Source organism: Salvelinus alpinus, chromosome 25 (genome assembly GCF_045679555.1).
Source record: "Salvelinus alpinus chromosome 25, SLU_Salpinus.1, whole genome shotgun sequence".
Lineage (NCBI taxonomy): Eukaryota > Metazoa > Chordata > Actinopteri > Salmoniformes > Salmonidae > Salvelinus > Salvelinus alpinus.
In genome coordinates, this window is record NC_092110.1 from 32,043,294 (window position 1) to 32,163,610 (window position 120,317).

Genomic DNA, 120,317 nt, shown 5'->3' on the forward strand with positions numbered 1-120,317 from the left:
TTCTCTGTTTGAATGGCATTTACCAATGGTAATGTGACATCCACTGGATTTAAAGCGCTGATGATAAGTCAACAGGGGTGTGTAGTACACAAACCTCAGGCTGAGTTTGTAAGGAAATGGTTCCACTGTTGAAACAGAACATTCATTGGATAGTGCCTGTCTGGACCTCTCAGTATAGGGTTAAGGTCTTTGTGGCCTCCATCTTGTGATTAAATCACAATCTTTGTCTAGAGACAGATAACTCACATAGCAGGAGAAACCTGCTGCATGAAATGTTTTGTATTGATACTAGGTTTGGGAAATTCAAATGGTTCTGTCTAGAGTTTCAATAGAGCGGAGAGGGAGGGAGGAGGGAAGAAGCAAGAGAGCGGGAGGGATGGAGACAGAGAGAGCAGTGGCGCAGTAGTCTATCTGTAAGCCAGATAATTCATTGCATTTGGCTATATGTTCCTTGACTTCTGTGATATGAAACACATTTACACTCTATTCAATCCGCATCGTGAAAGTTCAGCTTTACAGCGTGATTGAAATTTAAAGGCAATGTTCCTGCTTTAGCGGAGACTGCAGTAAACGCTTCATATGTCGGCTCAATCTGAAATAACGTTAACATTTCTATTGCGGAATCTGTAATGCTCAGAGCCATTAGACATTTAGAGAATGAGTGAAAGAATATGTGAGTTGTCTAGACTGTAGCTCATGAGAAATGACCTTTGTCTTGTGTCAACATTGCTATTGATTTATAAAAGTATTGATTTGATGAAATCCTATTTCGACCATGCCCCCTGACATTGGTAATGTCATCACAGCGAGTGTGCCACTTCACCTCAGTCCTCTCAGACATTTACACCAAATGCAAGTTGACGTCTACAGACCAAGTCATGTGACCTCTGTAGACACTCTGGGGGAAGGACGTTACCATTCCCAATTATACGAAGTGGCCATAAATGGGATTTTAATGCATATTGGTCTTAAATATGTATTTCATAGGCCTAAAATTGAACATAATATTTCAACATCTGTTGATATTAATCATATATTTGGAGATACTAGGACTATTTATATTCTTTAAGATCTAAGACAATAGTCTCTGGTTTAATCAGCAGATTTACAGCTACATTAGGAGGCTGTCTGCAGCACCTTGATCCTCCCAAGAGGCCCAGTTGCTCCTCCCAAGAGGCCCAGTTGCTCCTCCCAAGAGGCCCAGTTGCTCCTCCCAAGAGGCCCAGTTGCTCCTCCCAAGAGGCCCAGTTGCTCCTCCCAAGAGACCCAGTTGCTCCTCCCAAGAGACCCAGTTGATCCTCCCAAGAGGCCCAGTTGCTCCTCCCAAGAGGCCCAGTTGCTCCTCCCAAGAGGCCCAGTTGCTCCTCCCAAGAGGCCCAGTTGCTCCTCCCAAGAGGCCCAGTTGCTCCTCCCAAGAGGCCCAGTTGCTCCTCCCAAGAGACCCAGTTGCTCCTCCCAAGAGACCCAGTTGCTCCTCCCAAGAGGCCCAGTTGCTCCTCCCAAGAGGCCCAGTTGCTCCTCCCAAGAGGCCCAGTTGCTCTTCCCAAGAGACCCAGTTGCTCCTCCCAAGAGGCCCAGTTGCTCCTCCCAAGAGGCGCAGTTGCTCCTCCCAAGAGGCCCAGTTGCTCCTCCCAAGAGACCCAGTTGCTCCTCCCAAGAGACCCAGTTGCTCCTCCCAAAAGACCCAGTTGCTCCTCCCAAGAGGCCCAGTTGCTCCTCCCAAGAGACCCAGTTGCTCCTCCCAAGAGGCCCAGTTGCTCCTCCCAAGAGGCCCAGTTGCTCCTCCCAAGAGGCCCAGTTGCTCCTCCCAAGAGACCCAGTTGCTCCTCCCAAGAGGCCCAGTTGCTCCTCCCAAGAGGCCCAGTTGCTCCTCCCAAGAGACCCAGTTGCTCCTCCCAAGAGTCCCAGTTGCTCCTCCCAAGAGGCCCAGTTGCTCCTCCCAAGAGACCCAGTTGCTCCTCCCAAGAGGCCCAGTTGCTCCTCCCAAGAGACCGAGTTGCTCCTCCCAAGAGGCCCAGTTGCTCCTCCCAAGAGACCGAGTTGCTCCTCCCAAGAGACCCAGTTGCTCCTCCCAAGAGACCGAGTTGCTCCTCCCAAGAGGCCCAGTTGCTCCTCCCAAGAGGCCCAGCACTCAATGACCAACAAAGCAAGACCCTGCTTACTGTAGCTGTACTGTACAGCAACATACTTAGAAGCCTATTGCAAATTGCTATCTGAGCATCTAACCGATCGCTGCAGCTGTACATAGTCCATCTGTAAATAACCCACCCTATCTACCTACCTCATTCCCATATTGTTTTTATTTACCTTTCTATTCTTTTGCACACCAGTATCTCTACTTGCACATCATCATCTGCTCATTTATCACTCCAGTGTTAATCTGCTAAATTGTAATTACTTCGCTACTATGACCCAGTTGATCCTCCCAAGAGGCCCAGTTGCTCCTCCCAAGAGGCCCAGTTGCTCCTCCCAAGAGGCCCAGTTGCTCCTCCCAAGAGGCCCAGTTGCTCCTCCCAAGAGACCCAGTTGCTCCTCCCAAGAGACCCAGTTGATCCTCCCAAGAGGCCCAGTTGATCCTCCCAAGAGGCCCAGTTGCTCCTCCCAAGAGGCCCAGTTGCTCCTCCCAAGAGGCCCAGTTGCTCCTCCCAAGAGGCCCAGTTGCTCCTCCCAAGAGACCGAGTTGCTCCTCCCAAGAGGCCCAGTTGCTCCTCCCAAGAGGCCCAGCACTCAATGACCAACAAAGCAAGACCCTGCTTACTGTAGCTGTACTGTACAGCAACATACTTAGGAGCCTATTGCAAATTGCTATCTGAGCATCTAACCGATCGCTGCAGCTGTACATAGTCCATCTGTAAATAACCCACCCTATCTACCTACCTCATCCCCTTATTGTTTTTATTTACCTTTCTGCTCTTTTGCACACCAGTATCTCTACCTGCACATCATCATCTGCTCATTTATCACTCCAGTGTTAATCTGCTAAATTGTAATTACTTCGCTACTATGGCCTATTTATTGCCTACCTCCTCATGCCATTTGCACACACTGTATATAGACTTTCTTTTTTTCTATTGTGTTATTGACTGTACGCTTGTTTATTCCATGTGTAACTGTGTGTTGTTGTTTGTGTCGCACTGCTTTGCTTTATCTTGGCCAGGTCACAGTTGTAAATGAGAACTTGTTCTCAACTAGCTTACCTGGTTAAATAAAGGTGAAATAAAAAAAATAAAAAAAAATAGAATTCAGCACCTTTATGAGACTTTGGTATGATATACAGTACAGTAGTATAGTACATGTCATGGTGTCAGGGATTAACTGACACCATGACCTGGCACTGAAAGTTTATTTACAAAAATAAAAATACTTAACCTTTATTTAACCAGGTAGGCTAGTTGAGAACAAGTTCTCATTTGCAACTGCGACCTGGCCAAGATAAAGCAAAGCAGTTCGACACATACAACAACACAGAGTTACACATGGAGTAAAACAAACATACAGTCAATAATACAGTAGAAAAAAAGAAAACAAAAAGTATATATACAGTGAGTGCAAATGAGGTAAGATAAGGGAGTTAAGGCAATAAATAGGCCACGGTGGCGAAGTAATTACAATATAGCAATTAAACACTGGAATGGTAGATGTGCAGAAGATGAATGTGCAAGTAGAGATACTGGGGTGCAAAGGAGCAAGATAAATCAATAAATACAGTATGGGGTTAAGATAGATAGATGGGCTGTTTACAGATGGGCTATGTACAGGTGCAGCGATCTGTGAGGTGATCTGACAGCTGGTGCTTAAAGCTAGTGAGGGAGATATGAGTCTTCAGCTTCAGTGACTTTTTCAGTGACGTTCCAGTCATTGGCAGCAGAGAACTGGAAGGAAAGGCGACCAAAGGAGGAATTGGCTTTGGGGGTGACCTGCTATGGTGACCAGTGAGCTGAGATAAGGCGGGGCTTTACCTAGCAGAGACTTGTAGATAACCTGTAGCCAGTGGGTTTGGCGACGAGTATGAAGCAAGGGACAACCAACGAGAGCGTACACGTCACAGTGGTGGGTAGTGTATGGGGCTTTGGTGACAAAACGGATGGCACTGTGATAGACTGCATCCAATTTGTTGAGTAGAGTGTTGGAGGCTATTTTAAAGATAACATCGCCGAAGTCGAGGATCGGTAGGATGGTCAGTTTTACAAGGGTATGTTTGGAAGCATGAGTGAAGGATGCTTTGTTGCGATATAGGAAGCCGATTCTAAATTTAATTTTGGATTGGAGATGCTTAATGCGAGTCTGGAAGGAGAGTTTACAGTCTAACAAGACACCTGGGTATTTGTAGTTGTCCACGTATTCTAAGTCAGAGCCGTCCAGAGTAGTGATGCTGGACGGGCGGCAGGTGCGGGCAGTGATCGATTGAAAAGCATGCATTTAGTTTTACTTGCATTTAAGAGCAGTTGGAGGCCACGGAAGGAGAGTTGTATGGCATTGAAGCTCGTCTGGAGGTTAGTTAACACAGTGTTCCAAGAGGGGCCAGAAGAGTACAGAATGGTGTCGTCTGCGTAGAGGTGGATCAGAGAATCACCAGCAGCAAGAGCGTCATCATTGATGTATACAGAGAAGAGAGTCGGCCCGAGAATTGAACCCTGTGGCACCCCCATAGAAACTGCCAGAGGTCCGGACAACAGGCCCTCCGATTTGACACACTGGAATCTATCAGAGAAGTAGTTGGTGAACCAGGCGAGGCAATCATTTGAGAAACCAAGGCTGAAAGAATGTGGTCTCTTATCGATGGCGGTTATGATATTGTTTAGAACCTTGAGCGTGGCTGAGGTGCACCCATGACCAGCTCTGAAACTAGATTGCATAGCGGAGAAGGTACGGTGGGATTCTAAATGGTCGGTAATCTGTTTGTTAACTTGGCTTTCGAAGACCTTAGAGAGACAGGGTAGGATATATATAGGTCTGTAGCAGTTTGGGTCTAGAGTGTCACCCCCTTTGAGGAGGGGGATGAGCGCGGCAGCTTTCCAAACTTTGGGAATCTCAGACGATATGAAAGAGAGGTTGAACAGACTGGTAATAGGGGTTGCAACAATTTCGACAGATAATTTTATAGAGGGTCCAGATTGTCTAGCCCAGCTGATTTGTACGGGTCCAGATTTTGCAGCTCTTTCAGAACATCAGCTATCTGGATTTGGGTGAAGGAGAAATGGTGGGGGCTTGGGCGGGTTGCAGTGGAGGGTTTCCCGGACAGTAGCCCGGGGTAGGGGTAGCCAGGTGGAAAGCATGGCCAGCCGTAGAGAAATGTTTATTGAAATTCTCAATTATAGTGGATTTATCGGTGGTAACAGTGTTTCCTAGCCTCAGAGCAGTGGGCAGCTGGGAAGAGGTGCTCATATTCTCCATGGACTTTACAGTGTCCCAGAACTTTTTTGAGTTTGTACTACAGGATGCTAATTTCTACTTGAAAAAGCTAGCCTTAGCATTCCTAACTGCCTGTATATTTGTTCCTAACTTCCCTGAAAAATTGCATATCACGGAGGCTATGCGATGCTAATGCAGAACGCCACAGGATGTTTTTGTGCTGGTCAAGGGCAGACAGGTCTGGAGTGAACCAAGGACTATATCTATTCCTGGTTCAATTTTTTTTGAATGGAGCGTGCTTGTTTAAGATGGTAAGGAAGGCACTTTTAAAGAATAACCAGGCATCCTCTACTGACGGGATGAGGTCAATGTCATTCCAGGATACCTAGGCCAGGTCGATTAGAAAGGCCTGCTCGCAGAAGTGTTTTAGGGAGCTTTTGACAGTGATGAGGGGTGGTGGTTTGATCGCAGACCCATTACGGATGCAGGCAATGAGGCAGTGATCGCTGAGATCTTGATTGAAAACAGCAGAGGTGTTTTTGGAGGGAGCGTTAGTTAGGATGATATCTATGTGGGTGCCCGTGTTTACGGATTTGGGGTTGTACCTGGTAGGTTCATTGATCATTTGTGTGAGATTGAGGGCATCAAGCTTAGATTGTAGGATGGCCGGGGTGTTAAGCATGTCCCAGTTTAGGTCACCTAGTAGCACGAGCTCAGAAGATAGATGGGAGGCAATCAATTCACATATAGTGTCGAGGGCACAGCTGGGGGCAGAGGGTGGTCTATAGCAAGCGGCAACGGTGAGAGACTTGTTTCTGGAAAGATGCATTTTTTTAAGTAGGAGCTCGAATTGTTTGGGTACAGACCTGGATAGTAAGACAGAACTGCAGGCTATCTTTGCAGTAGATTGCAACACCGCCCCCTTTGGCAGTTCTATCTTGGCGGAAAATGTTATAGTTAGGGATGGAGATTTTAGGGTGTTTGGTGGTTTTCCTAAGCCAGGATTCAGACACGGCTAAGACATCCGGGTTGGCAGAGTGCTAAAGCAGTGAGTTAAACAAACTTAGGGAGTAGGCTTCTAATGTTAACATGCATGAAACCAAGGCTTTTACGGTTACAGAAGTCAACAAATGAGAGCACCTGGTGCGTGGGAGAGGAGCTAGGCACTGCAGGACCTGGATTAACCTCTACATCACCAGAGGAACAGAGGAGAAGTAGGATAAGGGTACGGCTAAAGGCTATACGAACTGGCCGTCTAGCACGTTCGGAACAGAGAGCAAAAGGAGCAGGTTTCTGGGCACGTCTCCTACCAAAGTCCTCTACCTACCAACCCTTAACAGAGAAAAAGAGTTCCCACTTTACCACCTAAAATAATTAAGCCATCAGAAAAGAGCAGGCGTGATGATAACCTCTGCAGTATTGCTGATGTGTGTATCTCTGTGGAGTTCTTATGACACCACGTTTAGCTACCACATATCTGTTTATCATCCTCAGCCTGAGCTGGTGTTTGACGTGAGAACACCGCACCTGCAAATGAGCCCTGTGACAGCTGTGTACGGTGGTGGCTCTGCAGTGTGGAGTGTGTTGCTACACCCGCACGCACGCACGCACGCACGCACGCACGCACGCACGCACGCACGCACGCACGCACGCACGCACGCACACACACACACACACACACACACACACACACACACACACACACACACACACACACACACACACACACACACACACACACACACACACACACACACACACACACACACACACACACACACACACACACACACACACACAGGAAGGTTGGAATGCTTTTCTAAACTGCACAATGCCTCCGTACTGCAGCTCTGCAGCCCAACATCTCATCCACTCAGACGGGAAGAGAGAGTTCAAGTTCAGGCTGTGTTCAGGCCTTGCCCTGAAGACTTCACACACATCACTATGATCAGGTCTCTAAATCAAACCTATGGCCACCACCCAAACCTCTTCAAACCTTCATATCATCAACATCATCGTTATCATCGTTGTCATCATCAATGTCGTGTTCATCATCAATGTCATCATCGTCATCATCATCATCATCATCACCAAGTGATGTGAAATAAACTACCTGTAAACTACATGTAACTGCCAAAATAAAGAAAACACTTGACTAATGAGGGATACAAAGTATATATCGAAAGCAAGTGCTTACACAGAGGTGTGGTTCTTGAGTTAATTAAGCCATGAACATCCCATTATGCTTAGGGTCATGTATAAAATGTCGTTGCCCATTGTTTTGGCTACCATGGCTAGAAGAAGAGATCTCAGAGACTTTGAAAGAGGGGTCTTAAAGGAGCATAGGTTGTGTGTGTGTGTGTGTGTGTGTGTGTGTCAGTCACCAGATTTCAACACAATTGAACACTTATGGGAGATTCTGGAGCGTTGTCTGACAACGTTTTCCACCACTATCAACAAAACACCAAATAATGGAATTTCTTGTGGAAGAATTGAATTGAATCGCATTGAAGCTGTTCTGGCAGCTCGTGGTGGCCCAACGCCCTATTAAGACACTTTCTGTTGGTGTTTCCTTTATATTGGCAGTTATCTGTACCTTCCTCTCTGATTGCAGATGGGACAGACTAGGAACAATTGTTCTTGTATTAACCCCACAGTCAACCTCGATCTGAAATGGCCTCTGCTTCCCACTCTGAAATAGATGGAGTGTTATAGAGATGTGTCAAGTCAAATGTCACCAATCAGATGACTTGCATTCCATGACCATAATTGACCCTGTTGAAGGCTGCTGTGTTGTACCATGGCCATGTTTGCCAAAGCTATTCTGTGAAACCTAAAGTACTAAAGACTTCCTCAACAATCCCCTCTGTACCCCTCTCCTCTCTACCCTGCCTTTCATAAGCATCGCTAATTATTTACTGGACAAATGCGCATAAATACAAAAACACACAAACAAAATTTGTGACTAAACGTAACAAAAATAAGAAATTATATTACCAAACCAAGATAAATGACATAAAGAACTATGGAAAAATAATTGAGTACTTTCAATTATATTATGGGCAGAAAACTCAATTCATCATCTCCATCGTTCATTGAAGTTGATAGGTCATTTATAACAAAAAAAAACAGCCTGAAGGAGTGTGTGTGTACACAGGCGTGGAAGGAAACTGAATTAATTCCACTGCCTAAAAATAGTAAAGCACCTTTTCTCTAAGAGCTTTCCACACATGGATTGTGCAGGATTTGCCAATTATTATTTTCTAAATTCTCCAAGCTCTATCAAATTGGTTGTTGATCATTGCTAGATGATCATGTTCAGGCTTTTCCATAGAACTATACTGAGCAAATATATAAATGCAACATGTAAAGTGTTGGTCCCATGTTTCATGAGCTTAAGTAAAAGATCTCAGAAATGTTCCATACGCACAAAAATATTATTTCTCTCAAATTTTGTGCACAAATGTGTTTACTTACCTGTTACTGAGCCTTTCTACTTTGTCGAAATAATCCATTCACCTGACAGGTGTGGCATATCAAGAAGCTGATTAAACAGCAAGATCATTACACAGGTTCCCCTTGGGCTGGGGACAACAACAGGACACTCTAAAATGTGCAGTTTTGTCACACAACCCAATGCCACAAATGTTTCAAGGTTTGAGGGAGCGTGCAATTGGCATGCTGACTGCAAGAATGTCCACCAGAGTTGTTGCCAAAGAATTTTATGTAATTTCTCTACCATAAGTCGCCTCCAATGTAATTTTAGAAAATTTGGCAGTACGTCCAACTAGCCTCACAACCTCAGACCACATGTATGGGGTCATGTGGGCATGCAGTTTGCTGATGTCAACGTTGTGTGCCCCATGGTGGCGGTGGGTTTATGGTGTGGGCAGGCATAAGTTACGGACAATGAACACAATTGAATTTTAGCGATTGCAATTTTAATGCACAGAGATACCGTGACGAGATCCCATTGTCGTGCCATTCATCCGCCGCCATCACCTCAAGTTTCAGCATGATAATGCACGGTCCCATGTTGCAAGGATCTGTACACAATTTGTGGAAGCTGAAAATGTCCCAGATCTTCCATGGCCTGCAAACTCACCAGACATTTTCTGGATTGGGATGCTCTGGATTGACGTGAACAACAGCGTGTTCCAGTTCCCGCCAATATCCAGCAACTTCACACAGCCATTTTTTTTTTTTTTTTTTTTTTTTTCACCTTTATTTAACCAGGTAGGCTAGTTGAGAACAAGTTCTCATTTGCAACTGCGACCTGGCCAAGATAAAGCATAGCAGTGTGAACAGACAACAACACAGAGTTACACATGGAGTAAACAATAAACAAGTCAATAACATGGTAGGAAAAAAAAGAGAATCTATATACAATGTGTGCAAAAGGCATGAGGTAGGCAATAAATCGAGTAATTACAATTTAGCAGATTAACACTGGAGTGATAAATCATCAGATGATCATGTGCAAGAAGAGATACTGGTGTGCAAAAGAGCAGAAAAGTAAATAAATAAAAGCAGTATGGGGGGTGAGGTAGGTAAATTGGGTGGGTATTTTACAGATGGACTATGTACAGCTGCAGCGATCGGTTAGCTGCTCGGATAGCAGATTTTTAAAGTTGTTGAGGGAGATAAAAGTCTCCAACTTCAGAGATTTTTGCAATTCGTTCCAGTCGCAGGCAGCAGAGAACTGGAAGGAAAGGCGTCCAAATGAGGTTTTGGCTTTAGGGATGATCAGTGAGATACACCTGCTGGAGCGCGTGCTACGGGTGGGTGTAGCCATCGTGACCAGTGAACTGAGATAAGGCGGCACTTTACCTAGCATAGCCTTGTAGATGACCTGGAGCCAGTGGGTCTGACGACGAACATGTAGCGAGGGCCAGCCGACTAGGGCATACAGGTCGCAGTGGTGGGTCGTATAAGGTGCTTTAGTAACAAAACGGATGGCACTGTGATAAACTGCATCCAGTTTGCTGAGTAGAGTATTGGAAGCTATTTTGTAGATGACATCGCCGAAGTCGAGGATCGGTAGGATAGTCAGTTTTACTAGGGTAAGTTTGGCGGCGTGAGTGAAGGAGGCTTTGTTGCGGAATAGAAAGCCGACTCTAGATTTGATTTTGGATTGGAGATGTTTGATATGAGTCTGGAAGGAGAGTTTGCAGTCTAGCCAGACACCTAGGTACTTATAGATGTCCACATATTCTAGGTCGGAACCGTCCAGGGTGGTGATGCTAGTCGGGCGTGCGGGTGCAGGCAGCGAACGGTTGAAAAGCATGCATTTGGTTTTACTAGCGTTTAAGAGCAGTTGGAGGCCACGGAAGGAGTGTTGTATGGCATTGAAGCTCGTTTGGAGGTTAGATAGCACAGTGTCCAAGGAAGGGCCGGAAGTATACAGAATGGTGTCGTCTGCATAGAGGTGGATCAGGGAATCGCCCGCAGCAAGAGCAACATCATTGATGTATACAGAGAAAAGAGTCGGCCCGAGAATTGAACCCTGTGGTACCCCCATAGAGACTGCCAGAGGACCGGACAACATGCCCTCCGATTTGACACACTGAACTCTGTCTGCAAAGTAGTTGGTGAACCAGGCAAGGCAGTCATTAGAAAAACCGAGGCTACTGAGTCTGCCGATAAGAATATGGTGATTGACAGAGTCGAAAGCCTTGGCCAGGTCGATGAAGACGGCTGCACAGTAATGTCTTTTATCGATGGCGGTTATGACATCGTTTAGTACCTTGAGCGTGGCTGAGGTGCACCCGTGACCGGCTCGGAAACCGGATTGCACAGCGGAGAAGGTACGGTGGGATTCGAGATGGTCAGTGATCTGTTTGTTGACTTGGCTTTCGAAGACCTTAGATAGGCAGGGCAGGATGGATATAGGTCTGTAACAGTTTGGGTCCAGGGTGTCTCCCCTTTTGAAGAGGGGGATGACCGCGGCAGCTTTCCAATCCTTGGGGATCTCAGATGATACGAAGGAGAGGTTGAACAGGCTGGTAATAGGGGGTGCGACAATGGCGGCGGACAGTTTCAGAAATAGGGGGTCCAGATTGTCAAGCCCAGCTGATTTGTATGGGTCCAGGTTTTCCAGCTCTTTCAGAACATCTGCTATCTGGATATGGGTAAAGGAGAAGCTGGGGAGGCTTGGGCGAGTAGCAGCGGGGGGGGGGCGGGGCTGTTGGCCAAGGTTGGAGTCGCCAGGAGGAAGGCATGGCCAGCCATTGAGAAATGTTTGTTGAAGTTTTCGATTATCATGGACTTATCAGTGGTGACCGTGTTACCTAGCCTCAGTGAAGTGGGCAGCTGGGAGGAGGTGCTCTTGTTTTCCATGGACTTTACAGTATCCCAGAACTTTTTGGAGTTAGAGCTACAGGATGCAAATTTCTGCTTGAAAAAGCTGGCCTTTGCTTTCCTGACTGACTGCGTGTATTGGTTCCTGACTTCCCTGAACAGTTGCATATCGCGGAGGCTCTTCGATGCTATTGCAGTTCGCCACAGGATGTTTTTGTGCTGGTCGAGGGCAGTCAGGTCTGGAGTGAACCAAGGGCTATATCTGTTCTTGGTTCTGCATTTTTTGAACGGAGCATGCTTGTCTAATATGGTGAGGAAGTAACTTTTAAAGAATGGCCAGGCATCCTCAACTGACGGGATGAGGTCAATATCCTTCCAGGGTACCCGGGCCAGGTCGATTAGAAAGGCCTGCTCGCAGAAGTGTTTTAGGGAGCGTTTGACAGTGATGAGGGGTGGTCGTTTGGCCGCGGACCCGTGGCGGATACAGGCAATGAGGCAGTGATCGCTGAGATCTTGATTGAAGACAGCAGAGGTGTATTTGGAGGGCAAGTTGGTCAGGATAATGTCTATTAGGGTGCCCATGTTTACGGATTTAGGGTTGTACCTGGTGGGTTCCTTGATGATTTGTGTGAGATTGAGGGCATCAAGCTTAGATTGTAGGACTGCCGGGGTGTTAAGCATATCCCAGTTTAGGTCACCTAACAGAACAAACTCTGAAGCTAGATGAAGCTAGATTCCTCTTCATTGAAGAGGAACGGGACAACATTCCACAGGCCACAATCAATAGCCTGATCAACTCTATGCAAAAGAGATGTTCGCTCTGCATGAAGCAAATGGTGGTCACACCAGATATTGACTGTTTTTTGATCCACCCCCCTACCTATTTTTAAGGTATCTGTGACCAACAGATGCATATCTGTATTCCCAGTCATGTGAAATCCATAGATTTGTGCATACTTAATTTATTTCAATTGACTGATTTCCTTATATGAAGTGCAACTTGGTCAAATCTTTCAAATTGTTGCATCTATATTTTTGTTCAGTCAAAACTAACTCGGCCACTCAGAAACATTCAGTGTCTTCTTGGTAAGCAACTTCAGTGTAGATTTGGCCTTGTGTTTTAGGTTATTGTCCTGCTGAAAGGTGAATTCATATCCCAGTGTCTGGTGGAAAGCAGACTGAACCAGGTTCAGGATTTTGCCTGTGCTTAGCTCCATTCTGTTAATTTTTTTATCCTGAAAGACTCGTCAGTCCATAATGATTACCAGCACACCCCTAACATGATGCAGCCACCACTATGCTTGAAAATATGGAGAGTGGTACTCAGTAATGTGTTGTATTGGATTTGCCCCAAACATAACACTTTGTATTCAGGACTGAAAGTGAATTGCTTTGCCACATTTTTTGCAGAATTACTTTAGTTTGTATTCTCTACATGCTTCCTTCCTTTGTAAATTAGGTTAGTATTGTGGAGTAACTACAATTTTATTGATCCATCCTCAGTTTTCTACTATCACAGCTATTAAACTCTGTAACTGATTTAAAGTCACCATTGGCCTCATGGTGAAATCCCTGAGTGGTTTCCTTACTCTCCGGCAACTGAGTTAGGAAGGACGCCTGTATCTTTGTAGTGACTGAGTGTAATTAGTAATTTGACCATGCTCAAAGTGATATTCAATGTCTTTTTTTAAATGTTTACCAATCTACCAATAGTTGCCCTTCTTTGCGATGCATTGGAAAACCTCCCTGGTCTTTGTTGTTGAATCTGTGTTTGAAATTCACTGCTCGACTGAGGGACCTTACAGATAATTGTATGTGTGGGGTGCAGACATGACGTAGTTATAAAACATATATGTTTAGCACTGTTATTGCACACAGAGTCCATGGAACTTATGTTACTTGTTAAGCAAATTTTTTCTCCTGAACTCATGTAGGCTTGCCAAAAACAAATGTGTTAAATACTTATGGACTCAAGACATTTCACCTTTTCATTTCAATATAATTCCACTTTGACATTATGGGGTAGTGTGTAGGCCAGTGATATATATTTTTTAATTGAATCCATTTTAAATTCAGTCTGTAACAACAAAATGTGGTAAAAGTCAAGGCGTGTGAATACTTTCTGAAAGCACTTTATGATCCCTTATTGATGTTACTTCAATCAGTTTAGACGAAGTGTAGGAGACAGGTTAAAGAAGGATTTTTAAGCCTTGAGACAACTTAGTCATGTATTGTGTATGTTTGCCATCCAGAGGGTGAATGGGTAAGGCAAAATACATAAGCGCCAGGGGCTCCCGTTTGTGTCAAGACCTGTAACGCTACTGGGCTTCACACGTTCAACAGTTTCCCATGTGTATCAAGAATGGACAACCACCCAGAGGACACTCAGCCAACTGTGGGAAGCATTGGAGTCAACATAGGCCAGTATCCCTGTGGAACGTTTTTGGCACCTTGTAGAGTCCATGTGCTGACAAATTGAGGCTGTTCTGAGGGGATAAAGCGGGGTGGGAGGATGCAACTCAATATTAGGAAGGAGTTCTTAATGTTTTGTACAGTACACTCAGTGTAGAGAAGGGAACTCAACTTGTACTGCACTGACTCAGATGACAGATGATTGGTTAAAATGAATGGATAATAAGATCACAGCTGGAGCTGTATTGTTAATCGGCATACGGTCCCCAGTTATTGGCCACCTTACTATTTAGTTAAATTACAAGATACGTCCGTTTAATTTTGTTTAAAAAAATAGACACCAACCTCATATCCGAATGTTTACTAGATAGTTGACTAGTTGGCTAGGCTTCCAGTAAAAAAAAAATACTTTCCTGTCAACTTTTCATTGCGTAGCCCGGTGCGCCCTCCTGTAGACTGTTAAAAATGTTTCTTCACCAACATCTTCTTCAGTGTTGTAAACTAATAATGTCTCACTATTTGTTTTACAGATTCATCATATGTTTTGAGAAAGTAGATAACAGTTTAATACTAACATGAGTATGAATAATTTAGGTAAAAAGTTGGATATTAAATGATGTGTGGTCTGTCGCGCAGTCGAATTTTATTTTACAATATACAGCGTGTCCCACAAAATGTGAATATATATTACTTTTATGAAAACTCTCAAAATCTAACTTAACTTATTTAAACTGCAATGAAAATTTGTGGTCAGCTAGCTAGAGGGTGTCTTTAGTCGCAAAACATACCTTTATTTTCCAGTCCATTTAAATGTTGAGCTGGAGGTGATTTAATCCGAAGTTAGGGGGTGTCCGATGTTGGGGGAAAATGAGCTACTTGCATATGTTGTATGATATTGTGCTATCACCATTAGAGCAACAAGATCTGTAAATAAATGTACACTCTGATCATGCCAACCTGCCTTGCCTTCTGCTGATGTCATGCCGTTACGACTGATACAAGGTCCCTATTTTACAATTAGCCTACACAGGCTAATCCAAATGTATGTGTTGTAGACAAAATTATAAAAAGGATTGTCTGGTAGCTTCAATGAATAGACAAAGATTTGAAGATTTGAACAAGTCATTGCATGTATATATATTTTTTTTACTTGACTTGAGACTTAACTTGAAAAAAAGGTATGACTCGATTTGCTCTTAGAATGCAGGACTTGGACTTGACTTGAGTCTTGACACATTCTACTTGTGACTCGACTTGAGACTTGGACCTTGTGACTTGACACTTGCTTGTGACTCGAATAATAGTGACTTGGTCCCACCTCTGACTGTCTGTCACCTTGATTACTCAAAATTCTCGACCTCCGCACCTACGTTGTAAACTTTCATTCATAGGCTAGGTTGCAGCAGCCTTATGATGGGTACAGGAGAAAAAATCATGTAGTAAGCTAAACATATCAATATTACATTGAGCTGGGTGAATGGTATATGAATGACAGTCATCCAATAAGCTGTAATAGAAATAAGGCCATGCTCATAAACAAAATGATCATCCTCCCTCATCTTAAACGGCACTGACCACCACTGATTTAGGTTGGGGGAAAGTCAATACAAAACATTGGAAGAATAGCTGCTGATTCTGCAATAGCTAATGGGGATTCAAATAAAGAAATACACACACACAAATAGCCTCCTGTCTGGCAAAAGTCAACACTTATAGAGAGTGAGGGGAGGGACAGTTGGGATTTTCACATGTCATGGAGATAGAACTACAAGTCCCAGCAGACTTGGCGGTGGAAATTAACCAGCTGTCCATGGTTTGTAGATCAGATCCCATCCCCTTGGTTACCAAATCACAAAATAATGAGGACCAAAGTGGTAGGCATGCCGTGTCTCTCCTTTGTTGTTTCCCTGCGACATAAGTTATTTTTCTTCCATTGCCTCCGAGCTGGGTTTGGTTTGTGCCAATGTTTGGTGTGCTGTGCTACATTTGTTCTCTCTCACACACGCTCAGAAAAGTAGAAGACTTGTGCCCTGCCCCTCTAAAGCTGTCATCCAACTCCCGCCTTTTGTTTCATTTACACTTGAGCGTGGTCCATAAATTCTACTCACCAACTGGCTTTATCAAACATGCAGAGATCAGACACATTTTAGGGGTTGAGGAACTTTTTTTACAAACAAATCTTGGTTGCGCCAACATCTCACATGTAAGGCACATGCTATGGACTAGTTCATAGGATTTCTTGATTTACTTTGCAGTGTAGGAAATAGTGTAACTTGAATTATGTTCCACTCATGTTACCCACACACCAACACAATAACACGTATGAAATGAAGCACAGAATGTAAATAAAACACTCCTCTTTTTAAACACATTCTACAGAAACAAAGTGGGTAGCAACACATACCTGCTGCGTACCTTTCAGTGGGTTGAAACTAGAGGACTGCCTGCCTACCTTTCAGTGGGTTGAAACTAGAGGACTGCCTGCCTACCTTTCAGTGGGTTGGAACTAGAGGACTGCCTGCCTACCTTTCATTGGGTTGAAACTAGAGGACTGCCTGCCTACCTTTCAGTGGGTTGAAACTAGAGGACTGCCTGCCTACCTTTCAGTGGGTTGAAACTAGAGGACTGCCTGCCTACCTTTCAGTGGGTTGAAACTAGAGGACTGCCTGCCTACCTTTCAGTGGGTTGAAACTAGAGGACTGCCTGCCTACCTTTCAGTGGGTTGAAACTAGAGGACTGCCTGCCTACCTTTCAGTGGGTTGAAACTAGAGGACTGCCTGCCTACCTTTCAGTGGGTTGAAACTAGAGGACTGCATGCCTACCTTTCAGTGGGTTGAAACTAGAGGACTGCCTGCCTACCTTTCAGTGGGTTGAAACTAGAGGACTGCCTGCCTACCTTTCAGTGGGTTGAAACTAGAGGACTGCCTGCCTACCTTTCAGTGGGTTGAAACTAGAGGACTGCCTGCCTACCTTTCAGTGGGTTGAAACTAGAGGACTGCCTGCCTACCTTTCAGTGGGTTGAAACTAGAGGACTGCCTGCCTACCTTTCAGTGGGTTGAAACTAGAGGACTGCCTGCCTACCTTTCAGTGGGTTGAAATTATAGGCCTGTTTGCTTTGTGTGTTTTTGTGAGAGGCATTGGTCTCTGTGATTAAGAATAGCTCTTCTTGCCAAGCCAAACATGTCAGGACTAAAATAAATCAACACAAACCATGACATAAGTGTAGGAGTGTAGTGGCAGGCACTACTGTATAATAACAATATAGTGTGTGGGTTTATGTATGATGTTGTATTCAAAATGTTCTATAGGCCCATTGTGAGGTGACTGTATAAGTCTGTATACATCAAACCAAACTTTATTTGTCACATGCGCCGAATACAAAAAGTGTAGACCTTACCCTGAAATGCTTACTTACAAGCCCTTAACCAACAGTGCAGTTCATCCAGCTGGATGGTCTTGTGTAAGGAAGCATTTAGTAAAAAAAATGTGTAGTCATTTAGCAGACGCTAAAGCAACTTACAGTAGTGAGTGCATACATTGTTGTACTTCTACACACTAGTCCCCCGTTGGAATCAAACCCACAACCCTGGCATTGCAAGCCCCATGCTCTACCAACTGAGCCGGTGCTGTAGGCTAAAGACGAATGTCTTCCAAGGCCTCCTTCTCATATTACTGTTGGCTGGGAAACAATGATTTCTGCACCAGTGATGTTGTCAGTAGACTATAGGCCAGTTTCACAGACAAAGCATATTCCTGGTTTAAAGAAAACCTCTGAAGAATGTTGACATACAAACAAGTCATTAGAACAGGTTAGAATGTCTCAGACTGTTACTGTACTTAACTTTGAGCAAGTGATGCACTTTTGGCAAGTCTCAGGTTGTGATATTCTCAGATTATACTTTTATTTCACAACATTCCATTTCACACATCCTACTTTCATAGAACTGAGATACAGTGTATGATTATCAACTAACTTTTCACACCTTGCCATGTTATGGGGAACACAAAATGAGCAAACAGCAGACTGTGGTTTGAATGTACTGCAGGTGAATGAAAAAAAGATGTAAAAAGCTGACAAAGTTAATAGGAGAACCAAAAGGAGAGTGCAACCTGGCAGTCACTCAAGTCCTGCACCTGCACCTTTCCCTAACAAGCTCTCCTGTGATTTTCTGGCTCCGACTTCCTCTGCCATTTCCATTCTCCTCCGTGTGCTGTGGCTCGGGACGTTGTCATTGTTTTTGTCATCGTTATGGTGACCTCCGTGTGTGTTCATTGTGTGCATGGGGGGGGGGGGGGGGGGGGGTGACAATGAGGACCTGCTTGAGAGCAGTCATGCCAGGTTCTACCGATGACACGGTGTGGAGCTACAGCCACCTGGTCTGCCTAAAGGGCAAATGGAAGACCTCCCTCTCCATCTCTCTCACTCTTTTCGCTAGGAGAAACCAGCTGCTGTTCAGCCGCTCACACAGCTATCCCTCCATACCATCCTAACATATCCCATCAACCCCTCTGCTGTGGATAGTGGCAGATAGACCAGCGGTTAGGCGTGTTGGGCCAGTAACTGAAAGGTCACTGGTTCAAATCGCTGAGCCAGCAAGGTGGAAAAATCTCCCATTCTGCCCTTGAGCAAGGCAGTTAATCAATGTCCACGGCCCAGTTGTTTAAGGCAGCACCCTGCACCTCTGATTCAGAGGGGTTATGTTACATGAGACACATTTCGGTTGAACACGTTCAGTTGTGCAACTGATTAGGCATCCACTTCTCTTAAAGTAATAATTTTTTGTTGTGAAAAGTCATTGCATTAACTAATATATGGAGGACTATTCCGCTACATTGAATTATTTTTGTGATTGAAGTTGAAAAGCCGTGAGCTAGTGACTGGATGGTAGTCATAACTGAGGCAGGTGTGGTTTGGCTGTATCTGTATCATCATCCACATCATCAAATACTCTGGTCATTCAACCAGCTGCGCTTAGGGACAAAACTAAGATCAGCCTACCTTCCTCATAACCCAACCGTTTGGGGAAAATACACTAAAACTGACCCGGCAGAGCTGGGCAACATTTTTGGGCTATATCGAGGTTTCAAAATTCAACGGAGAACAGATCATTTTTCACTGATTTGTTTGTCAGAATCTATTTCCGGACCAGAAAAGGGGCAGTTATTTGAAAATATAAATATATCTGTCCTTTAAAATGACTACATCATTTCTATCTTTTTTACACATAATGATCATGCCCAATCAATTGCCATTGATTAAATGCAATCGTGTTCATTGTCCGTAGCTTATGCCTGCCTATACCATAACCCAACTGCCACCATGGGGCAATCTGTTCACAACGTTGACATTAGCAAACCGTGCCAGTGGCCATCAAAGATGAGCATTCGCCTACTGAAGTGGGTTACGACGCTGCACTGCAGTCAGGTCAACACCCTGGTGAGAACGACAAGCACACATATCAGCTTCTCTGAGATGGTTTCTAACAGTTTGTGCAGAAATTCTTTGTGTAAACCCACAGTTTTATCAGCTGTCCAGGTGGCTGGTCTCAGACAATCCTGCATGTGAGAAGCCAGACGTGGGGGGTCCTGGGCTGGCATGGATACACGTGGTCTGCGGTTATGAGGCCGGTTGGACATACTGCCAAATTCTTTAAAACGACGTTAGAGGAGGTTTATGGAAGAGAAATAATCATAAAATTATCTGGCAACAGTTCTGGTGGACATTCCTGCAGTTAGCATGCCAATTTCATGCTCCCTCAAAACTTGAGATATCTATAGCATTGTATTGTGTGACAAAACTGCACATTTTAGAGTGTCCATTTATTGTCTCCAGCACAAGGTGCACCTGTGTAATGATCATGCTGTTAAATCAGCTTCTTGATATGCCACACCTGTCAGGTGGATGGATTATGTTGGCAAATGAGAAATACTTACTAACAGGAATGTAAACACATTTGTGAACATTTGAGAGAATTAAGCTTTTTGTGTGAATGGAACATATTCCAGCTCATGAAGTTTATATTTTTGTTCAGTATATATATGGATTACACACACACACACACACACACACACACACACACACACACACACACACACACACACACACACACACACACACACACACACACACACACACACACACACACACACACACACACACACACACACACACACACACACACACACACACACACACACACACACACACACACACAAAGGTTTGGGGTCACTTAGAAATGTCCTTGTTTTCCATGAAAACATACATTAAATGAGTTGCAAAATAAATAGGAAATATAGTCAAGACGTTGACAAGGTTATAAATAATGATTTTTAATTGAAATAATAATTTTGTCCTTCAAACTTTGCTTTCATCAAAGAATCCTCCAATTGCAGCAATTACAGCCTTGCAGACCTTTGGCATTTTAGTTGTCAATTTGTTGAGGTAATCTGAAGAGATTTCACCCCATGCTTCCTGAAGCACCTCCCACAAATTGGATTGGCTTGATGGCCACTTCTTATGTACCATACGGTCAAGCTGATCCCACAACAGCTCAATGGGGTTGAGATCCGGCGACTGTGCTGGCCACTCCATTATAGACAGAATACCAGCTGACTGCTTCTTCCCTAAATAGTTATTGCATAGTTTGGAGCTGTGCTTTGGGTCATTGTCCTGTTGTAGGAGGAAATTGGCTCCAATTAAGCACCGTCCACAGGGTATGGCATGGCGTTGCAAAATGGAGTGACAGCCTTCCTTCTTCAAGAACCCTTTCACCTCGTAGAAATCTCCCACTTTACCACCACAAAAGCACCCTCAGACCATCACATTGCCTCCACCATGCTTGACCGATGGTTTCAAGCACTCCTCCAGCATCTTTAAATTTTTTCTGCGTCTCATGAATGTTCTTCTTTGTGATCCAAACACCTCAAACTTAGATTCGTCTGTCCATAACACTTTTTTCCAATCTTCCTCTGTCCAGTGTCTGTGTTCTTTTGCCAATCTTCATCTTTTCTTTTTATTGGCTAGTCTGATATTTGTTTTTTTCTTTGCAATTCTACCTAGAAGGCCAGATTCTCAGAGTCGCCTCCGCTGACGTTTAGACTGGTGTTTTGCGGGTACTATTTAATGAAGCTGCCAGTTGATGACTTGTGAGGCGTCAGTTTCTCAAACTAGACATTCTAATGTACTTGTCCTCTTGCTCAGTTGTGCACCGGGGACTCCCACTATGCTTTCTATTCCAGTTAGAGCAAGTTTGCGCTGTTCTGTGAAGGGAGTAGTACACAGCGTTGTACGAGATCTTCAGTTTCTTGACAATTTCTCGCAAGGAAAAGCTTTCATTTCTCAGAACAAGAATAGACTGATGAGTTTCAGAATAAAGTTATTTGTTTCTGGACATTTTTAGCATGTACTCAAACCTACAAATGCTGATGCTCCAGATACTCAATTAGTCTAAAGATGAACAGTTTTATTGCTTCTTTAATCAGAACAATCAGCTAACATAATTGCAAAAGGGTTTTCTAATGATAAATTAGCCTTTTAAAATGATAAACTTGAATTAGCTAACACAACTTGCCATTGGAACACAGGAGTGATGGTTGCTGATAATGGGCCTCTGTACGCCTATGTAAATCAGCCGTTTCCAGCTACAATAGCCATTTACAACATTAACAATGTCTACACTGTATTTCTGATCAATTTGATGTTATTTTAATGGACCAAAAATGTGCTTTTCTTACTAAAACAAGGACATTTCTAGGTGACCCCAAACTTTTGAAAGGTAGTGTACAGTTGAAGTCAGAAGTTAATCCTAGTAAAAATTCCCTGTTTTAGGTCAGTTAGGATCACCACTTAATTTAAAAAATGTGAAATGTCAGAATAATAGTAGAGAGAATGATATATTTCAGCTTTTATTTCTTTCATAACATTCCCGGTGGGTCAGAAGTTTACATATACTCAATTAGTATTTGGTAGCATTGGCTTTAAAATTGTTTAACTTGGGTCAAACATTTCAGGTAGCCGTTCACAAGCTTCCCACAATAAGTTGGGTGAATTTTGGCCCATTCCTCCTGACAGAGCTGGTGTAATGGAGTCAGGTTTGTAGGCCTCCTTGCTCGCACACGCGTTTTCAGTTCTGCCCACAAATTATCTAGGATTGAGGTCAGGGCCTTGTGATGGCCACTCCAATACCTTGAACTTGTTGTTCGTAAGCCACTTTGCCACAACTTTGGAAGTATGCTTTCGGTCATTGTCCATTTGGAAGACCCATTTGTGACCAAGCTTTAACTTCCTGATTGATGTCTTGAGATGTTGCTTCAATATATCCACATCATTTTCCCACCTCATGATGTCATCTATTTTGTGAGGTGCACCAGTCCCTCCTGCAGCAAAGCAGCCCCATAACATGTTACTGCCACCCCCGTGCTTCACGGTTGGGATGGTGTTCTTCGGATTGCAAGCCTCCCCCTTTTTCCTCCAAACAAAATGATGGTCATTATGGCCAAACAGTTCTATTTTTGTTCCATCAGACCAAAGGACATTTCTCCAAAAAAGTACAATCTTTGTCCCCATGTGCAGTTGCAAACCGTAGTCTGGCTTTTTTAGGAGCAGTGGCTTCTTCCTTGCTGAGCGGCCTTCCAGGTTATGTCGATATAGGTTATAGGTTATGTCGACTCGTTTTACTGTAGATATCGATACTTTTGTACCGGTTTCCTCCAGCATATTCACAAGGTCCGTTGCTGTTGTTCTGAGATTGATTTGCACTTTTTGCACCAAAGTACGTTCATCTCTAGGAGACAGAACGCGTCTCCTTCCTGAGCGGTATGACGGCTGTGTGGTCCCATGGTGTTTATACTTGCGTACTATTGTTTGTACAGATGAACGTGTTACCTTCAAGTGATTGGAAATTGCTCCCAAGGATGAACCAGACTTGTGGAGGTATACCATTTTTCTTCTGAGGTCTTGGCTGATTTCTTTTGATTTTCCCATGATGAGTTTGAAGGTAGGCCTTGAAATACATCCACAGGTACACCTCCAATTGACTCAAATTATGTCAATTAGCCTTTCAGAAGCTTTTAAAGCCATGACATAATTTTCTGGAATTTTCCAAGCTGTTTAAAGGCAGTCAACTTAGTGTATGTAAACTTTTGACCCACTGGAATTGTGATACAGTGGATTATAAGTGAAATAATCTGTAAACAATTGTTGGAAAAATTACTTGTGTCATTAACAAAGTAGATGTACTAACCGACTTGCCAAAACTATAGTTTGTTAACAAGAAATGTGTGACTTTTAATGACTCCAACCTAAGTGTTTATAAACTTACGACTTCAACTGTACAGTATATACATATACAGAGTACCAGTCAAAAGTTTGTACACACCTACCGATTCAAGGATTTTTATTTTTTACATTGTAGAATATTAGTGAAGACATCAAAACTATGAAATAACATAGTTATTATAGAATCATGTAGTAACCAAAAAAGTGTTAAACAAATCTAAATATTTTAGATTCTTCAAAGTAGCTACCCTTTGCCTTGATGACCGCTTTGCACACTCTTAGCATTCTCTCAACCAGCTTCATGAGGTAATCACCTGCAATGCATTTCAATTAACAGGTGAGCCTTGCTAAATGTACAATTGTGGAATTTCTTTCCTTCTTAATAGGCTTGAGCCAATCAGTTGTGTCGTGACAAGGTAGGGGTGGTATACAGATGATAGCCCTATTTGGTAAAAGACCAAGTCCATATTATGACAAGAACAGCTCAAATAAGCAAAAAGAATTGCAGAAAATGTCAAGAACTTTGAAAGTTTCTGCAAAAACCAACAAGCGCTATGATGAAACTGGATCTAATTAGGGCCGCCACAGGAAAGGAAGACCCAGAGTTCTCTCTGCTGCAGAGGACAAGTTCATTAGAGTTACCAGCATCAGAAATTCCAGCCCAAATAAATGCTTCACAGCGTTCAAGTAACAGACAAATCTCAAATCAACTGAGGAAACTGCATGAATCAGGCCTTCATGGTCAATTGCTTCAAAGAAACCAGTACTAAAGGACACCAATGAGAAGAAAAGACTTGCTTGGGCCAAGAAACACGAGCAATGGATATTAGACTGGTGGAAATCTGATGATTGCAAATTTGAGATTTTTTGTTTCCAACCGCCGTGTCTTTGAGACGCAGAGTAGATGAACGGATGATCTCCGCACGTGTGGTACCCACCGTGAAGCATGGAGAAGGAGGTGTGATGGTGTAGTGGTGCTTTTCTGGTGATACTGTCAGTGATTTATTTAGAATTCGAGGCACACTTAACCAGCATGGCTACCACAGCATTCTGCAGCGATACGCCATCCCATCTGGTTTGCACTTTTATTTGTTCTTCAACAGGGCAATGAACCAACCCACCTCCAGGCAGTGTAAGGGCAATTTGACCAAGAAGGAGAGTGATGGAGTGCTGCATCACGACCTGGCCTCCACAAATCACCCGACCTCAACCCAATTGAAATGGTTTGTGATGAGTTGGACCGCAGAGTGAAGGAAAATCAGCGCTTTTTCATAAGGAAAAGTATTCCTTATGAAGCTGGTTGAGAGAATGCCAAGAGAGTGCAACGCCGTAACAAGGCAAAGGGTGGCTGCTTTGAAGATTCTAAAGTACGAAATATATTTTGATTTGTTTACACTTTTTTGGTTACTACATGATTCCATGTGTGTTATTTCATAGTTTATGTCTTCACTATCATTCTACAATGTTGAAAATAGTAAAAAATAAAGGAAAACCCTTGAATGAGTACACACACAAACCTCCCACGGATTGAATCGGCTCTGATTCTGGCTCAGTTTGCCCACTGCTGGTCTCGAGGCAACTTCCTCCAACTCCAGCATGCAGTCAAACATTTAGACTCAAGTCAAACAACAGCTCGCCTTCTACTTTTAACTCCCATCTCTTTTCCTCTAAAACACATGGCCTTTCTAGTCAACTCCTCAACTCTCGCCCATATATGTACATGGAGGTTGAGCGCTGAGAGAAAAGTTGGTGTTCCATATTCACGTCGCCTGACATATTGAATAATGGAAAGTTGCTCGTGGAGTGCTTCTGGGCAGAGCCAGTGACATACGGGCATAGGCATGTACACACACACACACACACACACACACACACACACACACACACACACACACACACACACACACACACACACACACACACACACACACACACACACACACACACACACACACACACACACACACACACACACACACACACACACACACACACACACACACACACACACACACACACACACACACACACACACACACACACACACACACACACACACAAAACTTGGTCAGCACAGATGCGTTCTGGGAAAACAAGCAGCTGCAGGAGGAAGAATGGACCATAAGGTTGGATGGCTCGCCAAATTTCATCATCTATTATAGATTGCCTGAGAAGCACAGTCCTCTGCGACCGGGGGCATGTTTCTGAATCACATGCAATCACAAATGTGCATACTTCACGCAGACACCAGCCTCTTTTTGAACAAAACATTTCATTTTTAATTGTATTGTATTTTATATTGTGTTGTTTTATAAAGGAAAATGCTGGCAAGTAATGTATACCCTAATGTAATTACAAGTAATTAGAGAGTATAACATTGGGAATAAATGACTACCATCATAATCATAATGGATAATGAATAACATATTAATCGGAGTGCATCATATTTACAAAATAACAACCGTTATCAAACCATGAATTCATAATACAAATTCCTTTAAACAATGTCAATTTTACAATCAACACTATCTCAGAGCCTAATATCAGGAGAAAGTTCAAAATGTCTGTGGATGGCCCTTGTATTGGCAGTAAGGTAATGGTGCCTCCCTCTTTGATTACCACTTATCAGTCAAATGCATTGTAAATTACAGGGCCCGGGTAATAAAACTAGATTTGTACATCACCAGGACTGGAGACTATCTGTCTTGTCAATGTAATTAAACAGCAGGTGCAAAATCAGGTCATATGGCTTTGATGTGTCCCATGTGAGAATGACAAGCAGACAAAGATTCTAATATGGGAAGCATTTACATATTTTTGCATGTGCACGCTTGTACGAGGGGAGCTGCCGTCACCGTGTAGAGTATTCCAGTTCGCCCAAATTAAGAGAGATTCAAATTAGCTGTCACCTTCAATTTGAATAGCTCGTCGCCAAAATAAACGGTTAAGCTCTTCAAAAACAATCCCTGCTCGTCAAATGCAGAGTAAACACACATATTACCAATAGCTTGTCGAGAAGGGAAGATTTGCACTAATCAGGTCTTATAGCAAATAAAATGTTATTGGTCGCATACACATATTTAGCAGGTGTAGCGAAATGCTTGTGGAGCCATGAACAGGACGAACATGTCTATCAGCGCCATCTTGTCAAGTCTGTGCATGACAACACAGAAAACCTACCTAAAGAAAACATTCGCCAACCAGTGCCTACAATACAGTATAATCACATTTGATTTTCCAACCCATTAGTCAGCTCTTAATATAGACTTGATCCAGAGTGATGCGCATCCTCTTATGGACGAGTGTGACCTGTGACACCGTTCTCTTGCCGTCTCCGCGGCAGAAGACCGACATCGATTGAAGTTGACTAGCGAAATGTCAGCTGCCTGACCTGACGGCAACACCTTGGCTTGTTTTAGGGACGAAGTGGTTGACAATTACCACCTAGAATGTAGCCATCTGTCCCGCTCTTTCATGGCCTGTTAAACTCGCAGTTCAAAAAGTTTACTGGTGACAGAGGGCACGTGACAGAAAAGAGTGTGCACTCAAGCCAGAGCTAAGGAGATCATAGAACCATTACTGTACTGTATATACAGCAAACTGCTCGAAGAAACTTGAAGTTATTATGGGAAAACAAGGAAAGCAGAAGAGGGAAAAAAAGATGTCAGAAAATATTAAATATGAATTTGAAGTAATATGCTTACGTGTATAAGAACCTAATTCTGTTGAACAGAACAAATAACTCAGCCAAAGCCAACAACCTAGTGTCTCCGTGAGTTAATCATCGGTTGCTTTCATTTTCTCCCACACATTGCCAATAGTTTGACATCTAGTCTCATTCCAGAGAGAAAGTCAGTGATTTTGCAACTTACATAAAACCGACTATCAGCATTGTCAATTACCTCTGAGTTTTTCCCCTAGTCTTCAGAGACACCTGTGTTTTCGCAGTAAGGAACCTGCTATCAACAACATGTTTGCCCGATGTCTATTTATCGGTCTGTCAGTTTGACAGAGTCTTTGTGGAAATCCTCACTTGTCAGAACTATTTCACTGAGTTTTAATGAGAAACACCAGGCAAAATCCACAAGCAACGCGAGAGCAGAAGGGGGGGAACAGGTGGATAGCTGGGAGCGCCGGTATAACTGAACATCATGTGGTATACATCTCTTTTGATTACTGCCACATCCAATCACACTAATCAAACACGCATCAAAGAGAAGAAGTTATAGAGCGATGACTGAATAACACAATGTAAAGACTGGCGCAGTGTGAAATCTGCCAAGACTATCACTGGTGGTTTCAAAACAATGCTCACAGTGTCCACCCACTCTGCCAAGACGCACTTTGGTGATGAAATTTCACTTCCTTATGTTATCAAATACATTTTACCAAGACAAATATGATTATTCATGTCTGAATCATTCAGTGGGGTCTTTCTCTAACATATCATTAGCATTATATCCAAAAAGTTAGATTTCGTAATCTAATACATACGATAATAAGCACCGAGTTCTGTTGACATCGTGGTACAGGTTTCTCATAACTTCTAAAGATGTTACATTTTGTGCTCATCATCTTCCAAGTAGTTAACAGGTTGCAAAAAGCAAATTAGAATGAATGAAATGTAAAAGCTTGGAATGCTCAGTGCTCCATTGGCATTTTATAGATTCAATGATTTCTTACAAACAAGCGTAAAAGAACAGGAATTTCCAATTAATATGAAAAGTGTATACTAATATGAAAATACGTCATGTCTCAAAATCGATATCCATCTTAGCTCTATATTGTTTTATGTCCTGCGGATTCGAGAAGAAAGATGACAAGTTCAATAGGAAAGTGAGCCTGTCAGGTAGCCAATAGCCTTAAGCCTTCCATCCAGCCTAGCTGACACGATGCAATTTTCCAGATTTTTTACCACTTTTTTCCCCCTCCGGCCTCCATTGATTTAGTCACCCTAATTCTGGCCATCCCACAAGGATAAAGACTTTGGACCGGTTTGGAGGTTTGGACCGTTGGAATTCTTAGGATTATCTACAGAATTAACATACTATTTAAAACACTGCTCGAAAGATACATTTTAGATTGGAACTTGTGTGAATTCTGATTTTATCTAGTGCCTGAATATCAGGACTCAGGATAAGACCCAGATGCAGACAGTACGAACCACAGATATTTATTGACAAAACAGGGGACAGACAAAAGACAGGTCAAGGGCAGGCAGAGGTCCGTATTCCAGGGCAGAGTCAGAAAGGTACAGAACGGCAGGCAGGCTCGGGGTTAGGGCAGGCAGAGGTCAGTATTCCAGGGCAGAGTCAGTAAGGTACAGAACGGCAGGCAGGCTCGGGGTTAGGGCAGGCAGAGGTCAGTATTCCAGGGCAGAGTCAGTAAGGTACAGAACGGCAGGCAGGCTCGGGGTTAGGGCAGGCAGAGGTCAGTAAATCCAGGGCAGTCAGAAAGGTACAGAACGGCAGAAAAAACACAATGGTAGGCTTGACGAGACAAGACCAACTGGCAACAGACAAACAGAAAACACAGGTATAAATGCACAAGGGATAATGGGGAAAATGGGCGACACCTGGAGGGGGTGGAGACAAGCACAAGCCAAGTGAAACAGATCAGGGTGTGACACTGAGGCTATGCAGCAGTTTGATAATGTAGAATGTGTTTGTTTCTTTAAGTCTTGAGATCAAGGCCACATAGATCCATAACCAGGTGTGGTGTTTCGTGGTGTTTCGGGAAGGTGGGAGGTAGATACAGTATATCCAACATGATTTTTTGTGACTATGAACATTAGGGTGTAATTGAGTTTTGCACTGTAACTCAACACCTTTAAAGAAAAATACGCACATGCTGAGAACTTACGCTAAACTAGTCAAAATCCATCTACTGTAGTTACATCATCTGCCTTATCACACATGCTGTAGTTACAACATCTGTCTTATCACACATGCTGTAGTTACATCATCTGTCTTATCACACATGCTGTAGTTACAACATCTGTCTTATCACACATGCTGTAGTTACAACATCTGTCTTATCACACATGCTGTAGTTACAACATCTGTCTTATCACACATGCTGTAGTTACAACATCTGTCTTATCACACATGCTGTAGTTACAACATCTGTCTTATCACACATGCTGTAGTTACAACATCTGTCTTATCACACATGCTGTAGTTACATCATCTGTCTTATCACACATGCTGTAGTTACATCATCTGTCTTATCACACATGCTGTAGTTACATCATCTGCCTTATCACACATGCTGTAGTTACATCATCTGTCTTATCACACATGCTGTAGTTACATCATCTGCCTTATCACACATGCTGTAGTTACATCATCTGTCTTATCACACATGCTGTAGTTACATCATCTGCCTTATCACACATGCTGTAGTTACATCATCTGTCTTATCAAACATGCTGTAGTTACATCATCTGCCTTATCACACATGCTGTAGTTACATCATCTGCCTTATCACACATGCTGTAGTTACATCATCTGTCTTATCACACATGCTGTAGTTACAACATCTGTCTCATCACACATGCTGTAGTTACATCATATGCCTTATCACACATGCTGTAGTTACATCATATGCCTTATCACACATGCTGTAGTTACATCATATGCCTTATCACACATGCTGTAGTTACATCATCTGTCTTATCACACATGCTGTAGTTACATCATCTGCCTTATCACACATGCTGTAGTTACATCATCTGCCTTATCACACATGCTGTAGTTACATCATCTGTCTTATCACACATGCTGTAGTTACATCATCTGTCTTATCACACATGCTGTAGTTACATCATCTGTCTTATCACACATGCTATAGTTACAACATCTGTCTTATCACACATGCTGTAGTTACATCATCTGTCTTATCACACATGCTGTAGTTACATCATCTGTCTTATCACACATGCTGTAGTTACATCATCTGTCTTATCACACATGCTATAGTTACAACATCTGTCTTATCACACATGCTGTAGTTACAACATCTGTCTTATCACACATGCTGTAGTTACAACATCTGTCTTATCACACATGCTGTAGTTACAACATCTGCCGTATCACACATGCTGTAGTTACAACATCTGTCTAATCACACATGCTGTAGTTACAACATCTGTCTTATCACACATGCTGTAGTTACAACATCTGTCTTATCACACATGCTGTAGTTACAACATCTGTCTTATCACACATGCTGTAGTTACAACATCTGTCTCATCACACATGCTGTAGTTACATCATATGCCTTATCACACATGCTGTAGTTACAACATCTGTCTTATCACACATGCTGTAGTTACAACATCTGTCTTATCACACATGCTGTAGTTACAACATCTGTCTCATCACACATGCTGTAGTTACATCATCTGCCTTATCACACATGCTGTAGTTACATCATCTGTCTTATCACACATGCTGTAGTTACATCATCTGTCTTATCACACATGCTGTAGTTACATCATATGCCTTATCACACATGCTATAGTTACAACATCTGTCTTATCACACATGCTGTAGTTACAACATCTGTCTTATCACACATGCTGTAGTTACAACATCTGTCTTATCACACATGCTGTAGTTACAACATCTGTCTCATCACACATGCTGTAGTTACATCATATGCCTTATCACACATGCTGTAGTTACAACATCTGTCTTATCACACATGCTGTAGTTACAACATCTGTCTCATCACACATGCTGTAGTTACATCATCTGTCTTATCACACATGCTGTAGTTACATCATCTGTCTTATCACACATGCTGTAGTTACAACATCTGTCTTATCACACATGCTGTAGTTACAACATCTGTCTCATCACACATGCTGTAGTTACAACATCTGTCTTATCACACATGCTGTAGTTACAACATCTGTCTTATCACACATGCTGTAGTTACAACATCTGTCTCATCACACATGCTGTAGTTACAACATCTGTCTCATCACACATGCTGTAGTTACAACATCTGTCTTATCACACATGCTGTAGTTACAACATCTGTCTTATCACACATGCTGTAGTTACAACATCTGTCTCATCACACATGCTGTAGTTACAACATCTGTCTTATCACACATGCTGTAGTTACAACATCTGTCTTATCACACATGCTGTAGTTACAACATCTGTCTTATCACACATGCTGTAGTTACAACATCTGTCTCATCACACATGCTGTAGTTACATCATCTGTCTTATCACACATGCTGTAGTTACATCATCTGCCTTATCACACATGCTGTAGTTACATCATCTGTCTTATCACACATGCTGTAGTTACATCATCTGTCTTATCACACATGCTGTAGTTACATCATATGCCTTATCACACATGCTATAGTTACAACATCTGCCTTATCACACATGCTGTAGTTACATCATCTGTCTTATCACACATGCTGTAGTTACATCATCTGTCTTATCACACATGCTGTAGTTACATCATATGCCTTATCACACATGCTATAGTTACAACATCTGTCTTATCACACATGCTGTAGTTACATCATCTGTCTTATCACACATGCTGTAGTTACATCATCTGTCTTATCACACATGCTGTAGTTACATCATCTGTCTTATCACACATGCTGTAGTTACATCATCTGTCTTATCACACATGCTGTAGTTACATCATCTGTCTTATCACACATGCTGTAGTTACATCATCTGTCTTATCACACATGCTGTAGTTACATCATCTGTCTTATCACACATGCTGTAGTTACATCATCTGTCTTATCACACATGCTGTAGTTACATCATATGCCTTATCACACATGCTGTAGTTACATCATCTGTCTTATCACACATGCTGTAGTTACAACATCTGTCTTATCACACATGCTGTAGTTACATCATCTGTCTTATCACACATGCTGTAGTTACAACATCTGCCTTATCACACATGCTGTAGTTACAACATCTGCCTTATCACACATGCTGTAGTTACAACATCTGTCTTATCACACATGCTGTAGTTACAACATCTGTCTTATCACACATGCTGTAGTTACATCATCTGCCTTATCACACATGCTGTAGTTACAACATCTGCCTTATCACACATGCTGTAGTTACATCATCTGTCTTATCACACATGCTGTAGTTACAACATCTGCCTTATCACACATGCTGTAGTTACATCATCTGTCTTATCACACATGCTGTAGTTACAACATCTGCCTTATCACACATGCTGTAGTTACATCATCCGCCTTATCACACATGCTGTAGTTACATCATCTGCCTTATCACACATGCTGTAGTTACATCATCTGCCTTATCACACATGCTGTAGTTACAACATCTGTCTTATCACACATGCTGTAGTTACATCATCTGTCTTATCACACATGCTGTAGTTACATCATCTGTCTTATCACACATGCTGTAGTTACTTCATATGCCTTATCACACATGCTGTAGTTACATCATCTGCCTTATCACACATGCTGTAGTTACATCATCTGCCTTATCACACATGCTGTAGTTACAACATCTGCCTTATCACACATGCTGTAGTTACATCATCTGTCTTATCACACATGCTGTAGTTACAACATCTGCCTTATCACACATGCTATAGTTACAACATCTGCCTTATCACACATGCTGTAGTTACATCATCTGTCTTATCACACATGCTGTAGTTACATCATCTGCCTTATCACACATGCTGTAGTTACATCATCTGCCTTATCACACATGCTGTAGTTACATCATCTGTCTTATCACACATGCTGTAGTTACAACATCTGTCTTATCACACATGCTGTAGTTACATCATCTGTCTTATCACACATGCTGTAGTTACAACATCTGTCTTATCACACATGCTGTAGTTACATCATCTGCCTTATCACACATGCTGTAGTTACATCATCTGCCGTATCACACATGCTGTAGTTACATCATCTGCCTTATCACACATGCTGTAGTTACATCATCTGCCTTATCACACATGCTGTAGTTACATCATCTGCCTTATCACACATGCTGTAGTTACATCATCTGCCTTATCACACATGCTGTAGTTACAACATCTGCCTTATCACACATGCTGTAGTTACATCATCTGTCTTATCACACATGCTGTAGTTACATCATCTGCCTTATCACACATGCTGTAGTTACATCATCTGCCTTATCACACATGCTGTAGTTACAACATCTGTCTTATCACACATGCTGTAGTTACATCATCTGCCTTATCACACATGCTGTAGTTACATCATCTGCCGTATCACACATGCTGTAGTTACATCATCTGCCTTATCACACATGCTGTAGTTACAACATCTGCCGTATCACACATGCTGTAGTTACATCATCTGTCTTATCACACATGCTGTAGTTACAACATCTGCCTTATCACACATGCTGTAGTTACATCATCTGCCTTATCACACATGCTGTAGTTACAACATCTGCCTTATCACACATGCTGTAGTTACATCATCTGCCTTATCACACATGCTGTAGTTACATCATCTGTCTTATCACACATGCTGTAGTTACATCATCTGTCTTATCACACATGCTGTAGTTACATCATCTGTCTTATCACACATGCTGTAGTTACATCATCTGCCTTATCACACATGCTGTAGTTACATCATCTGCCTTATCACACATGCTGTAGTTACAACATCTGCCTTATCACACATGCTGTAGTTACATCATCTGTCTTATCACACATGCTGTAGTTACATCATCTGTCTTATCACACATGCTGTAGTTACATCATCTGCCTTATCACACATGCTGTAGTTACATCATCTGCCTTATCACACATGCTGTAGTTACAACATCTGCCGTATCACACATGCTATAGTTACAACATATGCCTTATCACACATGCTGTAGTTACATCATCTGCCGTATCACACATGCCTTTTCTTGTCCTACATTCTTGTCCTACATATAATCAATCTTCCCTCGAAACGATCTAAGTCATAAGATATGAGTGTTTGCTGATTGACTCTCCGATACACATTTCAAACATGTTTGTGCATTGGCATTTGCCTGCATTCACTACCAACAAATTCCTCAGGCCTGCTCAGGTCTGAGGGTGTCAGAACAGATACAGAGAAACAGCTATTTTTTCACCTGCAGCAGAGAACAACATCTCCACGGAGGCCAGCAGCAGCAGATGTGTCATAGCGAGAGAGACAGAGCAGCTGAGAAGGTGAATGACTGCAGGCGTCCTCAGAGGGAGAGGTGGAGGGTGGAGCCCCATGGGTTAGAACAACCCCATGGAGAGTAGACATGTCAGCACTACTGAGTTGTTACACAACATCTTCTACCGTAGGTCATGAATGCACTACCTCTGGTATTTTAACATGAACTGGAAAGGTTAGACGCTTGGTATGAGGTTGATATGAGGTGATTTTGGTGCAATACAAAAGCAAGAACTTTACAATTTAGTCATTTAGCAGACACTCTTATCCAGAGTGACTTACAGGAGCAATTAATCTTAAGTGCCTTGCTCAAGGGGACATCGAGAGAGCCTTGTTGGCTTGGGGATTCAAACCAGTAACCTTTCAGTTAATGGCCCAACACTAACTACTAGGCTACCTTCCCCCCGATCAATCCAATCAGTACTTGATCTGGTAACTGGAAGTTTATGGTAGTAAAACATACATTCGTGTTTCTCTGTCAGAATACTCAATTGAATTACTAGGTAATAACGGTCTTGCAGCACAGGAGCATTTATCTTAATTTATATATCAATCCCAGAATTGAATGAATGGTGTGACGTGCAGAAAATCTTGTCAAGGGCGCAAGAAGATGTTTGTAAAACCACAAATAAGTGCATCCTTTGTCAGTCGGAGGCCAAAGAGCCTTTTTTTCTTCTGCTAATGTCACACAACGCGGGAGGACCAAGGCCACGTCAAACCACAGGAAGTTAATAGGTGTCATTGGTAGTGGACAAAGAGCAGCACTGTAGCATGCTGAGAGAAAACTGATGTCAACTGATCACAACATGTCAACTGATCACTTAGTGATGCACAATGGCCTCTGGTCACAGCTTGAGTCACATCACCTTTCTCATTATCAACCTTTCACCTTTAGGTGGAATCCCCAATGGCAACATGTGTTTGCTCCATTCATCTATGTGTGGGAAACAAACAACCTCTGTCAACGCATCATAGCGGCCTGTATGCCTCCAGTGTGTTGGCTGTGGATACCGAGCAATATATGGGTATATGGTTCAGGAACGTTGAAGCGTTACGAAATGTTTCTCAATATGGTGTAAAAAAGATAGCTCTTGCCACGCAGAATGAGAAATCATTATTACCTCTATACGTTGCTTGTCTATATGAAACGCTGAATGTTAGACGCTCCTAAATAAGCCATTTTGGTATGAGTTGTTCACCTGAAGCACCACTTGCGGTAAGGTTAGGTTAGCTCTATATTCCGATTCTCAGTCACATTATGTGTGTTACTGTGGAACAGCGTTCTGGGAGGCGGGGTGGTGGTCGGCATCTTGTCTGTGTTCTGGGAGGTTGGCTGGGGGCGGGGTGGTGGTCGGCATGTTGTCTGTGTTCTGGGAGGTTGGCTGGGGGCGGGGTGGTGGTCGGCATGTTGTCTGTGTTCTGGGAGGTTGGCTGGGGGCGGGGTGGTGGTCGGCATGTTGTCTGTGTTCTGGGAGGTTGGCTGGGGGCGGGGTGGTGGTCGGCATGTTGTCTGTGTTCTGGGAGGTTGGCTCTGGGCGGGTTGGGGTGGTGGTCGGCATGTTGTCTGTGTTCTGGGAGGTTGGCTGGGGGCGGGGTGGTGGTCGGCATGTTGTCTGTGTTCTGGGAGGTTGGCTGGGGGCGGGGTGGTGGTCGGCATGTTGTCTGTGTTCTGGGAGGTTGGCTGGGGGCGGGGTGGTGGTCGGCATGTTGTCTGTGTCCTGGGAGGTTGGCTGGGGTTGGGTTGGGATGGTGGTCAGCATGTTGTCTGTGTTCTGGGAGGTTGGCTGGGGTTGGGTTGGGATGGTGGTCGGCATCTTGTCTGTGTTCTGGGAGGTTGGCTGGGGGCGGGTTGGGATGGTGGTCGGCATCTTGTCTGTGTTCTGGGAGGTTGGCTGGGGGCGGGTTGGGATGGTGGTCAGCATGTTGTCTGTGTCCTGGGAGGTTGGCTGGGGGTGGGTTGGGATGGTGGTCGGCATGTTGTCTTTGTCCTGGGAGGTTGGCTGGCGGCGGGGTGGGGTGGTGGTCGGCATGTTGTCTGTGTTCTGGGAGGTTGGCTGGGGGCGGGTTGGGATGGTGGTCAGCATGTTGTCTGTGTTCTGGGAGGTTGGCTGGGGGCGGGTTGGGGTGGTGGTCAGCATGTTGTCTGTGTCCTGGGAGGTTGGCTGGGGGCGGGTTGGGGTGGTGGTCAGCATGTTGTCTGTGTCCTGGGAGGTTGGCTGGGGCGGGGTGGTGGTCGGCATGTTGTCTGTGTTCTGGGAGGTTGGCTGGGGGCGGGTTGGGGTGGTGGTCGGCATGTTGTCTGTGTTCTGGGAGGTTGGCTGGGGGCGGGTTGGGGTGGTGGTCGGCATGTTGTCTGTGTTCTGGGAGGTTGGCTGGGGGCGGGTTGGGGTGGTGGTCGGCATGTTGTCTGTGTTGTAGATGATGGAACTCTAGTTCCCTCTCATGGCAAACGGATCTATAGCATTCACCTTGGAAGGCTACATGTTCCTTGAATTAAAGCCCCAAAATATCCAAGAAAGACAGAAAAACATAAAAAGTATCAAGTATTTACTGATTTAGATAACATCAGCTGCGTTTAGACAGGCAGCCCAATTATGATATTTGTTTTCCACTGATTGGTTGTTTGACCGATCACATCAGATCTTTTCACATCAGATCTTTTTCAGTAAAAAAGATCAGAATTTGTCTGCCTGTGTAAACGCAGTCATCCTAATATTTCCCTAGACCAGTGAGGTTAAGAAAATAACTGAGATTAATAGAACATTTAAATCCTGTTAGATAAAAAACACCGACCTCGCTGGGTCAGTAAACGTGAAATTCAACACCATCAATTTGTCCAGATGATGGCATGATACTGTTGAACACCAGAAAGTGTTAGTAATATCCTATTGATATTATATGCATTTCTTACAGCTCACTGCTCTGAATCTAATGTGTTATAGGAGGTGGTAAAATTAACGGATACATGTTAAATTAAACAAATTAGCGAGTTTAAGTGATAATGTTAATTGTAAAAGTTGGATACTGTAAGTAAAGGAACTTTTCATTGCTGAGTTCTGCACTACTGTAAGTAAAGGGACTTTTCATTGCTGAGTTCTGCACTCCTTAAATCTTTCAAAGTGAAAGTGGGAATGACAAAAATAACCACTTGCTACTTGTTAATCATATTAATTCAATTCAATACACATTATGGACAATTAAGAAAAACTAAGAACCAAAAATGGATCATCAGCAACACCTTGAAAGTGAGAACTTTCCGTATTGGGTAATTGATTTAACCATGTGGTGTGAATATGAGGGGGTGTAAAATTATGAACTACTTACATTGCAAAAGTTAAGTTGCGCTATCTCACCCCCTTGAATCCTGAAGGCACTGAAACAGAAACTGTACATGAAGTTAAGGCCTGATTAAGTAATCAACTAATAAACTGTCATCTGTGATATTCTGACAGACTTTAGTTGAGGGAGAAAGACATTTTAATACAGTGTATTACTTACCCAATACATTTCATGTAAATCATTAATTGGCATATTCTAATCAGTCATCACTGACAAACACATTGCCTGAACATGGGTTGACAATTAACTGCCATTCAATGTGACATCCATATCTCAAGTTCTAACATAACTCAGAGCCACTGATGACCAAAAAGGAGCTATTTGCTTGCATTATTTTCCAATCAAAGCTTTGCTCATAGGGTTCAAATCTTTGAGATGGGTTCACTCCAATACCAGCTGAAAGACAGGGGCCTGTTTTACAGTATCAATATCAAATCGCTTTCAAGACATTTTAAGGGCTACCCCTTCAAGTCACCACTTGGAGAAGATGAGAAATTCCAACATCATACCATCACCATTCCAGTCCCTACACAGCCAGGTCTACAGCTGCCTCCCAGTCCCAGCTCCTAGCAATCTGTTACAAACCACAGAGAAAGGAAGAGGACCTCTGAGAGAACAGGCAGGTTATGAAGAGCATCATATCTAAGGTAATATACACTGAGTGTACCAAACATTAAAGGACACCTTCCTAATATTGAGTTTAACCTGTCTCCTCCCCTTCATCTACACTGATTGAAGTGGATTTAACAAGTGATATCAATAAGGGATCATAGCTTTCACCTGGTCAGTCTATGTCATGGAAAGAGCAGGTGTCCTTAATGTGTTGTTTACTCAGTGTAAAATATATCATGGATATGAAGAGGTTTGGGTAAAGTACATATATATGTGTGTACATAAGATTAAAAAAAACTAATGAAGACCTTATGAACCTACCTGCCTGTAAATTAGCACATTCCAATTACTATGCATGTCCACTCTAGAGCATTTTATTAGTGGAACATTTCACAGAAAGACACAAGGACAAAGAAGTAACCTCTCTTTACACCAAAGATTAAGTACAGGAGAGAGCAGAGGAAGGCCTTGGCTGAGCAGTGGGTAAACCCAGCCCTGCGGCTGGGCGGCCCACACCTGTGATGTCAGGACTCTGTGTACCGTACAGTACAGGTGTGAGGGCCTGGCTCTGGCTTCCTCTCCTCACTTCATTCGCTCCAGATAACCCATCAGCCTCAGCACCCGGAACCCTGTCGCCATGGAGCCCACAGATGGTGCTTCCTGCGGCCGGACCCTGCGATTGGCGGAGGCCTTCCAAACAGAGAACAGCTGCTGGGGGATGATATATCACTGGGTTGTTATTTGGCGTTTGCGCTTTCATTTCAGGCTAGTCTGCGTGACACTCCCAGACCCACATCTGGCAGGAAATGGAAGCACAATGAGAGAGGGAGAGAGAGTGATTAACAAAGAGCTGAAGAGCAGGTGTTGGTTTGACAGGGCTACAATGTGTGAAGAGAAGTAGAGATTGATGCAGAAGGCTTTTCAATAGCTTTAGTGAGCATATACAGTGCCTTGCAAAAGTATTCATCCCCTTGGTGTTTTTCCTATTTTGTTGCATTACAACCTGTAATTTAAATATTTTTTATTTTGATTTCATTTAATGGACATACGAAAAATAGTCCAAATTGGTGAAGTGAAAAAAATTGTTTATTTGTTATTTTTTAAAGGTCCTGCGTGCATATGTATTCACCCCCTTTGCAATGAAGCCCCTAAATAAGATCTGGTGCAACCAATTACCTTCAGAAGTCACATAATTCGTTTAAAAAAAGTCCACCTGTGTGCAATTTAATTTAAGTGTCACATGATCTCAGAATATATACACACACACACACACATATATGCACACACACATATACACACAAATATATATATGCATATATATATAAAAATGAGTTTTAATGAATCCAACCTAAGTATATGTAAACTTCCGACTTCAACTGTATGTACATACATACACTTAGGTTGGAGTCATTAAAACTCGTTTTTCAACAACTCCAAAAATGTGTTGTTCAAACTTTAGTTTTGGCAAGTCGGTTAGGATATCTACTTTGTGCATGACAAGTAATTTTTCAAAAAATTGTTAACAGATTATTTCACTTATCATAAATGTATTTGGCTAAGGTGTATGTAAACTTCCGACTTCAACTGTAAATTAACACAATATATATATATATATATACACACACATACATACCCACCTGTTCTGAAAGGCCCCAGAGTCTGCAACACCACTAAGCAAGGTGCACCACCAAGCAAGCGGCACCATGAAGACCAAGGAGCTCTCCAAACAGGTCAGGGACAAAGTTGTGGAGAAGTACATATCAGGGTCAGGTTATAAAAAATATCCTAAACTTTGAACATCCCACGGAGCACCATTAACTCCATTATAAAAAAATATAAGAATATGGCACCACAACAAACCTGCCAAGATAGGGCCGGCCACCAAAACTCAGACCATGCAAGGAGGGCATTAATCAGAGCCAACAAAGAGATCAAAGATAACGCTGAAGGAGCTGCAAAGCTCCACAGCGGAGATTGGAGTATCTGTCCATATGACCACTTTAAGCCGTACACTCCATAGAGCTGGGCTTTACGGAAGAGTGGACAGAAAAAAAATAAGCAAACACGTTTGGTGCTCACCAAAAGGCATGTTGGAGACTCCCCAAATAAATGGAAGAAGGTATTCTGGTCAGATGAGACTAAAATTCTGCTTTTTGGCCATCAAGGAAAAGGTTATGTATGGTGCAAACCCAACACCTCTCATCAACCTGAGACACCATCCCCACAGTGAAGCATGGTGGTGGCAGCATCATGCTGTGGGGATGTTTTTCCATCGGCAGGGAAACTGGTCAGAATTGAAGAAATGGATGGTGCTAAATACAGGGAAATTCTTGAGGGAAACCTGTTTCAGTCTTCCAGAGATTTGAGACTGGAACGGAGGTTCACCTTCCATCAGGACAATGACCCTAAGTATACTGCTAAAGCAACACTTGAGTGGTTTAAGGGGAAACATTTAAATGTCTTGGAATGGCCTAGTCAAAGCCCAGATCTCAATCCAATTGATTATCTGTGGTATGATTTGAAGATTGCTGTACACCAGCGGAACCCATCCAACTTGAAGGAGCTGAAGCAGTTAAGCCTTGAAGAATGGGGTGAATACTTACGCAAGCCAATGTCCTCTATAGCTTCTTGTATGTCACAGTTATTATAACCTCCATACATTCAACTCTGTATGCATTTAACCCAAAAGCTATACAATACCTTGAGACCAAAACATTGTGAATGGTACCGTACAAACATACTTAATTGATATGAATGGTACAGCTTTTATTTATGAGCTGGTACCAGGAAATTAATGTTGACTATTCTGATTATAGGTACACTTTGCTTATTCCGAGAACCTGTCACAGTGCAAAGCCAAGAACTGGCAGAGGGGAAGGTCAACAGCAACTTTATGAATTGATTTGATTGAATGTCTCAATGCATATGTGTATTATTTTATGTATCTCCTAGAAGGAACATTAGATCCATACAATAAGTAATGTCTACCACTGGAAAAGCCAAGGTTTACTGGATAGGTCTCCCTTCAAATAAGACCAACACACTGACGGAGGTTTTAAATTCATTTGCACATCTATTTTCAGTGATATTTAACATGACGCGAGCGCTGACTGGAATGAAAATATCCTACTAAGTGTTTGACGAAGACAAAGACAAATGTACCATCCATCTTTCAACACCAGAGTGCGCACTTACACCAGTCATGTTCCTGGGACCGATGAGGACTAGTGAGAACTTCCCTATGAGCAAAAGATGTTGAAAATACGACTTTTTGGTTGAAAAGAAGTTGAAAATACCGCTTTCAACGTTGTGCTCAACGTATTCCCTTATTCACATCATACGGCCAAACCAAGTCAAGTTGTACTGGACTGGTCTGCTTACACATCCCCCATAGTTGCTGAAAAGGAACAGCGCAGTACGATTCTGGACAACCATACTGTGAATCAGACGTTAAATGCGTCAAGCATATTGACATTATGTCCAAAGGAGACACGAGTCACAAAAAACAACCACATTTATTCCATGTCACAGAGTTCGTGAAACTGTAGATACATGGGAAAAGTACAATGTTGGTTTATCGAAGGATATCCACACATGCCAATTTAAAAGGTTACATCTTTTGAAAAGTTGAAAGTAATTAAATGTATGATTAACTGCATCAAAGCCAACAGAACAAGTATAACACAAAGGCAAACTATGTACAGTATCTTAAGTGTGAAAGGCACCCTTCAAAAGCCAGGATAAAGAGTATGTCATGACAGAAAACTTCCGAAATTGAAGGACTTGTTTCAGTCCCTAAAATGAAGAGGCGTAGTATGGGTTCCTAAAACGCATAGTAATGGTAGAGTACAACATGCATCTTAAAAACAAGAGCAATGGAATGTTTTCAACAACCTACATTTATCTCAGTAGAAATGTGGACAAAGAAATAGAAGTATCAAATCTTAGAAAATAATTGTGCAACATGCATGGCCTCACCTCAAGGTGAATGGCATTTAAATGTACGTTTTTTGGCCCTTTGCTGCATAATGCTGACTGAAACCAGATGACACCAATGACTGTATGAGTCCTTGGAGTTTGATTGGTAGATACTGTGTAACCATATGAAAAACCAGCAACCTAAATCAGTTGAGTCAGAGGACAAATATTCAAGATTTCTTCTCAGCTCAACATCCCAACTATACCAAATAGATGATAAGAGAAGTGGAACCAAGTTGTGTGTTACATTTCTATAGTCCTACCATGTCGTCCTTCCAAGTCTCTGAGTTGAGGAAACCTGGAAATTGCGCCTACATTTCTTCTGATCTCCGAACACATTCAAAAACTCAACAATTCCAGAAAGAACTACAGTATTTAATGAACATACTACATCTTGAAAACCAAAATAGTACACGTCATACCATAGAGTATTCCAAGGCTCAACCTCCAACATTAACATCCACACCATATGGAAACAAGATCGCAGCTTTTATTTGACAAATTCTTAGACGCTTCAAACTATTCACTTACTCTACACCATTCAATTTCACCATTGCCACCCACGAGAGACCTTCTTGGCACGATTGTCATACAAAGACATGGTCAGCTCAGTGAGCCACATGTTCAGTTGAAACCTTTATATTCCTTACTGACAGAACAGGGTCAATAAGATCAACTGAATTTTTTTGGAATTACAGGCTTTGACGCAGTAAGGGTTAGAAGAAAATGAGGCTACAGGCGAGGTATTTAAACATTTAGGCTAACATTCCCTTTGTTTTTAAAGGAATGGCTACCATGAAGTAAGGTGATAGCTGATGCTAGTCCTATTAACTGCCATAGCCCCTATTTGAATGCTACGAGAGCAACATTAAAAATCAGGGACTTCTTTGAAGAGTTTCTCAGTATTCTGTATGTTTTCCAAAGTAGCTAAGTGATGGACGGAATGATAATGACTCATCTCTTGAGTTTAGGGTCCATCTTCAGTTCAAGCAATAAAAAAATAAAAAAGTGGGCACTCTGCCACTGTTTTGGTAAACAGTAGATGTAGAAATTCATAAAACAGCTATGGATGCAAGGACTGACCATCCATTAAATATCAAAACTATAGTTAACCATTTTGAGGCTATAGAATTATTAGTGTTTACAAATGAGTAAAACAAGCGTATAGTTTGGTTTCTAATGGGTTTAAACAGTTGAACTAAGCTCATGAGACCGTTATATTCTTCATGAATCAATGGCTACATATTATGAATTTAAAGGTCCAAAAATGGATGCAGCAGATTGCCCTTTTAAATGTGTTTCAGAGTGAGAAACGGTGTAGCTACATGCATCCTCACCACACAGTCTAATGGAACAACATGAGGACAAATGACGGTGATTAACTAATGTATGGCTTCCCAGATAGGTCAAATCAAACCCATGTTACATCTGATGCAAGTCAACCACCCCATTGTAAAACACTACCGTATGAAGAGATGGCACAGGGAATCTGGTATAACATACTGGACCGCTTGATATGACCACACTATTAGCAAGACCTAGTAAGATTGGAAACGCACAAACTTGCATAGATACAGTGATGTGTAGAGCAGCTTTCGGATGTGTCCAAAACAGTCTAGTGAAGTTGTTGACATTTTGATAGCCCTGCAAAGGTTAGCTGCATGTAGAGAGAGTGCTCTCAACTTTCTCCCAATCAAAACATTGACAACCATACCACTAACATATGCAAGTTTTCCACTAGTTCACACAACAAAAAACATTTGTATAGGATTATTGTTCATTACAGTAGTTGGATATATGACCAACATCAATGTGATATGGATGATATGAAGAGACATCTTTGTATCAGAGAGAGACATGAATTCATCTCTTATGTTCTACCTGACAATAAACAGGTTTTAATGACTGATTGTGATGCATTAAACATATTCATTATTTAAGTGTGCTTTCACAAGGACGGAACTGGACAAAAGCCATGTTTTTGCAAGACAATTTTTTTCTTCTTCAGAATACTAAGGTGGCTTTTTGGCTACCTTTCTAATTTATTTTAAACCATTTGTTCTATTTGGCTAAGCAATATGCTTATCTGGGTTCAGAGGAACTCGGAATTAAAACGGCATGACATCTATATTCAGGTATTCCATTTGACAAATTCCAAATGGTTTGTTTCCGTCTGTGTGGATGACGACACTAAGGTTCAGGGCCTGTATTCACAAAGTGTTTCAGAGTAAGAGTGCTAACCTAGGATTAGTTGAGTCTTTCCTAGATTAGCAGTCCTACTCTGAGACCGTGTGAATACAGGCCCATGATTATCTTATTGGGACGTGAGAGTGAGTTTGGGACACCCTCACAAATACCTGTAGACACATAAGAGTTCAAATTCAGTTTGTAAAATGAATACTTTGTTGCTGATAGTTGGAACAGAGCGAAAGATTACAAAAACACTGACATCAACAAGAGAACGTGCTGTACAGGGGAGTGAGAGAGAAAACGCCCCAACTACCGCCCCGGTCCGTAAAGTGACAAACGGGAGTCTCATGTGCAAACAGAGTGAACACAAAATGTGGGTCATCATGTAACTCCAGTACTACTTCCTGTATGTTGACAGCTACACAGAGAGAGTGGGGGGAGGGAGCTTTGTGTTCGACAAATGAACAAAACTTGATTAAAGTAAGTTCAAGTGAAAGGTCCTCCGATTCAAGCTGGCACTGCATGAAAATGTCCCGAGGAGAGGATCTAGAACAGGGTTAGGCTCAACTCAAATTGAAGGCAGTCAATTCATGGAAGTGATTTCAACTTAACTTTTGAAATAAAAAGTTTATGCAGTTAAGTTTATTGAGAAGTAATTTAAAATAAATGCAATTTTATAAATGATTGAATTTTAGTTTAATTCCTAAATGGACTGACTTCAATTAGAATTGAGCCCAACCCTGATCAAGACATCCTAATGTGTTTATCCTTCATCTTGATAAAACACCCTCCTCTTGTCTTGTACTGCCTGAAGCACAGCCGAGGCCTCAGAGTGGCCCTGCTACAGTATACTTACACAAGCCCCCAAATCCACACAGAGAGGGGCATCATTGTCCTCCTCAGTCTGACCTGTGACCTTTGACCTCTTCTACCAGGCCAGTGGGCATGGGGTCAACTCCTCCTCCTCCACTCCCACCATGACACTGTGGAGTGAGATGGATTGGGCATGTGGCTAGTCCAAGTCCCATTAAATGAAGCAGCACTCCAAGGTTGGAGGGAGGCAATAGGGGGAAAAAAGGGGAAAAAATGGTCCACGGCGGGGGAGGGGGGGGCGGACTCTTCACCCTCCTGTGTTGGTGGGGTGAGGTTTAGGTGGGAAAGGGGTCATCATCTCCTTTGCTGCACTTGCACTTGCAGCAGAGGATGAATGGTGTGGCCAGGAGGAGGAAGGGAGAGGCCACCAGCAGGAGCAGGCCAAAGCCAGCGAAGATCCCCACCACCTGGAGAGAGTGAGAGCAAGAGTGGAGAGCAAGAGAAAGAAGAGAAGAGGGAGAGAGAGAGAGGGGGAGAGAAAGTAAGAGGGTGAGAGACTGCAACAAGACAGAAGCACCAGCAAATAAGACATTTGTTTGTTTAGTAACATAGCAAACATATCAAAAGAACACATGCCGCACTATAGAGAAAACACTTTGAAGAGGACTAGCATCTGCGGAATCCCTTAACATGATAATTAGACTCCAAGCCATTTTCACTTTTCTTCTCAAACCATTTTCTCATTTGGCCTTATTGAACAAAACCCTTGTGAGTGCTGGGCATCCCTTTTCTTTTCAATCTTTGTTGTGCAAGTCATCTATCCCACCACATGGTGGCATCTGATTCCAGCCCAACATCTCCTCAGCAACAAAATGACATTCAAAACTGCATTTACAGGGAAGACCTCCTTAGAATAACAGAATGCAATTCTGCCAGTTTCAGAGCAAGAGTCATTTTGGGGATCACCTCAGGGTAGGTCTGTGAAGGACAAGACGGCAGAGAGTGAGATATAGTTATCTAAAAATAACTGCAAACGGACCATTTTGACAGTCAGCTAGATGGTTTAAAATAATATCCTTTGATAAAGACATTTTAATTAAAGACCACCAAGCATGGATAAATATCATAGTTGAGATCCACTCTTGGGTGTTTCAGTTCTCTTCCTCTTGTGGAGGTATTAATATTTACATGAATTCCCCAGACCACATTAACCTTTAGTTGTGCCGGTATACCCGGTATACTGTACCTGTATTAACATGATATCCCGTGTGCTCATATGAACAAACCCTGACAATGCTATCGTATAGAATATACCATGTCTGGTCTGAGAACAGTAAGCCTAGAGTAGAACCATACACCTAGAGAGGTGACCTCTATTCCTCTTATTGCATCCCCGGTGGACACAATCCCAGAACTGATCTGAAGTCAGACAGAGGCTGAGCTTTCATCAAGGCAGGATTTGCCCTATCAGATCAGGGCCTTTATTCATAAAAAGTGCTGATCTATGATCAGTTTTGCCTTTTAGATCCCAAGATCAGCACCCCTTTTGTGAATAAGGGCCATGTGTTAGGTATTCATGAGGAGTTCGAGAGAGCGACAAGGTCCTTGGAAGCAGTGAGGTGGTACGGGCTGGGTAGGAAGCAGTGAGGTGGTACGGGCTGGGTAGGAAGCAGTGAGGTGGTACGGGCTGGGTAGGAAGCAGTGAGGTGGTACGGGCTGGGTAGGAAGCAGTGAGGTGGTACGGGCTGGGTAGGAAGCAGTGAGGTGGTACGGGCTGGGTAGGAAGCAGTGAGGTGGTACGGGCTGGGTAGGAAGCAGTGAGGTGGTACGGGCTGGGTAGGAAGCAGTGAGGTGGTACGGGCTGGGTAGGAAGCAGTGAGGTGGTACGGGCTGGGTAGGAAGCAGTGAGGTGGTACGGGCTGGGTAGGAAGCAGTGAGGTTGTACGGGCTGGGTAGGAAGCAGTGAGGTTGTACGGGCTGGGTAGGAAGCAGTGGGGTTGTACGGGCTGGGTAGGAAGCAGTGGGGTTGTACGGGCTGGGTAGGAAGCAGTGAGGTTGTACGGGCTGCGTAGGAAGCAGTGAGGTTGTACGGGCTGCGTAGGAAGCAGTGAGGTTGTACGGGCTGCATACGGAAGCAGTGAGGTTGTACGGGCTGCATAGGAAGCAGTGAGGTTGTACGGGCTGCATAGGAAGCAGTGAGGTTGTACGGGCTGCATAGGAAGCAGTGAGGTTGTACGGGCTGCGAAGGAAGCAGTGAGGTTGTACGGGCTGGGACGGAAGCAGTGAGATTGTACGGGCTGGGTAGGAAGCAGTGAGGTTGTACGGGCTGGGTAGGAAGCAGTGAGGTTGTACGGGCTGGGTAGGAAGCAGTGAGGTTGTACGGGCTGCGTAGGAAGCAGTGAGGTTGTACGGGCTGCGTAGGAAGCAGTGAGGTTGTACGGGCTGGGTAGGAAGCAGTGAGGTTGTACGGGCTGCGTAGGAAGCAGTGAGGTTGTACGGGCTGCGTAGGAAGCAGTGAGGTTGTACGGGCTGGGTACAGGAGGTGCAGTACACAAGCTGTAACCATGCTCAAATGACTCAGCCTGTCCCACTGGGCAACAGATGTCAGTGTGTAAGCTAGCAGTCACAACACTATTAAACGCGGGAAACGTGCTCATCTATGAATAGATATGTGCTCGAGGTTACTGTACTTATAGCTGAAAAATGACTTGGTGATGTAAGATGAAATTGTTTTGTTGTTGCATTAAATTAATATTAAAATAACAATTCTAAAGGACGTATGGACTTTCATTTGATTTCCCAATGTATGGCAAGTGTTATGTTATTTTTGAACCTTTATTTAACTAGGCAGGTCAGTTAAGAACAAATTCATATTTACAATGACGGCCTACACCGGTCAAACCCGGACGACCCTATTGTGCACCGCCCTATGGGACGACCAATCACGGCTGGTTTTGATACAGACTGGATTCGAACCAGGGTGTCTGTAGTGACGCCTCAAGCACTGAGATGCAGTGCCTTAGACCGCTGCGCAACTCGGGAGACAGTCGGTTACAACATGGTTATGCATGCTGTAACTTACTATTTTACCAGTAACGCAAGATATTGAGCAGCCTGTCACATTTGTGCCAAACTGAAAGCTTTACTATTACCCATTGACTAGTACATGTACACATACAAAGGAAATGACCTAGAAGATAGCAATGTTAGACATGTTCTCACCAACAACAATGGGCCAACATCTAGAGCACAACCTGTGCTCTCCTACCAACCAGTGTTTTTACAGAGCACCGTCCATGTGTATTCATGTTGAACACGTGGAAGAGAGCGAGAGAAAGAAAGTTATGAAGGAGAACAGTGAGTGTGCTAACATACTGTAACTCACCTGTGTTCTGTGCCAGATGACAGACGACCTGGAGTGGCCTAGTTTGTTTCGACAGGGTCCTTTGTCAAAATGGATCAGGAGGAAGTCATCCTGTCACACACACACACAAAACACGCAGACAGAGAGAGAGAATAATGATCTATCATTAGTACTCAGAGGCAGCTGCTGGGAGAAAATTGCTTTTAAATGACCAGTGCAGTCTGAAATTAGGATTTACTTAAGACACTGCCAGTAAAGCCTCCTAGCTTCCTACAAGCACAGATAACAAATAAATAAAAAACTGTTGTTTCAGTTCCATTGCCTTGTATCAAACGTCATGGATTTGGAAAGACATTGGCCTGCAGCCTTATCACACCTCCTGTAGTGCTATTACTCCCATGTAACACATTGAATCACTGCTAACACCAGACAGAGTGAATTCTATGCAGATTTCAGACTGCCGTATTGCAGTCAGGTGCAACATTCTCTGTACAGCGAAATTAAAGATCCTCGGCAAAGAAACGTGTGTATTATTCTATAGGAACATCAGCATGTTGTAGCAGCATGCGTGTGGTGTTGTTTCAGGCAAACATTGAGACAACGTTCTACTCAAGTCCAGGAACTCTAGAAAGTACCAGCAGAAAGGCGTGTGTGTGAGAGAGAGACCGGGTTCTCTACTCACGTCCAGTGACTCCAGGCAGTACCAGCAGAAGGCATGTTTGCAGTTCTTGCACATCATCTGGGCACAGCCCTCGTCTCTCTCGATGTACACCTTACACTTGGGACAGCGCTTGATGGGACCGTCATCATCGTCACTCTTGTAGAAGGAGCTGAGGAGACATAGTGAGAGAGCAACGTTCAGTGTGTGTTACGTTTCTTAAACAAATTCTGTTTGAAACAAGTGTTTATTCTGAATAATGCTAACAAAGACCACGATACATCAGAGACACAGAGATTTTCAACCCATACAGTTTATCATGCCACAGAGCTGTTATAGCCTTTGTAAGTGCACAATAGACCCAAGCTTGCAATAAACCACTTAATGAGTGTTTAAAATGAGAAACCCAAAGTGTGCTCATCTTAGCCTTTCTTTTCCCTACTCATTTCAGTCCTTTCTTTCCCCTTATTATTGTAAAGGCAGGTCTTGTGTCTCCATTCTTATTGCTGCTGACTCTTCAAGGCCAGAGCGAGAGAGGAGCAGGTGATGCTGTCGGATGCCCTCGAGTCTCAGAGAGCTGGACACAGAACAAGCATATTCATTTCTTGAGACAATTCCCCAGCTACTGATCACATACGGCCAGAGTGGATTAAGGCACACCTCTTACTTCCTCCTTAATTTGATACCCTGACAGCCATTTTGTAACAAAAAAGGACTTTGGATTCTAGCATCTACTTTGGAAGGAAAGGGATGGAGGCCTGAATGTAACGGAATACAGGTTCAAGATCAGAAGGTAAACTACATGGATCAGTGTGAGGTTTGAGGAGAGTGTCTGTTTCATATGAGCAATGGCAACAGAGAGAAACTAAAACAAATATCAGTGAAAGGCAGCAAGCTCCGTGCAAAATGGGATCGGTCCACTGAGGATAACATTTGCCCTTTGTGATAATTGCTTCATATGTCAGCTGGTTGCAGAACGGGCTAATAGTGTAAGAGGAGGCCATTCGAATAAGGAGACTAATTTCCCCTCCCACACTCTTCAAGGAGAGAGAGAAGGAAGAATGTACTCCAGAGATCATTGTTGAGACAACTGAAGCATCACAGTAAGAGCCATACAAGCCATAATTGAAGTCTTGACAGTGGAGAGAGAGGAGGCTGCAGTTTAAAGGGGCAATCTGCAGCTCCTACATCCATTTTGGGACGTATAAATAAATGATATGTACCCCTTGAGTAATATAAATTATAAATGCCTCATGAAATTAGTACCCCATGAGAAACCAAAATATGCCTGTTTTACTCTGTAAATGTAAACAAAACCTGTAAAGCCTCAAAACGTGGTTAAAACTTCCATTTTGATATCATGGATGGTCAGTCCTTGCATCCATAGCTCTGTCTATGAATTTGAGTGTGGCTACATTTCTCCAGCCTCATTCCTCAGCTTTATACCCAAACAGAGGCGGGGTGTACGATTTGGTATTATTCAACAGCTGATTGCCGCGTTAAAAGATGAATTGTTCAGGATTTTACAACTGCATGTTAGTTGGTTCCTCATCCTGAAGTTAGTCTATGGGAAACTGTAATCCATGGTTTTCCTTAGACAATACAAACAATACAACCGTTAGCTGACTAGCTAACATAAATGGTTAAAGAAAAGTGTGATAAATAAAACATATACCAATTTCATTTAAGGACAAAAAAAATTGACAGCTGTGCCATATAAAATTGCAAAATAGTTGGGAAGAGATTTGTTGTACCCATTCCATGGCGCATGGTTTATGAATTGACACACAAAACAACACCGGAATCAAAACTTCCAATTTTTCTATTTAAATTACAACCAATAGAATGTTATATATATGGGGGATACAATCTTCCCAGCTCTGCAGATTTTGCTGTGGGAAGTCAGTCATTAGATCATTTATTTTGGTACTGTCCATATGTAGCTCGTTTTTGGTCACAGGTCCAGGAATGGCTGAAGCATTGCAACATTTGCCTAGAACTAACACTGCAGATAGCACTACTGGGTGATTTGAAAAGCCATAGTCAATCAATCAATAATATAATAATTATTTTAGCAAAAATATTTATCTTTAATTTACAATCTGTAGAAGCTATGAGAATAGAAAGGTTCAGTACTTTTGTGAAACATCACAGCACAGCACATTTGAAAAATACATGGCAAATTGAAATCCAAAATGGATGATGTTGAGAGATAGATGGGAGGGGTTGAATGGAGCTGAAGGGTGGGATTAATAACAAGATAACCAATGTAAAACATACGGGGTCGGTAAAATGTACATAGGTTCAGAAATGTTGTGAAATAGCACAGTTACAAATATAAATCAACTGGATGGACATCCGAAATAGAGGAAGGACTAAAAACAAACTAAAGATAACTATTGTAAAATAGATTGTGTCTGTAAACTGTGTATAAGATGTATAAACTGAAGGTAGTGTTATTGTTAATTCGTTTACGCCAATTGGGGGAAGGGTGGTAGGGTTTGCGGGGAATAATAAAGGTGTATTCTAAGAAAAGTATGTATATCTATATAGGTATGTGTATATGTATGATTGTTTATATATGTACGTGTATGTACAGTCGTGGCCAAAAGTTGAGAATAACACAAATATTAATTCCACAAAGTTTGCTGCTTCGGTGTCTTTAGATATTTTTGTCAGATGTTACTATGGAATACTGAACTATAATTACAAGCATTTCGTAAGTGTCAAAGGCTTTTATTGACAATTACATGAAGTTGATGCAAAGAGTCCAATATTTGCAGTGTTGACCCTTCTTTTTCAAGACCTCTGCAATCTGCCCTGGCATGCTGTCAATTAACTTCTGGGCCACATCCTGACTGATGGCAGCCCATTCTTGCATATTCAACGCTTGGAGTTTGTCAGAATTGGTGGGTTTTTGTTTGTCCACCCGCCTCGAGGATTGATCACAAGTTCTCAATGGGATTAAGGTCTGGGGAGATTCCTGGCCATGGACCCAAAATATCGATGTTTTGTTCCCGAGCCACTTAGTTATCACTTTTGCCTTATGGCAAGGTGCTCCATCATGCTGGAAAATGCATTGTACGTCACCAAACTGTTCATGGATGGTTGGGAGAAGTTGCTCTCAGAGGATGTGTTGGTACCATTCTTTATTCATGGCTGTGTTCTTAGGCAAAATTGTGCGTGAGCCCACTCCCTTGGCTGAGAAGCAACCCCACACATGAATGGTCTCAGGATGCTTTACTGTTGGCATGACACAGGACTGATGGTAGCGCTCACCTTGTCTTATACGGACAAGCTTTTTCCGGATGCCCCAAACAATCGGAAAGGGGATTCAGAGAAAATGACTTTACCCCAGTACTCAGCAATCCAATCCCTGTACCTTTTGCAGAATATCAGTCTGTCCCTGATGTTTTTCCTGGAGAGAAGTTGCTTCTTTGCTGCCCTTCTTGACAGCAGGCCATCCTCCAAAAGTCTTCGCCTCACTGTGCGTGCAGATGCACTCACACCTGCCTGCTGCCATTCCTGAGCAAGCTCAGTACTGGTGGTGCCCCAATCCCGCAGCTGAATCAACATTAGGAGACGGTCCTGGTGCTTGCTGGACTCTTGGGCGCCCTGCAGCCTTCTTCACAACAATTGAACCGCTCTCCTTGAAGTTCTTGATGATCCCATAAATGGTTGATTTAGGTACAATCTTACTGGCAGCAATATCCTTGCCTGTGAAGCCCTTTTTGTGCAAAGCAATGATGACGGCATGCGTTTCCTTGCAGGTAACCATGATTGACAGAGGAAGAACAATGATTCCAAGCACCACCCTCCTTTTGAAGCTTCCAGTCTGTTATTCAAACTCAATCAGCATGACAGAGTGATCTCCAGTCTTGTCGTGGTCAACACTCACACCTGTGTTAATGAGAGAATCACTGACATGTCAGCTGGTCCTTTTGTGGCAGGGCTGAAAGGCAATGGAAATGTTTTTGGGGGATTCAGTTTGCATGGCAAAGAGGGACTTGGCAATTAATTGCAATTCATCTGATCACTCTTCATAACATTCTGGAGTATATGCAAATTGACATCATACAAACGGAGGCAGCAGACTGAAAATTAATATTTGTGTCATTCTCAAAACTTTTGGCCATTTACCCCAAAAATATATGGGGGATTGGAGATGATGCAGACAATTACATTGATGGAAGCAACAATCTTCCCGCAATATTAAGCTGATCCACCCCTAAGAATAAAAAAAATAAAAAAAGAACATTAACTAACTTTAGCCACCACTAGCTAACAATCAATGGAAGTGATGGGGCATGTTTTTTATTTTTTATTGTATGGCGAAATGACGTTTAAGTAGCAACTAAATGTTGAGCTGATGAGAATTGATTTGGCCATGGAGAAAGTTTGTTGTGGCTGTTAAGAGAAAACCGAACCATGGATCACAGTTTCTCCTGGCCCACAGACTACTTAAGTTGTACAATCCTGAACAGTCCCTTTAACACTGGGGCCTTTCGTGACATCTGAGGACAACTCAACAACTCTCTCCCCTTCACTCTTCTTTCAGATGGCTTTAACACTGGGCCACCATATCCTATAATTTTAAGTAGACAACTCATCCAAGTTGGCTATGAGTTAGGATCATAAATTGATCTACCTGCTCCCGGTACAACTTTCACCGGGTGAGTTGAGTCTACCCCGACTAGCCTTAACTGACCCCATGGGTCCCAGCACCACCGTCAGGCAATCTGCTCCAACCAATACACTCGGTCATATTAAATATCCACAAAAATGTACTAGATGACTAGAGACTACTACATGATTCATGCCATAGCGTTACGCATGAGAGCAGCAGGCTTCCTGGAACCATCAACAGCAGTAGCTAGGCTGGTATCCAGAAACGGAGAGCTGGCTGGATTGTAAATACAGGTTCCCACAGGGACCAGAGGTTGTGTCCTCACAGTGTCTTCAGTAGAGAGGACAGAGGCTGTGTCCTAGGTAGAGGACAGATCATCAACATGAGAAGGAAACAATGACGGCTAAAAACAATGCATGTGTGTACGTGGATCATTGCACCAGGGTTTCCAAAATATGAACATTAAGAACAAACTTCTGTTTATGCTCTCAACAAAACAATGCTTACCAGCTAAGCAGGTTGATTGAATAAGGCCCCATGTGCTGCTTTTTGGGATGAAATGTCATTCAGTTGTCACGAGTGTAACCCTATTCAACTAGTTTGAGGTGATGGGAAGGAGAGTGAGTTAGTGGCACTACAGTCTCTTTCACTTCATTTAACATCCGATTTACTTAACAAAAAGGCACATCAAAAGGTGGTCCAGGTAAGTCATGACAGAGCACAGTTGGGGGGGGGCGGGGGGGGGGGTAAGCCTTCCCTCTTTTGTTCTCTATTGCCCCTCAAACAAGGGGGAGGCTGATGACATCACGACATGCCATCAGACCAACTCTGGCTTGAATGCCCTATACACCTTGAAGTCTGCAGTAAACTTTTTGCTCAAAACAGATTTTTTCCCCACCCTTTAGTGTATGTACTTGAATGTATTTATACTTGGGATATCGATTTTCAACAGTAAAAAGTTCAAAGATGGTTGGAGGGCGTCATAAAGATAGTGAAGACAGGGGGAGGAAGAGGACAAAACTCCAGCTCTATACCTGGTCTCTTACGGGTAGGAAGGATGTGTCCGGGAGGATAGGAAGTGATTGCGATGAAGAAAAGGGAAAGAAGACTCTTGGGTGGTATCTAGATGGTCATACCATCATACAGACTTTGTGCCATACTGGGATATTCAATAATACCGGCATTGAACACAAGGTTCACTGATGCTCTGTAATCCAAAAGGTTAGCAATGCTAACAAGCACATGTCAAATTCCATAGAAAATGCTAACGAGCACATTGCAAACACTTTGTGCAGTTTCTGACCTACACAAGTAACAAACAAATTATACACACAGTTTGCAGCACGCACAAAACAAATATTAGCCTGCAAGGCTCTTGATCAAGGAGGGGATTCTCTGCTGTTACCAAGCGAATGCTTAATTTTGGAAGAAGCTAACCACTTAACGTTAGCTAGATAGCTAACTACCTACTAAATTAGCAAACCAAACGCACAACTGCAGAGCATTTATCACATTTTAGACAGTTAACTTTAAATGTTTGCCAGCTAGAAATCTTATAACTATTTTGTTTTGAATTCCATACCTTAACTAGATCACCTGGCGCATGCCGCACAACAGTTAGTGAATCACAAGGCTCCGGTCTACCGTCCTTGTGTGCTTGTAAACAAACGCCACGTGACTGGGGTCTACCATAAGCTTCATAATAATGTGACAGGTGAAATGAAGAACGCAATGTTCTTTATCTCCGAACATATTGCACAATTTGTATTTACTTAAAAAGTAGCAAAAATACCCATTTATTAAAAACACTTAAAAATAAATTGTTTAAACGGTATTGACAACTGAAAAACCATCCCGTAGCTTCTTCCAAATATTCTGGTATACCGCCAAGGCTAGAGGAGACCGTCTAGTTCCATACCTGGTCTCTCCAGGTAGGAAGGCGGTGATGGGTAGGTTGTTCTCCAGTGGTGGGCAGGCCTGCCCGGGGTGCCAGTTAGCCTTGCAGGCAGAGCAGAAGTCCAGGGTGCACACTGCACACTGCACCAGCTGGGGCAGCGCCACCTCAGTCTCCTTCAGCTGGCACACTGCCTGGCACGACGACGACGGGCACCACGTCAGACACGGGTCCAGAAGCACCTCTGTGGTGGCACAAAACCAGGTGTCACCAAAAGACTGTACTGTAACCCCCGCCCGCCTGTGTAGGAGTGGCATGGTGACCTGAGGTCATAAGTGATTGTAGTGCCTATGGCGCTACATTGGGTAAGACACATTCAATGCAATGGCTTTTTTCAGAAATTACAGTGATATTAATGATAGCAAAAACAATCCAAATACAATAATTACATGTATTTTTTTACTACATTATCGTTGATTGTCATCTTTCATGTCTGTGTGTATAGTGAGATTGTATGTGTACCAAACCAATTGCAATTGTGAAATTCCCAATCATGTGTAATTTGACACACAAAATCACATTCAGTTGGTCCATAACAGGGCAGCTAAATGCACTTCTATCTTTCTCTATTTAAATTAGCATCTACCGAACTAAACAAAACTGGCAGATGCTCAATGTTGTCTGTCGCTACAAAACAAACCTGACCATCCTGTCCCAATCAGAAACACACACTGCTTGTGTCCAATGCAACAGCCCCTTGCTTGCACGCAATTCCACATATAGTCTTTGGCTCTGCCAAATATGGTTTGGTTTCAGACACTATTCTGACTCGCTGGCCTGGAACGTTGATGAGATGGCTGACTGCCTTTACCCACTCTTCTCCCTGGCTTTTCTTAAATATTTTTACCCATTTACGGGGTTCTAATGTGGCCACGGTCACCATATTGTGTGTGTGTTCTTGTATGTGTATGCATGCACACTAGAGTTGAATATTTTCCTGACATTTTACAAAGTGTTCCATCCTGAGAAAAAATCCCTTTTCTCCCGAGTATTTCCAGACAAAACCGGAAGTGCCATTCCAAAGCAAAAAAAAAAAACATTTACATAAGTATTCAGACCACTTTACTCTGTACTTTGTTGAAGCACCTTTGGCAGCAATTACAGAGCTGAGACTTCTTCGGTATGACGCTAAAAACTTGGCACACCTGCATTTGGCAAATTTCTCCCATTCTGCTCTGCAACTCCTTTCAAGCTCTGTCAGGTTGGACGGGGAGCGTCGCTAGACAGCAATTTTCAGGTCTCTCCAGAGAAGTTCGATCAGGTTCAAGTCCGGGCTATGGCTGGGCCACTCAAGGACATTCCGAGACTGTCCCGAAGGCACTCCCCGCCTTGTCTTGGATGTGTGCTTAGGGTCGTTGTTCTGGTGGAAGGTGAACTGTCGCCCTAGTCAGAGGTCCTGAACACTCTGGAGCAGGTTTTCATCAAGGATCTCTGTACTTTGCTCTGTTCATCTTTCCCTCGATCCAGACTAATCTCCCAGGCCCTGACAATATTTTTTTGCGCTAGTTGGCTGTACCTGCACAAAAACTCCTGTTTTTTCATTCATAACTTTTTTCAGCAAATTTGTTTTTAGCATTTTTATGACTGATCAAAACTCATTTTCTCATGTCTCTTGTCCCTCTGCAGCACATACATTTGTAAAAATGTCTAAAAATCTGTTTTCACTTTGTCATTATGGGGTATTGTGTGTAGATTGATGAGGATTTAAAAAAAAATGTAATACATTTTAGAATAAGGCTGTAACGTAAGGCTGGGCGATATGGAAAATAAATTATCACGATATATATCTATATATTTTTTTTTAAATTCGATAATGATAATTATCACAATAATCAAATAATGTTTAAAAAAGGTTCATATCTGCTTCAGACTCAAGAATGCCTGAACAAACCAAAAGCTTTAATGTTTATTTATTGTCAGAAGTATAACTCACAAATAACATTTTTTTTTTTTTTTAAGATGTAAACCCTTACAAGTCATGAGAAGAAAAAAAAACATAAAATAGTGCAAGTCAATATGCATTATAACTGTTAGACTAATGGCACATCACAGTTGAAGTTGGGGTAGTTGTTGTCTTACAAGCAAGAAGGACAAGTCTGTCTATGGCTTTAAAGCTGCCCTATGGCAGGTCACTATGTTGCCACCGATGCTAAAAACAAGCTCTGAGGGGGAGCTGGTCGCAGGAATGCACAGGTAGCACTTTGCCAGGTGGCTGACTTTGGGAAGGTTTTTTGGGTGGATCTTCCACCTGTCCAGTGGATTGGTTTCACTGTCAGCATTAGGAGACTGAAGGTAGCAGCTGAGTTCCTTTTCTACCAGCTGGATTTCAGTAAAACCTGTGGTGGTGGAGCATAGCTTTTTGAAAAAACTGCCTAGTGACTCTTTTTAGCTGGCAAAGCAGCAGCAACGTCTCCCTGTGCTGGGCTTGGTTTTTCATGTCCCTCATTGACCATCTCTGAGACAGCTCTTGCTTTTACGTGGCCCACCTTCTCCTCTTTGATGTAATGTGTTTTAAACCGAGGGTCGACCAAAGAGGCTATGTCCAGGAGGTCATCTGTGGCTAGGTCATCATATTTCTCATTCAGATAGTCCATGACTACCGTTTTGATGGTTCGGGTGAGCTCTGTTTCACCATCATCAGGTTTCATGACCTCTGTATTGAACAGGTGTAGTACTGGCTTCAAGTAAGACACACTGACATAAGACTCACCAGACGTAGAGCATCTGTGAATTCTAGGAGTGGGGTCAATGCCTGGTTGATGGACTCAAGAACATCTATATCTGTGTAGGTGGGAGCTAAGTGCCAGGTCTTCTTGTCACGGGACATGACCTGTGAAATGGCTTTCTCCTGCTCCAGTACTCTTTGCACCATCTTTTGACGTGATCCCCACCTGGTAGGCGACTGTAACCAACTTGTGCTGGGATAGGTTGTGTTTTTTTTGACCAACTGTCAGGTCTCTTCTTTTTCCACCAATAGGAAAAGGCACCTACCACTTTCCTACACACTCCAATTGCTCAATCACCCGTTTGTCTCTACCCACTCTAAGAGAAATCAAAAGATTTTAATAAAATGTTAATCACAAGAATCCCTTTAGTTAAGTACAAATGTAATATTTAACTTAATAAGTTGATAAAAAAAAAAATCACATTTAGTTTCATCTAACCAATTACTTCAATATACACAATTGACAAGGTTACTTACGAATGGCCAAGTGCAGACGATCTCCAAAACATTGCTGTCGGGTCCATTTGTTGATTTGAGCGGCCTTCACCGCGTTCGCACCACTATCCGTTGTAATGCAGACCTGTCTGTCTTGACTGAGCATCAATGAGCCCCTCTGCTATAGCTTCACCCGTGTGGTCGTCTGGAAAGTATGATGTTTGAAGGCATTTATTTAGAAGATTCCAGTCTTTGTCAATATAGTGGATAGTGAGGCTAATATAAGGCTCTGACGTGCGACTAGACCACAGATCGGTATTAGTAGCAAAATACATAAAATCTGTCTTGAGCTGTTCCTCAACTTTTTCTCTACACTCGGCGTAGAGTTTACGCAGTGCGGTGTGAGAGAAATGTTTGCGGCCAGGGGGCATGTACCTGGGGTCAAATAAATTGATAAGCCTCTTGAAACCTTCCTTTTTGACTGCACTAATTGGTAGCATGTCCTTAGCAATGCAATGCATAAGAGCTTTTGCAATGTCTTTGTGTCTTTTCGATGTTTGCCCGAAGGGCATAAACACTGTCAGTATTGACTGCTTCAGATTGGCTGGTGCTTGAGGGGCGTTTATCAATACCGTGGCCAAACTCAAACTTTCTGCATGTGCCAAAGAGTGATTTTTCTTCAGATGGTGACTTGGTAGCCACCTGTGTACGGCACAATTTGCACCGAACATTGCTCTGTTCCTTTTCGGACTTCAAAAAGCCAAACCACTTCCAAATAACTGAAACAGTTGAACCCTTTTTATCAATCATTTCTATATTGGAAGCTGCTCCTTCTCCATGGCTATCACTGCCACTGTTTTTGCCTACATCACACATTTTTCGTGGTTAATAGTGGCTACTCCATCACTCGAGGTGCTAAGTGGTTTTTAGTCTGCGTATACCTCTCCACGTGCATATTTTCACTTCTCCGCCGCATGTTCCTGCTGCGTCAGAGGTGAAATTGACTGCTGTACCTAAATATTCTACATCGACATTATCGAAAATTAATCTAAACGTTTTTATATCGTTATTGAGGGAAGTAATTACCTCGATAATTATTGATTTATCGCCCAGTTCTACTGTAACATAACTAAATGTGGAAAAAGGAAAGAGGTCTGAATACTTTCCGAAAGCACTGTAGCCCTCTCTTTCCTCTCTTTGATAGCGGGTTGTGTTCAACTTGATTAGGACAGAGACAGGCTTGAAGCCAGGACACGATAGGTCAGCCAACAGGACAAACATTCTGATTCGGGGATGACACTGCTGATAATCCTCCAGTCCATCAGGACTGGAGACCGTGAGAGTCCAGGTAAAGAATGAGAGATGTTATAGAGAGAGTGGACAAAGGCTGTACACACATGACAAGGTAGAGGGTTGTCATTGTCCTCCAGATCACTTTAAAATGGTGTGGGGAGACAAGGGAGACAGGTGGGGCTCCTGTGACCAGCGTAGACACCTACGGATAGGCACGAAACACACACGGACGAGTGAGCGACACACACGAGCGAGCGACCCACCCACACACGGACGGACGGCCGCGAGACACACACACAGACGGCCGCGAGACACACAAACGACCGCGAGACACACACAGACGGGCGCGAGAAACACACAGACGGGCGCGAGAAACACACAGGGACGGGCGCGAGACACACACACGGACGGGCGCGAGAACACACACGCCACACACCAGGCTATGAGTGGTAGGCTGTCACAGATCAATTCCTCTCCCACTCACCCCTTTCAAACTGTAGCTTCTTGTGTCTCTGTAGAACCTCTGAAGCCACCATGCACTCGATCTGAGGAAGAGAAGAGGAACATTTAGGAACATGATGTGCTTTTGATAGCTTACCAAGCGAATATCGGACAGGATGCTTTCAGTTACACCACAAGATAATCAATTACAAAACCCCACTCAATTCCAGCATCATTAGAACTAGCCAACCTGTTTTAAAGAGAGGAATATATGCATACTGGCTAGCTATAAGGAGGGTTAAATGTGGTCATTACAAGACAATGAAAAGAACATTCGGTGGTGGGGGGGTTTTATCAAAGACGTAGCTGTCATAGCAGCTGAATGAGTACACCGTCTGACTTGAGTTACAAGCCGGGTTCTATTAAAGGGCCAGTGACTTTGATTGATTGGAAACATACGGCCGTGCCACCAGCCTCCGAGACAGAGAGAGAGTGAGTCCATCAAGCAAACTACCTGGAGAGGCGAGGAGCGGTGCCCTTGGATTGACCTCAAATCGGGGAGGGATGCAGGAGAGCAGAGCCCATCCACTCTGTATAAGCACGATGCCACGTTTAGAGGGGGAGCCAGAGCTAGGCCAGATGATTGCTGTGGTGCGAGGGAGCTGGGCCAGATGATTGCTGTGGTGCGACGGAGCCGGAGCTGGGCCAGATGATTGCTGTGGTGCGACGGAGCCGGAGCTGGGCCAGATGATTGCTGTGGTGAGAGGGAGCCGGAGCTGGGCCAGATGATTGCTGTGGTGAGAGGGAGCCGGAGCTGGGCCAGATGATTGCTGTGGTGAGAGGGAGCCGGAGCTGGGCCAGATGATTGCTGTGGTGAGAGGGAGCCGGAGCTGGGCCAGATGATTGCTGTGGTGAGAGGGAGCCGGAGCTGGGCCAGATGATTGCTGTGGTGAGAGGGAGCCGGAGCTGGGCCAGATGATTGCTGTGGTGAGAGGGAGCCGGAGCTGGGCCAGATGATTGCTGTGGTGAGAGGGAGCCGGAGCTGGGCCAGATGATTGCTGTGGTGAGAGGGAGCCGGAGCTGGGCCAGATGATTGCTGTGGTGAGAGGGAGCCGGAGAGCTAGGGCCAGATGAGCTGGGTCAGAGGACCGCTGTGGTGAGAGGGAGCCGGAGCTAGGGCAGATTGCTGTGGTGAGAGGGAGCCGGAGCTAGGGCAGATTGCTGTGGTGAGAGGGAGCCGGAGCTAGGGCCAGATGATTGCTGTGGTGAGAGGGAGCCGGAGCTAGGGCCAGATGATTGCTGTGGTGAGAGGGAGCCGGAGCTAGGGCCAGATGATTGCTGTGGTGAGAGGGAGCCGGAGCCAGGGCAGATTGCTGTGGTGAGAGGGAGCCGGAGCTAGGGCAGATTGCTGTGGTGAGAGGGAGCCGGAGCTAGGGCAGATTGCTGTGGTGAGAGGGAGCCGGAGCTAGGGCAGATTGCTGTGGTGAGAGGGAGCCGGAGCTAGGGCCAGATGATTGCTGTGGTGAGAGGGAGCCGGAGCTGGGCCAGATGATTGCTGTGGTGAGAGGGAGCCGGAGCTAGGGCAGATTGCTGTGGTGAGAGGGAGCCGGAGCAGATTGCTGTGGTGAGAGGGAGCCGGAGCATATTGCTGTGGTGAGAGGGAGCCGGAGCTAGGGCAGATTGCTGTGGTGAGAGGGAGCCGGAGCTAGGGCAGATGATTGCTGTGGTGAGAGGGAGCCGGAGCTGGGCCAGATGATTGCTGTGATGAGAGGGAGCCGGAGCTGGGCCAGATGATTGCTGTGGTGAGAGGGAGCCGAAGCTAGGGCCAGATGATTGCTGTGGTGAGAGGGAGCCGGAGCTGGGCCAGATGCTTGCTGTGGTGAGAGGGAGCCGGAGCTGGACCAGATGATTGCTGTGGTGAGAGGGAGCCGGAGCTGGGCCAGATGATTGCTGTGGTGAGAGGGAGCCGGAGCTGGGCCAGATGATTGCTGTGGTGAGAGGGAGCCGGAGCTGGGCCAGATGATTGCTGTGGTGAGAGGGAGCCGGAGCTGGGCCAGATGATTGCTGTGGTGAGAGGGAGCCGGAGCTGGGCCAGATGATTGCTGTGGTGAGAGGGAGCCGGAGCTGGGCCAGATGATTGCTGTGGTGAGAGGGAGCCGGAGCTGGGCCAGATGATTGCTGTGGTGAGAGGGAGCCGGAGCTGGGCCAGATGATTGCTGTGGTGAGAGGGAGCCGGAGCTGGGCCAGATGATTGCTGTGGTGAGAGGGAGCCGGAGCTGGGCCAGATGATTGCTGTGGTGAGAGGGAGCCGGAGCTGGGCCAGATGATTGCTGTGGTGAGAGGGAGCCGGAGCTGGGCCAGATGATTGCTGTGGTGAGAGGGAGCCGGAGCTAGGGCCAGATGATTGCTGTGGTGAGAGGGAGCCGGAGCTAGGGCCAGATGATTGCTGTGGTGAGAGGGAGCCGGAGCCAGGGCAGATTGCTGTGGTGAGAGGGAGCCGGAGCTAGGGCAGATTGCTGTGGTGAGAGGGAGCCGGAGCTAGGGCAGATTGCTGTGGTGAGAGGGAGCCGGAGCTAGGGCCAGATGATTGCTGTGGTGAGAGGGAGCCGGAGCTAGGGCCAGATGATTGCTGTGGTGAGAGGGAGCCGGAGCCAGGGCAGATTGCTGTGGTGAGAGGGAGCCGGAGCTAGGGCAGATTGCTGTGGTGAGAGGGAGCCGGAGCTAGGGCAGATTGCTGTGGTGAGAGGGAGCCGGAGCTAGGGCAGATTGCTGTGGTGAGAGGGAGCCGGAGCTAGGGCAGATTGCTGTGGTGAGAGGGAGCCGGAGCATATTGCTGTGGTGAGAGGGAGCCGGAGCTAGGGCAGATTGCTGTGGTGAGAGGGAGCCGGAGCTAGGGCAGATTGCTGTGGTGAGAGGGAGCCGGAGCTAGGGCAGATTGCTGTGGTGAGAGGGAGCCGGAGCTAGGGCAGATTGCTGTGGTGAGAGGGAGCCGGAGATAGGGCAGATTGCTGTGTGGAGGAAGCATGGGGGAAAGCTAATGTCTGCTCAGCAGGAAACCCCAATTAAACAGTCCTTCTGCAGATTCAGGTCTCAGGAATGGATGTGGAGATCTTTGAAGGACATGTGAACAAATGTAATGAATCCAAACAACTCACATACGTATCTATATGTTCATAGTAAGTGTTGTTCAAAATATCAATAAAAGTTGGGCCAGGAAAGACAACAATTTCAGTGACATTTTAAAACCTGTCCCTTTCACATCCAAGACACCACCTTCACTTCCATTGTTTTTGATCAATGCTAATATTAGCAGTTGTTAGCAGGAGCTAAGTACTGAAAAATCTGAAGCGTGAATTAAAGTTGCTTGCCCACAGGCTAAGTGTCAAGGTACAGAGACATTAACTATGTGAGTGAGTGGTATCTAAGAAAAAACTTATCTATAAATGCATATATTTTGTGCTTTGTTACTTTCTTTTTATTGAATACTTTTCACATTTTTATCTGTGCCACGTACTCGGTGCATGTGGCAGTCATCTTTGCTGGAACTCCCCTCCCACTTCCTGCTTTATAAATCGAACTACAGTTCCCCATTAGGCCATACTCATTCCTGCCTCAAGAGTAAGGATGTCATCTCTGTCTGTGGCAAAAAGCTTTTCCTTGGATCTCTTCAAAGTTGAGGGTGACATCCATCACAGGTTCAGAAAACTCTTGTCTGTGCTGAACAAAGGAGAAAGCCCCATATGCACTGAGCCTGGCTTAACTCCTGTAAGGAGACCAGTCTTACAAGTTTGCTGAGGCATTTCTCAGTGAAACCAAGTAGTACTACGGTGCAGAGTTGGAGTCTGTCACCTTCATGTCCAGTGCAGCGGCTGCTAGGGTGAACTTAAACAGCTAGGTGGAGAAACAGAGGGGAAAATCAATAACATGGTGGGAGGGGACTGTAAACTAACACAAATAGTGTTGGTGAATGCCATCTACTTCAAGGGCCAGCGGAAAGAGGAATTTGAGTAGGCCAAAACCAGAGAAGCTCAGTTCAAAGTGAGCAAGATTGAGTGTGCTGTGGAAATGATAACAATGTACAATTTCCAATTGGCAGTCATCCCTGAGGCCAACTGCCAGACTCCGAAGATTCTCAGATCATTCCCATCATAGGGCATGCTCATCATGCTCCCTGATGAGGGCTGAAAAAGCTGGAGTTTCACCACTGGGGTTGAGAAGCTGAAGAAGAATCTCACAAGAACTCTTGACGTGGACAGGGCCAAAAAGGATGCAGTACATGAAGGTAAGAGGTAAATCTGCCAAAATGTACCTACGACCTGAAAGTAGTTAAGCCCAGCACGGGCATAGTGAACAACTTCAACTCATCCAGGAGTGATTTCAGGCATGTCGCCCAACAACGACTTGGATTTGCCCAAAGCCTTGAGGTGAACGAGATGGGCACTGAGGCAGCTACCACCACCGCCAGCATGCTTGCAGAATATTACTTTATCTGCTCCTTTTTGCTAACCTAAAAACACACCTTCAAAGCGGACTACCCCTTTTTGTTCTTAATCCAACACGACAACACCCAGAACATCCTCTTCTGTGGCCGTTACTCCGCCTTAAAGGGATAATCCACCCCCAGAAATAAAAATCATGAAACTTGTCAATTTGGTGAAAGCCTATGTTCTATCAGTGGGTAAAATAAAACATTTCCCCATGATTTAACTTCTAAGTGGTCCATCTGTGAAAATCGCGTAAGAATGTGTCAAAGTGCATTCGGAAAGTATTCAGACATCTTGACGTTTTCCAAATTTTTTTACGTTACAGCCTTATTCTAATTTTTTTTCTTTTTTTTCTATAATCCCCTTCTCAATCTACACACAATACCCCACAATGACAAAGTGAAAACCGGTTTCGAAATTTTGGCAAATGTATTAAAATATATATATATATTTTTTTAAATACATAAGTAATCACACTCTTTGTACGGAGACTCGAAATTGAGCTCAGGTGCATCCTGTTTCCATTGATCATAATTGACATGTTTTCCTCAACTTGGAGTCCACCTGTGGTAAATTAAATGGATTGGACATGATTTGGAAAGGCACACACGTCTATATAAGGTCCCACAGTTGACAGTGCATGTCAAAGCAAAAACTAGGCAATGAGGTTGAAAGAATTGTCCGTAGAGCGCCGAGACAGGATTGTGTCAAGGCACAGATCTGGGGAAGAGGACCAAAACATTTCTGCAGCAGTGAAGGTCCCCAAGAGCACTGTGGCCTCCATCACTTTTAAATGGAAGAAGTTTGGAACCACCAAGACTGGCTGGTGCTGGCTGCCCGGCCAAAATGAGCAATCGGAGGAGAAAGGCCTAGGTCAGGGAGGTGGTCAAGAACCCAATGGTCACTGACAGAGTTCCTCTGTGGACATGGGAGAACCTTCCAGAAGGACAACCATCTCTGCCGCACTCCACCAATCAGGCCTTTATGGTAAAGTGGCCAGATGAAAGCCACTCCTATGTAAAAGGCACATGAAAGCCCACTTGGAGTTTGCCAAAAAGCACCTAAAGGACTCACCATGAGAAACAAGATTCTCTGGTCTGATGAAACCAAGATTGAATTCTTTAGCCTGAATGTCAAGCGTCACGTCTGGAGGAAACGTGGCACCATCCCTACGGTGAAGCATGGTGGTGGCAGCATCATGCTGTGGGGATGCTTTTGAGCAACAGGGACTGGGAGATTAGTCAGGAAAGCTGAACGGAGCAGAGATCCTTGACGAAAACCTGCTCCAGAGCACTCAGGACCTCAAACTGGGGAGAAGGTTCACCTTCCAACAGGACAATGAACCTAAGCACACAGCCAAGACAACGCAGGAGTGGCTTCGGGACAAGACCTTGAGTGGCCCAGCCAGAGCCCAGACTTGAACCCGATCATACTTCTCTGGAGAGACCTGAAAATAGCTGTGCAGCTACGCTCCCCATTCAACCCGACAGAGCTTGAGAGGATCTGCAGAGAAGAATGGGAGAAACATCCCAAATACAGATGTGCCAAGCTTATAGCGTCATATCCAAGAAGACTCAAGGCTGTAATTGCTGCCAAAGGTTCTTCAACAAAGTACTGAGTAACGGGTCTGAATACTTATGTAAATGTGAGTTTATTTTCTTTATACAGTACCAGTCAAAAGTTGACACACCTACTCATTCCAGGGTTTTTATTTATTTGGACTATTTTCTACATTGTAGAATAATAGTGAAGACATCAAAACTATGAAATGACACATATGGAATAATGTAGTAACCATTAAAAAAAAAAAAGAAAAAAAAAAAGAGTTAAGCAAATCAAAATATATTTTATATTTGAGATTCTTCAAAGTAGCCACCCTTTGCCTTGATGACAGCTTTGCACACTCTTGGCATTCTATCAACCAACTTCATGAGGTAGTCACCTGGAATGCATTTCAATTAACAGCTGTGCCTTCATAAAAGTTCATTGGTGGAATTTCTTTCCTTCTTAATGCATTTGAGACAATCAGTTGTGTTGTGAAAAGGTAGGGGGTATACAGAAGACAGCCCTGTTTGGTAAAAGACCAAGTCCATATTATGGCAAGTACAGCTCAAATAAGCAAAGAGAAACAGCAATCCATTATTACTTATTAAGAAATGGTGTTTGTTTCAGTCTCCTCAAACTCCACTAACAGAAACTAATTGTATGGATTTTTTCCCTAATAATAACATCTGTACAGAAAGACTCATGTGAAGGCCAAATTACAGAGGAGGAACTTCTTGGTGCAAATAAAGCCTTTAAGTCTGGGAAAACTCCAGGGCTGGATGGCATACAAGTGGAAGTATACAAAACTTTTTTTATATACTCAGAGCACCATTATTAACATGTTTTAAACCCCCACCAATATATAAATGGTAGCTTATCGGACACGCAACAAGGTCTGATATCATTATTATTGAAACAGGACCCAAGTGGTATATATAAAGATCCAGTCCATTAAAAAAATTAGAGACCTCTTACACTTCAGTGTTGTGATGCAAAAATCCTAGCAAAATGCTTGGCGCATATCATTTAAAACACGTATTGTCAGATATTATTCATCCTAATCAGACAGGTTTTTTACATGGACGATACATTGGAGATAATATAAGACAAGTACTGGAAACAATAGAACACTATGAAATACCGGGGACACCAGGCCTGGTTTCATAGCTGATTTTGAAAAGACTTTTGATAAAGTACGACTGGAGTTTATATATAAATGCCTAGAATATTTCAATTTGGGGAATCTCTTATAAAATGGGTTAAAGTTATGTATAGTAACCCTAGGTGTAAAATAGTAAATAATGGCTACATCTCAGAAAGTTTTAAACTATCTAGGAGTAAAACAAGGTTGTCCACTATCGGCATATCTATTTTTTGTTGCCATCGAAATGTTAGCTGTTAAAATTATATCAAACAATAATATTAAGGGATTAGAAATCCCTTAGGTGACATTGTACGCTGATGATTCATGTTCTTTTAAAACCACAATTAGAATCTCTCCACGGCCTCAGAGGATCTAGATACTTTTGCTATCTTCTCTGGATTAAAACCAAATTAAAATTAAGTGTACTATATTACGTATTGGATCACCAAAAAATGCAAGTGTTACATTACTGTGTAGTTTACCAATTAAATGGTCTGATGGAGATGAACATACTCGGTATACAAATCCCAAAAGAAAGAAATTATCTCCAATAATTTTTTATAGAAAGTTAGCAAACATAGATAAGATCTTGTTATCATGGAAAGGAAAATACCTGTCTATTTGTGGAAAAATCACCCTGATGAACTCTTTAGTTATATCACAGTTTACCTATTTGCTTATGGTTTTGCCTACACCTAGTGACTTGCTTTTTAATTTAAATGAACAAAAAAATATTCAATTTTATTTGGAATGGCAAGCCAGACATAATCAAAAGGGACTATTTATAACGAATATGAATACGGAGGGCAGAAATTATTCAATATTAAAGCATTAGACCTCTAAAGGCATCAGTCAAACAAAAGTTATACTTAAATCCAAACTGGTTTTCTAGTAAATTGGTAGGAATGTCTCATCTTATGTTCAAGAATGGCCATTTTCCCTTTATTCAAATTGCACCTGCTCACTTTCAGTTGTAATTTCAGTTTAATCCACATGAAAAGACAACAAATAATACAACAAATATTGTGGTTAAACTCAAATATACTAATTGATCAAATAAAAACTTATTTTGAAGAAATGTTTAAAAAAGGTATAATTTTAGTGAATGATATCCTAAATAGGACTGGTGGAGTTGTCACACATGCAGCTAACACAGACATATGGAAATGTCTGCTCTACCCAAAATTACAACCAACTAATTGCAGCATTACCACAAAAATGGAAGAGGCAAGTAGAAGGGGAAAAAAGTAAGGAACTTGTATGTCGGCCCTGTATTAAAGAACATAAATGGTTAAAGAAAAGTGTGATAAATAAAACATATACCAATTTCATTTGAGGACCAAAAAATTGACAGCTGTGCCATATAAATTGCAAAATAGTTGGGAAGAGATTTGCGATGTACCCATTCCATGGCACATGGTTTATGAATTGATACGCAAAACAACGGCGGATTCAAAACTTCAAATTACTATACGAAATTCTTGCAACCAATAGAATTTTATATATACGGGGGATACAGTCTTCCCAGCTCTGCAGAATTTGCTGTGAGAAGTCAGTCATTAGATCGTTTATTTTTGTACTGTCCATATGTAGCTCGTTTTTGGTCACAGGTCCAGGAATGGCTGAAGCATTGCAACATTTGCCTAGAACTAACACTGCAGATAGCAATACTGGGGGATTTGAAAAGCCATAGTCAAATCAATCAATAATATAATAATTATTTTAGCAAAAATGTTTCTCTTTAATTTACAATCCGTAGAAGCTATGAGAATAGAAAGGTTTAGTACTTTTGTCAAGCATCACAGCAAAGTTGAAAAATATATGGCAAATAGAAATCCAAAATGGATGGTGTTGAGAGATAGATGGGAGGAGTTGAATGGAGCTGAACGATGAGACTAATAACAAGATAACCAATGTAAAACATACAGGGTCTGTAAAATGCATAGATTCAGAAATTTTGTGAAATAACAGTTACAAATAGAAAGAGGAAGGACTAAAAACAAAAAATATAACTATTGTAAAATAGATTGTGTCTGTAAAATGTGTATAAGATGTATAAACTGAAGGTAGAAGCCTAAGTTATTGTTAATTCGTTTTCTCCAATTGGGGGAAGGGTGGTAGGGTTTGCAGGGAATAATAAAGGTATATTCTAAAAAAAAGTATGTACAGTGGGGAGAACAAGTATTTGATACACTGCCGATTTTGCAGGTTTTCCTACTTACAAAGCATGTAGAGGTCTGTAATTTTTTTTATCATAGGTACACTTCAACTGTGAGAGACGGAATCTAAAACAAAAATCCAGAAAATCACATTGTATGATTTTTAAGTTATTAATTTGCATTTTATTGCATGACATAAGTATTTGATACATCAGAAAAGCAGAACTTAATATTTGGTACAGAAACCTTTGTTTGCAATTAGAGAGATCATACGTTTCCTGTAGTTCTTGACCAGGTTTGCACACACTGCAGCAGGGATTTTGGCCCACTCCTCCATACAGACCTTCTCCAGATCCTTCAGGTTTCGGGGCTGTCGCTGGGCAATACGGACTTTCAGCTCCCTGCAAAGATTTTCTATTGGGTTCAGGTCTGGAGACTGGCTAGGCCACTGCAGGACCTTGAGATGCTTCTTACGGAGGCACTCCTTAGTTGCCCTGGCTGTATGTTTCGGGTCGTTGTCATGCTGGAAGACCCAGCCACGACCCATCTTCAATGCTCTTACTGAGGGAAGGAGGTTGTTGGCCAAGATCTCGCGATACATGGCCCCATCCATCCTCCCCTCAATACGGTGCAGTCGTCCTGTCCCCAAAGAATGATGTTTCCACCTCCATGCTTCACGGTTGGGATGGTGTTCTTTGGGTTGTACTCATCCATTCTTCTTCCTCCAAACACAGCGAGTGGAGTTTAGACCAAAAGGCTCTATTTTTGTCTCATCAGACCACATGACCTTCTCCCATTCCTCCTCTGGATCATCCAGATGGTCATTGGCAAACTTCAGATGGGCCTGGACATGCGCTGGCTTGAGCAGGGGGCCCTTGCGTGCGCTGCAGGATTTTAATCCATGACGGCGTAGTGTGTTACTAATGGTTTTCTTTGAGACTGTGGTCCCAGCTCTCTTCAGGTCATTGACCAGGTCCTGCCGTGTAGTTCTGGGCTGATCCCTCACCTTCCTCATGATCATAGATGCCCCACGAGGTGAGATCTTGCATGGAGCCCCAGACCGAGGGTGATTGACCGTCATCTTGAACTTCTTCCATTTTCTAATAATTGTGCCAAGAGTTGTTGCCTTCTCACCAAGCTGCTTGCCTATTATCCTGTAGCCCATCCCAGCCTTGTGCAGGTCTACAATTTTATCCCTGATGTCCTTACACAGCTCTCTGGTCTTGGCCATTGTGGAGAGGTTGGAGTCTGTTTGATTGAGTGTGTGGACAGGTGTCTTTTATACAGGAAATTAGTTCAAACAGGTGCAGTTAATACAGGTAATGAGTGGAGAACAGGAGGGCTTCTTAAAGAAAAACTAACAGGTCTGTGAGAGCCAGAATTCTCACTGGCTGGTAGGTGATCAAATACTTATGTCATGCAATAAAATGCTAATTAATTACTTAAAAATCATACAATGTGATTTTCAGGATTTTATTTTTATTTTTTAGATTCCGTCTCTCACAGTTGAAGTGTATCTATGATACAAATTACAGACCTCTACATGCTTTGTAAGTAGGAAAACCTGCAAAATCGGCAGTATATCAAATACTTGTTCTCCCCACTGTATGTCTATATAGGTATGTGTATATATAGGTTTATATTTATTATATATTGTATTTACCCCCCAAAATATATGGGGGATTGGAAATGATGCAGACAATTACAATGATGCAGACAAAAAATTGCAACAATCTTTCCACAATACTAAGCTGATCCACCCCTTAAAAAAAGAAAAAAAAGACATGAAGGTCAGTCAATTCAGAACACTTCAAGAACTTTGAAAGTTTCCTCAAGTACAGTCACAAAAACCATCAAGCACTATGAAATTGGCTCTCATGAGAACCACCACATGAAAGGAAGACCCAGAGTTACCTCTGCTGCAGAGGATAAGTTCATTGTAGTTAACTGCACCTCAGATTGCAGCCCAAATAAATGCTTCACAGACTTCAAGTAACAGACACATCAAGACCAACTGTTCAGAGACTCAATGAAAATCAGGCCTTCATGGTCGAATTGCTGCAAAGAAACCACTACTAAAGGACACCAATAATAAGAAGAGACTTGCTTAGGCCAAGAAACACGAGCATAGAACGTTTAAATCGGCAGAAATCTGTCCTTTGGTCTGATGAGTCCAAATTTGAGATTTTTAGTTCCAACTGCCGGATCTTTGTGAAACACAGAGTAGGTGAACGGATGATCTCCGCATGTGTGGTTCCCACCGTGAAGCATGAAGGTGTGATGGTGTGGGGGTGCTTTGCTGGTGACACTGTCAGTGATTTATTTACAATTCAAGGCACACCTAACCAGCATGGCTACCACAGAATTCTGCAGCTATACGCCATCCCATCTGGTTTGCACTTAGTGGGACTTTTATTTGTTTTTCAACAACCAACACCTCCAGGCTGTGTAAGGGCTATTTGACCAAGAAGGAAAGTAATGGAGTGCTACATCAGTTGACCAGGCCTCCACAATCACCTGACCACAACCCAATTGAGATGGTTTGGGATGAGTTGGACCGCAGAGTGAAGGAACAGCCAACAAGAGCTCTGCATATGTGGGAACTCCTTCAAGACTGTTGGAAAATAATTCCAGGTGAAGCTGGTTGAGAGAATGCCAAAAGTGTGCAAAGCTGTCATCAAGGCAAAGGGTAGCTACTTTGAAGAATCTCAAATATTAAACATGTTTTGATTTGTTTCACACTTTTGGTTACTACATGATTCCATATGTGTTATTTCATAGTTTATGTCTTCACTATTATTCTACAATCTAGAAAATAGTAAAAAAAAAATTAATGAGTAAGTGTGTCCAAACTTTTAACTGGTACTGTACATTTGAAAAATTTCTAAAAAACCTTGGTTTGGTCATTACGGGGTATTGCGTATAGATTGAGGGGGGGAAAACGAATTTAATCCATTTTAGAATAAGGCTGTAACGTAACAAAATATGGAAAAAGTCAAGGGATCTGAATACTTTCCGAATGCACTGTATATAACTCGTCACAGACAATCACAATTCTCAAAGCTTTTAAAACAATTACCTGCACACCACATCACGTTGGTATTATTGTATGTTGCTATGATTCTAGCTAGCTACCTAGCTAGCCAGCCCAGAGAGGGAGAGAGAGAACATTGCATTGTGGGTTTTGTAGTAGATTTGAGCTGCAACAGATTTCCCAAAACGATTTTCACATTTCTACCTATCTCTTTTCATTTTGTCCTTATAAAAAAAAAAAATGGTTTCACAGTGTTATTTAACACTGTTAATAATAGGAATTTGTGTTTTGGACTTCCTTGATGATCTGATAGTATGCATGCAATGCATTTTGCCTCAGTATGAAATAGTCAGTTTCCCTACTTTGTAGTGTCACCATAGTCAGGTCCCAGATCAGTTTGTTCTTGCCAAATGTATTGCAAATGTATTGTCATAACAATGAGTGATACAGAGTTGGAATGATAGCACAAACAGACTGCCATTCCGTCTAGTTTCCCCATCATCCATCACGACTGAGTTGTGTTATGTCTGTGTAACCTACCTTTTGTCTTCTCGATATGAACACATTTTACTTAAGATACTTCTGTCAATTCTGCATTTATTCTGTTTTGCTGAAAACCGCAAGCAACAAGTCCAGTAAAATCAAATGGCATTGTCAACTTACAACTTTGTGATCATGAATTCACTCACATGAATTCTGGTGTGTGTGTAGATGTAATATCATATTCTTAAAAGTAAGCAACTGTACACTGAAAAGCAAAAGCTGAAAAATGGTACAATACATTTGGCTCTGGCCCCTTCAATACATCAATATCTGAATTGCATATGTCCCTGAAACAAATTATATAATTAAAAAACATTTTTGTAAATAATACCTCATTTTCCAGTAAGTGTCCTCGTTTTGGACAGGCAGAGTCTGGACAGCTAATAGCAGTTTCGAGCCCCTCTTTGATCAGGAGTTCCACATACTGCTTCAGGCACTGAAATAAAAACCAAGAGTATGAAATTGACCTCACTCTTTGGCCATGCAGTCAATCAGAAAATGTGCAGGCATACTGCAGGGATGGGCCACTCCAGTCCTCAGGGCAAAAGTGCGACACCAATCAGGACCCCCGAGGACTGGAGTTACCCATCCCTGGCATACTGTATGGTGCGACACCAATCAGGACCCCCGAGGACTGGAGTTGCCCATCCCTGGCATACTGTATGGTGCGACACCAATCAGGACCCCCGAGGACTGGAGTTACCCATCCCTGGCATACTGTATGGTGCGACACCAATCAGGACCCCCGAGGACTGGAGTTACCCATCCCTGGCATACTGTATGGTGCGACACCAATCAGGACCCCAGAGGACTGGAGTTACCCATCCCTGGCATACTGCATGGTGCGACACCAATCAGGACCCCCGAGGACTGGAGTTACCCATCCCTGGCATACTGTATGGTGCGACAACCAAAGTGCCTCTCCCTCTTTGAACCCCGTAGTAGAAGTTCTCTGCTTTTGGCATTAACTATTCATTCTGCCATCCATTACTGGTTTCTTGACAGTGTCTGGTTAGCTGAAGAGAAGCATGCTAACCACAACATCCTAATGAAAGTATTTTAAACTAAATGAGACAGTGAGAGGGACTTCTAAACTAAGGCTATTCACAGCTACAATATGTAATATTGCATAGTGCTACAAATCCAGCCAATTCCCTATTAGCAACTGCAGTAAACACGAGTTCATTACCAAACTAAAAGCCATGGCTCTTTCATAGCTCTGATTGAGCTCCACAGACGACCGACTTGTAATACACACATTACATTTTTGGCCGATAACGATATGCAATATTTTCCTTGCCAAAATAAAATGATACCGATAACTGATATTTAAAATTTTTGCGGTCTTTTAAGCCTTCTAGTACAGTTAAATAGTTAACACGCACACAAGCAGCAGTCTAAGGCACTGCATCTCAGTGCAAGAGGCGTCACTACAGTCTCTGGTTCGAATCCAGACTGTATCACATCCGGCCGTGATTGGGAGTCCCATAGGGCGGTGCACAATTGGCCCAGCGTCGTCCGGGCCGTCATTGTAAATAAGAATTTGTTCTGAACTGACTTGCCTAGTTAAATAAAGTACATGCACACACACCAAAAAGTTATTTTGTTGGCATTTATGTATGTCCCCATTACCAGTTATATTGTTGGCATTTATGCATGTCCCCATTACCAGTAAAACATAATCAAAACCTATTTCTTTCACTTACTTGCTGTGCTGTTTTGTTGTTCAGTCGTTTCATTCTCAACCAGGATTTCTATTGAACGCAGTTTGGGTCTTTGCGTGTCAAAAAAGGTATACGTCAAATAACACTATTTGACGTGTCAAATAACGACATAAAAATCGGTTTCAGTAGCTATAGTTAGCTAACTATATAGCTTGGTGTCATCTAAAATAACCCTAATTTATAAAATCGTTCTTATCTGATTAATGGTGGTCGGACACAATAGTGGACTTTGTGGTTAGCCTTCAAAATAAAAGTAGGCATAATTAGACTATTTGTATCACTGTCAATGGCATACTTTTATTTTGAAAGCAAACCGCAAATTCCACTATTGTGCCTAATCCTTATTGTGGCTAGCTTCACAACACATAACCCGGTCCAGTCGAGCCTCACTAGCCATATGAAGCTAGCTGGCTGCTTAAAACGTTTGCTTTGGGCAACAAGGTTAAGTAGCTGGCTATTTATTTTCATGATCTGAAGTTCAATTTCAATAGGTGAACAACAAGTGGCAACCTAGATAATACTTATTCACAAGGATTCCCAAATCAGTCCTAAGAAAAAATGAAAATGACTGCAGTTTCTATTGGTCATTGTTTTCAGGCTGGTTGTATTGGTGCTAGCTAGGCACCAAGCTAAAGCTAGCTACCCCAGTAGTTGCGGTCAAACAAATGATGCTTTATTACCAACGTGGTATTGTAAACACATAGTTCGTGGCTGGTGTTTGCAGACTTTTTTGTACAGCTTTCACAGTGCTACTGTATCTTTTGTGACACGCAAAGACTCAAACGGCATTCCATAGTATGTATGTTGTGAAGCTAATAGCATTGACGCTATTACTGTGTAACTCCGGTAGGGCAACATCTGAAAAATAGCGCACTTGGTAGTGTGTACCGGTGCTCGACCAGTCGGCGAAAGCCAACATCACCAACGACAGAGAACGGTAGATTGTCAAAGGTAATGAATTCATTATCTTGGCTTTAATGGATTTCGCCTTTGAGTTGTCTCGCTGAAATGTTCTTAATCTTTCAAATGACTGCTTGACTTGTTGAATGCTCGATCCACACAGCAGAAATTGTGTGGGCTAGGTTAGGAATGACGTGTTGCACGTGTAGCGCACAATTGTACGTGGCGTTATGTCATGTACCTACGTTTTATACAGTTGAAGTCGGAAGATTACATACACCTTAGCCAAATACATTTAAACTCAGTTTCACAATTCCTGACATTTAATCCTATTAAAAAGTCTTAGGTCAGTTAGGATCACCACTTTATTTTAAGAATGTGAAATGTTAGAATAATAGTAGAGAAAATGATTTATTCCAGCTTTTATTTCTTTCATCACATTCCCAGTGGGTCAGAAGTTTACATGCACTCAATTAGTATCTGGTAGCATTGCCTTTAAATTGTTTAACTTGGGTCAAACGTTTCAGGTAGCTGTCCACAAGCTTCCCACAATAAGTTGGGTGAATTTTGGCCCATTCTTCCTGACAGAGCTGGTGTAACTGAGTCAGGTTTGTAGGCCTCCTTGCTCACACACGCTTTTTCAGTTCTGCCCGCAGATTATCTATAGGATTGAGGTCAGGGCTTTGTGACGGCCACTCCAATACCTCGACTTTGTTGTCCTTAAGCCATTTTGCCGCAACTTTGGAATTATGCTTGAAGTCATTGTTCATTTGCGACCAAGCTTTAACTTCCTGACTGATGTCTTGAGATGTTGCTTAAATATATCCACAATTTTCCATCTATTTTGTGAAGTGCACCAGTCCATCCTGCAGCAAAGCACCCCCACAACATGTTGCCACCCCTGTGTTTCACGGTTGGGATGGTGTTCTTCGGCTTGCAAGCATCCCCCTTTCTCCTCCAAACATAGTGGTCATCATGGCCAAACAGTTCTATTTTTGTTTCATCAGACCAGAGAAAATTTCTCCAAAAAGTACGATCTTTGTCCCCATGTGCAGTTGCAAACCGTAGTCTGGCTTTTTTATTGCGGTTTTGGAGCAGTGGCTTCTTCCTTGCTGAGGGGCCATTCAGGTTATGTCGATATAGGACTCGTTTTACTGTGGATATAGATACTTTTGTACCCGTTTCCTCCAGCATCTTCACAAGGTCCTTTGCTGTTGTTCTGGGATTGATTTGCACTTTTCGCACCAAAGTACGTTCATCGCTAGGAGACAGAATGCGTCTCCTTCCTGAGCGGTATGACGGCTGCGTGGTCCCATGGTGTTTATACTTGCGTACTATTGTTTGTACAGATGAACATGGTACCTTCAGGCGTTTGGAAAGTGCTCCCAAGGATGAACCAGACTTGTGGAGGTCTACAATTTTTTTTCTGAGGTCTTGGCTGATTTCTTTTGATTTTCCCATATGTCAAGCAAAGAGGCACTGAGTTTGAAGGTAGGCCTTGAAATACATCCACAGGTACACCTCCAATTGACTCAAATTATGTCAATTAGCCCATCAGAAGCTTCTAAAGCCATCATTTTCTGTAATTTTCCAAGCTGTTTAAAGGCACAGTCAACTTAGTGTATGTAAACTTCTGACCCACTGGAATTGTGATACAGTGAATTATAAGTGAAATAATCTGTCTAAACAATTTTTGAAAAATGACTTGTGTCATGCACAAAGTAGATGTCCTAAACGACTTGCCAAAACTATAGTTTGTTAAAAAGTAATTTGTGGAGTGATTGAAAAACAAGTTCTAATGACTCCAACCTAAGTGTATGTAAACCTCTGACTTCAACTGTAGGTATGCAGGGTAGCTTTGACATCGGTTTTTAACGTCGCCATTAAACTTGACATCGATATGTTCACCGATATATCATGCATCCCTAAGACAGCCAGACAGTTATTGTTCCCACTGTTCAAAAGTATAAATGATAGCGGACTGGTTTTAGAGATCTCCTACCAAAACATTACAGTACATTCAGTCTCTTGCGACTGAGTTTATATTCAATATGTCAATTACAGACAAAACACAATACATTTGATGTAGGCCCACTGACTGGAAGACACCTTAAGTCCCAACTAAGATATTTGTCACAGTTATTTTCTTTTTATGCATAATTTTTGATGGTTCAGCAAACAAATCGTTTGTCATGTTTTGACTTTCTCTCACTCTCCAAAAATACTGAGGGGCGAGTCAAATGGCGAGATTAAAATGAAAGAAGGGGATAACAGGGTTGGATGATGCTGAATTTTTAAGCATCTTCAGGCTTTCACATGCTGGGAAAGTCGTGGCTGTGGTCCCAGCTTGAGGAGAGGTCATAAATCAATGTGCCTCTCCTCTGTGAATTCAAGCAACTGGACAGCAGTCCACAATGACTGTAGCATACATTTAGTTAAGTTACGACCAGTATTGTATTTCTGTAGATACATTACAAATAAAATTGCAAGATCAAGAAGGGAGTTGAGGTCTCATTGAGGTTTTAGTGTTTGACCCAGGTAGAGGAATCACCATGGACTGACGTGTATAGGAGTTGAGGTCTCATTGAGGTTTCAGTGTTTGACCCAGGTAGAGGAATCACCATGGACTGATGTGTATAGGAGTTGAGGTCTCATTGAGGTTTCAGTGTTTGACCCAGGTAGAGGAATCACCATGGACTGATGTGTATAGGAGTTGAGGTCTCATTGAGGTTTCAGTGTTTGACCCAGGTAGAGGAATCACCATGGACTGACGTGTATAGGAGTTGAGGTCTCATTGAGGTTTCAGTGTTTGACCCAGGTAGAGGAATCACCATGGACTGACGTGTATAGGAGTTGAGGTCTCATTGAGGTTTCAGTGTTTGACCCAGGTAGAGGAATCACCATGGACTGACGTGTATAGGAGTTGAGGTCTCATTGAGGTTTCAGTGTTTGACCCAGGTAGAGGAATCACCATGGACTGATGTGTATAGGAGTTGCTCACTCCTAGATCAAGGTATGCGATGCATGTGCTCACAACCTCCAGCCTTTTAAGAATTCCTTTCACTTAGTTGACAGTTATATTGTTACATTGTTCTGTGCATTCAAAGGCAGTGGTAAACACTGGATCTGTATGGAAGAAAGAATTGCATAGTATTCACTGCTAGTACTTCACTATCCACATATTGAGGTAGAACGCACATGATTTCTTAGACATAACATGGGTGAACAAACACTATTCTTCAGGAAGTTAACATGTGCAACACAGATACGGCTCTTTCACAGAGGACATATTGACAAGGACGGTGTTAAACACAACACATACACACTATGGTGCACACAGGGGACATATTGACAAGACGAGGAACAGACGATTTAAGTGCACTCACCAGTGTACAGAAGACACATTGACACTGAGTGATGGTGGTCATCTGCTCCAGGGGAAACTCTCCAAGGCACAGTTTGCAGGAGACCAGCGGGTCCAGGGCCAGGTCCCAGGTGGGCCGATACCTGGCTGTGGTCATCTTGCCTGGCACAGAGCAAGAGAGAGGAGCCCTGGTTAAAAACATTTCCTGAGATGAATCTGAGAATTTGATGCTCTTCCAACTCTGCAACTGGTGTTTTTAATGATAGGTTTAAGACGCAGAATGGCTAATGTTTGTCATTTCACAGACAAAGGAAAACTGATATGAGATTCACAATGTGTGAATGAAGATAGCTCAGTAATGAGCATCTACATGATCTGTCCCCATGTCCCAGACATGCAGTTATTTGCTGTGTCATTCTGCATTGGTCAGAAAGGCAGTGTGACACCAGCTCGTTGCCTAAACGCACCTTGTCAGTAACAATTACTTCCCTTCTGGATGCTCTCAGACAGAATAAATACATCTCTAAACAGCTAAACCTGCAGCGAGCGTCTTGTTGCTTTTTGCCCCGAGATAAAAGCAGTCGTATTAAAAGAACACTTTCCCTTCGCCGTCATCTCCTCTCTTCAATTTCTGAGAAAAGGGTTTATTTTTTTGGGCCTTCAACTCTGATTCTGACTGCCTTTCGTCCACCCTGGCTGAGACCGGAGAGGAAGAGACAGCAGTCACTTAATGTCTGAGTGTTTACAGGAACTGCCCCCGTGCAGGAAATGTCAACACTTCAAACTCTCCCATCGCTGCTAGGCAACTGGGGAGAGACGAGGGAGAAAAGGAGGGGCCTGGCAGATACATAGCTTTCACTTGTCTGAGCAGTGAGCACTAACACAATAGCTTCCCTCTCAGAGACCAAAAAGTGGAAGAAGGCAGAGGAGGCAGAAAGGATGAGTGGCTGGTTAACTCATGTAAAATGTACTGTGTCTGTAAAATGTATAGTATGTATAAACTGGAAGTAGAAGCCTAAGCGTTGTTGTCCATTAGTTTACTTCAATTAGGGGAGGGGTGGTAGGGTCAGGGGAAAATAATAAACAAGGAAAATAAGAAAAACATATGGGGGATTGGAAATGATGCAGACAATTACATTGATAGAACCCACAATATGCAATATTAAAGCTGATCTACCCCCTAAAAATATACAAAAGGAGGGGCTGCTGTAGGGACTAAGAATGAGTCAACATTGGCCCAATGCTGTCTACACATGCTGCAGGGAGAGAACATGTCCTGACCTGTGCTAAGGCTGCCAAGCTGACAACACACTGGCCAGTGTGAGTCGTTTATAGGAACAGTGTTGTTTGTCTGGTTGTGTCAAGGTCAACGTGCTGCATGGGGAGTCACCAAAACCACCCTGTGTCAAACAGACAAGACAGGGAGAAGTCCAGGGAATCATGTGGTAAATTATTAATATTGTGACAAAGCAACTGAAATGGGCACCTCCTGACTATTAAGTGATTCCCCTTGATTTGTGGACTCTGGTCTTCCCTTCAGCTCTTCAGTGGAGGCAGGCAGGTTGAGGGGACGCGAGAGAGGCAGAACGAGAGAGAGGGGGGAGAGGGAGCGAGAGGAGAGCCTCCTATCCATTAGTGTAGTACACTGGGCCTGCTTTCATCAGGCCAAGTAGTGGGAGGCTAGCCAAGAGCTCTAAAAGCCTGTCTACTCTACACCAATCAAACGTGCCAAGACAAGACTCACTGGCTGCCGAGTGAAAACCTGCCAGGGCCAGCCATCACAGCAGCAAGTGGAAGTGGAATCACATTAGCACTATAGATCGCCATATCATTTATCGCCCTCCAGGTTCCCTTGGAGAGTTCATCAATGAGCTTGACGCCCTGATAAGTTCCTTTCCTGAGGATGGCTCACCTCTCACAGTTCTGGGTGACTTTAACCTCCCCACGTCTACCTTTGACTCATTCCTCTCTGCCTCCTTCTTTCCACTCCTCTCCTCTTTTGACCTCACCCTCTCACCTTCCCCCCCTACTCACAAGGCAGGCAATACGCTTGACCTCATCTTTACTAGATGCTGTTCTTCCACTAATCTCATTGCAACTCCCCTCCAAGTCTCCGACCACTACCTTGTATCCTTTTCCCTCTCGCTCTCATCCAACACTTCCCACACTGCCCCTACTCGGATGGTATCGCGCCGTCCCAACCTTCGCTCTCTCTCCCCCGCTACTCTCTCCTCTTCCATCCTATCATCTCTTCCCTCTGCTCAAACCTTCTCCAACCTATCTCCTGATTCTGCCTCCTCAACCCTCCTCTCCTCCCTTTCTGCATCCTTTGACTCTCTATGTCCCCTATCCTCCAGGCTGGCTCGGTCCTCCCCTCCTGCTCCGTGGCTCGACGACTCATTGCGAGCTCACAAAACAGGGCTCCGGGCAGCCGAGCGGAAATGGAGGAAAACTCGCCTCCCTGCGGACCTGGCATCCTTTCACTCCCTCCTCTCTACATTCTCCTCTTCTGTCTCTGCTGCTAAAGCCAATTTCTACCACTCTAAATTCCAAGCATCTGCCTCTAACCCTAGGAAGCTCTTTGCCACCTTCTCCTCCCTCCTGAATCCTCCTCCCCCTCCTCCCCCCTCTCTGCTGTTGACTTCGTCAACCATTTTGAAAAGAAGGTCGACGACATCCGATCCTCGTTTGCTAAGTCAAACGACACCGCTGGTTCTGCTCACACTGCCCTACCCTGTGCTTTGACCTCTTTCTCCCCTCTCTCTCCAGATGAAATCTCGCGTCTTGTGACGGCCGGCCGCCCAACAACCTGCCCGCTTGACCCTATCCCCTCCTCTCTTCTCCAGACCATTTCCGGAGACCTTCTCCCTTACCTCACCCCGCTCATCAACTCATCCTTGACCGCTGGCTACGTCCCTTCCGTCTTCAAGAGAGCGAGAGTTGCACCCCTTCTGAAAAAACCTACACTCGATCCCTCCGATGTCAACAACTACAGACCAGTATCCCTTCTTTCTTTTCTCTCCAAAACTCTTGAACGTGCCGTCCTTGGCCAGCTCTCCTGCTATCTCTCTCAGAATGACCTTCTTGATCCAAATCAGTCAGGTTTCAAGACTAGTCATTCAACTGAGACTGCTCTTCTCTGTGTCACGGAGGCGCTCCGCACTGCTAAAGCTAACTCTCTCTCCTCTGCTCTCATCCTTCTAGACCGGCTGCCTTTGATACTGTGAACCATCAGATCCTCCTCTCCACCCTCTCCGAGCTGGGCATCTCCGGCGCGGCCCACGCTTGGATTGCGTCCTACCTGACAGGTCGCTCCTACCAGGTGGCGTGGCGAGAATCTGTCTCCGCACCACGTGCTCTCACCACTGGTGTCCCCCAGGGCTCTGTTCTAGGCCCTCTCCTATTCTCGCTATACACCAAGTCACTTGGCTCTGTCATATCCTCACATGGTCTCTCCTATCATTGCTATGCAGACGACACACAATTAATCTTCTCCTTTCCCCCCTCTGATAACCAGGTGGTGAATCGCATCTCTGCATGTCTGGCAGACATATCAGTGTGGATGACGGATCACCACCTCAAGCTGAACCTCGGCAAGACGGAGCTGCTCTTCCTCCCGGGGAAGGACTGCCCGTTCCATGATCTCGCCATCACGGTTGACAACTCCATTGTGTCCTCCTCCCAGAGTGCTAAGAACCTTGGCGTGATCCTGGACAACACCCTGTCGTTCTCAACTATCATCAAGGCGGTGGCCCGTTCCTGTAGGTTCATGCTCTACAACATTCGCAGAGTACGACCCTGCCTCACGCAGGAAGCGGCGCAGGTCCTAATCCAGGCACTTGTCATCTCCCGTCTGGATTACTGCAACTCGCTGTTGGCTGGGCTCCCTGCCTGTGCCATTAAACCCCTACAACTCATCCAGAACGCCGCAGCCCGTCTGGTGTTCAACTTTCCCAAGTTCTCTCACGTCACCCCGCTCCTCCGCTCTCTCCACTGGCTTCCAGTTGAAGCTCGCATCCGCTACAAGACCATGGTGCTTGCCTACGGAGCTGTGAGGGGAACGGCACCTCCGTACCTTCAGGCTCTGATCAGGCCCTACACCCAAACAAGGGCACTGCGTTCATCCACCTCTGGCCTGCTCGCCTCCCTACCTCTGAGGAAGTACAGTTCCCGCTCAGCCCAGTCAAAACTGTTCGCTGCTCTGGCACCCCAATGGTGGAACAAACTCCCTCACGACGCCAGGTCAGCGGAGTCAATCACCACCTTCCGGAGACACCTGAAACCCCACCTCTAAGGAATACCTAGGATAGGATAAAGTAATCCTTCTAACCCCCCCCCTTAAAAGAGTTAGATGCACTATTGTAAAGTGGTTGTTCCAATGATTCAACCACAAAGACCAGGGAGGTTTTCCAATGCCTCACAAAGAAGGGCACCCATTGGTAGATGGGTAAAAATAAAAAAGCAAACATTGAATATGGAGGCCACTGTGTTCTTGGGGACCTCCAATGCTGCAGACATTTGGTACCGTTCCCCCAGATCTGTGCCTCAACACAATCCTGTTGCGCAGCGCTACGGACAATTCCTTCGACCTCATGGCATGGTTTTTTGTTCTGACATGGACTGTCAACTGTGGAACCTTATATAGACAGGTGTGTGCGCGCGCGCCTTTCCAAATCATGTCTAATCAATTGAATTTACCACAGGTGGACTCCAATCAAGTTGTAGAAACGTCAAGGATGATCAATGGAAACAGGATGCACCAGAGCTCAATTTCAAGTCTCACAGCAAAGGGTCTGAATACTTACGTAAATAAGGTATCAATTTATTTTTTATATATTTACAAACATTTCGCTTTGTCATTATGGGGTATTGTGTGTAGATTAAGAACTTGTATTTATTTAATAAATGTTTGAATAAGGCTGTAACGTAACAAAATGTGGAAAAAGGAAGGGGTCTGAATACTTTCCGAAAGCACTAAGTATCGTGACAATATCATATTGAGGTCCCTGGCAATTCCCAGTCCCACTCGTCATCATAAAGGCCTAGACAAGCCTCCCTTCCCTCTCCCCGTCTGTCACTGCACCCTACCGCTCAAATGACACCATAGCCGAGCCCTGCATTAAATTGCTGTGATAAGCATTGCCATCACTCGTTAATATCAATATTCAACACCTCCTCGGCTGCGATGCAGACAGACTGGTCAAGAACGGCTCTCATTTGAACCTGGGTCTAGCAGCTTTCTCTGTAATTACATAATGTCATATCAAACTGGATTACGTAAGATCTATTTATAGTCTACCGAGGCTCCTCTCGGAGGGGATGTACTCTACTAGGGATGGGCAAGGTTAAACGAATATTCGGATAGCCGAACAGAAGTTAGTGTTTGATTTTTTTAGGCCGATTTTAACAATGAAAAAACGTTCAATTATATGATCCATGTGACATTTGAAATTCTTAATTGAATAAAACCAACTTTTGAATGTAGTTTTTATAACATTGAGTTGAGCTACTGCTGCACATTTAGCCCTCTCGGCTGCCTTGACATCGGTATGCTATTTTCCCCCACTTTAAATCGCAATTACAGATGCTCATCTAACAGAGTTCCACAATACCTGACGCATATCAATGCAAAAAGTCACCAGAAAGTATTTTTTGTAACAGAATCAGTCCTATCATGGCAAACATCTGACTTCTTTTGCTGTTGCTACCAGATAAAAAGCAGAATGTCCGCTGTTAACCTCTACCATGTGTATTTGCGTCATTCTGATTGCTATTTACGCTCAACCATTTAATTTTATCTGACAAAATGTCATTATTAGAATAGTAAATAAATGTCAAATGCCCATCCCTACACTTTGTTTTCCACACGCCAAAACACAGGTTCCCTTTTGTGAAGCGGCCACACCACGAGTCATCCTTGTGTGTTAGTGCAAAATGCAGGGGCTGTGATGGTGGACAGGGTTTACCTTTCTCAAGAGACAAAAGCACTGTCAAACAACTGATGACTTGTCCCTGGTCAATTCAACCTTTGAAAGCTTGAAAGCTTTTTTGAAGAAACAAAAATAGAAAGGGGAAAAAAATGGGTCAGAGATGTGATACAATTGCTGCTGGAAATGCTTCCTGCTAAAGTGAACACTGGAGCAATGCATGTAAGATGCATCTCATCCTGTGAGGAAAGCTGTCATTCTGAGGGGAGTGTTTCATTGTCTTCCACTGCGGAGGGGATGGTGAAGAGGCAACTCAAGGTTGGTGTGCATTCAGTCAGAAGAGAAATGAATGGCAGTTGAAATGATTGGAACCATGGTGATGACCTAACCTTCAGGGAAATGGTTTCACAAACATTCCTACAGTGAAATCATAAAAAGTTTTTTAGCTCTATGCAAATGCAAAGCTCAAGGACCGTATCAATGAAGCATTAAGCAGACCAGAGAGGCTGACTGCTGAGTCAATCAAACCACATGCTGGCCAACCAAAAGCTGCCACACTAATCTCATTGAACGTTTAGCCTCCTTAAGCTTTCACTTACTGTAAGTTCCTCAAAATGACACACACACACTGATCTTAACCTAATAGAAGTTCAAAAGTCCAAACCAGAAGTTACAATGCTAATAGGCAAAGCTAGGTTAACCGACTAGGCTAACAGGGTAATTGAGGCTAAAAGGCTAGGCTAACAATCACAACACTATTTTGTCCACAGGGTGATTAGTCTGATCAAGGCCTCTAATGGACGTGCTTTGTGGGCCTGCCATCATCATGTTCCTCCCTCGCTGCACTCCTTGCTCTAGACAGGTAATTAAGAGAGAGGCTTCGGCGCTCATTTGTGTCATGTCTCCTCGGCGTCCAGTGTTTCCGTCACACCGTGGCCATCTGCCAATATCCTCAGTCTCCTGAGTCACCTGGTTTTTGGCAGCACTGCCGTTTGTCACCGTGCTGTGTAGCTCCCACTGGACATACGCTGTATGACAGACAGAGCACACGTATACCCCTGTTAGCAGTCAAGCCCTTCAAACAAAAAGACAGACACTATAATATTTCTAACAGTTGATTTGAAGCCTGCATGTACTTTGACATATGGCTGTGAACATTTTCAAATGACAAGTGTTTTTCCATTGTTTACAAAACTGACATTGCCATAAAAAGGAACGAGCCCAACTGCAATGTCTTGGAATCATAAAAGAACAAGATGACAGCAGCGTTGACAGATTGAAGTAGAAGGACAACTTCTCTGAGAGGCAGTCAGAGTATGACATTCTTGATGTTGCAAGCTAGACAGAGGACAAGTCAATGCTATTTCATTGTCTTTGCCAAGGAATGTTTTGTATGCAAGGATTTAAAAACATCCTAATCCCAAATGGAAACATCCCAGCTACAACACGAAGACCTGAGAAACGTCACTTCATTTCTAGCCTGGGCGTACTACAAAAGAAAGGATGTAATCTTCTGGTTTTCCCTCAACTACAATTAACCATAATACATTTTGACAGGAACCACCTACTGTAGGCTGCAAGCCTATTCACAAAAGGAAATGAATTAACACAATATATTCACATATGTTTACTAACCGTGCTAAATGCTGTCCACGCTGCATTAGTTACTCAACACGAGCAGATGAAGGAATATTCTCCTGATTGAGTTCATCAAATGCACCATAACCTAGAGGCCCCATTCTCATGCAGCCTGCATGTTTGGCCGTGTGCATGATAGTGTCCGTTCATGTGTCTCTGCACCAGGCTGGTCTGAGGGCCAAGGGCCACCGGCCTGGCGTGGTGTCAAACGACTCCTAATCTGTCTTTCTGTAAAAGGTCACCCCTGGCCCTGTGCCAAGAACAATGATTCATTAACTTCTGGTTGCCATGGAAGTCATGCATCCACCGCTTCAGAATGAGTGGAAAACCGTGGCTAGGAGCAGGTGAAAAGCACGTTGCAATGTGCGACAGTAACACTGACAGTATTGTTCTAAATATTTTCAGGTAAATCAAGAGTGATTACACGATTTCTCTACCCATCTCCCCCCAACACCAAACTGTTAGCTCAAGGTTCACAATGGCACAAATGATTCAACACAACATTATGAAAGCAATAAGATAATCCAAAGAAAGGAACACTGTTGCTGCTAGTGACCTATGCATATAATACGTTTGTGCCAGGCCCGGCCGTTATCGAAACAAAATGCTGTGACTGAAAAGCTGCGTATTACGAACGTCTGCCTCACCGGTCACAAATTTAGAATGTAGGACATTGGTTTCCATTCCACCGTCACCAACGTTTCTGTAATATAGAGCCAGTGATCTCAGGAGGACACACTTCTTCACCGCTCTCCAGTTCCCTTCTGCCCCAGCCAACTGACCTAAATTCATAACCCAGAGGGATCCAGAGGTCCTTTATTTGGGGCACACTCTTTCTTTCCCCTCAATGAGGATCTGAAGTGACATGCCGAGTGTAGTGTAGTATAGTGAAGGCCGGGCCCGGACATCAAACAATTGGTTTTCTGTCCTTACAAGGAACGGTTCACCCACTTTGAACGTTATATTGTTTTTGTGCATCTCTGAGTGATGTTCTATCGATTCCCTGGGTCATTTCATGTTTATCTGAGTTATTGGCGTTCAAGCAGGCAGAAACCCAGGCTGGTATGATGTAGCACCGTGATGAAGTCACTCTCACTACACTGGAAGATAATAGGAATACAACTTTTAGATCACGAAAACCATCATAAACAGTTTTCAATACTGGCCAAACTCATAACTCAGGAGGATGTATTCTCTCTAATGAGAAAATTGATCATATTTTGCAGATATTCCTACCTGGAGAAATGTGTAATTTAACAGAGGGTCTAACACATGTTTCCTATTGGTCTGCTCTTTATTCCAGGGTACATTGCATGATGCCGTTGCCAGAGGTATTATAGAAAGAAATCCAATGAATGAAGGAACGTATAACAACGACACACCCAGCTGACTGTTGACCAATTGCGTTCATGTGTCATGCTGCGTTTCTCGGTTGCTAAGCTAATCACGCAATCCCTTTTCAAAATCAGTGTGTATGACGACAAGTGCCAATTTTCCTCAAAAATACTTAATGTCACAATTCCAAAGCTATACGATACTACAGAGAGCAAGTTAATTATCTCACATCTCAAAAAAGATTAGTAATGTTGTCCTTCTTGTTGACTAAATTTGTCTTCAAATGTTGGGTTTTTGAGCTAGTGCCCAATAGACTCCCACTTACTCATTGAAGGAGAGCACTCCTTGTCCCATAAATCACCCAGAATGCACCGCACACTACAATGACGTAGCATGGGCAACTTTTCCCGTCTCCACAAAAGTATATCTGCCGTTGCGAATGTTAGATTCCACTCTGAGGCACATCAATCTGCAGGTTGAACAAGGTGAGATTGTTAAGGCGATTTTATAGCTAACTAGCTATGTTACATGCTGATATTTCCTTTGATATTGTGTGTAGCTACATTTACTAGCTAGCCAGCCAGCCCATAGAGAGCGCATTGCATTGTGGATTTTGTAGTCGACTTAAGCTGCAGATTTTCCATGTTTCTCAGTGTTATTTTAAACTATATAATTAAAGGAATGACTGGTTTTGGGTTTTCCTTTAATGCTGTGGAGGGACTGAACTGGATGATTAGTTAAGTGTGACAGTAAAGATATATTTATTCCATGGCTGGACAGACAGACCACCTTCTAGATGGAAGCTTTGATGGAAGGGTAGACTAAGCTAAGTGTTGTGCTGTTTGGGATGGAGGCAGTCAGATTGGTTGTGTCCTAGTTACAGGGCATGAAGCCTGTCTCATGCCTACTGGGCACGTCGCCATCCCTCTGCAGAGCAGTCATGGTGCCGTTTTTCTCTATTCTCGAGACAAGGGGGAGGAGAGGAGGTCCCGGTCCAGTTTCAACACCTTGCTAAACCTCCTAAATGTGCCATTAGCCAAGCAAGCCGAGGTTTAGGCAGCGCTCAATAACACAGCGTAAATATTCATGAGATTGTGGTGCTTTAAATAGGGCTCTGTTAATTCCTTTCAAATCCCAAAAAAGTGGAGGCAGGGACAGGATGCATCTGCTGTGTCTTATTGAAATCCCTCTTGGTTTTGGTTGGCGGTGTGCGACTATGGCCCAAAATGAATTTTTCCCCATACCATGTTGCTTACTAAGTGTGCACACCCTCAACTAGACGGATGTGTTACCGTCAGTAATATATATTGTTTTACTCATCCATACTGCTACGTCAACAACAGTCAGATTGACAGTGTTGTTGCCATAGAGACATTTTGGATGCTGTACACCTACTAGTGCTGGTTTGAGAATTCCAAACAACTTCACACAGCCTTAGAGAGAATGACAACCACAGACCAAACAAAGGCTTGGGTTGTTTTGATTTTGAGAAGGAATAAAATGTAAAAAAAAAAAACACTTTCCATAATCTTAAAACCGAGCAGTAGACGTCCTCTCCCCAGTCTCTTTGCACATATTGGTGTCTGAAGAAACGAGACGGCATGTGCACTCCAATGTGCAAATCCTTATTGACAGCTGCAGAGAGCAAGGGCCCAGGGTTGACTGTGCTGACAGTCTGTTGTCTCTCAAATCTTTGTGAGCTCTACTTCTCAAAACAGCTCAAGCCATATCACAATCACATCTATTTGCTCTGACAGAGAAGTACTTTTTTTTTTTTTTTAAATGGGGTTTCCGTTCTTTTTATAGTAGAAATGACTTTACATTTCACTGTAATGTCAGGACACTTGTATGCATTGAAAAAGCTTTTCTGAAACACTCCACAATGATACATTATTACACACATACAGTACCAATCAAAAGTTGACACCTACTCATTCCAGGGTTGTTTATTTGTTCTATTTGCTAGATTGTAGAATAATAGTGAAGACAAACTATGTAGCAACCAAAAATGTGATAATCAAAATATATTTTATTTTCTTCACCCCATGCCTTGATGACAGCTTCGCACTCTCTCAACCAGCTTCATCTAGAATGCTTTTCCAACAGTCTTGAAGAAGTTCCCACATACGCTGAGTACTTGTTGGCTGCTTTTCCTTCACATTCCGGTGCAACTCACCCCAACCATCTCAATTGGGTTGAGGTCAGGTGATCGTGGAGGCCTGGTCATCTGATGCAGCACTACATCACTCTCCTCCTTGGTCAAATAGCCCTTACACAGCCTGAAGGGTCATTGTCCTGTTAAAAAATTATAGTCCCACTCAGTGCAAAGCAGATGGGATGGTGTATCGCTGCAGCATGCTGTAGTAGCCATGCTGGTTAGGTGTGCCTTGAATTGTAAATAAATCAGACAATGTCACTAGCAAAGCACCCTTACAACCTCATACCTCCTCCTCCATGCTTCACGATGGGAACCACACATGCAGAGATCATCCGTTCACCTACTCTGAGTTTCACAAAGACACGGTGGTTGGAAAACAAAAATCTCACATTTGGACAGATTTCCACCGGTGTAATGTCCATTGCTCGTGTTGCTTGGCCCAAGCAAGTCTCTTCTTCTTATTGGTGTCCTTTAGAAGTGGTTTCTTTGCAGCAATTCGACCATGAAGGCCTGATTCGCAGAGTCTCCTCTGAACAGTTGATGTTGAGATGTGTCTGTTACTTGAACTCTGTGAAGCATTTATTTGGGCTGCTATCTGAGGTGCAGTTTACTACTTTATCCACTGCAGCAGAGATAACTCTGGGTCTTCCTTTCCTATGGTGGTCCTCATGAGAGCCAGTTTCATCATAGCGCTTGATGGTTTTTGCGACTGCACTTGAAGAAACGTTCAAAGTTCTTAAAATGTTCCAGATTGACTGACCTTCAAGTCTTAAAGTAATCAGGGACTGTCATTTCTGTCATTGCTTATTTGAGCTGTTCTTGCCATATTATGAACTTGGTCTTTTAGCAAAAATGGCCATCTTCTGTATACCCCCCCTACCTTGTCACAACAACTGATTGGCTCAAACTCTTTGAGGAAAGTAATTCCACAAATTAACAAGGCACACCTGTTAATTGAAATGTATTCCAGGTGACTACCTCATGAAGCTGGTTGAGAGAATGCCAAGAGTGTGCAAAGCTGTCATCAAGGAAAAGGGTGGCTACTTTGAAGAATCTCAAATATAAAATATATTTTGATTTGTTTAACACTTTTTTGGTTACTACATGATTCCATGTGTTATTTCATAATTTTGATGTTTTCACTATTATTCTACAATGTCGAAAATAGTACAAATAAAGAAAAACCCTGGAATGAGTAGGTGTGTCAACTTTTGACTGGTAGTGTATATACAGTGCATTCAGAAAGTATTCAGACCCCTTCCTTTTTCTACATTTCGTTACAGCCTTAATCTCAAATGTATGAAATTATTTTCTACACACACAATACCCCATAATGATAAAGCAAAAACAGGTTTATAAATGTTTGCAAATATATTTACATAAGTATGCAGAAACTTTGCTATGAGACTCGAAATTGAGCTCAGGTGCATCCTGTTTCCATTGATCATTTTGAGAAGTTTCTACAACTTGGAGTCCATCTGTGGTAAATTAAATTAATTGCAAATGATTTGGAAAAGGCACACACCTGTTTATAAAAAGGTCCCACAGTTGACATGGCTTGGTTTTTGCTCTGACATGCACTGAGGTTGAAGGAATTGTGTGAGACGGGATTGTGTCGAGGTACAGATCTGGGGAAGGGTCCCAAAACATTTCTGCAGCACTGAAGCTCCAAGAACACAGTGGCCTCCATTAATCTTAAATGGAAGACGTTTGGAAGAAGCTCTTGGAAGAAGTTCTTCCTTGGCCAACTGGCCAAACTGAGCAATCGGGGGGAAAGGGCCTTGGTAAGTGAGGTGACCAGGAACCCGATGGTCACTCTGACAGAGCTTCTGTGGAGATGGGAGAACCTTCCAGACGGACAACCATCTCTGTAGCCCTCCACCAATCAGGCCTTTATGGTAAAGTGGCCAGATGGAGGCCACTCCTCAGTAAAAGACACGTGACAAAGGTGCTTCAACAAAGTAGTGAGTAAAGGGTTTGAATACTTATGTAAATGTGATAGTTTTTTTGTTGTAATAAAATCAGCTCTGCCTCCAGACTCAGTGTCCTCTCAGACCGCAGCAGACACACTCTCCCAGAGCCCTGAGACACACACACACAGGCTGGAAAAGCCAATATGCTACGCTAGGCCACATGCTGATGCTAGAGAAAAGTGCTGGATGAGACTGGATCTACAAGAGCAAAACACAGAACATTGGATTAAAGGCAATTGGATCAAGATACAAAGTCCAGAAATAGCCATACTAGGTCCAGCGTTCAGAACCTCTGTATTTGAGATGCATAGTGTAGGTCAAAGTGGGAATGGGAAGGAGTGGGAATGAGAGGGGAGAGTGTGAGAAGGAGGGGGGAGTAGGTGAGATAGCACTTACTCAAATCAGAGCACTGATTAACCTAGAGGACTACCCTGACTGCGCGTAAAGCACTGGACAATGGTGACTTCATGGCCACTTTGAGGGAGGGTTACTGACCGACACTGATAGAGTCTAATCCGAAGGGCATGGCACAGGGTTATTTCCTCGAGTATAATGCAGTTTGGTAAATTTACAGGAATTTGAAGATTTCCAACTGCTAGAACTGCTCTCTTAAACAAAGGACACAGTCCCTCCATATAGACGTCTATTGTGTCATCTCAGCACAAGGGCCCGCCACTTAAGGCATTTTATAAATCCCTGCAGGAGTACTTGAGGGATAATCAGTGTGGGCAGACAGACTATGGGCAGAGTCTGACTGAGCTGTCCCTTCTGCTAAACACATCCACGTGGTCTGAATAACATCCAGCAAGGCCACACCAGGCCATCAAGTCAAGAACTACTTAGCAGTTCTGGTCAACAACACAATTCAACACACAGTAAACAACGGGAGAGTAAAAGGTCTTTCAGATCGTATGCAGCAGAGGTGCGGACTCCGAGTCATGTGACTCGGACTCGAGTCTGACTCGATTCACAAATGTGAGGACTCGAGACAACTTAATAGAAAATAAAAACTTGAGTTGATTTGGACTTGGAGCCTCAAGACGTTTTATCACTCATTTTGTGGCAGATTCTCCATAGATTACTCACCAAGCAGACAGAAAAGCTGCAAGCAGCAGCACACATGCAAAGAAAAAAAACTTTCAACAGATTGGCTAGTGAAATGCACACTCTGCCCTCTGATTGGACCAGCAAACTGTCAATCACAGGTCCGGTAAGCTGGCGCAGTATTTCCCAAAGTGTTAGTGCTATCTGGAATCCTAAACCCTTACCTTAACAATTTTAAATATCACCTTCAATGGGGTAACGTTAGAGTTGGGCCATTCTTAAAGTGGAGAATTAAAAGGAGTATGAAACTGAATAGGAAAAATACTTTTTTATACATTTAATTGGCTACATATGCATACCATTTGTATTTTATATATTTCTACCTTTGTCTATTTGATCTGGTTTCTCACAGACAATTTGTTGCAATACCGTAGACCTAAAAAACCTAACCTGTGCTTCAGAACCAAAAAGTTGCATGTCTTGTTGGTGACCAATGACCAGTTGTCAGCACGCAAAGGCGAGACCTTTATTATACACAGATTCAAAATAGCGATTCATAACAAATGTGTATTTGTGTTTGTGACCCAGAGACTCTTGCCCATTGATTTTGGAACTGTTCCTATGTCCGATTCGATTGAGTTAGATTTATTTTCTTCTTTTTTTAACTACTATTAATGTTAATTTGAAAGACTTTGATTTATTTTGATCAAAATGATTTAACTTTTGTAAAAAAAATATTTTTCATTGCAGATTCTTAATCCATAAAATGAAGTGGGCGGAGAACAAACCCCTCTTCACATTGTTTAAGACAGAATTGAAACATTCTTTTGAAAAACAAAGCAGCAATACGTATCAACAATTTGATTGTGTTTTTTGCCGACGTTTACTGACAACGGCCATATTCAACTGATGTTGAGCGTTCGTAAATCAGTTATTCTGCACTCTGGAACACTCAGACGAGAGTGCTCTGAAATTGGAGTGGTTGGTCAGGCTGATTTTACGAACGCACCCGAAATGGTTACTTACATAGTGGAGGCTTCTGTTAAGACATGTAGCTAGCTAGCTAAACAATGAACAACATCTCATGTTACTACCCTGCATGAATCTGCAGGTATCTAACCAACGTATATCAACAGTTCTATTGAAATGGATACTTGCATAGTGGAATCTTTTGTTCAGACTTGTAGATAGCTAGCTAAACAATGAACCATAATTCCAACTCATTACGTTACCACCCCTCATGAATCTGCAGGTAGCTAACCAACCAGATTCTATGTTAGCTACCCAAGCAAATGGCTCTGAGATACAAATAATAAGATCAAACACGTAACGTTAGCTAGCTAACAGTACACTAACTTGAAACTAAACCACTTTCTTACCCGTATACATCATAGATGGACGTGTCTCCTGTCACGGATGCCATGGTTGCCCTTAGTTTGAAGATGTAATCCAGAGACAGGTGTTTTCTCCATCTCCTTAGCTATCATACTCAAATTCCACTGAACTCGGTCCTCCAGAAAGTGGAGAGCGACACTTATGCAGTTTTGCTACGTGATACATAAAAAAAGCTGCGTTAGACAGAATTACCAACACATACTAACCAGCTCAAATAGACAGAAGCCGGCTATATGGCAGACCAATCCAAACTCATCTCTCAGCATGTCTAGCCCACTAATTATCTCAGCCAATCATGGCTAGCGGGAAGGTTGCTGTCTTTTTCTGCGGCTAAACCAACTAGGCTCGTAATTTAACAATTGTATTTGTATTTACAGATGGCATACAAGTTTGTTATTAAGGCACATGAAAGTTCACGTGTTCGAGAATGCATTTCTGCCAAACACATTTTGATTTAAAAAAAAGGTTACGTTCAAACAGCTCTCCTGTGAAGTAGTGACCCGCGACATACGCCTAGTTTCCATAAACGGGTCACATATGTCTGGAGATCGCTGTAACATAGCACTACATTCAATATTATGGGATAAGGTAATACATTAGCAAGAATATGTTACGATATTTGTGAGGAAAAAAGGGTCTACCCAGTAGGCAACAAACATTCTGCAGGCAGGCAGCATGGTGACAGACCATGCTTTCCATTTGTCTCCTGCAACAACCTCTGCATACAGGTAGGGTAGGTATTATCCTGCTTGCTCTCAACTCCAGAGAAGTGACAATGTGACATGACATTGCCTGCTAACATGAATGACTTTCATCTCAAAATGCATGTGTAAAACAGTTTATTTCTGTGTCATGTGTTTTGAAAATGCTTCACTGTTTATGGCTGTAATGACAGGCTACATTTACGCAGCAATTTTGCGCACACGCATGTGCGGGGATCGCGGGTCAAAACGTTTGAGAACCACTGAACTATATACAGTGCCTTGTAAAAGTATTCATCCCCCTTAGCATTTTTACTATTTCGTTCCATTACAACCTATCATTTCAATGGATTTTTATTTGGATTTCATGCAATGGACACACAAAATAGTCCAAATTGGTGAAGTGAAAAAAATAACTTGTATCAAAAACAATGTAAACGGAAAAATGGTACGTGCATATGTATTCACTCCCTTTGCTATGAAGCCCCTAAATAAGATCTGGTGCAACCAATTACCTTCAGAAGTCACATAATTAGTATATAAAGTCCACCTGTGTGCAATTTAAGTGTCACAGGATCTTAGTATACACACACCCCTACCTGTTCTGAAAGGCCCCAGAGTCTGCAACACCACTAAGCAAGCGGCACCATGAAGACCAAGGAGCTCTCCAAACAGGTCAGAGACTAAGATGGAGAAGTAGAAATTTAAATAATTTAATTATTAAAGTTGCATTTGGAATGTGTTATATTTAAAATTGGGACATTACCAACATATTTGGTGGACAAAATAATGAAAAGGTCTGTCTCGTAGCCTCAAATACAAAGATTTGTAGTAAAAAAAAAAATGTTTAAAATGCAATGACTTGTTCAACACTTGCTCTTAGAATGCACCACAACTTGTTCTTGACTCGACCCGTTCTACTTGGACTTTGCGACTTGCATAATAGTGACTTGGTCCCATCTCTAGTAAGCAGGGTACCATGTAGAGTATCCACCAGGAGAGTACAAGGTAATTCAGATAGTAAGCAGTGAACTAAGTAGATAATGTATTGTATTTTCCATAGAAAGGATTCTGTATTGACAATGTTCTACATACCCATGGCCTTGTGACATAATGGTAGTCAGTGGAAACACGTCTTACTTCCCTCTTTTCCCCCCTATCTCCCTATGAGGCTAGACAGACAGCCTGGGATAACACCTCACGCAACACGTTGGTTCACACCTGTCCAACACCCTATTTCAGAATCCAAGTAAGAAAAAAGATAGATGAACAAGCACATTACGCTTCTCCTCTTCCCATTCGCTCAGAGTAGTTCTGCCGCCCTCTCTGGTGTCGACCACAGAAGCTGACTTACACACAAGGCCTGGGTCGTGTTCATTAGGCACCAAATGGAAGAAAACTGACAATCAGGGAGGAACTACCTGAACCTTTCAAAACACTGTGCTGCCATGTATCCTAATAGGGCCAGCAGAATCTGTATAACCAACGGTCATGGATGAAAACAAAAACTGTCATACCTTAAAAAAATAAAACCAAACATCTGACTAAAGACGGGACAGCCATGCCTTCTTGTGGTTGAGTCCGTTTCCGTTGTAAGATGGACTCTTAACTAGGGATGCACAATATAATAAATCAATTTTAATTTAAAAAAAGGAGAAATGGTGGAGGCAGGTGGAAAGCATGGCCAGCTGTAGAAAAATGCTAATTGGAATTCTCAATTATTGTGGATTTATCGGTGGTGACAGTGTTTCCTAGCACTAGTGTAGTGGGCAGCTGTTTATACTCCATGAACTATATAGGTGTCCCAGAACTTTTTGGAGTTTGTGCTACAGGATGCAAATTTCTGTTTGAAAAAGCTAGCCTTAGCTTTCCTAACTGCCTGTGTATATTGGTTCCTAAATTCCCTGAAAAGTTGCATATCGTGGGGGGCGATTCGATGCTAATGCAGTACACCACAGGATGTTTTTGTGCTGGTCAAGGGCAGTCAGGTCTGGAGTGAACCAAGGGCTATATCTGTTCCTGGTTCTAAATTTTTGGAATGATGCATGCTTATTTCAGATGAGGAAAGCACTTTTAAAGAGCAACCAGGCATCTTCTACTGACGGAATGAGGTCAATATCCTTCCAGGATACCCGGGCCAGGTCAATTAGAAAGGCCTGCTCACTGAAGTGTTTTAGTGAGCGTTTGACAGTGATGAGGGGTGGTCTGACCGCAGACCCATTACGGACGCTGGCAATGAGGCAGTGATCGCTGAGATCCTGGTTGAAGACAGCAGAGGTGTATTTAGAGGTTAGGTTGGTCAGGATGACATCTGAGGGTGCCCATGTTTACGGATTTGGGGTTGTACCTGGTAGGTTCATTGATAATTTCTGTGAGATTGAGGGGATCTACACTAGATTGTAGGACGGCCAGGGTGCTAAGCATGTCCCAGTTTAGGTCACCTAACAGTATGAGCTCTGAAGATGGGGGGGCAATCAATTCACATATGGTGTCCAGGGCACAGCTGGGGGCTGAAGGTGGTCTATAACAAGCGGCAACAGTGAGAGACTGAAACGTGGATTTTTAGATGTAGAAGGTTGAATTGTTTGGGCACAGACCTAGATAGTATGACAGAACTCTGCAGGCTAACTCCACCCCCTTTGGCAGCTCTATCTTGTTGGAAAATGTTAGTTAGGGATGGAAATTTCAGGATTGTTGGTGGCCTTCCTAAGCCAGGATTCAGACAAGGCTAGGACATCCAGGTTGGCAGAGTGTGCTAAAGCAGTGAATAAAACAAACTTAGGGAGGAGGATTCTAATGTTAACATGCATGGAACCAAGGCTTTTAAGGTTGCATGTCCCTGATTGAGTCTGTAATACCAACATGTTTCAAGCAGACCACCATAGTCCCTGTGCCCAAGAACAAAGGCAACCTGCCTAAATGACTACAGACCCGTAGCACTCACGTCCGTAGCCATGAAGTGCTTTGAAAGGTTGGTAATGGCTCACGTCAACACCATTATCCCAGAAACCCTAGACCCAATACAATTTTCATACTGCCCAAACAGATGATGCAATCTCTATTGCACTCCACACTGCCCTTTCCCACCTGGACAAAAGGAACACTTATGTGAGAATGCTATTCATTGACTACAGCTCAGCGTTCAACACCATAATACCCTCAAAGCTCATCACTAAGCTAAGGATCCTGGGACTAAACACCTCCCTCTGCAACTGGATCCTGGACACCCTGACGGGCCACCCCAGGTGGTGAGGGTAGGTAAAAACACATCTGCCACCCTGATCCTCAACACTGGAGCTCCCCAGGGGTGCGTGCTCAGTCCCCAACTGTACTCCCTGTTCACCCACGACTGCACGGCCAGGCACGACTCCAACACCATCATTAAGTTTGCAGACGACACAACAGTGGTAGGCCTGATCACCGACAACGACGAGACAGCCTATAGGGAGGAGGTCAGAGACCTGGCTGGGTGGTGCCAGAATAACAACCTATCCCTCAAAGTAACCAAGACTAAGGAGATGATTGTGGACTACAGGAAAAGGAGGACCGAGCACGCCCCCATTCTCATCGACAGGGCTGTAGTGGAGGAGGTTGAGAGCTTCAAGTTCCTTGGTGTCCACATCAACAACAAACTATCATGGTCCAAACACACCAAGACAGTCGTGAAGAGGACACGACAAAGCCTATTCCCCCTCAGGAAACTAAAAGGATTTGGCATGGGTCCTGAGATCCTCAAAGAGTTCTACAGCTGCAACATCGAGAGCATCCTGACTGGTTGCATCACTGCCTGGTATGGCAATTGCTCGGCCTCTGACCGCAAGGCACTACAGAGGGTAGTGCGTACGGCCCAGTACATCACTGGTGCTAAGCTGCCTGTCATCCAGGACCGCTACACCAGGCGGTGTCAGAGGAAGGCCCTAAAATTTGTCAAATACCCCAGCCACCCCAGTCATAGACTGTTCTCTCTACTACCGGAGTGCCAAGTCTAGGACAAAAAGGCTTCTCAACAGTTGTTACCCCCAAGCCATAAGACTCCTGAACAGGTAATCAAATGGCTACCCGGACTATTTGTATTGTGTGCCCCTATTTGTATTGTGTGCATAGTCACTTTAACCATATGTACATACTACCTCAATCAGCCTGACTAACCGGTGTCTGTATGTAGCCTCGCTACTGTTTATAGCCTCGCTGCTGTTTATAGCCTGTCTTTTTACTGTTGTTTTTATTTCTTTACTTACCTATTGTTCACCTAATACCTTTTTTGCACTATTGGTTAGAGCCTGTAAGTAAGCGTTTCACTGTAAGGTCTACACCTGTTGTATTCGGCGCACGTAACAAACTTTGATTTACAGAAGTCAACAAATGAGAGCGCCTGGGGAATGTGAGTGGAGCTAGGCGCTGCACGGCCTGGATTAACCTCTACATCACCAGAGGAACAGAAGAGGCGTAGGATAAGGGTACAGCTAAAGGCTTTAAGAACTTGTCATCTAGTGCGTTCGGAACAGAGAGTAAAAGGAGCACATTTCTGGGTGCAGAAGAATAGATTCAAGGCATAATGTCCAGACAAGGGTATGGTAGGATGGGAAAACAGTGGAGGTAAACCTAGGCATTGAGTGACGATGAGAGGTTTTGTCTCTAGAGACAACATTTAAACCAGGTGAGGTCACCGCATGTGTCGGAGGTGGAACAAAAGGGCTAGGTAAGGCATATTGAGCAGGGCTGGAGGCTCTACAGTGAAACAAGACAATCACTAACCAAAACTGCAGTGGACAAGGCATATTGACATTAGGGAGAGGCATGCATAGCCAAGTGATCATAAAGACCAGTGAGTAGATAAGCGAGCTGGAGACACGGCGATTCAGACAGCAAGCGGGCTGGGGCTAGCAGAAGGGCCTTAGGGGGACGTCGCAACGGAAGAGTCTGTTGTAGCCCCCTCGGACGATTACGTCGGCAGACCAGTCGTGATGGATCGGCAGGGCTCCGTGTAGGCGGTAAAAGGGTCAAGGCCAATTGGCAAAATAGGTATTGTAGCCCAAGAAATTGGCTGATGGATCTATTCAGCTAACAGTCCGATATGCTCTACACAGCTAGCGGGCCACGGCTAGCGGATGGGCCTTCAGGGGACGTCGCGACAGAGGAGCCTGTTGAAACCCCCTCAGCCAGATTACGTCGGTAGACCAGTCATGATGGATCGGCGGGGCTCCGTGTCGGCAGTAAAAGGGGTCCAGGCCAATTGGCAAAATAGGTATTGTAGCCCAAGGAGTGGCTGATGGACCTCTTCAGCTAGCCGGGATAGGGCCTAGCACGAGGCTAGTTCCAGGCTAACTGTTGCTTGCTTCGGGACAGAGACGTTAGCCAGGAGTAGCCACTCGGATAGTAGCTAGCTAGCTGCGATGACCCAGGTGAAAAGGTTCAGAGCTTGCGGTAGGAATCCAGAGATGTGGAGATTTGGTGGAGAAAAAGCAGTCTGGTATGCTCTGTGTTGAATCGCGCAGGGAAGACTGGCAGTTGACAGGCTAAGGTTAGCTGATGACCGCTAGCAGTGGCTAACTGACTACTAGCTAGTTAGCTGGCTATCTTCTGTTGGGGGTTCCGGTTCTAAAGTATAGAAAATAGCAGATCCATATCACATTGGGTGAGGTGGGTTGCAGGAGAGTATGTTGAAATTGAGGTTAAAAATATAAAAAATATACAAAATATATACAAAGAAAAAAGATCTATACACGGGAGAGTGTATAGAGACAAAGACATCTGAACTGCTACGCCATCTTGGAAAAAAACAGCCCAACAAAGGGGGGGGAGGGGGACCAACTCCATATTAATGCCTATGATTTTGGAATGAGATGTTTGACGAGCAGGTGTCCACATACGTTTGGTCATGTAGTGTACTTAGGAAAACACTCACGTCCTGTTTTGTTTGATGCACTGAAAAGTGAGGCCCTAGACTAGATAGAACCCACTTAAGGTAAGGAACACTCAAACGAGTAAGGTATGCGACTTAACATGTCAAAAAGGAGAGACAAAACACCATGGGGACTGGCTTAATAGGAAGCGAGTATGGGCTCTAAGGCCAGTTAATGACTAATGCATGCACTTAAAGCATTTTCACCCTTTTCTTCAGTGAAATTACATAAGTGTACAGTATGCTGCTCACTACTAGTTCGCTGAACCCCTTAATGGGTCTTTATCATTACCCAGCCTACAGAGCTGCAGGCCTATGACCTTTTGCCTCAAATCACAAGAATCAAAGCCTATATGGCTATCATGTTCTAAAGGTCTGGGTTTATAGTTCTACTGAGCATACGTGTAAAGCGTGTATCCATTTTAAGAGAGGTACTATTACTTTACACTATACTGCTGCAGTGGAGTTTGTCAGGCCAGCCTGAGGCTTATTGACAGAGATTAATGTATATACCTTTGCAGTACACAATTTGATCAAGGATTAAACATACTGTCGATGTGCTATAGAGTTAGGCCTGGAGGGTGTTCATGGCACTGCACACTATGTTCTCTGTTCAAAACACAAACGTAGAGATGCTAGTCTTTTGTGGATCATGGTGCATTGACTGCATTCATTGCATGAGTCTTGCTTGACTTCACAAAGGCTAACCTGTCTGACGAGCAAGCTACAGCCGAGGGAGCCACGCACTCCAAAATGCCGAGCGAGCACTGTGAGCGAGGAGCGAGCTCTGTCGAAAAAAGTAATTACAGTACAATACCATTAGGGATGCCTCCAAATACTGTTATGATTGTTGGGCTGGATGCTGGCCATTAGGCAATGCGCCCCTCGGAGCAATAAACATTTCAAGAACCATTCAAACACTCAATCATTTGTTTCCCGACTCGCGCCACTTTCCCCACCACTTGGGCCCGGCAGTCTGCTGAATGCGAATGACACTGAAAACGATTAGGTAACCTAATCTCCTACAACTTGAACGAACCATTTTAACCCCACCAAAGTCATATAACGGCAAATTATTATATAACATCTAGCCAGGACAGACAATACATTTTCAATGCAGCAAAACGCAGACTTTGAGAGTGACACACGCATCCCTAAGAAGCCAGCCTAACTGGATTTAAAAGGTAATGAGTAGGCATTCATTAGCGGGGTAAGTGCTTCTGAATGGGTGTTACATTTCTGGCATGGCCATGCAGTCACAATCAGCCTGAGCTACTTACATGAGTAACTTGTCATGTTTAACAAGTTCAATGGCGCTAAACAGATTCATCGCATTCTAAAGCCTTGTTCACACTGCAGGCCTTTATGGTCAAATCAGTTTTGAAATACTGACTGTCCAAACAGCAAGTTAGAAGTGACCAAGTCGTTCAGACAGCAGTCATTTTGCTGACCTGGCTCCGCTAGTTGTCATAGTAACGATAGGTGTGCGTACAGTGGTGTAGGCTGATTGGTGGTGGTGGTGCTCATGCTTCCTATCACTCAGAAGTTATATAGCAAGCTAAGGAGACAACAATGCCTGCCCTGGACGTTTACCAGTTGCTTTGAACGTTCAAAATCACGATTCCTTTCTAGCTAGCTGTTTGGCTTTCTAGCACATTCACTCATTTGTAAAAAATAATATTATAATAATTTAAAAGCTAGTTAGCTACACATGTTCTTGTCAAAACTGTCAGAGTAACTAGAAACAGGATATGCCAAATAACAGTCTAAAACCACTTGAGGGCAAATAAATCAAATCAAATCAAATTTTATTAGTCACATACACATGGTTAGCAGATGTTAATGCGAGTGTAGCGAAATGCTTGTGCTTCTAGTTCCGACAATGCAGTAATAACCAACAGTAATCTAACCTAACAATTCCACACTACTACCTTACACACACACACAAGTGTAAGGGATAAAGAATATGTACATAAAGATATATGGATGAGTGGTGGTACAGAACGGCATGGCAGATGCAGTAGATGGTATAGAGTACGGTATATACATATGAGATGAGTACTGTAGGGTATGTAAACATAAAGTGGCATAGTTTAAAGTGGCTAGTGGTACATGTATTGCATAAAGATGGCAAGATGCAGTAGATGATATAGAGTACAGTATATATACATATGAGATGGGTAATGTAGGGTATGTAAACATTGTATTAAGTGGCATTGCTTAAAGTGGCTAGTGGTACATTTTTACATAATTTCCATCAATTCCCATTTTTAAAGTGGCTGGAGTTGAGTCAGTATGTTGGCAGCGGCCGCTAAATGTTAGTGGTGGCTGTTTAACAGTCTGATGGCCTTGAGATAGAAGCTGTTTTTCAGTCTCTCGGTCCCTGCTTTGATGCACCTGTACTGACCTCGCCTTCTGGATGATAGCGGGGTGAACAGGCAGTGGCTTGGGTGGTTGTTGTCCTTGATGATCTTTATGGCCTTCCTGTGACATCGGGTGGTGTAGGTGTCCTGGAGGGCAGGTAGTTTGCCCCTGGTGATGCGTTCTGCAGACCTCACTACCCTCTGGAGAGCCTTACGGTTGTGGGCGGAGCAGTTGCCGTACCAGGCGGTGATACAGCCCGACAGGATGCTCTCGATTGTGCATCTGTAGAAGTTTGTGAGTGCTTTTGGTGACAAGCCGAATTTCTTCAGCCTCCTGAGGTTGAAGAGGCGCTGCTGCGCCTTCTTCACAACGCTGTCTGTGTGGGTGGACCAGTTCAGTTTGTCCGTGATGGGTACACCGAGGAACTTAAAACTTTCCACCTTCTCCACTACTGACCCGTCGATGTGGATAGGGGGGTGCTCCCTCTGCTGTTTCCTGAAGTCCACAATCATCTCCTTTGTTTTGTTGACGTTGAGTATGAGGTTATTTTCCTGACACCACACTCCGAGGGCCCTCACCTCCTCCCTGTAGGCCGTCTCGTCGTTGTTGGTGATCAAGCCTACCACTGTAGTGTCATCCGCAAACTTGGTGATTGAGTTGGAGGCGTGCATGGCCACGCAGTCGTGGGTGAACAGGGAGTACAGGAGAGGGCTCAGAACGCACCCTTGTGGGGCCCCAGTGTTGAGGATCAGCGGGGTGGAGATGTTGTTACCTACCCTCACCACCTGGGGGCGGCCCGTCAGGAAGTCCAGGACCCAGTTGCACAGGGCGGGGTCGAGACCCAGGGTCTCGAGCTTGATGACGAGTTTGGAGGGTACTATGGTGTTAAATGCTGAGCTGTAATCGATGAACAGCATTCTCACATGGGTATTCCTCTTGTCCAGATGGGTTAGGGCAGTGTGCAGTGTGGTTGCGATTGCGTCGTCTGTGGACCTATTGGGTCGGTAAGCAAATTGGAGTGGGTCTAGGGTGTCCGGTAGGGTGGAGGTGATATGGTCCTTGACTAGTCTCTCAAAGCACTTCATGATGACGGAAGTGAGTGCTACGGGGCGGTAGTCGTTTAGCTCAGTTACCTTAGCTTTCTTGGGAACAGGAACAATGGTGGCCCTCTTGAAGCATGTGGGAACAGCAGACTGGGATAAGGATTGATTGAATATGTCCGTAAACACACCAGCCAGCTGGTCTGCGCATGCTCTGAGGACGCGGCTGGGAATGCCGTCTGGGCCTGCAGCCTTGCGAGGGTTAACACGTTTAAATGTTTTACTCACCTCGGCTGCAGTGAAGGAGAGCCCGCAGGTTTTGGTAGGGGGCCGTGTCAGTGGCACTGTATTGTCCTCAAAGCGGGCAAAAAAGTTGTTTAGCCTGTCTGGGAGCAAGACATCCTGGTCCTCGACGGGGCTGGTTTTCTTTTTGTAATCCGTGATTGACTGTAGACCCTGCCACATACCTCTTGTGTCTGAGCTGTTGAATTTCGACTCGATTTTGTCTCTGTACTGAGACTTGGCCTGTTTGATTGCCTTGCGGAGAGAATAGCTACACTGTTTGTATTCGGTCATGCTTCCGGTCACCTTGCCCTGGTTAAAAGCAGTGGTTCGCGCTTTCAGTTTCACGCGAATGCTGCCGTCAATCCACGGTTTCTGGTTTGGGAATGTTTTTATCGTTGCTGTGGGTACGACATCGTCAATGCACTTCCTAATGAACTCGCTCACCGAATCAGCATATTCGTCAATATTGTTGTTGGACGCGATGCGGAACATATTCCAATCTGCGTGATCGAAGCAGTCTTGAAGCGTGGATTCAGATTGGTCGGACCAGCGTTGAACAGACCTGAGCGCGGGAGCTTGTTGTTTGAGTTTTTGTTTGTAGGCTGGAATCAACAAAATGGAGTCGTGGTCAGCTTTTCCGAAAGGGGGGCGGGGGAGGGCCTTATAAGCGTCGCGGAAATTAGTGTAACAATGGTCTAGTGTTTTTCCAGCCCTGGTAGCACAATCGATATGCTGATAGAATTTAGGGAGTTTTGTTTTTAGATTAGCCTTGTTAAAATCCCCAGCTACGATGAATGCAGCCTCAGGGTGTGTGGTTTCCAGTTTACAAAGAGTCAGATAAAGTTCGTTCAGGGCCATCGATGTGTCTGCTTGGGGGGGAATGTATACGGCTGTGATTATGATTGACGAGAATTCCCTTGGTAGATAATGCGGTCGACATTTGATTGTGAGGAGTTCTAGATCAGGTGAACAGAACGACTTGAGTTCTTGTGTGTTGTTATGATGATCACACCACTTCTCGTTAATCATAAGGCATACCCCCCCGCCCCTCTTCTTACCGGAAAGATGTTTGTTTCTGTCGGCGCGATGCATGGAGAAACCAGCTGGCTGCACCGACTCCGTTAGCGTCCCTTGAGTTAGCCATGTTTCCGTGAAGCAGAGCACGTTGCAATCCCTGATGTCTCTCTGGAATGCTACCCGTGCTCGGATTTCATCAACCTTATTGTCAAGAGACTGGACATTGGCGAGTAGTATGCTAGGGAGTGGAGCGCGATGTGCCCGTCTCCGAAGCCTGACCACGAGACCGCCACGTTTTCCCCTTTTTCGGCGTCGCACAGGGTCGCCGGCTGGGATCAGATCCATTGTATTGTGTGGAAGGCAAGACACTGGATCCGTTTCGGGAAAGTCATATTCCTGGTAGGAACGATGATGAGTTGACGTTAATCGTATATTCAGTAGTTCCTCCCGACTGTATGTAATGAAACCTAAGATTACCCGGGGTACCGATGTAAGAAATAACACGTAAAAAAACAAAATACTGCATATTTTCCAAGGAACGCGAAGCGAGGCAGCCATCTCTTTCCGGCGCCGGAGTCACATGGCCAGGAATCTCATTTGTATCCAATTTCAAACCATCTACGAAGGTGAAATGTTGTTTGAAATATCTGATTCTATGTGCTTTTTGGCTGTTTAGACTGTAGGACAAAAGAACAGATTCGAGTCAGCTCATATATATATATACATACACACACACTGCTCAAAAAAATAAAGGGAACACTTAAACAGCACTGCCAGAGCCCTGCAAAATGACCTCCAGCAGGCCACAAATGTGCATGTGTCTGCTCAAACGGTCAGAAACAGACTCCATGAGGGTGGTATGAGGGCCCGACGTCCACAGGTGGGGGTTGTGCTTACAGCCCAGCACCGTGCAGGACGTTTGGCATTTGCCAGAGAACACCAAGATTGGCAAATTCGCCACTGGCGCCCTGTGCTCTTCACAGACGAAAGCAGGTTCACACTGAGCATATGAGCACGTGACAGACGTGACAGAGTCTGGAGACGCCGTGGAGAACGTTCTGCTGCCTGCAACATCCTCCAGCATGACCGGTTTGGTGGTGGGTCAGTCATGGCGTGGGGTGGCATTTCTTTGTGGGGCCGCACAGCCCTCCATGTGCTCGCCAGAGGTAGCCTGACTGCCATTAGGTACCGAGATGAGATCCTCAGACCCCTTGTGAGACCATATGCTGACACATGCACATTTGTGGCCTGCTGGAGGTCATTTTGCAGGGCTCTGGCAGTGCTCCTCCTTGCACAAAGGCGGAGGTAGCGGTCCTGCTGCTGGGTTGTTGCCCTCCTACGGCCTCCTCCACGTCTCCTGATGTACTGGCCTGTCTCCTGGTAGCGCCTCCATGCTCTGGACACTACGCTGACAGACACAGCAAACCTTCTTGCCACAGCTCGCATTGATGTGCCATCCTGGATGAGCTGCACTACCTGAGCCACTTGTGTGGGTTGTAGACTCTGTCTCATGCTACCACTAGAGTGAAAGCACCACCAGCATTCAAAAGTGACCAAAACATCAGCCAGGAAGCATAGGAACTGAGAAGTGGTCTGTGGTCACCACCTGCAGAACCACTCCTTTATTGGGGGTGTCTTGCTAATTGCCTATAATTTCCACCTTTTGTCTATTCCATTTGCACAACAGCATGTGAAATTTATTGTCAATCAGTGTTGCTTCCTAAGTGGACAGTTTGATTTCACAGAAGTGTGATTGACTTGGAGTTACATTGTGTTGTTTAAGTGTTCCCTTTATTTTTTGGAGCAGTGTATATATTTGAGTCACTTCAAACTGCCAAAGTGAGCCAGGCTTAACGGTGTCAAGGCGTGAGCAGTGTTTTTAAGTTACTCCCACCTCCATACTTGTGCGATTACATTGTGATCGAATGTGGCAACCTTAAAAACGACTTAGGGTAGGGCCGTGCATAGCATAAGCTTACCCACAATTTCAACATGCTGGAATTGCCCAGTCATGTATAACATTAACATGGCATATGTTTATAGAACTAGCCTACCAGAGGAGATGGCAAAGTTGGCCCTAATGTTTATTTAGTGACAATGATCAATACATTATGATTGAGTAGCCTAAATGTACAGCAGCCAAGAATCCCTTCATTCAATAAAATACCATTAGGAGGTTCCTTTCTCAAAACCAAGCAACTTTTCATTCAATAGCAGTATTAAAAACCAATAGCAGTATTAAAAACCACAGCAGTTCATGTTACATGCCAAGCCACGCCCAACAACCATAAAATGCTTAGAGGCACATTGCGAAATGCCCAAGTATTTATTACTGAAAAGGGGGCTTGTGGTGTTTGACGCCACCACAATACACACTCCTACACCCAGGTACATGCAATGCCTGTTTCAATGAAAAGGAATACTCAAGGCTGCAGTCAGTCAGTATTATTCACTGGGGCTTTCTGATGGTACAGGTGGATGTTTGAGCAGGACTCACAGTTCTGAGGGATTGGGGAGTGTAATGTTGATTGTGTTCCCAAGAGGCTGGCAGGTACACTGTGTTCTCAGCCTGCCTCTCATTACCAGCATATCACATCCATTGAAAAACATTCTTCCCCACATGCAAATCCAGGTCCATTTTCCCCTGAGTGGCTTGTCACTTAGTGAACTCATTTCAATGCAACCGATTTTCACAGAACAATCTTTTGGCCATGTATAGCTAGAGTAGGATGTGTTTCGTTCCCTGATGGGAATAATGCCTGCCTCATCCCTGGAAAGTCCATCCCTACTGCATGCCTGTGACTGCCTGCCAGGCTCTATTCACCTTTCAAGTGTGAGATCTTCCCAGCACGCTATTACAGCTCACATGTAGTTCAGCGAAACAGAATCAAATTGTATGGTATGGGCAAGATGAGGAAGTGGTGGAGCGACAGAGAATGGGTATGTATACACCACTGCATGGGTCCTCAGCTTTTACAGTGACTGTGCAGACATGCTCTTTGTTCATGTCTAGGCCTAAACTTCACCCCCTGGGGGGGTGGGGGGGGGGGGGGTGGGGGGGCTAGCTGCTTCAAATGGAAACGCCATGGCAAGGCACCGTATGACATTTAAGAGCTCAGAGAGAGAGCAGTCAACCAGTCCAAACAGGTTGAAATTAATATTGAGATGTACTCATGTATTATATGGTGTGTCATCTTTTTTGTTTTGTTGCAATGTGTTTTCCTACCTGGAATCTTTGATATTCATATGTATAGTATCACTACATAGCGCTTACATTTCCCGTATTCTGGTTGATGACACTCACTAGAACAGTAGCCTAGGGGAATAATCAACTCTCAATAATGTTTTAGGGTGTCACCTTGCTGTGCATCATATATCCAACATGAACACTAGCAGCCTATCTGACACCAGCACTGCATCAGTCCCATGGTTGCTGAAGAGCCACTGTTCTTGAATAATGCAGTGTCAGCAACACAAAAAGCAGCAGTTCATGAAATCAACACTGTTGTACTCCTGACTTGATGAACATATAGTCTTGGCAAAACAATTTGGAGAGCTCGGAGTATCAACGAGACATGAAAACGACAAAATGCAAAACAGCTTGCTACTGACAACAGGTAATTCCAGAACTACAGCCAATCATGTTGGCACCCTCCTATAATGCCTCATGTAATTTTCAGTAGGCCTAATATTGTAACAAAAAGCCTACAGTAGGCTGCAACACTATCTTCCTGCACCAAAAAGTGTCACAGCAGCCTACCTGTACAATGTAAACGGTGAGGTTTAGTTCATCTGAAATTGTGACATCTTGCACGCCCTGACTGGAGGGCAGCTGACAATATCAGCCTGTATTTCGCAAAGCAAATCCGTTCTAATTGTCCTTCTCAGCTTATAACAAGACGCAACAGTGTAGCCTCGACTGTTTGGGAAACGCAGTTACTGTTAAGGTTCTCAGACATTACTGTCATGTGAACAACTCGGTGGTGCACATATTGGAAATAAACCAAATTACCTGGCCTTTTGTGACAGCGCCGTGTTCTTGGTTATAAAATTACCCCAGGAGCGATGAAAGCAGAACTTCCGAAGGTTATCTACTGGATAAAATGTAGGTGGCTAATTGCTGCTACTCGAGAGGCATTGTGACAGACAGAGTATCGTTATAGGTGTATATTCATTACGCCTATTATGTTGCAAAACGTTTCTTAAAAGGAAGCAAACTGAACGAAATGGGGAGGGACCTACCTGAATTTGTCAACTAGAAACTCTCGTTTCAGTCCGTTTTGCAACTGTTGAGACTAATGATTACACCCCTGGTTAGAGTATTGTTTTCGGTGGTGACTTCTAAACGTATCCGTCCAAAACGAAGAGGCTAAAACATTCGACCATGTATCATGGAAATAAACTAAGAGGATATTCAATGCAATATAAATAAGACTACGTGGATAACGAAAGCAGGCGAATCAAAACCACAGCTGACAAGCAGTATCGAATGACAGTTACAGTAGCTGCATGAGGAAATCATGAAAATAATGTCTGAGGACTCCCTTGCAACTGAGCAACGTCCCTTTCACCCGCCTCGAAACCGGTGGTTCACAAGACACAAACCGAGCTTATATCTGCATAACATTGTAAATATCCCAAGGTGATGTGCCTACCTTGAAAATGCCTAGCAACTACACGGGAAAAATCAGCTGCTCCGCGCGACGCACTGGAAGGACGCCATTTGTCAGCGAACGTTTTTGTTATGCGCCGCCTTCTTCTTATTCTTCTTTAAGGCTTATTGGGAGTTTACACCCATAATGTGTGTTACCGCCTCCTACTGTACAGGGTACTATGAGTGAACATTCGCTATCAAATGTGCACTTATCAATGGCCTGGTCAGAAATGAACTATTTATATATGCAAGTTCAGCAAGGTCAAAGCTAAATTACATTTCATATTAATGCCATTACAGACAGAAAGCTTTAACCAAGGCAATAGGCCTATTACATGTCTATACCAATGTTTCCAGGCATTAACTGTGTTCAATTCCTTTGTAGTTAAGGAGATGCATACTGATTGATTGCGGTAAGGAGCCACACATGCAAAGCAATTTATTTGTTGTGTCCCTCCCCCAATTTGCACCTGGCTGGGGTAGTGTGGGAAAATACTGCGATATAATGTATCGAAATAATGTATTGTAATAACATTGTGCAGGCTCCCGTAAGACATTGTGTAGTTTCACACCCTACAAAGGGTAAAGAGTGTGAGAAAAGCGGGAGACAGGCAGGTGCTATGTTGAAACGACAGGCCCAGGGAGGAGGAAGACAGAGTGAAGGCACACAGCAAACCGTTTTGTTTCAATTTGACTTGTTTTCACCTACACACACACACTTTTCCACACTTTCATTACCTTCGGGTTCAGTGGACCAGAACATATGTAATATAAATGTGTAGGAGGGTTGTCACGCCCTGACCTTAGTTCCTTTGTTATGTCTCTATTTTGGTTTGTCTGGGCGTGTGTTGGGGTGGGCATTCTATGTTTTGTGTTCTATGTTTTCTATTTCTGTATGTTTGGCCGGGTGTGGTTCTCAATCAGAGGCAGCTGTCTATTGTTGTCTCTGATTGAGAACCATACTTAGGTAGCCTTTTCCCACCTGTGTTTTGTGGATAGTTGTTTTCTGTCTTTGTGTCTGTACCAGACAGGACTGTTTCGTTTCATTCTCTTTGTTATTTTGTTTAGTGTTCTGTTTTAATAAATTAACATGAACACTTACCACGCTGCGCTTTGGTCCGATGATTCCTCATCTTCAGACGACAAACGTTACAAGGGTGCACAGTGTGTACTCAATGAAAATGTGTTATTTTACATGTTCTTCACAGAAAATGAGCCAATGAGTCTCAGGTTGAAAAAATAATTCATTGTATCACTTTTCTTTTAGTAAACATTGAAAATGGGTCCCACAGACACGAACACCACACAAGGGTTAAAGGTAGTAAATGAGGCTGAATGAACTGTTTCGCTGCCAGACAAGGCTCTGCTGTTAGCTTCAGTAACAAAATAACACCATGGTTGTAATAACACGTTAAACAGGTAATTTGTAAATGTGTAGAATGTGTTTGTTTTGGGTCCAAATTGGTAAGCTAACATATGTGAATTAGACAGTCACAGAGGATTTTCTTCTGAATAACTGGTCAGAGCATAGCACTTTCCATTCAGCTTCAGGCAACTTTGATGTAAGGCTTGATCACACCTGTAGTGACTACTTCTATCCGTCACACCCATTGTTGCTTATCCATTGTTCACTAGATACATCAATGTAATTATACCCAACACAATGTTGAAACACAGAATGCTTTCAAAACATTGTTCCCGAGTTTGCCTGCCAAAAATGTAATTTCCTATGAATTAAGTCACACAAAAATGTGTATTTTCACAAGAATTAAGCCACAGAAAAATGCACGAAATCTGAATTAAATACTTTTCGGACATATTTGCGTATGAGATTGTGTTGTCCAGACACATGCCAGAGTCGGCATGGGTTCGAATCTGGCCCACTGCCCATTGTCTTCGCCTCCCGCTATCTTCCCCGTCTTTCCAACACTGTTCTATCTCTTCAATGAAAGCAAAAAAATTACAAAAGGAGTGTGACTGTCAATTTAATAAAGAATAATAATAGGCTTGTTTAATATAATGATCATATGATTCAGTATGATGACGATATAGGCCTAATAATATGCCATTTAGCAGTGGGAGGAAGATTTGAACTTTAACATATGGTTGCGGCAAAGTGCCAGATTCTTGAATGATAATGACCAAATCATTATCGCACGATTAAAGAGACAGGGTTGGCACGAGTTGCAGGAGTGGGGATGGTGAAATCAGCTGTTCAACAAGCTGTTCAATTAGCTGTCAATCAACTGATGGCCCAAATGATCTCATTAGCTCAGCCAGGGAAACTGTTATCGGTTTTCACATCTTTCATTATGTGAGAATGGATAGGCTAATGGATAGCCTAAAGAATGTATTGGAATATAATCAAATAACAAGGGGTCTATTGCAACCATCGACGTCACTAGATTATCACCAGCTATCAATATGTTCTAAATTCGCCCACACAGCTGATCTCAACTGCAACCATTATTGGTCACCTTATTACCACTCCCTAAACGATGTTGGTGCTACCTTAGTAGCATGTTCGCCCTCTGGTTGGTATTATCATCAGAACAACGTAGTCCCTTTTTGAACTAAGGGCAATTTATCTATTTGACAAGCATTCCATACAATAAAAGTATTTCCTGGCTTACCACAGCAAATCTACTGTGGCAATTTACCCGACACTTTGTATGAATGGAAACTAATGTTGGTGTAGCCTACTGTTATTATTTTATTTGTTTTCCTATTTATGTTATCCATTAAATACAACTGTCTATACAAATAAAAACACACACACAAGTACAAACAAAAAGTGGAATTGATTACAATGTGTGGATCACCACTCTAGCCGCATGTCAGCTTTGCTCCATACATATTTCCCTCCTCTCTTTAGGAACATCTTCTCGTCAAAGCCACTGAACTGAATGGCCTCTTCCACGCCAACATCAAGGATGGACTTGGATGGATCCTTCCTCCCCTCTCTGCAATCCAGGAAACGCATCTAAAAAGAAAAGCACATCAAAACATATCATTCATAAGTATTTAGAAAATGTATAATCATTTTCAAAGAATGTATAAGCATTTATAAAGGCTTATTAATGAAAGTTATTATGAAGTGTTACCAACGGGTCAGAAAAGAGAATCTTAACACGGTGGTTCATTATCAAAGTAATTCACTACTATGAAACCTCATGTCTAATACTAACATAAATATCTGCAAATCCACATCTCCTTTCACCCATCTCAAAGCCTGTAAATCCCCTGATTAAAGATTGAAGCCATAGACTACTCTGGGACTTAATATGGGAAGGTGCATGTCTTTACATCTCAATCGATGAGAGCATTTAGATGGCTGTTCAATAGTTCTGATGGATGAAGACTGATGGATGAGGACTGATGGATGAGGACTGATGGATAAGGACTGTCTACTTTAAAGGGCTTGCTAAGACTTGGAATGTAGAGTGTGTATCACGTAAAATAACAGATTGATGAAAAGGACTTACATATTCATCCAGGATGAGGTAGGAATCTCTCATCTGACAAGAGAAGACAAGGAAACTTGTTAATGTCACAACTATTCTGTATTTTGTACAATATTGTCACAGACTATCGTTTTTTTTTTGTGGACAATATTGCGTCTGATAGGTCTGATATACAGTGCATTCGGAAAGTATTCAGACCCATGGACTTTTTCCACATTTTGTTAAATTACAGCCTTATTCTAAAATGGATTAAATCAATCCTCATCAATCTACACACAATACACCGTAATGATGATGCAAAAACAGGCTTTTAGATTATTTTGCAAATTTATAAAATAAAATGAAAAATCACATTTATATAAGTTTTCAGACCCTTTACTCAGGACTTTGTTGAAGCAGCTTTGGCAGTGATTATTGCCTTGAGTCTTCTTGTGTCTTACGCTACAAGCTTGGCACATCTGTATTTGGGGAGTTTCTCACATTCTTCTCTGCAGATCCTCTCAAGCTCTGTCAGGTTGGATGGGGAGGGTCACAGCTATTTTCAGGTCAATCTTGGTTTAATCAGACCAGAGAATCTTGTTTCTCATGGTCTGAGAGTCTTTAGGTGCCTTTTGGCAAATTCCAAGTAGGCTGTCATGTGCCTTTTACTGAGGTGTGGTTTCCGTCCTGCCACTCTACCATAAAGGCCTGATTGGTGAAGTGCTGCAGAGATGGTTGTCCTTCTGGAAGGTTTTCCCATCTCTACAGAGGAACTCTGGAGCTCTGTCAGAGTGACCATTGGGTTCTTGGTCACCTCTCTGACCAAGGCCCTTCTACCCGACTGCTCAGTTTGGCCGGGCGGCCAGCTCTAGGAAGAGTCTTGGTGGTTCCAAACTTCTTCCATTCAAGAATGATGGAGGCCACTGTATTCTTAGGGACCTTCAATGCTGCAGACATTTTTTTTTTGGTACCCTTCCCCAGATCTGTGCCTCGACACAATCCAGTCTCTGAGCTCTAGGACAGTTCCTTTGACCTCATGGCTTGGTTTTTGCTCTGACATGCACTGTCAACCGTGGGACATTATATAGACAGATGTGTGACTTTCCAAATCATGTTCAATCAATTAAATTTACCACAGATGGACTCCAATCAAGTTGAAGAAACATCTCAAGGATGATCAATGGAAACAGGATAAACCTGAACTCAATTTTGAGTCTCATAGCAAAAGGTCGGAATACTTATGTAAATAAGGTATTTATTTTCTAAAAACCTGTTTTCGTTTTGTCATTATGGGTTATTGTGTGTAGGTGAGGGGGGGGGGGGGGAATTATTGAATCCATTTTAGAATGAGGCTGTAACCTAACAAAATGTGGAAAAAGGGAAGGGGTCTGAATACTTTCCGAATGCTCTGTACGTGATTAATTGAGTTAGTAGATTACATTAGGCCTACTCTACACATTAATAGCATTCTGAAACTACAAGGAATAGTAGTTGTTGAATCATCATAATATCAATAACTGACATTTTTTTTGTGTGTTGTCTTTAGTCCAGTCCCATACCTTCTGATTGGATTCAGGTACCAGGCAGCTGATGGTGCTGTGTCTATCCAGGAAGTCCTGAAACTGCTGATCGCTGATGACAAACCTCTTTGCCTCCCTCAGACTGTTCTCCCCAGCATTCTCCCCATCGATCAGTAGACACTGGAACACCTAGACTCACACACACACACACACACACACACACACACACACACACACACACACACACACACACACACACACACACACACACACACACACACACACACACACACACACACACACACACACACACACACACACACACACAAAGTCAAGGCCATACAACTACTTTCTTACATCTATGATAGGAGAAGAAACCACTATTCACAACACAGATACAGCATTACTGGTGAGTAATGTAAATGCATTGGAACACCCTTACCTTCCAGCGTACAGGGTTGAGTTCAGAAATGTTTTCTCTCATGTCTTCATCCACATTGAAGGTGTTGATCACAGAGTTGATTTTGAACGCCACTTTGTAGTCCCGGCACCACTCCCGGACTTTGAAGAGGTTGTCAAGGTGGCTCTTCCTGCCCTGGGCTCTGCCTATAGTCTGGTTGGTGTCCTCATCAAAGCTGTCACAGGAAATGGCCAGAATGTCCAGGTATTGGCCTGTGAAGACAAGGAGAGTTCTGATTTTAAAACTGACATAATCTCAAAGAATTGTATTTTGAAACACCCATGTATTCAAAATGTGTTAACATCCAGACATACAAATTATGACATAGCCTAGAACATGTGATAGTTAAGATTTATTGAGATAAAAATCAACAAGTAGTTTTTAATAACACTGTGATGATCAAATCATGCATTTGAAAATGTGTCCTACATTTTATAACTCAACTGGGAAACATTTCAAAGAGTGAAAGGTTTCTCTGAGTTTGTGACCTCATATCAAAACTAACCCGGTGCTGACATCTAGTGTGAATAAAATGAACTTATTTACCAGACTTTGCATGAGAATAATGAACATTCAAGCAAAGACAGTAAAGTATGAAGATTGGCTAAAACTGCTTCTCCAATAGAAATCCCCGATTACACTTGTAGGTGACGTCATGGCAATGTCGGCTAGCAAGGCTCTTAGTAGATACACGTCATCGTGTCTAACGATCGTCACGCGCCAAACTGCGCATGTGCGTTTCGGCGATCCTTCGATATAAAGTTGTTTTTGAAGAAAATTAAAACGTGTCAGTTTGACACTTTCACGAGGCTGGAGTAATAACATGTTCAACTACTTAAGTACACATTGGCTCGAATCTAGGTTGTGCCTTTAGAATTGTTCATTTATCTAATTGACTTATAAACCCTAAACCCCGACCTGGTCTGTTTGGTCTGTTTCGCAAGCGTTCGCGGAAGTCTTGCGATGTTGCGCCTCTGGGTTTAGAAACTCTGTGACTCAAGACTGTGTGTTTATGGTGGCTGTTCGATATAATAACGACCAGTAGCGTAATGTTGGTACTATTTATTTCAAATGAAAACCATCTTACCATATTTCTGGAACCACTTCTCTCTGATCAGGCTGCCATTGCTGACAATACTGACACTTGGGAGATGGAGGTCTTGTTTGCAGAACTGGACTAATTTACCCAAGAAATCACCTCTGTCCTGTAAGAAAGGCTCTCCACCAGAGAAGTTAATCTTTTCCAGTCCTGCAAAAAAAATATGAAATTCAGAATTCTAAACATTGAATAAAAAAAATATTAGACAGAAATAGTCTGTAATAATAATGTAATAACATGTCATGTGAATGTATATAGGGATTTTGCGATATCATAAATACATAGGCTAATTTTGACAAATTTACCTGATTGCTTCAGAAGCTGTAAACCTCTCTTTGCTTCCTCAATGGGCAGGACAAAAGACGTTTTTGCCGTGTGGAAACAAAAACCGCACTTATAATTGCACTGTCGAGTAAAATGATAATTGACACTGCTCGGAGTTGTCGCTGTTTGAGATATATTATTTTGCAACACCTTCACTAGATTGACTTTTCCTGTAGATGTCAACCGCACCTGCGGACCGCGCACACCTATCCATGCCAGGACAGTTGTTAAGATATGCTGGATGTTACTTATGCAAAGCTGCAGGGACATCTTCACAAACACGACTTGAGTAGAGAACGACATTGCTAGTCTTAACCTATCTGTCATGTTGAAACTTCTGATGTAGGTTTAGCTTGAATCCCTTTTTACCGCAATAGCCTAAGTGACGCGTCTCATGACGTTTGGTCAAAACAGTTTCTATTTGCAAATAAGGAAAACGAAAGTTACAATGTTGAATATAAAATCATAACCTTATTCATATGCAGTCCTACATGCCTACATGAAAAAGGGCTGTCATATCCTAAAGTTCCATGCAAATGAGTTGATCCTCTGTATGTGACGGCATCGAACAGAACGTGACAGCTACAGGCGCACTTATGCCGTGTTCATGTCCTGTCGGAAACCCGGTAATGTCCGACCTTGTAACATAACAGAAGAGTCGGATCCAAGGTTTTCCATTTGGAAAGTATCCGAATCAAACAATAGGAAGCTCAATACAAATCATTACTTTTAATGCCGCTTTCAAATGCTAGTCGGAACTAGTAAACTCTGAAATGTTCGACTTGCTAATTCGTTGAACGTAGCATGTGTATAACTACAACTAGATAGCAAGTCGGACATTTACGAGTTTCCTAGTTCAGACTAGGTCAAGCACGCGGCATAATTCGTAGGTCCCAGTTTCCGACATGACATGAACGTACCATTATCGCCGTACGACATTGCGTCAAGTTTCACATTGGCTAAAGTTTCGGTTTGCTTGTCCAGCACTTCAAGTTTCATTTCCCCCTCAGTTTCCAAAATCATTAGCCGTGCGCGTGAGTTGTGATTCAGCTGAAATGCACTTTGCTCGGCGTTTGATTAAAGATTGCAAGACGCATAATGTCCCGGTTTGGTTAGTGGTTGGTATTTTAATGCGTTAGCAGTTTAATTCGATACGAAATCTGACCCAATCTATTTCGCACTACAAGCCAAGCATTGCAACTAGGTGCCACAAATGTTCAGAAATGTCCTCGCTTCTGATGAAAGATGCTACCCACTCCATGTCCACAGCGATAACACAATTCAAAGAGCAAAGGTTTATGGAGGACTGAAAATAATACTATCATAAGGGTTACCAAATGTAAGGTTTTGAAATGTCAGCATTTCAGCCTAATGTGAAAGATACTGTCATCAAATTATAATTTCCAAAATATTTTCTAAAACAATGTCTAATTTCTGACACAAAAAAGCAAGGTTTGGAAAAAATGGTATGTGGATGAAGGTATTGCTTAGGCTAATAAACTATAAAGGCAAATAAATGGCTACAGTTTACACTTTTTTAGTTATTTCATAAAATGCTGTTTTTAGAAAAGGGACGTTTTTTGTTTTTTTTTAGAACTGGGGTAACTGCCACCCCCCGTGGGATAACTGTCCCCCAGTGGTGCCAGTTACCTGAATATTATGATATTATGGCATAAGGTTTCACAAAAGTGTAACATCAGATATCAGTCACTAGTGGATACATTTCTAACCCTATTAAGTTATGTTATTTTTTTAACGTATTTTATCTCAGACGATCGATCTGGTAGTAAGGTTGCTAGCTAGCACTCCTAGCAGCTTATGCTAACTGGCTAGCATTTACTGCTAGTGAAGTTGTCAGCTAGCAAGTGTAAGAAATTGTATAAGATACTGGTAACTTGTTTTAACCACTTCTCAACATAAGCTATAACTTGACACAACATCCACCCATCCCCCACTATACCCCCACTTTTGTACCTTGTTAAGTAACCACAGACCCACATACTCAACCCTCCCCCATGAATAGGACTCTGTTAAAACAGAGGCATATGCATTATGCTCAAGGATGAGACTATAAGACAATGAACTGTGGGAAGGGCCAATGGAAACGTCGACATCAGGCCGAACAGGATTACCCATGTTAA

The 120,317-nt window shown here is 43.4% G+C and overlaps 2 protein-coding genes across 6 annotated transcripts; both read right to left on the reverse strand.

Annotated features, from left to right (window-relative positions):
* Nucleotides 1-42,018: 42,018 nt before the first annotated feature.
* Nucleotides 42,019-111,463, reverse strand: LOC139553813 (probable E3 ubiquitin-protein ligase RNF144A-A). Of its 5 annotated transcripts, none has more exons than XM_071366513.1 (9): nt 111,332-111,375; nt 86,794-86,852; nt 79,920-80,059; nt 74,241-74,345; nt 61,044-61,104; nt 56,071-56,290; nt 49,550-49,697; nt 48,889-48,978; nt 42,019-45,970 (listed from the first exon to the last, which is right to left on the reverse strand). In XM_071366513.1, exons 3-9 carry the CDS (start codon nt 80,052-80,054, stop codon nt 45,839-45,841), a joined length of 891 nt encoding a protein of 296 aa, XP_071222614.1. In that variant the 5' UTR covers nt 80,055-80,059; nt 86,794-86,852; nt 111,332-111,375; the 3' UTR covers nt 42,019-45,838. The 5 variants fall into 5 exon arrangements, with proteins under 5 accessions (XP_071222614.1, XP_071222610.1, XP_071222612.1 ...); XM_071366509.1 differs by lacking the exon at nt 111,332-111,375 and adding an exon at nt 87,460-87,603; XM_071366511.1 differs by lacking the exon at nt 86,794-86,852 and having other exon boundaries at nt 111,332-111,463.
* Nucleotides 111,464-112,556: 1,093 nt separating this feature from the next.
* LOC139553812 (S-adenosylmethionine-dependent nucleotide dehydratase RSAD2-like) lies at nt 112,557-118,728 on the reverse strand. The gene is made up of 6 exons (XM_071366508.1): nt 118,158-118,728; nt 117,841-118,002; nt 116,736-116,965; nt 116,333-116,482; nt 114,816-114,848; nt 112,557-114,313 (listed from the first exon to the last, which is right to left on the reverse strand). The coding sequence occupies exons 1-6, from the start codon at nt 118,501-118,503 to the stop codon at nt 114,149-114,151; spliced, it is 1,086 nt and encodes a 361-aa protein (XP_071222609.1). The 5' UTR covers nt 118,504-118,728; the 3' UTR covers nt 112,557-114,148.
* Nucleotides 118,729-120,317: the final 1,589 nt, after the last annotated feature.

What these genes read in the sequence shown, in the direction of transcription:
- LOC139553812 (XM_071366508.1), bottom strand. Translation starts at nt 118,503, where the DNA reads ATGACAGATAGGTTAAGACTAGCAATGTCGTTCTCTACTCAAGTCGTG. An exon ending in GAAGTGGTTCCAGAAATATG is followed by an intron (nt 116,966 to 117,840) that starts GTAAGATGGTTT and finishes TTGTCTTCACAG; the next exon opens with GCCAATACCTGGACATTCTG. An exon ending in TACCTGAATCCAATCAGAAG is followed by an intron (nt 114,849 to 116,332) that starts GTATGGGACTGG and finishes TTCTCTTGTCAG; the next exon opens with ATGAGAGATTCCTACCTCAT.
- LOC139553813 (XM_071366509.1), bottom strand. Translation starts at nt 87,485, where the DNA reads ATGCAGCGTGGACAGCATTTAGCACG. An exon ending in GCAGTGCTGCCAAAAACCAG is followed by an intron (nt 80,060 to 86,793) that starts GTGACTCAGGAG and finishes GCTCTGTGCCAG; the next exon opens with GCAAGATGACCACAGCCAGG. An exon ending in AATGTGTCTTCTGTACACTG is followed by an intron (nt 74,346 to 79,919) that starts GTGAGTGCACTT and finishes TTTTTATTTCAG; the next exon opens with TGCCTGAAGCAGTATGTGGA.